We start from the raw sequence: 144,179 nt of genomic DNA on the forward strand, positions 1-144,179 counted from the left end.
TCACCACCAGTGCTGTAAATATTGCCTTGGTGATACAGTGTCTCAGTTTCCTCATCTGGGAAATAAGTAGGTTGCGCGAGATGATGAGAACTCATTTTTCTATCATTTAGAAAGGTTTTTTTTCTTAGAATAGTTTTGTAAAATAAGCTGTGTGTCATTCCCATGTTAGAGATCAGGAGATTGAGACTCAGAAAAGTATGTTAATGGTTAGTGGAAGTAGTAGGGCTCAAACTCAGGTCCCATGTCTTATAACTCCAAATTCATTGCTCTTTACACCACCTCTGAAGTCCAGTCTTGCTTTACAATTCTATCTGGGGTCTAGGCCGAGGTCTATCACAAGTTAGCTATGAGGCCACAGTCTCATCCAAATCCGTGGCCCTTTACATTTATCTCCTTAGAACTTCTGAGGTACCATAAGCCAAAAAACCTAATGCAATCTTAGACTGCATTTAAAAAGGCTTGATTTCCAGAACTAGAGAGGTGTTAGCCTTGTTGTTCAGTGTCCTGGTTAGACTACCCTCTGTTCAGTTCCAGGTGCCTCATTTTCAGGGCATTGATAAGCAAGTGTCTATCTAGGATATTAATCAGGTAGGGGGGATAATCTCAAGATTATTTGAGGATTGACTGAAAGAACTAAGGACGAATAGCCTGAAAAATAAGAGTAATACATGACACAATGATTGTGTGCAAATATTTAAAGAACTGATGCAAAAGAAGAATTAGACTTGGTAGGCAGCTAGATGACAGAGCAGATAGAGTCCTGATACGGAAACAGGAAGACGAGTTCAAATTTAGCCTCAGACACTTATTAGCTGTGTGACCCTGGTGAAATCACTTAACCTCCATCTGCCTCAGTTTCCTCATCTGTAAAATGGAGGTAATAATAACAACACCCACCTCACAGGGTTATTGCAAAGATGAAGTGAGGTAATATTTGTAAAGCAGTTTGTAACTTAAGGTGCTATAGAAATTTAAAATTATGATTTTCATTATGAATTCTGCTTAACCCTTGGGGGCAGAACTGTGAAGAGTGAGTAAAATTATGGAGAATTAGATTTGTTTGATGTTGATAAAAATTTTCTAACATAGAAACAGAACCAAATTCTCTATCCCAAAGTGAAATGGACTTACTTGGGAGGTAGTAGGGTCCCTCTCACTGAGGTTCCTTCTTACCCTAAGATCTGGAGATTATACTTTTAATTTTCTTATACATGACACAGGAAAAGGGAAAAATACCTAGATACCTAGGTAATAATAATGCTATCATTTTGCATATCATCAGAACCAATTTCCTTTCATACACAAACACTGACAGATCATGGAACTATCTACTTCTGAAAATTAAACTAAAAGCTCTCTTTTTAAAATGTTTCATTTTTCTTTTTGGATATATCCTGAGGGTCACCAAGACAAAGGAGAAACAAGTGATGATGAATAAACAATCGCACGATATCATTCGATACAACATGGCCACACATAACAATGAATGTCATCTACTGGAAAGAAAATGAATGTACAAATGAGAAGTTGTCTAAGAATAAAAATGTTCCTGGTGTATGTTTGAGAACGGTTTTGGAGACTTTGGACCTGGATTCCAACAATAGCTCTGCTACTTATTATATGCGTGACCTTGGAAGAAGTCACTTGGGTTTTCCAAGCCTGTTTCCTCATCTGTAAAACAAGAGAGTTGGAACAATTGGCCTCTCAAACCCCTTTCAGCTCTGTACCTATGATCCTATTTATCTTTTAATTTGTTTCCACACACTCCCCTCCCAAAATCCCTTTAGGCTGAATCTCAATATATCTCTATCCACATTTCTGCCAAAATAATCCTTTCCTAGTTTTCATTTCAACTCAGACTTCATGGCCCTACTCTGATATCTTTCTCTGTCTACCTCTGTCTTTCCAACATATGAGAAAAGCAAAATCTGATGACTGGGTGTCTCTTGTGATTTTCAATAGGAAGGTCTCAAATGAGACATCTATGGGGCTCAAATGGTCGGCCTTTTCTAACCAGATGGCATGTAGATAGTGGAGGGGAACAGGATGATCAAGAAGAAAAAGGCTAGATGAGGCACCAGGAGACCTGGGTTTAGCTCACATTTCTGTCTCAAGTTCAGAAAAACTTGATGTGATTTGAGAGACATCTACATAAAAGGTTATCTATTCCTGACCAAAGATATGTCCCCAGATGGCCTACCCTTAATGCTTAGAATTCCCAGGTCTGATGTTTTCTGGGAGAGGTGACAAATTAACTAGCTAAATATTAAAAGGAGTTAGTTTATCTGATTAACCCATTATCATGCAAGGAAAATATCACCTTTGCTTCAGTATTATGGGAAATAATTTCTGGACAGATTAAGTGTTCTGGTCCAGCTCTGCCATCAATTCAGTGAATGAACTTTGGCAAATTATATAACTTCTCTAGGTCTTTTTTTTTTTTTTTTGACTGGTCAGAGAGGCTATATTTTGTCACAGGAACATAAAGGGAAGAAATTGAGTCCTACCTGCCTGAGGGTCCCCCCTCCCCTCTTCCCCCACTGAAGAGGTGATAAAGAGGAGTTCTAGGGAATGAAACAGAACTTCCCCACCCTGACCCAGAGGAGGGGGTGGATCCTCCAAGAATGCCTCCTCCAGTCAGACTTTAGATACAGGGGAACTCCACGCCTCCTCCAAACCTGTTCCACTTAAAAGGGTCAGCCCCAAGAAGTGTGTTCATTCAGAGGTTCCCTACACAACCTAAACTCATTAGAAGCAACATGAAGGGAATGGAGATAACCCTAATTTTGACCTTGCTGGTCCTTAACTTGAGCCCCAGGAGAGGTGAGATGAGTGATCTGGGTAAAGACAGAGAGGTGAGGGAGGACGGTTTGAAAATATGTTGGGAGGGAAACGGTCCTCTTAGAAGTGGGTGGTGGTGATGGGGTTTAGCTTGTCAAATTGTCTTTTAGGTTGTCAAGTTCAAGTATTGTCTGTTAGTCTCTTAGACTGTAGGAAGAGGTCCCTCAGACTGGTGGGGAGGGAGGTTCTCAGCTGTTAAGACTGGAAGGATGCAGCTTCTTGGGTTTAGGGTATCCAGTCCCCCTAAGATCATGTTTCTATTCTTCCTTTACCTCCCTCAGCAGTACCCATAGACCCCAGCATTTCATGCTGTACCCAAGTCTATCAAAGACCATCCCCTGTAAACTCTTTCGGAATGTCATCCGGGTAGAAATACAAGAGGTCAATGGCGACTGTCATATACAGGCTTATGTGTGAGTCCAAGTCAGATCCTGACCCATGATTTTACCTCACTCAGTCCCCTCCTTGTCCTCTCCCAACTAATCCCTTATCCTGTCCCTTCAGGCTGCACCGAAAAAATGGACAACCTGTTTGTGTTCACCGAGAGAACCCTTCTCTAATTCGGTGGTTGTCCTGGAAGCAGAAGAATCCTCCCTAACCCCCAACCCCATTCCCACTCCCATATCCTCCAGTCTCCTGTGAGAACTGAAACATTTCAGTTCAGGTGTTTTTCCTCAAGAACCCAACCCCATCCATTGTCTGACCCTCTGGGGGTGGGATGGGTGAACAGTCATTTCCTTAGAGGTTAAAGCAAATGAACTTAATGCTGAGCTCTGCACAGGAACCAGAAATTCAGCCCTGGGGACCAGACCTGGTGAAAAGCATTCTCCCACGCATTGCCTTCAGGTAATTCTCTTCCCCGAATAAAGATGAGCTGGACAGAAGCCTCTGGTAACTCAAAACATCAGAGACAGAAACTGGGATGAGATGGGGAAAAAGTAGGAAATCACTTTCTCCAGGGGGCGCCAACAGCTTCAGAAGAGTTTATGCCAAGGGTATGACAAAGACCTAATTCCCTTTATTCACATAGATACCTGGCAACAATACCCTATCAATCTCCAAGCTTCCTCTCCCACCAACATCCATTGGTGCCTACATACCAACACAGAGCTAGGAGGCTGACAACCACAGATGTGTTACCCACTTGACTCATACCTGGGTCCTACACATAGACACACACACACATGGATATTTCCCACATGTACATACAAACACACTTCACCTTGCCTTGGGTGTATTTCCATATATGTTCCGTATGGCCCCAGATGTTTGGGAGGGAAATCTGTTCCCCTCACTCAGAGCCAGGGGTGTGGGGTGGGAAAGGAAGGATATTGCATGAGCCCCCGTGACCAAGGAGTTGCTCATCCACCCACTGAATAGCAAATATTAGGGATATTGTAAGTCCTACAAAAAAAATGGACCCTAAACAATAGCCCCTCAAGTCGGTGGAGTTGGAGGGGAGTCAACTGTCCTTCCAGAAACTCTGGCTGCCTTTCCACACTGGTGCTGACTGTAAAGATCCTACCAGGAATGAGATACTCCAAAGTTCACTACAGGATCTGAGCCACTATAAGGAAGCAGAAAAGGGAAATAATTTTCAGGAAGGGTCTCTGAAGGCACCCTTGGCCTATCTTTGGACTCTCTGGCCACATTCCCAGATGTTTCCGAAGAAGATCCAAGCAGGCATGGTCTTCACCTGCACCATAGATGCCAAGAATCCAGGCTTTGGGGCAGCCCCTTTTCTGTTTCCTCTCAGCCTTAGCCAGAGCAGCAGTGCCAGGGCCCCAGCAGCCAGACCCACAAAAGAGAAGACACCCAGAGATGCTACCACAGCCACCTGCTCCAGGGGATCCCTGTGGTCTGGATGGTGGAGGGAGAACCCACATAAGAAGCAGCTTGACCCCACCTCCTCAGCAGGTGGAGGCCCTATTAATGGCTGAGAGTCGGGCTGCAGAGAGGGCCTAGGCAGAATTTGTCTCTCTGCCTTCATCTCAGTCTGTGTCTGCACCTGCGTCTGTGTCTGCATCTCTGTTTCCAAGGGCCTCTCACTAGGTCTGGTGCTTGGGTCCAAGGCAGCCGATGCAGGACTCTGGGTCCCCCAGGCCTCGTCGCTCCAGTCGCTCCAGTCGCTCCAGGTACCAGCATCAAGGAAGTCACGAGCACTAACTCGCACCACATGGGGCAGCCCAGCCACGGCATCAGTGATTACCTCCTCCAGCCCAGCCGGCTCCACCATAGACCAGGTCAGGTGGCGCACAGGACGGTATTGCAGTCGGAACTTGAGCAGAAAGTGGGGTTGGAGGGGCCAGGAGTTTGGATAGGCCCAGCGGACCAGGAGGTGGCGGGGAGCGCCAGGAATTGGTTCCACTTGAAGTCCCTGGGGTGGGTCTGGTCTTAAGATACTCTGCATGCTCACATCCAGTAGACGAGCACTGGCCCCCAAGGGGTTCACCTCAGTCACACTGATCCGATATTGGCTCCAGAACTCTGAGCCATGGACCACACAGCGGGTAGCCCCAGGAAGTTCTGGTAAGCATAACCGGGGATCTGCAGGCAGGGTTGGCCTTCCTCTTTCTGTTCCAAGGATGCTTTTCTTCCCGCTGGGGCTCCAGGAGCAGGAGAAATTCTCATAGTCTGATGCCCGGCAGGAAACCATGGGACGAGATGGGGGGGTAGCCTAGTTGGAGCGTCACAGAGCCTTTGGTCCCCCCATCCTGGGCCTGACAGATGTAAGTGCCCTCGTCTTTGCGATCTGCCTGCTCCAGGACCAATTCCCGTTGTCCCAACCCTAACTCTGACCTCGCTGTCTCCAGGAGTGCGTGGCCATCAGCCCGGTGACAGGAAACCGGTGTCCCGGGAGTCACTGCTGGACACAAGAGTACAATGGTCTCTCCAAGCTGCCTGTACTGGACCCCTGGGGGACCCCAGGCCTCAGGACCAGTGGAAGAAACGGACACTAGGGCTGCAGCCACAATCACCAGGACTCTGCCCAGCACACAGCAACTGCTGCTCATCTTACTCGGGGCGCCGCCAGCCTGCCTGCTCTCTGCCGGCTCCACGGCCTCCGGCCCCCCACCCCCCAGGGCGGAGCGGGGCCGGCTCTCCTCTAGGTCTTCTTTAATCTATGAAATGATATTTTTGGTCATCTCTAAAGTTCCTTCTTATTCTACAGTTTTATGAAAATACATAAGGGAGGGTTTAATTGTAACATGGGGAGATTTGGAGTTCAGATGAGATGACACTGTATATAATGGAGTGTGTGGAGGGGGTTGAGGGGAGGGGTGCACAAAACCCCAAACAACTAGAAACCTAAGGAGGCAGCTAGATGGCTCAGTGGATAGAGTGCTGCCTAGAGTCAAAAACGAACTGAATTCAAATATGGCCTCAGAAGCTTCCTAGCTCTGTGATCCTGGGCAAGTCACTTAACTTCCATTTGCCTTAATCCACTGGCGACACATCAGTGTCGTTGCCAAAAATCCCAATGGACCCTATTAGCATGCTACGTATGGTCCATGGGATCATGAAGGGTCAGATAGAACTGTATGACTGAACAATAATCTAAGGAAAAATAGGTATAAAAAGTGAGGCAGCCTAGAAGGGCACTGAATAACAATAACATTTATATTCTTTTGAAAATTTTCAAATTATTTTAGGTATGTTAGAAAAGAGCTGGTGCAGTACATAGCCTCCAAGTCAGGTTCAAAACCTGACACGTTAGTTTTGTGTTCTAGGCAAGTCACTTAACGTCTTAGAGGCCAGGCAAAACACTAAGATTGTAAATTGAAAAGTAGTTGCTGGTTTGCATTGTAGAAAGTTCCCTCACTGCTACAGGTTCAAATCTCCTTTAAACCTTGGAATGAGCCTGAGATCAGGAGTATAGGTATTATTATCCCTATTTTTGCAGATGAGAAAACTGAAGCTCAGAATGGTTTAAGTAACTTACACAGAATCTTCCTTCCTTCCTTCCTTCCTTCCTTCCTTCCTTCCTTCCTTCCTTCCTTCCTTCCTTCCCTTCCTTCTCTATGCTTTGTCCACATACAGTATCACACCCTAACCTACAGGTGCTCTGCCCTAAGGGAATGTAAATTTTAATCTCTGAAACTTTTTTTTCTTCTTAAAGACTTGCCTTAACCCCAAAACACCCAGGCTCTTATAGATTGGCTAACAATGCGTCTCAGGCCAATCCTTCCTAGGTCATAGTTTGGGCCCAGATTGGCTCAGAAGGAATGTACATAGTTTCTCTTTTAGCCAGAAACCCTGAGGATCTTCCCCTCTGAGACTTTTTTTTTTTTACTAGAAAAATGTATTAAGAAAATAGTTTACTGGCAGCTGGACAGGCTCCTCCTCTCAGAATTTGGTCAAGTTACTGAAAATAAGTGTGTAAGGGGAGGAGGTTAACTGGGTGAAAAAGACATATTAACAAGCCTAATGGAAGTAAAGGGACCAGATCAGGAAACATCCACAATGTTTCTCTCTCCTTCACCAACTACCATCACTTCCCACCTACATCCATATCCTGACTACAGATGCCTCCACTCTCCCAGTAGGGCCACAAGATTAGCAAGGCTGGACCAGGATGATGGCAAAAGCATGACTCTGCTCCTTCTGCCTCTTTACACTTGAAGCAGGCAAAGCTGTACCCTTGGAGTGCTACAGCAATTACTAAAGTGGGCAATGGTGAATGTAGTACAAAGTACTGCATTTGCAGTCAGATAACCTGAGTTCAAATCCCAGCCCCATTAAGTCACAACTTCTTTAGGTCTATTTCCTCATCTATAAAATAAGGGATTAGACTAGACCTCTAAGGTTCTTTTCTAATTTTAATCATATAAATTTATTATCTTTATTTCAATACCACAAATGCTTCATCCCCTTTGGTTCCACCATATTTCTTTTCACAACAGTTGTTCTTAACCTGGGGTTATGAACTTCTAAAAGAGTAAACAGATAATTATTTTAATGATTGATTTCCTTTGTAATTTAAGAACATTATTCTGGGAATAAGTTTGTTTTCCCCAACTGTTCCCAACAGTCCATGACTTAAAGGGTTAAGACCCCTTGTATTACAAAGTCCATGGTGCCTTTGCCCAAGCCAGTGGATCTTGCCTAAAAGCTTATCTTTCAGTTTCTATCCTCTCTTTACCCCAATCCATCCCATTATTTTGAATTAGCTTTCTACGCAGCTGTTTAATTGTGTTGATGGAAGATCTCAAGTATGGTCAAATAAGCCTAGCAATAGTTGGGGACACTTTTTTTCCCTCCCCACTTTAAGGCTAGATTATCTCATGTTGGAAATTTTTTATATATGTGCAAAATAATCATTTAACCTTTTAAAGAAAAGAAATAACATCTATCAAGCCCCATTTAGTGGTATGGAATGATAGTTGTATCCTCGACTGCTAAATCTGTGGGAATTTTTTAATTACCAGAAAAAGTCAATATTTACTCCCTTCAGCACACACCTGTCACATTATTCAGAGGGGCTGGGTTTGAATCTCCTCCAGCTTCTGCCACCTTAGGCAAGTCCTTCAAATTCTCAAGATCACATGTTCTTTATCTGTATAATGAGGAGGTTGGATGATCTCTGAATCCCAATCTTCTTCCCAAGTGACCCAAGTTTTTTTGAAAGAGTCTGAAAATATTTGTCTTCTGAACTTAGCACTTTACCATGACCAGCTCATGCTATACCTGAATGAACTGAGGTTCAAATGGAGGTGCACTCAGTAGGGTTCCCACCGAGGACCAGAGCAGAAGACCTTTTGCATAATTTCTAAAAACATCAGTCAGGGATATTGTCAAAATTCAAATCTCAGCAACATGTTTCACATCCGGACTTTACAAAACCCATAAAGAATGCTTTCTTTGGCCTTTCTGGGGGCCACTTGAAAGTCAGATTCACTCTCCAAAAGCCTGGCTCAAAAACTACGTTTTGCATTTTTTTCTATCCAAGCCTATCAAAATTTTTAGTGTAACTAATGAATAAAAATTCCAGCCAATTTTTTCTTCTTTTGGAAAAAAAAACTACCAGCCTATTTGAAATCATTTGAAGAATTTTAATCTTAACAAATGTTTACAGTTGTCATAAAATCAACATTACCACATATACAAAGGACAAGACATCAGTCCGGCATACAAAAATACCATATATTAAAATAGGGATCAGTGGAAGAAAAAAAACACAGGACTTTCGAAGACACCATCTATGACAGAAAAAGCAAGCAAAGAATGCTTTTAAGACATTCAGATTTATAAACAGCAGCTTCATACCCCCTTTACAAAGTCAATATTTGGCAACATTTGGACAATATTTCTACATGGCCCGGCAGCTCATATATCTTTAGGGCTACTTAGCCCTTTAAAGAAAAGCTTCTAAAATAAATTATCCACATTATTGCAAGTGAAACATGTCACAGACTTGAGTTAACAGCCTCTGAACAATATTAATCTAAGCTTTTTGACTGGAATATTATCAACTGGAGAAAGCTAGAGAAAACTAGGGAATCTACAAATGGAATAATGAGACTTAGGGTGGAAGTTTGTGTGGCCTTGAACTGGAACCAACTTCACACCTGTATATGGCAAATAAACAAAATACATACAAGTAGCAGTGAATACGTGAAACAAGGAGAAAAAGAAGTAGAACCTTCAGAAGTTAAAAAGTAAATGCAAATCCAAATGCAATTATCTCTCAGCTTATATATCCAAAGGAACATGTAATAAGCAGTCCAAAGGATGTTGGGGTTTGTCTGTATTTTTCAGTACAATTTGCCTTGGTCATTTGTCTAAAACTGCCAGGGTATTAGCAACCTAAGGATAGAATATCTCTACAAGAGGGGCTCAAATTGACTCCCTTTCTGATTACTAGAATAACTCAAATTCTCTCAGTCTGACCATAGTTAGCACATTCTGAACATGCTGTTCATTTTCAAGCTACTTAAGATCCTGGTTGAAACAAGAGGGCTGTTGAAAAGAAGCTTGTGTCCTGTCTAGTTCATTACTGGTTTTTCTGTTTTCCACAACTGAGTTTTGCTAGCCATCTTAGAATCTAGCTACAACTTTTGTTTTAGTCATCACTACTAGACTAACTGACTTTCCTTCTCCAAGTGTGTCTTTCCCACACACACTGACATTTGTCAAACTATATCCAAACTATAACCAAAAAATCCCTCAAAGAATATTGAAAGCACAACAGAAGGGTAGTATCACCATGTTAAATCTTGCTAATAATAGCATAGATAGCATCAAACAGATCTCATTGAAGAGGCACCAGCCTTTCTGATCTGCTTTACCTTCCATTCCACTCTTTTCTCCACTGATAGTATCTACTGCTGATACTTATGGATCGTCTGACTGTAAACTTCAAACCAAACCAAACCAAAAAGTGGGAGACCCTTTGAAAACAGCCTAGAATACCACAATAGCCCATATCCCTACACATGAGTAAATCTACTATTTTTTCTATTAGATTTCTAAATAGAATTTCTAATAGATTTCTAAATCTATTTCTAACTTGGATCACTATTTCTGTAGCTTATCATAATGTGTTTCAGGGCAATGACCTATTGGAGAGAGGTTTGGCAAAAGGGGGCCTAAGCTCATAACCTCCTTAAGAATATGAAGAAAAAAATCACTGTAGCAAAACTTGAATATTATGCCTGGTATATATTGCAAAGTGATTGCCCATGAGATATAATAATTAGTACCACTAACAATACTTTTGATTTCAAGAATACAATATTATCCAGAGAGCTCAGGACCCACTTTACCATCATGATGTTTTTTTCATGAAAACACAACACAAAAGGGCAAACCCTGAAATGTTTTATAAAACAGTGGCCTTTATATGGGAGATAAACTTTAAAAGATCAGTCATACTTCAGGAGTTCAAAAGCCATGTGCTCCCATCTTTATTGAAAAGCCCCCAAATTAACAAGCCATTTGGGAGGCAATGGATTAAATCTCAAAAATAGTTATACTCTGCATTGATCGATGGCTGCCGTGCCAAAAACATATACAACATGACCAAAATCTCCACAAACATGTAATAGATGTGTTTTTATTACATACCCAGTCCCTGCAATTGGTGAGTCAATAATGTAGCACATGATAATGGGCTAACAAGTTATCTATACATCCAGATTCATTGAAGTACATACCACATTTTCATCAGAATTTTACACATAATTGGTAGCACATGACTTAAAACTTTTATGTTGATGTAATTTATAGCTTTCACAGTACATGGAACTAAGTATAAACATGTATTCTGATGCTTGGCTATGTCAAAAAAAATCTTTCATTTTCATTAACATACTCCCCCAAAATGTTTTGAGATTTAAAAAAAAAATGTAAGAGCATGACTGTCGATGTATATCCTTAAAAGTACACAACCTCATTACTTCTTAAACTAAATAATAAGCCTCATTTTACTTTTGTCTTTCAAGTGTAAAATTCTGATTAGATTAAGGGCACTGATGAAAAGGGCAACCAGTAGCCACTAACTATTACAAACAGGTAACCCATCATACATTTGCCCACTTTGTTCAAGAATCAAAGATCAACTGGTTTGTTCCATCTATTTATAGTTTGTCCTCCCATTAGAGCTTCTAGAGGATGGGGGCTGTTTTGTTCTTGTGTCTGTATTCTTGGCACTTAACATAGCACCTGGAACACAATAGATGCTTAACAAAAGCTATTTTTGAATTTCATCATTCAAAGCAGTTCAAGCTCCAATCTAGTGAAATTTACTACTGGAAAGAAAGGATTTGGTAAGAAACACAAGGTGGGGTTGGAGGAGGCATGGATAAAGGGAAAGAGAAAGGAGTGGTGACTGCTTAATGAGCAAGTGATAATTAACTCTGTTCTTGTATTGTTGCTAATAAAAGATAAACCAAACAGTAACAAAAAAACAAAACAAATATTTAATGAAAAGGGGGGAGGTGGCCTTTATCTGTTATTCTCAGAAATATATTTCTAAATATCATTGTTCATTAGAAACACCAAGTGTTTGTTCAAATAAATTGTTCAAGTGAAATGACAAATAAATTCTGTCAGTTCCTAACACTAATTAACTATATGACTTTAAAACAAGTGATTTAACTTCTGTAAATTGACTTGGTTGAAGTTGGAGTGGATATTCTTTAAGGTGTTAAAGCTATAAAATACTGAGACTATTATTTATACACACTTTTTATATACCTTTGTGAAGCTAATGCCCCACTTAAATATTAACAAAATCAGCATCTGTTCTGTACAATTCAAAAGGAAACCACGAGAGGAAGTCAATTCCTACTAGAGGACTTAGACAAGTCTTGCCCTTCTCTTCTGAAAAATAAATCACAGGAAAAAAGAAAACTCAGTTCAAAGGGGAAAAAAATCAAATGCTTAGAATTTTTATTCTATTTCAGGTAGTAAAAATATTAAACATTTTTTACATATTGTTACTCTGAAATAGGCTGTGAAGTGGAGTAGGGAAAATACCCTTTAAAGATACATGAGACCTAGAATTATTGCACATGATAGCCTTTCTGGGGAAGGGGTTGGGAGAAGAGGTTGGTCTTCATATAGGGATGAATAAAATGACACATCAATCCTTGTCTTCTGATCTAATTACCATCATCCCTGGACTGTTTGATTTTGTCCTTTGTTACAATTTTTCTATAGTAAAGTTTTGTTGTTTGTAAATCAGATGACCTCCTTAGGTAGAATCTTATGAAAATGAAGTAAAGAATTTATTAGTTAACCAAATGGGAATGTAAAATGGGAATTTACAAATCCTAAGTTCTTTCAGAAAGAAATGAAATAAAAATTTGAATAAAGTCCCCTACTTAGTCCTCTCTTTAAAATGCAAAATAGTATTTCTGTTTCAGTTTGGCATCTGAAAATTTATGTATACATATACACCTACATACAAATATACACAGGCAACCCCAGCACAACCACATCTAGCTGGTAGGTTTAAAAGGATAATCAACACAACTAAAGATCTTTTCTATTAAAACACTGCAGGAAATGTTAACTCTTGAATTCTCATACAGACTAGAGTTAAATGCATCTTATTAGAACATCAAAGCACCTAGAAGTGGGGAGAGGGGAGAAAAGAGAGATGAGCAGGTCATCTCACTCATCCCTTAGACGTGAATCTGGGGGCCACAAAATTCGGAAACTACTTCACATCATATACCATGCACAGCTGGTAAGCCAAAACATTTTAGAGCTATTGCCTGGTAACAATAGATTTAGCAAAGGGAGATACCGCCTATTTGTCTAATAAGTCTTGTTACACTGTGGCTCAAAAATCCCACTTGTGGAGGCGTGTTAGACATTCAAAGCTTGTTTTATCATTTTTTGGATACAAACTAATAACCACAGAGGAGACATCAGTGGACCTTCACCCTTAAATACTTTGATTTAAAGTCCATGGATAGCCCCAAGAGGAAAATAAGTGGGATTTTCAACTACATATTACCCAGTCTTTAACAAGGACAAGGCCTCATAGCTCAGTCTCAAAAGTGCAACTGCTTAAATAATGCCAACATGACTAACCAGCACATGATTACAGCTCCTGCTGTGACCTATGATTTAAATCAACCTCAAGTTTAATTTTGTAGTTTTTCATTTTGTTTATAGAAACCTAAATATCTAGCCATCTGGCATTAGTGTTTTGACACAGAAAACTCTATCATCACAATTCGTGCCTTCTACAATTGGCCATATCTACCATTATTTTAAAAAAAAAATGCTGTGGATTTTTTTCAAAGAAAGTTTTACTCTTGAATTGAGTGTTCTTTTGCTAATACTGTATTCATATCGAGTGAGGTTTACTGATAAAGAACAAACTTCATGCTCTTGATTGTTGAATATTTACAAAAACACCTATAGTCCTTTACCTATCATTTAAATATTATAAAAATGGCTAGTAAGCAATTTTAAAACCTTGCATTTCAGAATCACGACATTCGACAGTTTTCTTTCAGTTCACTCATATATCACCAAATAAACCCTCTTCTGTCTCCCAGAGAGGAATAAGCTAAAAATAAACACATAAATCTACCTAAACCAAACAGAGAACAGCTGGTGAGTAAGTGGATATGCATTACCACTGACATCAAGATGGTACCAACAGAAACCCAGGAAAGCCCACCTATGGAAAAATAGGCAGATGAATATAGAAATAAGCACTGTCTCCTTCTCTTTTGTTGTGCAACGAAAGGAGTGAAAAGGACCAGAGTCAGACCCGAGTTCTCTTTCTGACTCTGTGTGAAATGATTTCACACCTTTCTGGGTCTCAGTTTTCTCAGTTGTAAAATAAGGAGTTGGGAATAAATGATTTCTGTGATCCCTACATTCAATTCTTCTGCATCCATTTAAATTTGTATTTGAAATGAGAAATTGAATTGGTGTGAGGATCTCTGTGTATGTAAATCTTGTCTTTTAGTCAGCTAATATGGGGAGTAGAAAGTGCAGCAGTATTAGATACATCAATGGTAAATATCACAGCATAAGTTAACTCAAATACAGAAGGTTAAAATGAATTTCTGTAGGCCCCTTAGCTTTTTTTTAAACACCTGGCTATTCACAAATGAAAATGAATGATACACAGGTACACTAATAACTTCAGGCAGAATTCACTTAAAAAATTCAACAGTACTAAGAATTTTTTTTAGTCTCAATTTTTCAAAGTTGAATTAAGTAGCAAGACCAATAATCTATCACAGACTGAATTAGTTTCACACTGTTAAGTGCAAAGTCAGAATTAGACTGTTAAGTATAACTTTCTTGAATAATTTTTATTGCTGGGTCTCATACTAAGAAACACAGAACATTCTAGGTTAAAGTATAGGTTAAAGCCTAAAATAACCTACTTCATATAAGGGGAGTACTAGATCATATGTTATACTACAAGGTAGTCCATTTCTACATACTGTACACAAACACATTTAGTCTCCAACATTTACAAAAATATGGCATAGCTTAAAATAAGTGTGTAAAGATCTTTTGAAATGCAACATTTAAAAATGCATTTTCCAATTTGTTTATGCAATAGAAACAAGCAAATGTCTAGGTTAGAAATTTAGGTCAGACATGCATCACAGCATCCTGGTAGAGTATGAGAAATTGACACTAACCCAATAGTATACTGCGTTACATAATATAGGGTAGTATTGAGCTAATATGATACCTAAATTATTAATACCAAATAATTCCCAGATTATTTGTTGCATAATGACCAATGAGTTATACAATATAGCATTTTAACCTAATTTTTGTCTTTCCAAATGAATTTCCTAAATATCTCATGAAAAAGAATTGGACAGATTCAGCAATCCTAAAACTGCATTGTTAAGTAGACATCGATACTAAAATAGTCACACTAATTTCCCCTAATATTATCCTTATTGTGTTATTCCAATGCCTTATATCAGATAAGCTCCACTGCACTGTATATACAGTTTTACTGTGAGGAGAGATAATACCTAAATAACTAAATACAAAAGATAAATTTGTTTCCTAATTTTTCAAACTACATTTCCAAATGTGGTTATTAGGGACCTGCCTGTCAGTTTCTATTTCTCCTCATTTTCCTTAGTTCAATGGAACTTGAAGAGAGAGACTCACAAGTTAAGTCCTATTCACATGTTATTTGATTTACCAAACTCACATAAAATTAGAATTGTCAAGCCCACAGGTTTGTTGGGGGTTTTTTGCTAAGAAAAAAATGGCACTGGACAGAGATCCATCATTAATTATTAGTTCTTCCTTCACAGGACCATGTGAGATGATATACAGTGAATTTTGTCATTTCAAACAGGAATGTATGAAGCTAAAAATTAGCTTACTACTTTTCTCAACATGAAGATGCTTTCCTCCATACTGACACTCCTCTATTTTTTGTACCAACAATTAAAAAAAATATATATGATTCCAAGTGGTTTTGTCGTCTTGTCAACATCATCTTCCAAATGTGTAGATATCCATAAGCCCAGATCTATCATCAACTGAACACACCCATCAGCATTTAATATTCAGAGAAAAAAATGAAAAGATCACTTCCAGTTTTTGCCATATCTCCAACCCCAAACTCAAATACAGGAGAAGAGGATAAAGGTGACATATGGGTACTTCTTCATAGAAAGGATTCTGTTTGCCCACGATGTAACTTCTTGAAAAATTTCCCTCATGTCCATAAAGGTCTAGTATCCCAAATACTTCCTGAAAGGATTTTAAAACCTGAGGTAAATAAAACACACACATATTTACACTTCTGATTCTTGTTTTGCAAAATGGCTTGAGAGGAAAAAAAATATGCAAATTTTCTGCAGCAATAAATCTTTCCTTCCTTGCTATTTGTTTTATTGCTTCTCTGTAGGTTTCTGCACTTTAACAAACATATAACTAACAACAGGTAAAGACAAAAGGATAGTGCATGACAAACACATCACACATGAAACACTCCCCCGCCCCCCCCAAATATTTGCTCTGAAAAACTATAGTCCATTTAACTTATTTTAATTTAGGTGCAATTCCAAAGGTATAAAAATGCCTTATCAACTAAATCAAGACTGAGTTCTTGCTTTAAACAGTTTCCATCTTGTTTAAAAAAAAGGAAACCAGCATTGCATACCTGTTACACTGATTCTCATGTTTAATTCTACTTCTATACATAGCATTTTGATTTTAGTCTACTGCATTTAGAGATCACATCATATATACGTGTACAGTATAACATCTAGGTAGAATATGTTTTAACATGATAAAATCATAAATTACAGTTCATTTAATAAATTATTATGGTGATGCATGCAATCTCCTTCCAAGCTGTGACCATCACTCAGTACAGTTTCCTCTTTATCTTGTTCAGAGGTCCTGCACTCTGCCTTTCGGGTCTATCTTCAGATAATTAAGTGGCTTGCTCAGTGCCCAGTGCCCTGCACCAATTGGTCAGTGTTGTCGTTTACAACTCACTATGATCCCATCACCAATACCTTCTCAACCCCTAAGTTGGCACACATGTGGAATTTCACTCTGTGGCCTTCCTCAGCCACAGGAGATCACAGTGAAGCGCTTAGAAATGCAAGACATGTTGTGGAGAACGATGCCCAGTAGGAAGACTAGGACGCAGGCCACCAAGATCACAGTGCAAACCCCTGACCAGGTGGAACTTTTCACCACGCCCCTCCTGTCTTGCTCCTCCTCCACCACCGCATCTTGGGGAATCCCCCCCTGCAGAGGCTGCTGTTCTGTGGGGATCGTCACCACAGTGACAGATTTTTGCTGGCTGCCTGGCAACAGGCGGCAACCAATGTCTCCCGGCAATAACGCTCGCTCCTTGGAGATGGGTAAGGGTAGCATGTAACACCCATTGCTAGGAAGTTTGATGAAGACAGGAGTGTGCTCTGAAGTGTGAGGGATTGCAATCACTGCCAGCACTTCGGGATCATCAGGTAGTTGGGAGATGGAGAACCCTGGGGGAAGCTTCGTGATACCCCGGCACCAGGGGCATCTCAGGTCCTTCTGGCTTGTCCTCATTTGCTGGAGGCAAACTGAACAGCAGGTATGTTTGCAGTCTAACAACTTGGGCCTCCTTCGGGGACTGTAATAATTGAAACAAATCTGACATTCCAGCAAAGAATCTTGAGAAAGGGTTTCCATCATCACCTCAGGGCAGGGAGGGGCAGGTTCTGGACCTCCGGGTTTAGTCCACAATCTGAAAGCAGGGTGGAGCTCTGCTCAGGATCCGCTCCTTTTCTTGGTATCCTTCCTATGCAGGAAAGTGACCAGGAAGTTCATAGGCATCTAGCACACTTGGTCATGCCTGAAGGAAATACAAAACACAAATAAGTTAATTGAAGAAGTCCACCCTAACTCAGGAAAAGAATGGTGTCTGCACATGTTTATACAGGCCCTATTTCAAACCACCTGACAATTCTTTTTTTTCATCCAGAAATATAAAATGAGAGATTTATAGCAGTCACACACCTCCCTCCACCTTCCACGCTCAGAAAATCACTAGCTGTTTTCAATCTTAACCTTTTTGCCATAAAACCTTCAAAATCGTAAATCTAAATTAAGTCTTGACAAGGAGTAAGGATCCTAAAAGAGTTTCTACCCATAAGACTGTGGACTGCCCAGCATGTATGGAAGGTAATGCTGATGAAAGCTGCATGTATATACCAACCAATCCTATGCTCCAAATACGTTTCCAAGGAAAATGAGATTCTTTTTTTAAAGAAACAAACATTTCAGTCACCTCCCTTAGGTCCCTTAGCTTCCTCAAGGAATGAACTTTTTTTTTTCTTGACATTTCTACATTTTTAGAGGAATGTGAGTTCCCTTTCCTGCTAGGACAAACCCTAGAGACATAAAATAATTGAAAACATTTCCTTAATTCTTTCACTGTGTAAATTCATCTATATTTTTATCTTTTTTGTTTTCCTTGTCTCTCTTGGCTCCAATAACAATAACATTCATTTAGAACTTTGAAGTTTACACAGTATTTTATATACCTCTTATCTGAGCCTCATAACAATTTTGAGGAAGGCAGTATTTGCATTATTATCCCCATTTTACAGGTGAGGAAACTAAAGATGAAAAAAAACCAAAGGTTTGTGCTGCCATATTAAGTGCCTGAGTATGAGATGGTGGATGTGCAAAGACTCCTAAAACCCAATTTTTCTCTGACCTCTGTGACCCTGTCACACCAACACTGCTTTCATCCTCTCCATCAACCAACAAATGTTCACTAAGCACCTATGTGTAAGCTTCTGTGTCAGACACCAGGATTAGAGACAAAACTAAAACAGTTCTAACCTCAGAGAGCTTATGCTCTATCAAAACAACATGTACACACAAATATATATGTGTGTGTGTGTGTGTGTGTGTGTGCCCATATACACACATATATGTAAATGTAAAGAAAATGTGGGGGTGAAGGAAAGGACTACCAATTGGAGTGGGAGAGGTTGTTGCAAAAGATGTGATATTGAACTGAGCTTTGAAGAACTAAGTGGTGAGGGGGAATTGCACTCAGGGATACAATGGGAAATCACTTGTGTAAAGGGCAAGACAGTGGAGACGAAAGGTCAAGAACGAAAAGGAGCAGGCAACATGGTATATAATCCAGCGAGCAAACAATATTTCTTAAGGGCTTATGTGCCAGGACAGTGAAAAGAGTGCTGGCTTTTGAATCAAGAGGATCTGGGGTTCAGATCCTGACTCTGTTGCTTTCTATTCATGTGACCCTGAGAGCGGGTCTCAACCTCCCAGGGTCTCAGTTTCCTCATCTACAGGATAAGGAGGTTAGATTAGACATCTTCTAAGGTTCTCTCCAGCGCTGGATCTCTGACGTGAGTTATGACTGAGTTTGAGTACATGCATGAAGGGGAATAATTAATATATAACATACCTAGAAAGATAGGCTGGGGCCAGATTGCAAAAGACTTAAAATGCCAAATACAGGAAGGAATCTGAATTTGACCTTAAGTCACTGGTTTTTAAAACAATGATTCTGCGAAATGACATGGGCAGGTCTATGCTTTAGGAATAGCACTTTCGCTGCTATATGGAAAATTATTGCAAGAGGAAGAGACTTGAGACAGGGAGGCCAAATAGGGGTTAAAGTTCAAGCAAGAGGTAATGATGACCTCAATTAAATGACTGGCTAGAGAGAAGGGAATGAATGTTTGATATGTTGCAGAGGTAGAGTCAACGGGACTTTGCAACTGACTGAATGTGAAGGGTAAGATATGGTGAGGAACCAATTATAATTCTAAGATTGCAAACCAAGATGATTGGAAGACACTGAGGTAGCAAACTTGAATGACTAGAAGTATAGAGGCACTTCTCACAAAAATAAGGAAAATTAGGAGGAGTGGTAGAGAGGAAGATAATGACATGTGTTGGGCAGTTTGAGATGTCTGTAGGACAGTGTTGGTGATTTTCCCTCATAAATGCCTTTCCTAGATTTTGATCACTTTCAATAACTTTCTAATTTTACACATACAGATAGCATATGTATAGAATATTTCTTATACAAGTAGATTAAAAGTTATTTTTAATAATTATGATTCATGAAGAATCATGATGAAACATGTTATCCATCTCCTGACAGAAATGATTGATCAGCGTGAAGGATTGAGACTTGTTTTGTCTTGATATGGTCAACTCAGAAATGTGTTTTGCTTAACTATACCTGTTTGTGACAGGGGTTTTGTTTTTCTTTCTTTCTCAATGAGGGGAAAAGGTGGGAGGGAGAAAAGGTGAATTTTCATTGATTGAAAAAAAATAATATTTGGTTTTAAAACTTCATAAAAATAATCAAAAGGGATCATCTTCCCCTTCTGTGCCATTTCTCTGCCTGATTCATGTCCTTTCTGAACCAAAGACACACCTAACCAAATACAGTTTTTGACAGTCAAAAACTGGTACAGAGAAAGAAGATATAATTGATCTTAAAATGCTATTTTGCATTATAAGCTTAGGCTATGGTAAGCTCGTCATCCTTGTTCTCCTCTTCCCTAGGTGCAACACAAAAACTTTTGCCAGGTATCATTAACTCGCTGATCTTCATCAACTGTTATAAAAATGAAAACCTGGTTATATGCTCATTAACAAAGTATCCTGCATATCTGACACAATTTCTATTTAAGTGAATCTGATTTTCTGTCTGACATCTATGGTAAAATTAAAGGTGAATTATCTTGAAAAGCACTTTGGCCCAAGGGTATAGTAACAGTTAAAAGGATATTGGACTTGAAGCCTGGGATTTGAATCTAGGATCCAACATTTTTTAGCTATGGTGACTTTCTAAGACTCAGTCTCAGAGGGAGATTCCTCACGTAGGAATACCCTGTATCAATGAAATTGCAGGTACGGTATCTAGCAGGCACTCAAATATTTTCTAAATTGCTGAAGTGATTAGGTGTTCAGTTTATTGAAGGAAGTCTAATTAGGAGCTATCATCATGTCAATATAGTATCTATTGAATTTCATTGACTACAAAAGTACCTTGTCAGGCAACAGTCAAAACACACAAGTCAGTAGGGGAAGATCCAATTAAATGAAACGAAGGGGCAAGATGGCAGTTACATATTTTATGAATTTGAGAAGGACTTTTTTCTTTTTTACTTTATTTCTTCAACTGGCCTGGATACCACATTTTGAAGAAGGATTTAGCATGCAAAGGGAAAGGACCTATATGTAGAAAAAGTATTTATAGTAGCTCTTTTGAGGTCTTTTTCTAGTGACAAAGAACTGGAAACTAAAGGGGGGGACATCAATTGGGGAATGACTAGACAAATTATGGCATATGAATATAATGGAATGCTATTATACCATGAAGCAGCTAGATGGCACAGTGGACAGAGCCCTGGTCCTACAATCACAAAGATCTGAGTTCAAATCCAGCCTTAGACATTAGCCTCTGACACTTACTAGCTGTGTGACACTGGAAAAGTCACTTAACCCTGTTGGCCTCAGTTTCCCCTTTTGTAAAATGAGTTGAAGCAGAAAATGGCAAAACTACTCTAGTATCTTTGCCAAGAAAACCCCAAATGGGATCACAAAGAGTCAGCAATATTTGAGCAGCCTTGGGGTAGCAGCCATCCATAAACGTTCCTTCCACAACTACTATATTTCCACAAAGGAAACTTTACTTACTCCATAACCTCTTTCTGTTGCAAATTTAAAATTTAATTTTAGGGGGCAGAGTAGGAAAAAAACACATATGCTAGCTCCGAACCCACAGCCCATAAAATATCTGTAAAAAAGAACTACAAACAAATTCTAGAGCAGGAGAAGCCACAGAACAGCGGAGCAGATGAGATTTCTGTTCCAGAGAGCCTGAAAACCTCTTGCAAAAGGTCCTTCACGCACCAGACCGGGAGCAGAGCCCAGTCCTCCTTGGCCACACGGCACCGAGGAGCGGATCCAAGCAGGCTTCAGGGACAGAATCTCCAGCAGCCGCGCGGGTCCCTCCACCCACAGATGACAAGGGTCGGTGAGAGGATCTCTTTGGCAGGTCAAGAGGGGAGTGGGGTGACCCCATAACTCAGGCCCCCTCGGGAGGCAGCAGCAGAGGCCTGAGTAGACCGGGGCTTCCCAAGCAGGCAGGAGCTCAGATCCATTGTTGAAGATCTCCACATAAACCCCCTGAGGGAACTGAGCCCGTGGGGAAGCCCTGCCCCAACCTGAGCACCCGAACTTAATCTCACACTGAACAGCAGCCCTGCCCCTGCCCAAAGCCCTGAGGCTGGGAAGCAACATTTGAATCTCAGCCCCTAAGTGCTGGCTGGGCGGATCTGGAGGAATGGTGGGTGTGGAGAGGACGCTCAGAAATCAAGTCACTGGCTGGGAAAATGCCCAGAAAAGGGAAAAAAAAAAAAGACTATAGAAGGTTACTTTCTTGGTGAACAGGTATTTCCTCCCTTCCTTTCTGATGAGGAAGAACAATGCTTACCATCAGGGAAAGACATGGCACTTGAGGCTTCTGTATCTCAGCCCACCCAACGGGCTCAGGCCACGGAAGAGCTCAAAAAGGATTTTGAAAATCAAGTTAGAGAGGTGGAGGAAAAACTGGGAAGAGAAATGAGACAGATGCAAGAAAAGCATGAAAAGCAGGTCCACACCCTGCTAAAGGAGACCCAAAAAAATGCTGAAGAAAATAACACCTTGAAAAATAGGCTAACTCAATTGGCAAAAGAGGTTCAAAAAGCCAATGAGGAGAAGAATGCTTTCAAAAGCAGAATTAGCCAAATGGAAAAGGAGATTCAAAAGCTCACTGAAGAAAATAGTTCTTTCAAAATTAGAATGGAACAGATGGAGGCTAATGACTTTATGAGAAACCAAGAAATCACAAAACAAAACCAAAAGAATGAAAAAATGGAAGATAATGTGAAATATCTCATTGGAAAAAACAACTGACCTGGAAAATAGATCCAGGAGAGACAATTTAAAAATTATGGGACTACCTGAAAGCCATGATCAAAATTCATGAAATTATCAAGGAAAACTGCCCTGAGATTCTAGAACCAGAGGGCAAAATAAGTATTCAAGGAATCCACAGATCACCGCCTGAAAGAGATCCAAAAAGAGAAACTCCTAGGAATATTGTGGCCAAATTCCAGAGTTCCCAGGTCAAGGAGAAAATATTGCAAGCAGCTAGAAAGAAACAATTCAAGTATTGTGGAAATACAATCAGGATAACACAAGATCTAGCAGCTTCTGCATTAAGGGATCGAAGGGAGTGGAATATCATATTCCAGAAGTCAAAGGAACTAGGACTAAAACCAAGAATCACCTACCCAGCAAAACTGAGTATAATACTTCAGGGGAAAAAATGGTCTTTCAATGAAATAGAGGACTTTCAAGCATTCTTGATGAAAAGACCAGAGCTAAAAAGAAAATTTGACTTTCAAACACAAGAATGAAGAGAAGCATGAAAAGATAACAGCAAAGAGAAGTCATAAGGGATTTTACTAAAGATGAACTGTTTACACTCCTACATGGAAAGACAGTATTTGTAACTCTTGAAACTTTTCAGTATCTGGGTAGTGGGTGGGATTACATACACACACAGAGACAGAGAGCACAGAGTGAATAGAATAGGATGGGATCATATCTTAAAAAAATGAAATTAAGGGGTGAGAGAGAAATATGTTGGGAGGAGAAAGGGAGAAATGCAATGGGGCAAATTATCTCTCATAAAAGAGGGAGGTAAAAGACTTTTTAGTGGAGGGAAAAAGAGGGGAGGTGAGAGAAAAACATGAAGTTTACTCTCATCACATTCCACTAAAGGAAGGAATAAAATGCACACTCATTTTGGTATGAAAACCTATCTTACAATACAGGAAAGTGGGGGAGATGGGGATAAGCAGGGTGAGGGGGGATGATAGAAGGGAGGGCAATGGGAGGAGGAAGCAATTTGAAGTCAACACTCTTGGGGAGGGACAGGATCCAAAGAGAGAACAGAAGCAATGGGGGGCAGGATAGGATGAAGGGAAATATAGTTAGTCTTACACAACACGATTACTATGGAAGTCATTTGCAAAACTACACAGATTTGGCCTATATTGAATTGCTTGCCTTCCAAAGGGAAGGGGTGGGGAGGGAGGGAGGAAAAGAAGTTGGAACTCAAAGTTTTAGGAACAACTGTCGAGTACTGTTCTTGCCACTAGGAAACAAGAAATACAGGTAAAGGGGAATAGAAAGTCATTTAGCCCTACAGGACAAAAGAGAAGATGGAGACAAGGGCAGAGAGGGATGATAGAAGAGAGAGCAGATTGGTGATAGGGGCAATTAGAATGCTTGGTGTTTTGGGGTGGGAGGAGGGGACAAAAGGGGAGAAAATTTGGAACCCAAAATTTTGTGAAAATGAATGTTAAAAGTTAAATAAATAAATAAATAAATAAATAAATGAAATTTAATTTAATTTTATTACTTCTACCTCCATCCATTTAGCCTAGTGCTAACATGATGAACAATATCCAATATCCTCTTTCAAGACCAGAGGAAAGTTAGTGTAGCTCATATTTTCAGGGCTTAACCACTTAAAGTATTTTGACAAGCAGTAGCTGTCATTTATAAATCATTTCATTCTATATTAATCCACACTGCACTGCATTCCAGTTTATTTTCTAGGGCATAATTAGTGATGATGATTAGTTAGGTAAAGAGAAAGGAATTTATGAGGCTATAGAGCAAATCTAATGATGAATCATTCTTTCCTCCTTTCATCATAAACTAGAAAGTCCTGAGTGAACTTAGCAGAAAGAAAGGAAAAGCGTCTAAATAAGTTAAAAGACAATCACATATAACTTCAATTGTGGCACAGAAAAGGAAATTTTTGTGAGCTGTGAATTGCTTTAAGAAACTTATTCTGGCTTTGTTTTGCTAATGTGTAAGAGGATATGGCATTCAAATTCTGAATAAATAGGAATGAGTTATTTTTACAGATAGCACTCATTCTCATAGTACTTAATTTCATTCTCAGAACGAGATTTCATGTTTATTACATAAATGTGTGTGTAAATAGGTCCAATTTTATATATCTACATACACATACAAATATATATATGCACATACAGAGAGAGACAGAAAGAATATGACAGAGGTATCACTTTGTAGACCTTTGAATGCTGTATAAATAAATGTTAGCTATCATCTTTATCTAGGAATGTAAATGGAACAGTGGATAGTCTTGGACCTGAAGTTCAGAAAGATTCGAGTACAAATTTGGCCTCAAATACTAACCAGCTGTATAACCTTGGGCAAGTCACTTTAATGCCATCTGCCTCAGTTTCCTCATTTGCAAAATGGTAATCATAACAATATCTACCTCCTATGTTGTAAGGATAAAATGGGGAAACTGTGAGCATAAATATTGCAAAGTATTTTGCAAACCTTAAAGCACGTATAAATTCTAGCTCTTATAATGATTGTCATGATCTATAAAAGCTTGAGACAATATAAAAAACTGGATAATCAGAAGAAATGTATACCTTGATTTTGTGACTGAGATCTTGGGGATTTGGGGGGAAATTTTTTATTCATTTTAAACTTAAATACAAAACAAGAAAAGGAAAAAGAGAACATCTCCATGTACACAGCAGAACATAAGAGAGGATTCAACATACAGCAATATTTCCATTTTAAGAAAAACTATAATAAATATTACATGCTGTTTTCAAAACTATCCAACTTTTCTTCTTTGTGGGTTTTCTTTTGTTCTCTGCTGTGCGTTTTCTACTTTATTTTTTCCCTCCCCCCACCCTAAAGAAGGCTATAATTAAATTCAGATTAGATAGATAGAGATACAGATAGACAGATGTGTGCGTGTATATATACATATATATGCATATATATACACATATATACATATACATAAATACCTACAAATATATATACACATACATTCATATACACATATGTAAGATCATACTATGCATATTTTCATTTGTCATCTCTTTCTCTGGAAGTGGGCAGCATGTTCCTTCATTGGTCCAAGTCTTTCCATGTTTTTCTAAATCAACCAGTTCATCATTTTCTACATCACAGTAATATTCCAACACAATCACATCCTATCTGAGAGATCGTCCGTGAAAGTTTTTCCCCAATTTTTGGCATTTCTTCAATTCTTGGCTACTTTGGTTTTATTTATACAAGAAAATTTTTAATTTAAAATAATCAAAATTATCCCTTTTACATTTCAACAATGCTCTTGCCTTATAATAGGCTTTAAGGTCTGATATTGCTGAATCTCCTTCCTTTACATTTTTTTCCTGTGGTTTCTTTGAAATTCCTGACCTTTTATTCTTCTGAAAGAACTTTATTATTATTTTTTCTAATTCAGTAAGACAAATTTCTAGTAATTTGTTACAGCTTTGTCCTTACCTATCCCTAAACAATAAATACTACTCCAATTATTTAAATCTGACCTTATTTGTATAAAAAGAAGAGCTTGTTTTTTGTAGGTTGAAAAAAAAAGCCAAACAAAAGGACTGTCCACGAATTAAAAAAAAGTTCTGTGGGGTTTCTAGGGAACAAATCAATGTTTTTATTTTATTTTTCCAATGTAGAAAACTTCTTCTGCAAATCTTTATAAATAACATAATTTTAAACTCAGAAAGAAATACTGTATCATGAAACTTGTCAGCGGTGATAGAATAATTATACCCTGCCTTAGGCTTATAATTCACAATAATTTTTGAAGTCGTCTTGAGAACACCTGATGAGAAAGAGATAGAATGAATAATCCCCCAAAATGAGGGAGTTAGCCTAGATGACCACTTATAGCTCTAACTTTTATGATCTTATGATTCCATCTTAGATTCTAAGGCAACCACATATATTCTGATTTACAGTAATGACAATTTTGTTAATAATAATGATTCATCTTGAACCAATTTGTGATTTTATATTGATTACATCTTAATGATCATGAACTATTTTAATTAACACTCTTGTATGATGCCCTTTACTTTAATGGCTGTGTTGATTCTAGCTAATCCTATGTCTAGGGAAAGCCAGGAAACAAACTATGCTATTTCTCTTTATCTCTTGAATTTTTTGATTTATTTTTTTGAACATGGGTCATATTAAAGAATACTATTGAATAAAGTAATTATAATTCTATTCACCTTAGTATTTTAGTAAATAAAAGCTACTTATGTATGTTAGATTTTAGTACATATACTATACCCCAATTAGGAATACCAATTGACATGACCTGACTGGTAACAGATGTCCTAATGGCTCTTCTGTCATCTTGTCCATACAAGTATCTAAGTCTAGGAAAGCTATTTCTAAACTCAGTTTTTTGACAACTGATGTTGACTTATTTTATAGTCCAATGTTATTCTAGATTTATCTCACTGAAAAATAGAGGTTTTCATGACCAATAAAACTAAAATCCCACTGAGAATTCCTCAAGGGTATTTCTTCATAGATCACCAAATGATTTCTGCTCTTTCCTTCCTTAGTAACTGATTGGATGCAGGGTAGCAAAGTGAGGAGTCAAAGATAATTCTGAGGTTGTGAAAATCTCTCCATCTCGCATATCTGTCTCTTGGCAAAGATATACTTCAAGCTCTCATCATCAGTCTTGCTGGGAATGTTGAAATAGCTCAAGTTTGGTCCCTCACTCAAATTTTGTCCCCCTCTCTACTCCATCCTCCACCCAGCTGCCAAACTTGTCTTCTTTCTTTTGGACATGTTTTATTAGATACATAGAGAGATAGAGAGAAACAGACAGAGAGATGGGGAAGGGGAATGGATGGATGAATGGATGGATGGGTGGATGTTTGGTTGTTTCAGTCATGTCCAACTTTTTGTGACCCTATCTGGAGTTTTTTGGCAAAGACAAAGAGTATTTTGCCATTCCCTTCTCCAGTTCATTTTACAGAGGAGGAAACTGAGACAAACAGGGTTAAGTGATGTACCCAGGATAACACAGCTAGTACATGTATAAAGCCATATTTGAACTTAGGTCTTCCTGACTCCAGGTCTCGTACTCTATCCACTACACCACTTATCTGCCCTAGATAGATAGGTGATGTGTGTCTGTATACATATGCAGTACAGTTAGTACATTCATATAATTTACAAACAAGTAAATGCATACATATTAGGGAAATGTCCTCAAAATTTTTTTATTGACAGAGTGTGTGATACAAAAAGCTTGGTAACATGCTAGTTCCCAATACTGTACATTAGCCAAAAAAAAAGACTTGGAGAAACTGGGCTGTCTTCAGGTATTTAAAGGACTGTGACATGGAAGAGGGATGAATCTTGTTCTGATTTGGCCTCAGAGGGCATAACTAGGAGTATAACTAGGTAGAAATAACAAATTTCAGCTTGAAGGAAGGAAGAATTCCCCCAAAAGGGAAATCTTCACAAGTGGAATGAAACCTTAGAGGTTGTATGTTCCCTCTCTTGAAGTAGAAACTGAATGCCTACTTGTTAGGGATGTGGGGGGCATGGGAGAGGCTGGGCAAAGAGTTCCTGGTAGTTATCACTTGTACTCAATGGTTTTTGAGTCTCTTCCCTCAGATTGTATAAATGTGAAATAGTCTGTGAGAGAGCAAAACGGAGCGTGAAACACTGGTGCTACATCAGATATCAGGAAGACAAAGAACTGCAATCCCTTGCCTCGAATGGGGTTACTCTCTGGAGCAGGGATGAAAGGATGCAATACAACACACATGCATGTAAGCACAATACACATTAGGGCAACATGGAAGTAAATGAGGAGATATCTAGACAAAGTCTCTTATGAACATTTGAAGGGAGGAATGCATACCTTCACAGGTAGGTTGAACTGGGGTGGCACTTAAACTAAGTCTTAAAATATAAGGCTTCTAAAACGCAGAACTGAGGAAGGAATACATGTTGAGGAATAGGGAAACTGCAAATTCTTAGAAGCAGACAGCTTGTAGAGCTTAAAAAACAACTAAAGGTCCATTTGGCTAGAACACAGAATTCATGATGGAGAGTAATGTGAAATAAAGCTGGAATGGTAATTTAGAGGCAAGACTCTAGGGGGTCTTAAAGGCCACAAAACAGATGCTGTATTTTAACTTGACAGCAGTGGAGACACACTGAAGATTTTTTGAGCAGCAAAGAGAGAAGGTCTGACTTGTGTCTTTGGGAGGCTCTTGGGGCAAGTATGCAAAGAACAGATCAGAAATCTCACACTGGAATCTGGCAAGCCAGTTAAGAGGTGATGAAGGCCTGAATTAGTGTGGTACCCATATGGACTGGGAAGAAGGACAGATTTCAGAGATATTATAGAGTTAGGATAGGAGATTTGGTAAGTGGAGGTAATTGAGGAAAGGAGCTTTCAACCCTGGGTGATGGAAGAAAGCTAATTTACCCTCAACAAAAATAGAAAAGTTGGGGAAGGGGAAGGTTTTGGGGAAAAGATGAGTCAGTTTCAGACAATGAACCTGAAAGCCAGTGGGCCATTAAGGTAGAAATCTTTATGCATAACTGCTTCTGGTTTAATAAATGTGTCAAGCAAGAATTAAAATAAAAGTTGCTATGACTGAAAGAATATAGAATTTAAGAGTCTAGAGGTTGTGAATTCAAATCCTGGCCTCACAAAATCTCTGAATCTAAAATGCTAAGGGACCTCACAATATCAAACCACTTATCTAACAAGTACTATCCTGGCTTTTGCTTAAAGAACCCCAAGAGAGACAGAACCTAATACTTCCCAAGGCAATTTCTTCCACTTTGAGAATAAGAAGTGTTTTCTTACATAAAGAAATCTTTCTCTTTGGAAATTTCACCCCTTTCCTCTGTGACTTTCAGTAATAATAAATCAATAGGCTTACCTACACTTCCTTTTCCTCATCTATAAAAGGAGATGGTTGGACTAGGAAAGTTCTAAAGCCCCTTAAGGTTTTCATATTGTATTTAAATTCTACTTTAAAAAAAAAGAAGTTGTTTTTGGTATTTTCAGTCAATATCCTTCCTGAATCAATCCCTACTACCAAAATTCAAAGATGGTTATAAGCTGAAAGTATTCCAAATAGTCTTAAAGAATGAAGGTCTATAAGGCTGAAAAAGCTGTCTGTTTCTGACAGGAGGGCAATGTTGACTTTGACATTAATCAGGGACATTGTTTTATTTTTAGGTTGTTCTTATTACTCAGTGATAGTCAAAAAAAAAGTTAGTGACAGTCAGAAAAGCAGGGAGTAGCTAGCTATAAAAGACTGCCAAGGGATTCCTGAGTTTCTCTGGGGAAAGGAGGTAATGAAAGATGCAATCAGGTGTACAGACAAGTGCCACTGGAACACTGATTAATTTCCTAGACTGGTAGAACTTTGAGTAAAGCTAAAAGCACTGAGGAAGCTAAAACTAACACAGGTAAAGCAATAAATTTAAATAAAAAAACCAACTTATCAGACTATGAGTATCTGCCAGGGCAAATTAAAGAACCCCAAAGATTAAATGGGATGTGAAGTGACAAGAGCACAACTCAATGGAAAAGCAACAAAGAAGGAATGCCTTCTTCAACCTGGAATATACACATCATCATGGAATGTCAGAACCTTAGACACTGTGTGATCCAATCAGCTCATTTTTCCATTAGGTCAGGATCAAAAAGGTTAAGTGATCTGTTCAAAGTCACATGACTAGTTAGCAACAAGAGAACCAGAATCCAGATGACTAGATTTCCTTTCCAGTACCCTTTCTACCACACCTCAGTGTCATGGAGAAACCCCCCAAGACTACAGGAAAAGTCTCAATGAGAACAACAGAAAGGCCTATCCAAGTGATGTGTGCATGGTATTCTTCAGACTAGAAAGATATTTCTGAATAGTTTCAGGATAAGTCTTGTAAATCTAATAAAGGGAAAATAAGTATGAGGAGGAAAAAGATGAGAAACTTCCCTTTTCCAGCTCATATGCCACAAGTAGAAAACCTCCCAGTTGGAAATGCTTTCATCAAGACAAAATGACCCTCAAGATGGTGATAAAAGTGTTTATTGTATTTCAAAAACGGAAGTCAAGTAAGCACCATGCTGCTGTCCTTAATCTAAAAGACAGTTTGAAAGTATAACTGAGGGTCCATCTAAGGACATGGCTTCTCTAGTCTGTTCTACTCACCAAAGCTGTCCAGGATCTGCTCCTATATATCAGCTCTCACTGGAGAATGCTATCTAGAGAATGCTTATGCTCATTCATTCATTCTCATTCTCTCTCTCTCTGTCTTTCTCTGTCTATCTCTCTCTCCCTCTGTGATTCTGTTCTATTAACTATGAGCTCCCCTAACATTCCAAGTGTCAGAGACTATGCTAGACTTTGTAGACTTCTGCTTTATAATATGGCCCTGCTAATGAATGACATATTTGTCTTTTGAGAACTGGCCTAGTTACAAGGGACTCATCGTCATAAGACCAGCTACCATGAGATGAATTTCTTCAGCTATAGCAACTCATGAACTATGATTGTGGTCCCCATTGTGGATCACACTGATAAAGTCACAGATCCTTGAATGATGACATTGATTTAATTTAACTGTATTTTTTGAGCATAAAACATACTAGGTCATGCAGAAAAATTTTATAGTTTCTCCTTTATTAAGGAAGATATATTGTATAAACTTCCCAAATATATTAAGCATTCTTTGAAAGCTCAGAAGAAGCAAACGGAATCACTGATGAAGAACCTTGAATTAATTTGAAGTATCCTAAGGCTAGAAAGGAGTTAAGGAGAGGGAAAGACTTTCTTCAATAGGAAACTAATGGCTTTTTTAAAAATGTTAATTTAATTTTCAGGTTCAAATTGTCTCCCTCCAATCTCTACTCTTTGAGAAAGCAGGAAAAACAAAACCCATTACAAGTAAAACAAGAGGAAACAAATATCTTTTGAAATACCTTCAGATTAACTGTAGAAAAATTGCTATTGCTCTCCCTACACACCAGTCACCTTCCTCCTGTGTGGGAAGCCTTCATCCTCACCCTTTTCTAGCACCCCTTTTATGTGTTGTCTTCCTCTATTATTTTTCTATTATATCGCTATTGTCAAGGTTAGGGGCCATCTTGCTTCCCTATCTTTGTATATCTAGTACTGAGCAACAGTGCCTGACACATAGTACGTACTTAACAGTAATAACTGCAACAAATAAAGTATTTGGTAGAGTTTTCTGATATCTTTCAAATTAGTTTATGTAAAGGTCACCTCAATGTCCTGTTTCCTTTGACCATGCTTGACTTAGTCTAACTCTCTTTGGACTCCAGATGAATCATCTCAAAAGCTAGGTTTCATCCTTAACAACATTTCAAAGACATTCCTAAAGGCACTGGCACTAAAAATGACTATCATTTTAGGTCAGCTGTCAATATGGTTATCACTTTACTCTGTTACTTTTTACTTTCTACTGTAGTAATTCAACTGGTCTTGGTTTTTCCATTTGGACCAAGAGAGAAATCCCAAATAACTAGCTATTAAAGAAACAGAAAAAAATCAATCATAATTCATAGACTTTCCTTATCAGGCTGATATTTTGAAATTTTCCCTCTGGAATGAAAGAATGAAAGAAAAGTTACTTTTCCAGATTATTTATTCTATAGAAAACCAAACTTTAATTTAAAAAAAAAAAACTCATGTAGATTTCTGTGATCATAGACTACTAGGAAGTTCTTCCTATCATAACAAAATATCATCGCTCCAAGTACCAAAAACATAAGTTATTACAATGGAATAGAAAGAACAAAAGATTTGAAAGAAAACCCAATTTTATTATATGTCCTTGGGCAAATCATATTACTTCCTGAAGTCTCAGCTTCCATGTCTCCAAAATGAGGACAATCAATTCTCTATCTACTTCAGAGACCTATTTTGAAAATCAAGTGAAATTAAGTATGTGGAAAAGTGTCATAACCATAAGTTATCATAAAAATATAAAATTATTATTATGATTAGCAAAGACCTGATTGACCTTTAAGTTTGATACACTTTCTAAAGTCACACATTACAAATACTATAGTCATTAAAGATACCTTTCCTAGTATTTCCTTTTACTTATATCTCACTGCATAGTTTTCCCATGTCAGGTAGAAAATGTATGAGGAGTGGAGGTAAGAAGTTGTAATAAAATATCAAGAAAAATGTCTGGTTTCTTTTTTACTTTTGGAGATATATGATAGGGAAAGCAATGGTTTGGAGATATATTATAAGAATAACTTTCATATTATATTTTAAGGTTTGAAAAATACTTTACAGATATTATCTCATTTGATCCTCAAAATAACACTGTGAGGTAGGTGCTATTATTATACTCATTTGACTGATACAAAACAGAGGCTAAGAGAAGTCAAATGATTTGCCCAGAATCAGTAGGTAATTAATAAGAATCTGAGTTTCTGGCTGGATTTGAACTCAAGTCCTCTTAACTCCAAGTGCACTATTGGGCAATTATATATTGGGCACTATAGAACGAAATGAAATTTCAGAGTGTATTCACACTCCTGAGTATAGGTATATCATGTTAAAATCATTTGCCCTTCCTCAGTCAGTGCTTTAAGGAAACAACACTCAAGTACCCAATAGTAGTAATAGTTTTTGAAGATGTTTGCTATTTAGATGAAACTAAATAAAAAGTTGATCTTGGAGAACATTCTCTGACTTTCTTAAGTTGTAGGCTATTACTTCAGCTGCAATTTTCATCTTAAATTTAGATAACTGTTAGAACATTCCTTTGTCATTGCTTTATCATTTGATTTATACCGAGGTAGCTTTCAGCAAGGGGATATTAAAGCTCAATGAGACAACAGTTCTTAAGCTTGGGAAGGCCAGATGTTTCCGTTAATAGAGCTTGCAGAAAAAAATATCTCTAGCTAGTCACAAATTTTGAAGGTTATTAAAAAGACACACTATACACACCCTGAACGATGCTCAGTTGCGCAGATAAGGTAAAGAGGTCATTGAAACAAAATGTAAAGGAAAATACTTGTAAGCAGTTCTACCACTATAGTTCTAAGAATGCCACCTAACTTACTGGTGTTCATTAATACAGGAGAGGCAGTATCACCTGCTTCTGTATCCAAATGCTGAAAACCGGCTACAAAATCAAAACAAGGAAATCCTATGTTTTAGTCATCCTTCTCTGTTTATAAACTGTTCTAGTCACTTCCCCTTCCAATCCCATTCCCACAAGCACATCTTCAAACCTTGCCTTATGCTTTATTTTAATAGTTAGGTAATAAAAGGGAAAATTCAGCACATTAAGAAATCTAAAAACTACTGTGTATAAAGCTCTTATTTTTAAATTTTTAGAATGAAATCAATTAGATGGCTTATGTATAAGAAGAAATATGCTAAGGACACATGGTTCCTTCCCCCTTTCATTAACCATATTCACTATTCTACCATCACCAAAAAGGATTATTTTTATTTAAAAAAAAATTACAAATAATTTTAGTACCAAAAACATAGGCAGCTGAGTGGAATCAGGAAGATATGAGTTCAAATGCTGCCTCAGACACTTAATAGGTATGACCTAAGCAAGTCACTTACCTCTATTTGCCTCAGGTTTATCATCTGTATAATGGGGTTAATAAAAGTCTACCTCCCAATACTGTTTTTAGGATAAAATGAGATAATATTTGTAAAGTTTTCTGCAAACCTTAAAGCATCATATAAATACTAGCTGTGATTATTGCATTATACACTCAAAGATGCCATTATATAGGAATTTTAAGTTCTAGCATGGGACCATTCATTTTAAGCTGAAATAGTTATCACTTACATAGCATTTTAAGGTCTACAAAACACTTTACTTATGCCATCTCATTTGATCCTTACAACAACCCTATGAGATAGATGCTCCTGTTATTCCCATTTTATAGATAAGGAAAGTATGTGTTAGAGAGATTTCACAAAGCTAGTATGTGTCAGGTCTTCCTAACTCCAATTACACTGCTCTGCCCACAGTACCATACTGCCTCATGAAAAAGTCACTTCTATTGGAATCCCAGCTTCTCCTCTGAGAACATGAAAGACGTTTCACCCACCTGAGTCTGTTTCCTTATTTATAAAATGTGTGGGTGGCACCTGGTGATTAGACTAAACCAGGGGTTCTTACTTTGGATTAAAAACATCCTGGAGTTATTTCTGGAAATATTCTGGTACCTGTATTTCAATTGGTTTCTTTTGAGATCCTATGAATTTTACTTCAGTTAATGATATTATCCTCAGGAATTAGGCTTCACCAGAATTCCATAAGTTCCTATCCTTTTTTGTGTCATGAACCTGTGGATTAAATGATCTCTATGGTCCACTCCAGTTCAGTACTGTGATTCTGGGAAATGAATTGTAATAGATCATGTCTGATCTCTAGTCAATTTCATTGATAAAAGTTAAAAAAAAAAACTCCTCCATTTCAAGGGTCAATCAACCACAGCTGAGAAATGCTAACTATGCCACTAATCTTACACAATATTCTTCAATAATTCCAACTGTAATATCTATAATAAATTCCAAACACAAGGAAAGTCATTAAAGACATGTCTGCTGATAAGGTTTAAATAAAATTTCACCAATGAATCTTCATCTCCCATCACGTTCTCCTCCTCTGCATTTCTCCATCATGCCTCAGGAATCACTTCATCTGGGAAGATAATTGCAGTCAGGGAACTCACACCTTGGGAGCATCCTTTGCCCTGGGGGCACCTCCCAGAACCTCCATTTTAGGAAGAAGCCCAATCCAGCTAGCTCTTCATTTCCCACCAGCTTCTCTCCTCTGGATTTCTACAATATGCTCCCTTGATCAGGTATCTACTCTCCCGTTTTCTTTTTCAGTTTCCTTTTACAAACCCCTCCTCATGAGAATATAAGTTCTTTGAGGATAAGGAATGCCTTTCTTTTTGCTTGAAGTTGTATTCCCAGGGGTTAGCACAGCACTTGGCAAATGTCTGTGGACTAACTGGAAGGCGTCATTTAAATACCTAAATGCACCAAAAAGTATTAAAATCATAACCCTAACAGTGGTAGCTTATTCTATAGGTGTAGAATTACCTTCTCTCTCGGTGGGAATAAAGAAACCATTTGGGATCTGAATAAATGGGGAAATGTTTCTTCTCCAATTTATGAACAAACAGAAAAAGGTAATAAAAAATCACCACATTTTGTTTCGATAACCCTTCTTAATACAGTATGACCAAAAAATTTCACCCAAATGTCTTTGAATTATCCATTTTTACTTGAAACTGACTTACCTCTCAATGACTTCACACATTTCTGTTTAGTCTTAGAGGTAAAACAAAGCATCATTGTTTTCTGCCTGATCTAAAGAAGTATTAAAAAAAAAAAAAAAGAAATAAACCACTGCTTTAAAAGTAGGTACCTTATATATAAAGGGAATGGAAAGCATATCTTTTAGATGTGAACATCTGTATTGAAGGTTTAAGAATTATCAAATATTTATTAAGAATTTTTGTGTGCAAAATATGTTGCAAGATCTTGAAAGATACACAGTGTTTTGATAAGACATAGCCTCTGGTCTCATGGAGTTTATAGTCTTGTACTAAAGTCATTAAAATGAGAATGTAATGTCCTTTTTTTTTATTGAAAAAATAACTTTGAACCTTCCTATCTTAAATCAAAAGTACCTTAGCTTCATTCCATGTTATAACATACTGCCAGGAAAACAAAACAACAAACTAACTAACCATAACTGTGGTTTCAGTCAGAAAATATTATTTGTGGCATTAAAATGCCAATTTGTGCATGCTAATCTTTGTTTCTAAACACTATTTCTTTTTTTCTTTTTGGGAGTCCCCTCCGCCCTTTATATGCTACCTCTAACAAATCTGTATCTGGTCAGTTCAATTTTTCTCACTATTTAATAATTAGACAAGTGCATAGATGAAGCCCATATATTCCTTCCTGAGTCCTAAAGCAGCATGCCAGTGAAATAATGGACGAATTCTCTCTCCTACCCAAATTCTAGTGCTGCTAACAAAACTCACAAATCTCCCAACAGAGAAAAAAATCAACACCCTGATTTTGACATATTCAGCTATTTTACCTACAAGGGTTAACTAAAGAGTAATAACTGAGAAGTAGCATAACATAATGGAAAATTAGGAGTCATATAGCCCAGGGTTCAGATCCTGTCTTCAAAATTCACTTTTCTGAGCAAATCATTTAATTCTCTGTCTCAAGTTCCTGATCTGTAAAATGGGGATAATAATAATTCCTTACAGAGCTACTGCAGGGATTAAATAAAGTAACACAATGTGCTTTTGTAAACGTTAATGTGCCTTATAAATATGACTTATTAGTAAGCCCCATACTATAAACCTAACTAAAATGAATCCCTGATATAGAGGTCAGTGGCTGATTTCATATCAATTTAAATTTGTTTATTAAGACAGTCTGTTACAGTAAATAATTTACTTACTGTAAATAATATAAAAAATTATAAAAAATAATATTTATTTACAGGTATTTATTACTGTGTTACTGTATTTATTACTGTGTTACTGTATTTATTTACAAGTTATTTAATAACCTCACAAAACAGGCTCAAAACTAATTTGCTTAAAGAGGGGGCAAAGAATAATAATATAACATAAGGCAGCTTCAAATACACACTGATTTTAAGTACATGACCGTTAGAGCAGCAAATGTAATTCCAAACTCACATCAGGAAACAATGCCCTTCCAATGACAACTTTAATTGTGGCAAATGCGCTCTGTTTTCCAGCATCATGAAACCTCAGCACCGAAGACACATACCAAAGCATGATTTAAAACATGATTTCCTGAGGAAATGGCAGTAGAGACAACAGCACTAACCAAACAGTGCTGAACAACTGTCACCTGTTATTCTCATATCTATTTGTTTTTTTCAGTTGATTAGAAAAGAACAAGAATGCGTAGTGACCAAGGAACTATGTGGTTTTTAAAAAATGTCATCTCTCCCAGAAACTGGATTATGATAAGAAGATAAACGGATAGAAATATCATGCCAACTACTGGAAGAGCTTTTCCTTTCTATCTCTCATTCTAGAAGGGAGTGAGGATGAGTTACTCCAATTCACCTCTTTCAGTGATGTTTACTTTCATAACCCATTAGTTCTCACAATCCTGTTGCACAGTATGCCTACTGGCTTTGTTTTCCCCTGGGAAGCAGATAGCATATCACAGGTAGAATTGGGAATGCAAACAAATTAATTGTAATGCTAACATACAGCTGCCATGTGTCAACTGTCCTTAGCTTGTCATCAAGAAAAGGATATGTTCTGTAGCTAAAGTTAGACAATGAGAAACCTTCCTTATGAAGATGGGGGAAAAAAGATGGGTGCATATTTCCCTATTATTATTTTTGTAATCCACAGTAGTCATTTATTTCTTATAACCTCTCTACAGCTGCTCCACAGCAGGGTAGTTGGCCTTTCCTCATTTCCATGACTACAGAGCTACACCTAAATTCAGCCACCTCCTTTGCAAATCCATGATATTTGTTAAAAGGGGGAAGGATCAAGAGAATTTGAATGGATTATCACAAATCTCTTATGGCTATTGGAAAAATAAGAACTTCACAGCATTATTTCCCTGTATGAAAGACAGCGTGCTATTGTGTGTGAGAACCATTAGCGTTCGTCTGGGACAGTACGTATGCCAAAACAAAGAGAGAGGGGCTAGAACAGAGGTGTCAGACTTGCAGCCCACAGGCCTGAGACTGTCTAGAAACATAAGGCCAGAAGGAGATTAAAATATAATTGGGAAATATTTAACAAGATAAATAAAAATACAATAAAATGCAAATAATGTTAATTTGTGGTTTTCTCTCAGTCAATATTCACCCTGCATAGCTGCATTTCTCTTGGAGTCTGATAACACTAAACTTGAAAACCTGTGATTTCAATGATAATAGCACTCCCAGATGGAAAAACTCCCTCTACAAAGCAGATGAGCACCTACACTCTTCTGAGAGTTGCCTAAATCCGTGCTATCAAACTCAAATAGAAACTGTGGGCCACTAAAACATAATAAGAATCCCTCAAGGCTACATATTGACTTAGAAAACCACACATTTATATATTTCTTTTTTATTAATTTCTTTTGTTAAATATTTCCCAGTTGGGTTTTTTGTCTACATTTTCTTTCACAGAATAACTAATATGGAAATATGTTTTGTATGATTGCACATGTATAATCTATATCAAATTGCTTACCTCCTCAATGAGGGGGGAGGGGAGAGAGGGAGAGAATTTGGAACTCAGAATTTTTAAAAAAGAATGTTAAAAATTGTTTTTTACATAAAATTGGGGAGAAAAATAATATTTAAAAAAAGAAAAAATATTTCCCAGTTACATTTTTATTGGGTTTAGACTATACTTGGGAGTGTAATGGGTCTCATGCAGCCCACTGTGTTTGTTATCTCGTACCTAGAGCACTGTGAAACTAAAAAGTGACTTTCCCAAGTGTCCTGTAGCCAGTATATGTTAAAGGCAAAACTTGAACTCAGGTTTTCCTTATTTGAACTGACCTCTCTCTTATTTCTTTTGATTAGCATCTTGGGAAAGCCTCACTCCTCAAGGAGATGCAAATAGATCTTTCTATCTAGCACTTTTAAAACTGCTTTTAAAAAGATACTTGTTGGAAGTCTAGGGCACTGGTAGCAGCATGGAAAATGACCAGGGAGAAGAAGGCAGCTGAACAAGGGTGACAACTGGACAGTTTTCTGCACCTCAGACTCAGAATCTGAAAATCAGAGATACCCAAGATTGCCAGGCTAGCTTTGATCACAGATTTCTTGGTTTTTCTAAGTGAATTACAATTAATAAGGAGCAGAGCTAATAAAGAAAAAAGACTCCACTCCCTCTGCCCATTATTTGACTAGGTATCAAAATGGTAGCAATTACAATTCATTCAACAAGCAGTTATTAATAATAATAAGTAACAAGTAAAATTAAAATAAAAAGTCAAAAATAATAATTTAATATTTTAATTATTAAAAAATAAAAATAAAAAAGCTAAAAAAGTAAAATAACAAGAAGTAAGTAAAATGTGCATGTGGGGATGAAAAGAGATAGGACACAGCCACTGCTATCGAGAAGGGGAGGAAGGGACATGTCACCAAGAAATGTGATATAAGGGAAAATAGTAGAAACACAAAGGAGAGGTCCTGGCAAAGTATAAAGAGGAATGTGCAGTCATCATCACCTAGAGTTCAGGGAGGGGATGGGTTTTGAAGAGGCTTCTTCAATGAAAGGGGAAGACACTGGCAGTCCCATTCTAGGCATGGAGAACATGAGTTTCAGGGAGTAATCCAGCCTGGCTAGAATGTACAATGTACATGATGTGCAGGGGGAAAGCATGAGATAACAAGCATAAACATAAGTTTAAAGTCTGTAAAGCATTTTTAATAAGCATTATCTCATTTGAGTTTTGCAACATCTCAGAGGCAGATACTACAAGTGTTATCATGCCCAATTACTAATCAGCGTACTGAGGTTCAGAGACCGAATGGTGTCCATGAACACAGAGCTAACAAGTCACAGGCAGGATTTGAAAGCAGTTTTTCTAGACTCAACTTCAGCACAAAATGACACATTGACTCAATTCAGGTGAGACTGTATATGGCCTTGAATGCCAGTATTAGGAATATATGTCACTCAGTAAGCAATGGGGAGTTACTGAAGTTTATTTGAGAGACCATTACAAAAAGTGTAATTGAGAAGAAATGAGTGCCTGAACAAGGGTAACCTGTCTGCCTCATTTTCTTCTTATGTAAAGTGGGAATAACAATAGCACCTACCTCCCAGAACTGTTGTCGGGATCAAATGAGAAAATGATTGTAAAATGCTTGGCACAGTGCCTGGCACATGATACGTGCTATATAAATGTTAGCGATTATTATTACTCAGGGTCAGTCTGATTTTTAGAATGGAGAGGGAAGTTAGAATTTATGAGTGAGAAAATGTAAATCTAATTGATAGGTGAAGCCCAGAAAGATGAAGTAATTTGGAGATCAAGCCTTGGTTTTCTGACTCAAATCCATTCCTCTCATTTTTTTTTTTTTTTTTGCCTAAACAACAGGGTGGTGAAAAAGGGATAGATGTTAGAGGTAATGAAAAGGTTTAATTAACAGGACTTGGCAACGTCCTGGATATCTGGGATGAAGGAAATGGAAGAATCAAAGAGAATTCCCAAGAGGAAAAAAGGGGTCAGCACCCAAAGAGGAGAATAATGATGCTCAAAATCTCACTTGCATGTTTCACACCCATCTCTCAATATGACCATATAGATGGTAAGATCCAAAGTATAAAGCATGTTCCATAGGGCCAAAATATTTGAATACTTTCCATAAAAGGAGTCTCCCTCTCTAGGGTAAAAAGCAGTAATCTCATTGTTTTCTTGGCAATTTTACCTTAACCCAAGCAAGCCCAATATTCACCTGTTGTATAAACAGAATTTCTATTTACTGTTAACATTTCTGGCTGGAAGCAAAGGGCAGAATTAGCCCTCAGAAGCAGTACTGGGATACTTCTTAACATAGGAGGCAATGTCGGGAATAAAGTGCCAATACTGGAATACCCAACAAAAGGAAACCTGAGTATGGTTTATTAAGCACATACCTCCCTCACTCCAACTGCTTTCATCTCAAGCCTTCTATCCATCCTGCTCCTATCCCGCTTGCTTCTACCTCCTCTACTTCTTGTCCTTGATACTACTGTATTATCAGCTATAATTTTATTTCTATCATTTCTAGCCATCTCAGACCTTCCCCCCATCTTTACACGAGGAGATTTCACTATACACTTGGATATTCCCTCAAGCATCCTGATTCCTGAATCTCAACTCCAGTGATTTTTTCCTAATTGTCATTATGACCACTAGTCTCTCAGTATTCTCCAAAACCATCACTCCCTGCCCTAACTTCACTTCTCCCTCTTCCCAGTCTTACAATGTCTTCTGGTCTCAAATCCCCTGCTCACTTATCTTATTACCACTCATGCCTTGTCAAAGCCAATCCCTGAATTACTTTCACCATCTGCCTCCTATGTCCATACTGCTCTGCTGCAAGGTATTGGACAAAGACATGAAACATTAGGTCTTCTAATCTTAATCAGGCCTTCAGTGTTTCAAGGCAATCCTTTGCCCCCTCCCTAATTATTCCTCTATCTTACTCCCTAAGCAGATGTTCCAAACTTTCCCTGCTCAAATCCCCTTATACCACCCCGTTTTGTGGAGAATCTCACTTCATATTTTGAGAAAATAAGAGGACATTCACCACAAGCTTCCTTTTCCTCAACCTATACTAATAAAACTCTCCTTTGTCTCCCCTTTTACTCCAGTCTCTAGTGAAGAGTTAGCTCTTCTCACCAAAGCTAACCCTTCCACTTGTACCCGTGATCCTCTCATGCCCCATCTCCTCTAGTAGATTACTCCCCCACCTTTACCTTCTGTTCTCTCCCTTATCTACCAGGGTGTATTTCTTGGTGCCAGATTTTCTCTATCCTTTAAAATAACAACAAAACAAAATGGAAAAAAGCCTGTCAATTCGTGTATCATCCCTTCAGGCTATCATGTTAGATCTTCCTCAATTCTCATAAATACCCAAAGTCCTAGAAAAGCTTCCTATTCTCATTGTCTATTTTCTCATCCTTTCCTATAAACTTTTTGAAATCTGACTTCTACTCATCACTTAAATGAAAATGTTCTCTCCAACGTTACCAATGGTCTTAACTGCCAAATCCCAATGGTCAGTCTTCATCCTTCTTGAGCTCTCTGCAACAACTGTCACTGTGAACCACCTGCATACTCTCTCCTCTCTGGATTTTTGATCCATCTTACCACTCCTTCCCTTTGGTGGTTTTTCATTAATATTGTGACTATAAATGTGGGTGTATTCCAAGGTTCTGTCTTAGGTCCTCTCTCGGAGAACTCTCCATTCTCTCTCTCACTCTCCCTTGGAGAACTCATCTCTCATAGATTTAATTATTATCCTAGGCAGATCACTCCAAGATCTAACTAGCCAGACCCCTATTTCTCTCCTGAGCTCCAAACCACAAATATCAATCATTTGTTGGACATTTCAAACCAGATATCCCTAAGGACTATCAAATCCAGCAAGTTCAATATAAAATTCATTGTGATGCGTATTTTCAACAGTTTGAGGACACAAGATGGCATATTTCTCTAGAAGATCTCCAGAAGACACAAAACTGGAAGCCATAGTTAATATAGTAGACAGAAAGAATCTAAATTTTTTAAAATATCTTTATAATCAGGAATGAGGGGCCAAATAGGATGAATTTAACTGAGAGAAGTGTAAAGACTTGCACTTGGATCAAAATGCCTGGTACCCAAAACCAGAATGAAGGTGATCTAGCTTTATTTTAGTAGATTCCAAACTCAGCATGAGTAAACAATTTAACATGCCTCCTAAGAACCTCCATTTGAGCAAGTACCCATGCCAACCATGCTCACTTTAAACCCAGCTCAGCTCAGGACTCTCCAGACTAATTTACCAACTTAGGTAGGTGCTTCTCTCCCTTTTCAGATTCCTTTTCTCTGTTTTCTTCCCCCATTAGGATGCAAGACAGTCTTTCTTTTTCCTTGTATTTGTATTCCTAGTGCTTAGCATGATGCCTACCACATAGTACTTGCTTACTAGAAGCTTTATCTCTGGGACCATCTGAAAAAGACAATATCATTTTCACCTGTTTTAATGGAAACATAATGCTCTAATAATAGAGGTAATAGTCTCACTACATTCCATACTGACCAGACAAAATCCAGAATACTGTGTTCAGTTCTATGCATCATACTTTAAGAACTGCAGAAGAGGACCAACCAGAATTAAATATAATTCAACAAATATTTATAGGTAGATGAGAGATCTTTGATCAACATTAGCAAATTGCAGAGCATGTATAAAGTGGCATAAAAGATATTAACCAGGATACATGATGTGAGAAGATGGGCTATGCTGATAAGAGGGCCAAGTTGAAGCAGATGTAGTTCAAGTGTGGTATAAATCACCAAGTTAAAAGGCCTAAGGAAAAGCCTCTTAACATATTAGTTGGAATTTCTCTCCCCTAACACCACTCCCCCCACCAAAAGAGATTTATGAGAGGACATGGAAGAGAGTTAACGGATGGTTTGCAGCAGGCCATTGAGTTGTACATAAGGTTTCCTATACATAAGGACACTTGTGGCACAATACTGACTTAGAAAAACATATATTAACAATATCTATGTTCTATTGCTTTTTAAATTTATTTGTTAAATTACAATTACACTTTAATCTGGTTAAGCAGTTTGAGACCTCTGGATTGCAGGTGGTACGAGGACCACTAAAATTTGGAAGTATATGGTATTTAGTGCCACGTCTGAAAAGAACAGTCTGCTAGCTTGTGAGTACAAAATTTAGCTAAGAAACCAGCCTTCATGCTGTTATTTAACTTTTCATGTATTTTAAATTTTCTCTCATATTTTACAAGCTCCTTCAAAGTAATTTTATGCTTGGCACTTTCTATTTATCTCCTTCTCCTTGTTCTTCATTTTCCACCGATATCTTGTTGAGTGCTTAATATTTAATTGGGTTTTAACTCTGGTGTCCCTAAGGAAAAGAAGAGCTTGAAATACCTCAGACTGAGTTTCTCTTTGTCACCCCTTAAAGACTCCAGAAGTTCAATGTACCTAGTTAACACATAAAAACATTCTAGCATTAGAAAAGCTTAGAAACTATTTACTTGTCTTTAAACTGATATTTGGAAGAAAGTCACCTGGAATCAGAATGAACACAAAGACATTTTGTAAACTTGAACCCATTAAATCATTTCCGATATATGCTAGTTAGTGTCTATTCAATTCAAAATAGCAAGGACTTCATAAGTGTATACTAGGTACAATATACTAATAGGTGAGAGGTATACAAAAATGCAACACCAAAAAAGATAGCCTCTGGATTCAAGGATTTTATAATCCTAGGAGAGGGTGAAAGATATACAGATAAATTACTATAATACAGGGTAGAAAATGATTGAGTGAATACAAAAGGTCAAATAGAGCACTGTGGGAGATTCAAAAATAGAGTTACCAATTACTTCTTGCTCGAGGAGATTGAGGGAAGGAATGTTGGAGGAGGTAGCTGAGGTGAAAGAGAGAAGGGCCTTAAGGGAGTCAAGAGATCAAAGGCTAGATTCACACCAGATTCATGAAATGGTTCTTGAGTATGAGATAAACAGCAGATGCAGTTTGACTTTCCTACTGACATTTAGCCAGAATTACTATACAGGTGATGTTTAAACATACATGATAAAGCCAAATAGGTTGAGAAGTTCATTTTAAATGACTGTGTAATAACCACAGAAATAGATACAATATAATTAGAAACACTTATAAATCGCTGTGCACATAGTAGATACTCAGTTAAATACTGACTGACTAAAGGAACACTAATTCTGCTGACATTTTTTTAATTGACACTGGAGTAGCTTTCTTTATAACACTTAGACAAATCATTGGCAATTGTTAAGTGAATTAAAGCCTTTAAATATATACATATATATATATATATATATACACATATATATGCTTAAATATATACACACACACACACACACACACAAACACAGACACACACTGAAATAAAATGTCAAGACAGAAGAAACAGCTATACAAAAGAAAAATCTGCAAGTCATTACTTGTGGGCCAAATACCTGTTCGTAATGAACGACTGATGGCCCCCAGTCAACATCTTTCTATTCTTTATTGTGTCCTCCAACACGTGCAGCCTGTGGGTACCTTAATATGTATTTTTTTAATTGACAGGAAGACTATTTCCAAATCGCTTTAGTATCCCATGCTGAATGCCCTATTCCTGTGTTTATCTTTGTTGAGCTATTTTTCATTGTGTGTGTTTGCATACTGTCACTTGTGCTAAATTGTTTACAAAAGCCACACCCCAACTCACAAATGATTTGGAGCTCCAAAAATTCTTAAAAAAAAAAAGTTGTAGAACTTGGAATCTTTTTTCTCTAGGAAATTATGCTATAAATCATGGTTAGGTACCAAGTTTAACCCACAAAGTCTTCTAAAATCACATTTGTTTGTTTTTTAACTATGCAGGAAAAAGAGGGGTACATGCATGGCTTTTAAAGACTAAGCAATGCTTTGCATTGTGCTTGAGTCATTCTCCTGGGATACCTGATGAGAAGCCCACTTGGGTGGTAGCTCAATTCGCTGGAAATCCTGTGAAAGTACTTAGGGAAGTCAGATAGTGAGAAGTGAGGTGGCCCACTTTGGATGGTACAGGTCTATTGGTGGTAGTGAGGACAAGAGTGAGGATGAATTGGTATGCAGGAAACTAGCTGAATCTAGAAAAAGAAAAAAAAAAGTCCAGTCTCCATATAAAGTTTGATTCCTCGCCTGCCTGTCTTCCCTGTAGTGACTGGGGGGCTTTCATATTGTGTGTTAGTCCTACGGAGTTGTGGCTTATCTTGTTCTGCATCCCACAAACAACATAGATAACATCTAGAGGAGAACATGAAGATGATGAAAGCTGTCTATAAGATCATACCAGCCAAACTCACCCCTAATTCTTCAACTTTAAAGACTGGCCCTCTGATAGGCAACAAACCTTGAGTACAAATTTAGTGTTTTCATTACTGGAAAGAGGAAAACATGTCATGGCAGAAGAAGGTGGAATAAGTTACTTTCCTCCTCTTTTGTTGAATACTTCCAAATAGATGAAATTTTTCTTTGGGATTCTCATACTTCCCTTTATATATGTTTGTCCTGCTTCAAGGTTATCCTCTTACTTGGGACTCCTCCATATCCTCAAGCTGCCCTAGATACCACAATCAAACAGTTCCATGATCCAAAATTAGATACCCACCCTCATATTCCAATCAGAACTCAGAGTCCCTCCATACAGATGATTTTAGCTGAGGATTAAGAGGAAACCCCTTTGATTAGACTAATTTATACTGAGGTTTCAATGAGCGAGCTTAACCCTCCCAGCTGTATTTGCATTTTTGAAAGGAGATTCTTGTTAAGCTAAATAAATCTCTACTTGGAATGTTTGTAAGCAACATAATTATAATACTGATAATAGCCAATATTTAGATAACACCTTTTAAAGGTTATAGTTATAATTATATATAATATATATAGCATATATATTATATAATTATAAAGGTTATAACAAAAATATTATATTATGATATAATACATACATACATGCATATAGAAAATCAAATCTCATTTGGTCTTTCACAACCACTCTTTGAGGTAAGTGCTAGTATTATATAATGTCCAGGCTTTTAAACCATTTTTGTGTCATGAACCCATCTGGCAGTCTGATGAAGCCTAGAGAGGAAGATGGAATAAAATAACTTTCTCCTCAGTTGTTGAATCTCTCAAAATTTGTCTCTGAGACCCTTACACTCCCTGTCTATATGTTTCTCCCTCTTTCCATAATAATGTTCTTTATATACATAAAATACAGGATTACAAAGGAAACATACTGAAACAACAATATTGAAATATAGTTATTAAAATACCTCCCCCCCCACACACACAGGCATTTACTACAAGAACTGTGGCATATAAGATGAATAAAAAGTTTTTAAATAATAATAATAAAAGGATTCATTGAGAGTATGAGTGGGCTAATTTTTTTTTTTTTTAACAATACATTACATTGTGAAGTAATCCAGTCATCTTGCTGGGGTTTAGCACCAAACCACATTACCTGAAATCAGTCCTTAGGAGGCAGCTAGGTAATGCAGCGTGAGGACAACTGAGTTCAATGTGGCCTCAGATACTTACTAGCAGTGACGGGGCAAGTCACTTAACTTCTGTTTGCTCAGTTTCCTCAACTTTTAATTACTTGCCAAGTGCTTAACACAGTACCTGGTCCTACCTTCTTTTCCAGTCCCCCCCCACCTCACATATGAGAACAAGGGATGATATGCCATGGAAAAGATCTTCATTAGAATTAGAAGTGGCAAAGTAGACTGGAACCAGAAATTTTCCTTTAGGAGAAAATGGGAAGCCTTGGCCACAGTAAAAGGTACAGCACAGAGTTATCTGTGAGTCATCTTGATAGGGTTTCTACCACCACCACGATGACATCATAGCCTTAGAATAGAGGACCCATCTAGGATAAAATTTAATGTTTCCTCCCATCCCTGGATGGCAATAAGGTGCCAGGTGTTGGAACAAGCCTTCAGGATCTCCCTCTGTGAAACTGAAGGAAGAATAATTCTCTGTAGTCTAGGCAATCACAGCAGTGGGTGGAGCATTAACTCTACTAGAGTTGGTTGACATTTAGTAACAGCAAAGTACATAGGCTGTAAAAGGGCATGTCAAGAGAAACAGATCAATCCACCCGAAATTGATCTTCCCAACTCAGTATCTGCCTACAAGAGGCAAAGTCCATGAACAAAGATGATAATGAAGTTGAATTTCAAAAAAAAAAAAAAAAATGAAAACCCACTGAAAATCGAAAATTTCTAAAAAATAAAAAAATTGAAATATCAATTGAATAGGGTATTGATTGAACTAGGACCTTTAGGATCAATGTAGACAGTGATGAAGTAAGTACTCTGTTGCTCTTCTTTGAAATGACAGCACAGTTCTGTCTAATAATTGCTCCTTTCCTCATGTAATATAGTCCTTTTCTACAGAGGGCAACTTGAATGAAAAGCACACTGAGGTGAGACTGAGATGTAGAAAGAGGATGAACATGACTTGGTAGAAGATAGCCCCCTGACATCCCTGGATCTATGATAGACTCTTTCTACAGAACCAGGACTATCAAGGTACTACCTGAGGCCTCTAAACACATTTTCTGCCTCTGACATGCACTAGGAAGTCTTTGGTTTCTTCAGCAGATCATTGATCAGACCAGTTAAGAGGGAGAAGAACCTGGAGACCCTGTGAAGCAGAGAAATACGTGCTGATCTTTCAAAGTGGTGAGAGTCCCTCAATGCAACAAAGCTTCTACCGTGTGTGTGTATATCAATTAATCAATCATTTATTAAACACCTACTATGAGGCACTGTGCTAAGCACTAAGAATACAAAAGGAGGTAAAAGACAGTACCTGCCTCACATGCCAGCCTATTTAGGTGTCTTGGGAAATCCATCCTTTTCTCAAAAGAGCACTTCTTCAATTTGGTTATTGTGATATTGATATGGGTTCTCAAAGTCTCAGATTGATTCAGTGTAATGAATGAATAAATGAGAGAAAAACATCTTCTGAAGTATTTATACTATGCCAGGCATTCACTCAAGCTCTGGTAACACACAGAGAAAAAGCTAGCCTATTTCTACCCTGAAAAAATGTATCCCACAAACAAGACACACCATATCCCAGCTGTGGGCAATTTGTCTAGTCATTTTCCATGCCTCACATGTTCTCCATCTCTGTCTTCATCTTCATCTCCAACTGCTGGCTTCCCTGGTTTCTTTTAAATCCCAACTAAAATCCCACCTTTTACAGGAAGTCTTTTCCAATCCCTCTGGATCCTAGTCCCTTCCTTCTCATTTATTTCCTTTTTATCCTGTATATACCTTGTTTGTACATCATTCTTTGCTTATTGTCTTCCCCATTAGATTGTGAACTCCTCAATGGCAGGGAATTTCATTTGCCTCTTTTTGTACCCCTAGCACTTAATAAAGTAAATGTGTTTTGACTGACTGACAGATATAGAGAAATGATGGCCAAGAAAGACTATTACAATCTGGGAATTCACAAAGATGGTGAAGGCCCATTCACCATCATTTACCAATTTTTGTATTACTACAATTATCCTTCTCTTTTCTTCTCTTCAGCTGCTGGGTGAGCTGAACAGTCCACTATAATTTTATGTTATCTAATTTAGGATATTATCTAATCTATGGTTATCTAAAATGGAGGTGGAACAAAAGGGTAGCTAATTGACACACCCTTTCCGGAGGCAATGGTAGTATGATGTGATTACAGTTCTCTGAGGAAGATGTAAAAAGGTGAGAAAGGGCACAAACATGGGGAGACAGAGCACAGGGTAGAAAATAATCAGGTGAAAAAGAGATTGCATGGAAACAGGGAGTGCTAAGAGGGAGAGTTCATTCTTCCCAAGCATGGTCTCTGGAAGTCTACATCAGGGTTAAAAACAGGCAGGTGAAGAGGTACCTACCTTAGCTTCTTCTAGACATCATCATGGAAGTAGATGCAGATACTGAGATAAACCACTACCTTCCATGGTCCAAGTAAGTACCGAAACATTGAATTAAAAATTTCCAAAAAACTTCAGGGCTAGCTCAGAAAGCAAAAAATGACCTTCACAGAGGCCACAATGAGCTTGGAAAGGTCATTTTCTATTAGGACCAGTTTGGTGACTTTTATTGCCCCCTACTAACTAGTCTATTGGGTCAGCCATCAGAGGGGCTTAACCATTCTAGACAGTGAAGAGATTTATGGTTGTGGCAATGTCCCAATTCCCCACTTTTCCTTGTAATTGATACTAATAGAAGCAGAAATGTAGATCCAGATAAATCCCTTCTAAAAGATCTTCTCCAAGGATTCAAATACTAACTTTATCCTAATGAACAGAGATCCCAGCCATTCCAAATTGGGAGTCCTGGAACTAGGTGATCACAAAATTAAACAGCTTACATTTGGGGCAACTTCTCAGTCTCTTCCTTTAGTCCTGGTAGTGAAAAGGTCCATGATTTGGACAGGGGTTATGGGCAGAATGTGGAATGTAACTATTCTAGGCAATGCAGTTAAAAGTATTGGCAGAGGAAGGTGACTTTCCTCAAGTTCTACAGATGGCTGGATTATACAGTGCAAGCCAACAGAACCTCAGTACAACTGAGAAGAAGGTTATATTTAGGCTGAGTACCTGGCAAGGTTTCTTCATTCATTCCACAAGGGCTTAAGTCTCCTAGGTCATTGTTCTCAATGAGTGAACCTGGCTCCTAGGCTCTTTCCATCCCATTTCCTGGCTTTCACACTAGGGAACTTATACATGCATCATGATGTTCCCCCAAATGCCTTAACTCAGTTATTCAATTCCTCAAATCTCCTCCATTCTACTTCTGCTCCACATTGAGATCTTGATCTTGCCATCACCTATCAATATTTCACTTCCATGTTTACAAATGCTAAAATTCCTTTATCTGATCATAATCTTTTATCATTACATATTCTCTATGTCTAATATTATCATTACATATCTCTATGTCTTCAATCATTCCACTCCTCCATTCTTTCCCAAGTCATTATCTTTTCACTCCTCCCTTCAAAATCTTGACCCTTTAATGAACCAGTTCATCCCTATACTATCCTTTATACTCCCTTGTCATATCACCACACACAACTTGCAAAAAGCCAACTTTGGAAAACTGCAATGAGCCTCCCCCTGCCCTTTTCTTCTCTTCAGCTGCTGAATGAGAGAAAAGATACACTACAAATTTATCTAATCTCAACTGTGCCCTCACTGCACCAAAGTAGTCCCTCTACTTCTTTCCCATAGACTTATCATCCCATTCTCCACAGTTGCTCCTCCAAACTTTCTTGTACATCCTCAAGCTTCTCAAAGCACTCTTTCCCCTCTGCTTCTCTGCTGATGACCTCACTGAAAAATATTGAGGTCATTCTCCTAAAACTCTCTCTCCTCCCTCTTATCACATCTCTGACATCTTGCTTCTCCACTCTATTTTTATCTCTTCCTCCACTCATATCCTATGAAGAAGTGGCCCTTCTTATAAAGACCATTCTCTACATGCACCTTATCCCATCCCATCCCATCTTCTTCAACAGACTACCCTATCCATCATCCCCATCTGCTCTAATCATTAAATACCTTTCCTTATCTATTTTATCCTTCTCTGCTGACTAAAAACACACCAATCTTCCCAGGAATTAAAACACCTTCACTTGAATGGACTATCCCCTACCATTCCCCTTCCTGTCCTGTATCTCTCTACTACTTCTCAACCAAACTCTTGGAGAAGGCCACCTAATCAGAGGTGCTTCCACTTCCTCTTCTTTCCCTCCTAAACCCTTAGCAATCTCACTCCTGACCCTATCATTCCACTGAAACTATTCTCTCCAAAGTTACCAATGGTTGGCACTTGAAACTCTTCACAGTCTAGCCTGTTGCAACTTTCCCAATTTTCTCATACTCTACTTCCTCCCATGCATTCCACAATCCATCATACCAGCTTACTGGCTATTCTGCCAGCTCACCAATCCAATTGCCATCATACCTTGAATGTTCTGCCTCTTGGAATCCCTGGCTTTTCCTTCAAGAACTAGTTCAAATGCCAACTTCTGCAGCAGGATTTTTGCATTTCCCCCAGATGCTAGTGCCTTTATCTATCATGTTATCTTCCTTCTATTCCATGCATATCTTGTATGCAGTACTTAGATCTGCTGTCTCCTCCATTAGAATGTAACCTTATTAAGAATAGTCTTCTTTGACCTTTCTTTGTATATCCAGTATTCAGCATGGTGCCTAGCACATAAATACTTAATAACTGCTTCATGATTGATTAATTCTAATAAATTCTTCACGATTAATTCTTAACCAAAGTTGGTATCTATCAACTAGCTCTTGTTAATCACCACCACCACTGTGAATAAGTTACTAGCACACTGACTAAGAGAATACTTGGAAAGGGTCACAATTTTCACCAGACCAAAGATGGAACTTGATAGGCAGCACTGCTACATAAGTTCAAATGAGTCAGTGGCCATATCTACATTGGCTAATTCCTCCCAGACAGCCAAGACCTCACAAAAATGTTCCACCAGGACAAGTGGGGGATTTCATTTCAAAAGCATTGGCATGTTGTAGCATGATCCCTTGCCCCTGAAAAAACTGGTGAATACCAATGGTTAGCCATCTCAGATCTAAAAGATGTCAATAATCTCCTCAAGCTACTAAAGTAATCTTTCTACAAGTAGCAAATACCTATTTTCAGTGAAAGCAATAGGTTACCTGTCCTGCTAGTTGGGGACGCCATGCCTGCTTGGCTTGGCCTGGAAGACACTTTTATAAATGACTGACAGTGGATAAAGAACCCTGAAAAATCCTCTATCTTTCTCAGCAAAGGGTCAGAGACTAGTGAGTGATTCCACTTGCTGACTAAATGAAGTCACTTCTCTTTGACTATTAAATGTGCCTCACAAGGCAGCCAGTGCCTCAGACTGGTCCAGCTCTCATAGTAGTTCCCATGTCTCTAAATGCTTTCTGTTTAGAGAGTTCCACTGTGGCAAACATCTCTGCTCTTCTCTGACTGGTTGTCCATTTACTGAATCAGAAAATATTATTCTATAAAGCCTGAAGCAGGACTGCCTGGGTGTGTACAGAGTAACCCCAACCTTGGAGAAGAGAAGGTAGGGTCTAAGCTGGGAGCTAAAATAAGGAAAAACCAACAGACCTGGACAAATTGGAAGGAAGGAACAGAGAGGAGCAAGAATAGTAGTTACAAGAGTGAGCACTCAGGCTTGGACATCACAATGACATTAAAGGCAAAAGGTGTGGAAGTGGGGGGACGCACACTCCAAGAATCTGTTTGTCTGAATCAACTCATCTCCCTCAAACACTGGTATTTTAGGTATATGTGGCTGATCAGGAAAATGTGAGAGAAAGGTCAGCTGCCTTTCTGAATCCAAGTAGTTGCTCTTAGCACAGAAAAAAAGATTTCTCTAGTCTGCTAGATAATAGAAAGTCCACAGAGTTAGAGTTAAGATTCCTTGATACATACAGTATGGTTTTTCAATCCCTTCTCTATTTTGAGAAAATGGAACCAGAGGAGATTTATGGGAGGGGTTGGAGGGGGAAGGGAGGGGGAGAGAGGGAAGATAAATCCTCAAAAGATTTTCTGACCAAAAGTTAGGTGACTATTGAACTGGATCTGTGAGACAAGTGACTGTGCTAAGAAGAGCTCTAAATCAATATTTATCAAGTACCTATTATGAGCCAGGCTAAAAAGAATAGTAATGAACAAATGCATTTTAAGGAAAGGTCAAAGGGCATACCTGATAACATAGGTTTCTGCAATTACTGACATAGCAAGGCTACAGGACATAAAAGAATTAGCTTGGGCTCACAGTTATATGTGATTTTAGCCAACAAAACTTTAAAGGGTATGTCCTTGGGGCTTAAGCACATACACCACGTAAGTTATGGGAATTCCAAGATCACATTCTCCAGGAAGACTCTGAGCATCCTACTATGGGGTCTCCTCATAAATGAGGTCTTAAGATTCACCTAACATCACACCTCTGCAAGATGGAGTACCGATAGCTGGTTTGGTAACAATGCCTGAAAGTTGTCCAATCGGCACCTCCCTGTAGGCACTTAGGGCCACCTTTGCCAAGGGCCTTATCACCTCTTCCTCATCCAGAGGAAAATCCTATTAAGACTGAAGCAACCTTCAGGGCTATGTACTGGTTGAGAATGCTAAAAGAAGAAAGTTGTAGCCCCTCCTGCAGGGGAAGAGGCTTACTAAAGCTAAGCATCTCTAGCATATTGAGAAAGGACTGAGTTTCAGTTGACTTTGAAGACAACTTTTCTCCTTAGTTGCAATGCTGAAGCAGAAGAGGTGGTGGCTGACAAGAAAGACAAAGAAGTAGACTTTCCTCTGTGGAGAAGAGACTTATTAATCGCAGGATGGCAGAGGTGGCTAAAAGAGCAAGTGAAAGGGATGTTTCATCATCATGATTCCTTCAGAGCTATACTTTTCCCCACTAATTTTGTTTTTATGAAAAAGTGAGTTTTATATGGAAAAATGTCATAATACTGCTTTACTCATACTGTTACATTTTACAAGTATCATGGTATAGTGGAAAGAGCAGCAGATTTGAATTCAGGAATCCAAATTTGAACCCAGCCTCAGATACACACTCTGTGACTCTGGGCAAGTCAGTTAACCTTTCTGTACCTCAGCTCTTCATCTGTAAAACAGGGACAATAATGGGACAAAACATAATATTTTATAAAGTATTTTATAAACCTTTAATATATACATACGTGTAGTATATGACTGTGATAGAATACTATTATGCTATTAGAAATGAAGAGGGTGATGGTTTCAGAAAACCGTACATGAATTGATGCTTAAGAGAAGTAAGAAGAACCAGGAGAACATTCTATGTCGTAACAGCAATATTATAACAAAGATCAACTGTGAAGGACTTGGCTATTCTCAGCAATATCCAAGACATTCTGAAGGACTCATGATAAAAATTACTATCTACCTCCAGAAGGAGGCCTGATGAATTATAAGTTCAGATTGAAGTCTATCTTTTTACTTTATTTTTCTTGCCTTTTTTTATATCCTGGCTAATATGGAAATGTTTTGCATGATCTGAGATCACACTGTTTGCCCCTTCAATGGGTGGGGGAGAAGCTGGGAGAGAATATGGAACTCAAATATTTAAAAAATAAGTATTTTAACAAGACATATCTAGATAGATAGATAGATATAGATATATATATAAACATGTTGGCTATTATCATTATTTAATTGAAATAATACTTTTGTTATGAACTATTTGCTGTTTGGTAAAAAGTAAACTGTCATAACTGAGTCCCATGAACTATGGTTTAGAAAGGATTGTGACAACCTATGAAATACCTAAAACCTAGGTATCAATACCTAAAAGGAAGGGAGGGGCATAATGAGGAGGATCTACACAACTTGGAGGCTATTTCCTGCATTTACCAACTCAATCCAGTGCTGACCTACTAGTGTGATCCCATCAATGTCAGAGTTTAACATGGAATAAAGAAATTTTCATCACCATGTAGACAGATTTTTTTTAAATTTACTACCATATAGGCAATACAATCCCTAACTTAGTCATATGTCACTGTGATTATCAGTGTGAGTACAATCCCTTCACTTCCTTTTATTTCTAAATCTACAGCTTCTTTAAAAAAAAGTTTCAAGTTATTTCACAAGTCTTATCTTCTCCATCTACCCTCCCATCCACATCAGTTCATCTGAGTAGCAGAGATTCTTATTATTCCCAAGGGGAAAGAACTGGCAATTGGGGGAGGGGTTACTCCAATGATAATTCTAGGAAAGAGTTCTCAGGAATGGGTAGGTGGTAAATAACTTCCTTCTATGGGGATTCTTAAGTTGGTGGCTCATAAATTAAGGACTATACACATTTTATCTTCTTCCTGCCCATTAGATTATAATCTTCTTGAGTGTGAAAAGCACTTCTCTTTCCTTTTTGAATCTTAAAGATTTATAGATAGGATAGCTCTTAATGTTATCTAATTAAGGAGCAGTAATTTGGAGGTAGGGGAGAATGATTCTATGACTACATTTTTGCCTCTCATCTCAATTTTTTTTTTCTCAAAGTAGGGGAAGTCAATAACAAATATGACGTTGACTATTTAGTCCCGTTCCTATAGTTGTCAGTAGTTGTTCCAAATGGTCATATTCTATAGGTATATAATAATGAAAGCTTTCTATTCCTGGTCTAAGCAAACATCACTCTGTAAAGAAAATGCATTCAATTTGACTTTGTCTGCCATTAGAAGAGTTAGATCTCAGTCACATCCATTTAAAATACCTAGTCATTTTGAATCCAGGTAGCTGATTAATTCTGTTCTCTGGAATGTTACTGATTTCAAATCACACATGAATGGTAGTATCCATTCTACGTTAAGTCATATAGCCAAATAGCTGTGATTTACTTCACCACAAGTTAATCAAGCTCACACTGGTACTCTGTTTACTCTGTGATTCCTGAGATTACATTAGCCTTACAGATCATTTGCTATGAATGAGCCATTGTTTCATTTTCTTGCCAACACAACGAAAGCCAGAACAATTCCATACTGTAAACATTTCCTGAAAGATACTTTGTTACCTATTTTTCTAACTCATGATATAGTTATATTAACAATCAACCTCACAGCACATGAAGAATAGGGTACATTTCTTGTTTTTGTTTTTGCCAAATGACTACTTTTTTTTCTTTTGGATACAGCTTGTCAACTCTTTGATTCAGCTCTAACAATTCCATGGCTATGCCTTCCTTGAGACTTATTACCATGGAAATTAAAGCAGAACTGATATCCAGCTAATTTTTGTTTAATCAAAACTGAGAGGAGATAAACATTAGAATATTAAGCCTTCTTGTAGATTCTACTAACCTTTAAAGATGAGCAGAAATGGATGCGGTTGAGATGATCCCTACCTCCCCTGCAGCCTGTATTTGAAGTTTAAAATCTGCTCAAATGGCTGGTGTGTCCTGTCCTGTGGTAATTAACTCTATGATTCCAAGCTTTTTTCAATTTTTAACAAATGAATGTCTTATAATACCTGGATAGTAAGAAAGTATATTTTAAAAAAATATAGTGGATACAAATGAAACTTAGCCACCCCTACGACAGCCCAAAATAAAATTCAGTATGTTAACTTCCTTTACAAAATTCAAAACTATAATAAAGTTTATTAGCAATTTCAGTATAAGACACAGAAGCAGGGAACAGATACTGAAAAAAATCATTATTCCCAATGGCAAAATAAACACTTCTTTACATGAATGAGAAGTTTAATATACCACTGGCATTTCTGTGAGAAACATGTTTAATACCACAGGGGACTCAAAGAAGTATTTTTGACAGACAAGGTAAACTTTCTTTCACTAAATCAGAAATATGACTGTGCCAGTAATATTTTTCACTCTAATTTTTAACATGTTATTCTGTTTGCAAAGAATAAAAATAATGAATACTTGTGTACCTATGCATAAAACTTGGTCCAGAGAGTGAATAATAAGATACTTTGTCAATAAATTTAACAGATAATAAGCAGAAAACATTTTAACTCAATTTTAAGGACCAAGGTGAACTTTAGATTTTCACATTGGCCCTACAAAAAGTCACTCACCCACTTGAACAAGGTAGTAAACAATTTATGTTGTGGAAATAAAAGAAGAAATATTTCATTTATCTTTAATCCTTATAATCTTCCAGATAATTAGGTGGGTGAAAAAGGATAGCAGGGTGAAAATGTTGTTTACTTAGGGTCAGGCTTTTATATTTTTATATTTTTTTATATTTTTTTCTGTGTGCATTGGATTCTCTTAAGAAAGGGGCAAATATACTTGGAGGGGAGAAATAACTAAAATGAAGAGAAAAAAAGAGATGAGTGAAATCCTTTGCAAAATCTTGCCAAATAATTAGCAAAGTTCAAGAAGTTAGGAATTCTTTGTGACTCCCTGAACAATACTGTAAAAAAAAAAAAATCATTTTAAAGCCAAACATATCCGCTTTCATAAAAATATTTGTCATCCTAATAATTAGCTGAACCTTGAAATCTAATTCAGAAGATTTTTTTTCTCAGAAGCAGATCATAAAGAATTTTTCCTATTTCCTTTTTTGTCCAATAATAAATGTACTTTTGTTTTCCCTCTTTTTGGTTCAAGATTAATTATAAACAAACATACTTTTTTTTTTTTGGTGCATGGACCCAGAGCCAAGATTTCTCTACCAACACTTCATCAACTTCAGGCTATAGATTACTACCCTCTGCTGCACACATCCTCCCCATTCACCAATGGACATACTTCCCAGTGGCAGATTCAATCAAGCTAGAAATTCTTCCAGTTAAAATCTTGTTCTCAATCACAGTTTCTATATGATAAATCTGACTGCAAATACACTTAGAAAACATTCAGTCACTGAACAGTTTATAATTCTAAACCCAGACACTGCAATATGTTGTGTTGTGTTCTCCATTCCCCTCCCTCTCTCTCTTCCTTCCTCCCTACTGTTCTTCTGTCCATATTTCCTTCCCCATCTCCATCCATTCATCCTTTTATCCTTCCAAGCAAAAAATATCCTTCTGAACTACTCTGGTTATCAAAAATTATAAATTTTATGATGAGGAACAAACCATATTTTAAACAACTTTCAAGACTTAGGATCATAGCAATTGGAGCTTGAAAGAATCTTGCAAAAATCTAGTCTATGCTTCTTTATTTCACACTCACACACAGTGAGTATATACATATATACATATATATATATATACAACACACACAGATATAAAAATTTTTTACCCAATTAGATGTTAAAATAGTTTTAACATTTTTTTTAAGTTCTGAGTTCCAAATTCTATCTATCCCTCCCCCCTCCCCTTTTCTACTCCCTGAAACAGTAAGCAATCAGATATAGGTTATACATGTACAATCATGGAAAACATTTCCATATTACTCATTTTGTATAAGAAGACTCAAAAGAAAAAAAGTGGAAGTGAAAAACAGCATGCTTCAGTCTGTATTCAAACAATATCAGATCTTTCTCTGGAAGAAGATAATATGCTTCATCATTGGTCCTTTGGGACTGAATTGGATCATTGTATTGCATCATCAAACAATATTTCTGTTACTGTGTATAACATTCTTCTGATTTTCTTCACTCATTTTGCATTAGTTCATGCAAGTCTTTCTTTTTTTTTTCTGAAATCATCCTGCTTGTCATTTCTTACAGCACAATAATATTCTATTGCAATTACATACAACAACTCGTGTAGCCATTCCCCAATTGATGTTTTAAGGAAGGTGGAGAGTTACCCGAGGTCAATAGTAAGAGATTCAGGATTCAAACTGACTCAAAATCAGTAATTTCCATTAAAACATGAATTAAGACATTTGCATTATGATCATAGATTTAAAGCTAAAAGAAAACTCACTTCCTACCTCTTCATCTTATAGATCAGAAAACTGAGGCCCACTAGGACATTTAGGGGTAGGGGTTACTGTCCATTTAGGGATGTCTACACTGTGGGTAGTGATTCCTTCCCGCTTAGTTATTCAACATCTTTCTGTACCATGTAACTATTTCTAGAGCATCCTAAGTACAGAAATCCTAGAATACTAGGCTTTAGAGCTAGAAGAGACCTTAGATGTCATCAAGTTCAACTGACAATGAAAGAAGGAAAATGAAGCATTTCTTCCATGTATTTTGGTACTTAATGTTACATTATTTTATGGGAGCTCTAATCTTTTCAGGTGTTTTAAGTCATCCTTCCCAAACATAACTGTAATATACTTGAGGGCAGAAAAGTATAAAACCGATCTCTTTATTTCTTTTGCTATCCTTTAAAACACAGAACACAGGACTAAGAATATGGAAGAGGCTCAAATATTTCAAGATTATGCGAGAAAAAAATGTTATAAATAAAATTATGACGAGCCTTCTTCTTTTGCCTCTCACATTTCTTAGTCTGCCTTGTTTCGTTTGAAGCAAAATCCTCATTTTATGCCTTCCTTTGAAGCTCTGGGGTCAGAGAGAATCCCTCTTGACTCACTACCTCATGCAGTCCTGCTTCCCCAAACAGTGAGAAGACAATGGCACAGATCAAACGTATGAGGTCTGCGAACTGTGGAAGAAGAAAGAGCTTGATTTGTTCTTTGTTGTGCTGTTGGGACAACCTGGGCAGCAAAAGGGTCAAAGAGCTCCCAGCTAAGATGTAAAACTTTTAGAAATAGGTAGTTGACAAATATTTATAGCAGTTCTTTTTGTGGTGGCAAAGAACTGAAATTGAGGGGATGCTCATCAGTTGGGGAATGGCTGAACAAGTTTTGGTATATTACCATGACAGAACATTTTTGTACTATAAGAAATGAGTAGGATGCTGTCAGAAAAACCTGGACTTACATGAACTGATGCAAAGTGAAGTCAGCAGAACCAGGAGAACAGTGTACGCACTGAACAGTACTGAACAGAAATACAGTATGATGATGAACTACGAATGACAGCTATTCTCAGCAATCAAAGATCTAAAACAATTCTGAAGGATTTAATGATGAAAAATGCTATCTACCTCCAGAGAAAGATCTGATAGTCTGAATACAAATCAAAGCATACTATTGTGTGTGTGTGTGTGTGTGTGTGTGTGTGTGTGTGTTTTGGTCTGTGTTTTCTTTTACAACATAACTAATGTGAAACTATCTTTAGCATGGCTGCACATGTATAACCTATATTAAACTGCTTGTGAGAAGAGGGAGAGAATTTGGAACTCAAAATTTTAAAAAATGAATGTGAATAATTATTTTTACATGTAATTTGAAAAAAATTTAAATAATTACTTGAGAGAAAGGGAGGACAGAAAATGAGATATTACCTAGCAACTTTCTAAAAGGGAGGTAAAAATTACAAAACCAATGAACTCCCAGAGCTTTGCTACAGAAAGCAACTGTGGTATAGTGAAAATAGACAAATGAATAGGGAGTTAGGGCACTTAGGATTCTAGCCCAGTCCATGCTTAAACTACTTTTGTAAACTTGGACCAATTGCTTTCCCTCTCAAGGCTTTGATTTTGTTACAGAAAAGTAATGTAATATAGATGTAACAGGTACAAAATGAAGGATTAGAACTTAATAGCATGAAATCTCTAAGGTCACTTTTCCATCCCAACATCCTAAACATGCCATCTCAAATCCATGATCAATTTGCACTGAGACTGGCTTTCTGGAGTGGATTCTGAAATGCTCAATATAGCTTTATGACTGAGAAAAAGTAAATTAATTGTAATTAAACTATAATTAAATTCATGAATGATAAAACATTGAGCATCTGAGCATAGCCAAAATTCCCACAACTGTACTTAATTAAGCATGCCATGAAAGTTTTGAATCTATGGAAGTTCTAGGCATTAAGAATTCTGTATAAAGGCTCACTCTTACATTACTGATTTCAAAAACTTTGCATAAAAAGGCAAACACTAACCCCAAATAATAGTACACTATACAATTCGAAAATTAAAATGTCTGTGCAAATGAAGAAAACAACTTAATTTATTTCAGATAAAGCAACAGAAGCCTGCCTTGGAATTACTCTGATTATTGTTCCTAACATGTCAGCTTAGCTGAAGAAGAAAAAAAACGATAAAGGACTAACATGTACTTTAAAAAGAAAAACTACATCGATATCAAAGTTTACAATCTGTGATGTAATAGAAATGTTATCCATGGAACATCACGAATTGTAATAAGCTGAACTACCTATAAGTAGTTATATAACTAATTAGAAGTAGTTATAAGTAAGGTTAAGTACATAAGTAAAGTCTTATATCAATACCTTGTCCTGTTGTGAAGTTAACCGTGGTACTCTAGCAGAGTAAAACTACAAAAGTGGAGAACAATCTCTGTATAAGACTGAGTGTTGTCTGTCTTCAGAGGACAATCTAGTTAAGTTTGGGTAATAGTATCACAGGACCACAGTTTTAGAATTGGAAAGGCCTTAGAGATCATCCAACCCTAACCCCTTATTTTTCAAATAAGGTAACTAAGGCCCAGATAGGTTAAATAACTACCAAGGTCAGATTTAGAGTCAGAAGGAGCTGCAGACACAGATGGCGTATAGGCCCTCATTTTGCAGATGAGAAAATTAGGCCCATTAAGGTTAACTCACTTGTCCAGGATCATATAACTAATGAATATCTGAGGAAAGATTTGAAACCAGGTCTTTGTGACTCCAAGTCCTGTATGCTACCAACCACACAGAGTAAATAACAGAGAAAAAAATTTCAATCCAGAGTCTCTGTAACTCCAAATCCATAGTTGTCACTTCATTGTTAAATGATTGGTCACAAGGTAATTATTTTTTTTCAAACTCAGTGAAAGTTGAAGACCATCTACTAAGAGGAGTTGTGATTTAAGTCAACAGGCAGAAGGGAGGGAAACCCATCCAACCCATCAAAAAAAACCCATTTTTAGTTCTTGAGGTAATTATTAAGCACAACTTTCTGGACATTATTAACCACTACAGGTTTAAACCATTCCATGTACTATATCAAGTAGAAATGACACATTTTTGTGCATAAATGGTTCAAATAATTTTTAATAGAAAACACTCCCCCCCCCCAAAAAAAAGTTTATGTAACAAGAAAAGTGATGGGGAAATGGGGAAATATTTTCATTATGTTAGATATGAAATAACTTTCAAATTATAAAATACATATCACAGATTTTGACTACCAATTATGTCCATACCATCTCATTGGGACATCAGAATAGTAGTAAAAATAAATAATGCTACCAGAGAGCTGTTGCTGGCTTAACAGAGTAATAATAACATTACTGTGCAGCAACTAGTCTCATTGGGTTTAGTCTCATTTAGTCTCATTGGGTTTCTATGTGTCACTATGGAGATAAAATTAGAACCGTGGTAGAATAAACAAATTATCATTCCCTCACTATGCATTAGGGAATTTAATACTATAAAACTCCTCTACTACACTAAAAATGATCATTTTTCTCATATTTTCTGAAAACGATAATAGGAAAATCACCAGTATGAACATTTCCTGCCGCAACTGTTCCTCTCTTTCCAACCCAAATACTTATAAAAAGAATTATGTCCCACTGGCTTCCATTATAAATTCAAATGTGTTCCTACATGAAAAAGAAAAACAAACCCAGTCTGAATTAAAAGGAGAGGTAAAGCTAAATAGCCAATTCGGACACATGGCTGGAATATACCAGAATTATTTTATAGGCTCTACTGGGACGTATAATTCCATACCAATTTGATTTTCTTTTGCATCATTTTCCTCATTCCAGATGTCACCCTTAACCAGGCATCACAAAAGAAGAGATTTTCTCCCTTCTCTCCCTACTATGTCCAGGGATCTTCACCCATACTCACATGTTCCAGAACTTAGGTGACTGCCTCCTCTTTTTTTATACTTGAAATATCTAATGAAACTGCACTACCACACCACAGTTCATTTCATCAGTAAAAACTGATGTATTCCATATTGAATTTTTTTAATTTACTGATTTTAGGTGGCATAAGACAAATTAAAATTAGTTGCCCACTCTTTCCTTCCTAAAAACTTAAAACCCTATAGCTTGTACAGAATGAAGTCTACATGTAGTAAATTGGAGTTTATAATTTCCTTCTTTCTAAATGGACATATTTTCCACTAAAAATTAATTGTAAGAGAAAATAATAAAAGCTTCAATCAAGTTCCATATGAAATTACCAGTTCCTAGTACAAAACCAGATCCTGAATAGGAATGAAGTGATCAATAAACGACAATCAAAACTGATTTTATCCAGCTCCTTAAAGTTTGCAAAATACTTACATAGTCTCATAACAATGTGAGTTACTAATTATAATTATTATTATCCGCACTTTGCAAATGAGTAAACCAAGGCTTCAAGTGGTTAAGTGAATTGTCTATGGTCACTCAGCCAGTATGTATGAGAGATTAGACTTGAACTCAAGATTCCCTGAATCCAAATAACACCCCCTTATCCTATGTAACTAAAATTGATTATGCCTTCCACCATCTATGACTTGATTTCTCCATCAGCAAAACAGATAACAAAATTAATTATTTTTGAATTTTTTAAAAGCTAGCGAAAAAATGAATGGGAATACTCTAATAAGGATGAAAATGGTTAACTATATAACTCATATGTTTTGCAAATCTATGAAATTTCTCTGGATATATCTCATACAGGATATAAACTGGCTTATAATATACTTTGTATTAGTCATTTCATCCATGCAGTTTTATTTGAGACTAAAGAGGGGAAAACAAAACAAAAAAACCAAATCTCCTTCCTGGACTTTCTCTAAAATAATTTTCTATTCTAAAATGCAATCTAACTCACTTTTTTTAAATGCTGAACAAAGAGTTATAAATTCCAAAATTGGTTAATGATCATCATCTCATTTGATTAATATTTCCTAACACACAGAGAAAACTTGAGTAACTGAGAGACAGATCCTAGATAGCTGATAGCAGCCAAAACATCCTGAGTCTTGGCTGGCTGACAGGAAATTTGTACTGAGGGGATCTTAGAAAAAGTGTACTTCATTTTGATCACTTTCTAGGAAAAGGGCACAAAGCCAAGTCAGTATATATCCTTGTCCCTGATCACCACCCTAAAAATATGTAGGCTAATAGAAATAATCTTCTGGGGCACAAAGAGTTGTTACTTACCTCATCCTAGGGGTTGTGGAAAGATTATTACAAGTTCAGATGTTGTATGAGAATTGTGGGTATCTTATCCAATGCCAAACAGATAATATGAGTCATTTTTACTGAAATTAAATTAATGGTATTTAGCAACAATTTATGACCTTTTTCAACTTGGAAATTTGTTGCTAGTACACCTGTATTTATGAGATGGGGAATGAACATCACCATCCACTATTGGGGGAAGGGAAGGAATGTCCATATTCTCCATATGGATGTTTGCTGGCAAATATCTCAAGACTGAATGGACTTTGTAGACTAAGAAACTTTCAGTCACCTATGGCTGATTGTTTCAAACCAATAGCTTGGGAAACTTTTGTACGTATTACACATGATACAGCAGTGTTTAGGAATAAGGATAGTATTGACAGCTGGGCAATTATTTATATCTGATTTTAATCCTATAAAATGCTAAGAATGAGGGAGGGGGAAGGAAATGGCTTCAACAATAATCACTAAGCATTATATGTATGCTATATGTGCCAGGAACCATGCTAGGCACTTAGGAAGACAACAAAAATTAAAATATTCCCACATCAAAGGTAAAAACACGCAGACATAACTACATACAAACCAAGTTAAGGTAATTTAGGGGCAAGCATGTGGAGGGAATATGGAAAGAATTTTTATAAAAAGTTCTTTTTGAGCTGAGCTTTGAAGAAAACTAGGTTTTGACATGGAAATGACGCTAGTAAGATAAAATTAAATAGGAATAAGTGTAAATCTTGCACTTGGGTACAAAAAGTCAATCAGTACACAGACTTGTTCTGAGAAGGATGTGGGGGTTTTAGCAGCTTGATATGGGAGTCAAAAAAGCTACAGCAATACTGCTGCAATAGGAAAAATATTTCTTCTAGGAACAGGAGAGTGACAATCCCACTACACTCCACCCTGGTCAGATCTCATCTGGAGTATTGTGTTCTGCTCTGGGCACCATAGATAAAGACAATGAGATAAAGAGTGTCCAGAGGACAGCAAGGAGTAGTTTTTTCCCCAACATTTTTATACCTCTTCAGACCTCCAATGGCTTCTTCTCTGACCACTCACTCTGCTTAGAACCTTCCATTACATTTCACTGAAAAAAATGAGGCCATTAAGCTAAGACTTACTTCCTCCCTTTCTCTTCATGTCACATTCCAGTGCCTTCTGCCATTATCTCCTTCTTCACCTGACAGAAGAGGAACACTTCTCTTACTAAGGCAAACCCTTCTACCTGCACAAGTAATCCCATTACTTCCTGTCTTTTCCAGCAGACTGTCTCCTCTATCATCCCTATTCTCACTATTTTCAGCCCCTCCCTTTCTACTAGCTCTTTCCTTCCTGTCAAAAGACATTCCTATGTTCATCATCCTCAAAACACTCTTACTTCATCTATCCATCCTTGATAGTTACTGTACCAAAATCTCCCCTTTTTCATGGCTAAAGTCCTTGAAAAGGCCATGTACAATTAATACCTCCATTTCCTACCCTCTCATTCTTTTAATACTCTGCTTTCTGGCTCCCAATCTTATCATTCAACTAAAACTCCTCTCTACAAAGTTACTGATGATTTCTTAAACCACCCAGGACCCTTTCATGGGCCCTCTTCTCCTTCTGTACTATTTGCAGTTGGTAATCTCATCAGCTCCTATGGATTCAATTATCATCTCCATGCTGACAATTCTCAGATTTTTTTTTGTCTAGCCTTAATCTCTCTCTCAGTCTGTAGACTTCAACTTCTTCAACTTTCTACTGGCCATCTACAGATGACCTATAGATACCTTAAATTCAACAAGTCCAAAACTGAACTCAGTATCTTTTCCCTTGAACTCTGCATCTTAAAAACTCTCACCCTTTCTCAATTTCCATAGTACTGTGAGAGTTACACCATCCTCCCACAATCTAGGTATCATCCTTGACTCCTCACTTTTTCTCACCAGCATTAGCCTCTTATTGCTTATAGTGTTAGCCCCTTAAAGCGTCTTGCTAAGGCCTGTTGATTTTACCTTCATAAAATCTCTTGTATATGCCCCCTTCTTTCCTCTGAAACTGCCACCACTCTGGTCTGGATTTTTATCTCCTCATACCCAGACCACTGCAATGGCCTTCTGGTTAGTCTCCCTCCCCCTCTCTCCCCCACTTCAGTCCATATTCTGCTTAATTAATCTTCCTAAAGCGTAAGTCTGAACATGTCACACACAGCTCCCCACATTCAATAAAATCCAGTGGCTCCCTTTTTATCACTTCCAGGATAAAATATAAAATCATCTGTTTGACATTCAAAGCATTTCATAATCTAAGCTCCTCCTACCTTGACAGTCTTCTTATACTTTACTCCTTCTGGGTACTCTGTAATACAGGGACAATGGTCTCCAGTGACATCAACAGCCCCCTTGCTTTTCCTCCTGTGCATTTTCACTGGTTGTTCCTCATGTCTGGAACTCTCTCCTTTCTCTAAGCTTCTGCAGCGTCCTTCATAATATCTCACCTGCCACAAAAAGTGCTTCCTGATCCTTTTTAATACTAGCATCTTTTCCCTATTAATTATTCCCAAATTATCCTGTATATAGCTTAGCCATAAATAGCTGTTTGCATGCTGTTTCCCCCATTAGAACATGCGTTCCTTGAAAAGAAGTACTATCCTTAGCCTTTCATTGTATCCCAAGTTCCTGGCACATAATGGTCCTTAATAAATGATTACTTGAGTCCCTAATGTATGAGGAATGGCTGAACGAAACTGGCATTTTTAGCCTGGAGAAAAAGAGACTGGAGGGAGGGTGGACATGATAGTTGTGTCCAGGCATTGGAAAGGCTGTCATAGGGAGGAAGGATTAGGCTTGTTTCATTTGACCCCAGCGATCAGAATCAAGAATAATGAATGGAAATCGCAAAAAGGCAAATTTTGGCTTGATGTCAAGAAAAATTTCCTAACAACAAGAGCTGTCCAAAAGTGTCACTGATGTCCCCCAAGAGGTAGAGGTTTCTCCTTCCTTAGAGACCTCTGAGCAAAAGCTACACAATCGCTCATTAGGCATGTTACTGGAGGAATTCCTCTGTGGATGGGTTGGACTAGATGAGGTCGTTTCCAATTGTCAAAATGTTTAATTCTGTGATTCTCCATTCTAAGAGGCAGAAGTGAGAAGGGAATATATCTCAGGCATGAAAGACAACAGGTGCAAAGGCTTCAAAAGGAGAGATGGAGGTCTTTTTTTCAGGCGTAGCAAGATGATCAGTTTGGATCAATTACAAAATATATAACAAGGAGTGATACACGATAAACCTCAATAGGTACATTCAAATGAATAGGGAGTCACTGGCTTTTACTGAGCCTGAGATTGACGTAGTCAGGCATATGCTTTAGGAAGATCACTATGGCAGCTTCCCTAAAATAGGGAAGAGATTTCTACAGTGAAGCTCAGAAGAAGCTATAATAAAACGTAGGCCAGAACTGAGAGCCTCATTTATGGTGGTGGATATGTAAGCAAAGTAGACACTTAAGTAGAGAGAGGGAAGATACAAGACGTATTGTGGAGAAAGATGCAATAAGACTTGGCAGTCTCCTCACTGGCTCTTCTGAAAATGGCAATAAAACTATTCCTGTTCCAAGATTTCATTGCCTCTTAAAGATATACTTATAGGATCTATAGTGGGAGAGATTATTAAAGTTAGCGTTACACACACGTATGTTTGTAAGTCATTGGTGTAGAGATGATGATTAAAGTCACAGGCACCCAAAGAGGACAGAAAGAATAAGGAGGAGGGCCCAAAAACAGAGACTTAGGGTACAACCACAGACATGAATGATATAAGAAAGTTAACTGGGAAGAAAAACAGTTAGACTGGTAAGAAAACCAACAGAGTAAACAATAAGTGAGTGAGAGAGAGAGTGAGAGAGAAAGAGAAAGAGAGAGAGAGAGAATTGTCAAATGTGGGGAGGTCAAGAAAGATAGGAATGAAAAAAAGAGATTGAATTTGGTCATTAGGATTTAGAAGAGAGTGAGCAGATAGGAAGTAGGTAGCTTTTCTATAAGTTTTTTGTTTTGTTTTTTAAGGAGGCTTAAGGATAGTAGAGATGTGGGTGTGTTTACAGGCAGCAGGGAATTAGCCAATAGACAGAAGAAAATTAGAGAGAAAGGGAATGATTATGGGAGTAATCTGCTGGAACAGATAGGAGGGAATAAGATCAAGGAATCAAATGGAAAGGATGGCCTTGGTTAAGAGATAGGGCACCTCGCCACCTCTTCATCAGATACTAAAGGAAGAAAAAAGAGTGGAGGGTTAGGGAGTGACATCAAGGCATTCTGAAGTGGAGGATATAGGAGAAAAGGGAGCCTGGAGCAAATGGCTGCCATTTTCTCAATAAAGAGGCAAGATCTTTCTCTGAGGATGAGGGAAGGTAGTTTGTGAGGTTCAAGGAGAAAAGGGAGAGAATGGAATAGGTGCTAGGGGCAGTAAGGTGAAGAAGCAATTAAAGAAGAGTGAGGAGCAAAGGCAATATGTAGCAGTGAGGGCCCATTTCAAATATGTTAAAAAAAAAAAAAAATTTTGTAGTGCACTGAGTCAGCAAGATTGTGTATGTCCAATAACACATGAATAGGAGAAGAGGAAAATGGTAAAAGAAAGGTTGGAGTTTGGCTAAATATCTTCCAAAACCAAAAAGAAAAAGAAGGGAGGGTGAAAAGGTTAAAGGCAGCTATCAGTGTAACGATGGGGTTAGTTCCCTACAGGGTCAAGATTGGAAATGGATGTAAGTGAAGTTGGAACAAGGAAGACAACCAGGGAGAACCAAGGAGTAGAGGCACTGAAGGTCATGGTTTAAAAGGAATGAAGCATTGGGAGAGATGGAAGGAAAGGGTAAAGGAATTTCAGTGTTCTTGCTCATGATGGTAGTAGACCATCTCTACACATTGCTGAGGAGGAGTGAAGGAATAAGTCATGGCAGTTGAAGAGATGGTGAAAGTGGGACATCAGGGTGTTTTGAGGGAATACCAATGTATATGTTGAAATCTACCATTTGGGCAGAGAAAGAAAATAGCCATTCATAAAGTTTGTACCATGGTGTTGGGGATAAATATAACAGCAGCTCACATTTATATAACACCTCAAAGTTTACAAGTACAAAGTAGTTTTCCCATAACTGCTCTCTGAGGCAGGCTGTGCAAGACATTGTTATTCCTATTTTATCAATATGGAAAGTAAGCTTCAGAAGTTAAATTGCCCTTGATCTTATAAGAATCAGAGACAGGACCTGAACTCAGATCTCCTAACTCCTGTTCCAATGACCCTCCAAATACATTTTAAAAAAAGCTCCCCTTTTTGGAGCTTACAAGACAAACATTATTCAGATAAAATGTGATAGGGCAATGACAAGATCTAGGCAAAATGCTTCAGGAAGATTATGAGCATGAATCCTGTACTAGTTTCCCACAAAACATAAAATGACCAGAGGATAAATTCTCCCAGGTTTTGTAGATCTTATACAAAAGATGATAACATGAACAAAAATTACACAGTATGAGGAGCGATATGAGTTGCAATGTGCACTAGTGAAAGAGTATCCACTTCAATGAGATTGCAAATACTTTGAAATGAGGAAATAAACTGCTATAAATTGTTAATTACTGATTGAAGTATAACCCTTACACTATGCTCCCTGAACCTACAGAGATGATCCTGTGTCCTTTTTACAACCCTGGGTTGGCAAGTATTATTATTCCCATTTTAAGGAAAAGGAAGCTAAAAATCCCAAGGTCACATAGTAGTATTGGAGCCACTACCAAAAACAAACTGAAGCAGCCTTGATAAAGGAAAAGAGTATGGCTTCTAGCCAGGAAGTTCTTTTTGTCCTATGAGACCAGCACAGAGGAGTCCCAGGACCAAAATCTATGAAACCCCAACTCTACTGCAATGTATTCTGTGAAAGGCAGCTTGAAACAGTTGGGGGATGGAGGATGGGGTTCCCACTAAAGAAGGTAATGATGAATGACAGTTTTCCAGAGGCTGCTTAAGGTTACTGGCAGTAGTTGTTTTCAAAGGAGGAATTCAAAACTTTCATTTTGTTCTCCAAAGTGGAGGGTGGAAGAAAAATTACTGTACGTGAGTACATACAGTATTTATGAATTCTCAAAGAGCTATACTCCATAAAGTAAAGCTCTGTATTTAAGTATTTATTCCATTCTATTTTTGCTTATGTATCACTTTTAATAATCCTTTGTAAAATGAAAAGTTAAATTTGCTTCTTGAAAATGTTTTAATGCCACCATCACATATCATTTTATTAGCTAGTAGTACCCAAGAGCGCTAGTTAACCAAAATTCATTTTTTATTAAGAATATATTATAACTCATCCTCCAACTAAATAATTACATGTACAAGTGTCTGAAGATATGAGAAAGTTAAAGACCCAATTTCCAGATAACTCTTTTAAGGAAAACATGGCTCTTAAAATTCCTCAGAAAGAACTGATTTATAATCTCATCTTGCAGATGCTTAAATACCTTTGAGATTACCAGCATGTTAGGGCACATTTTCCAAATTAATAACCTGAGTGTTCACCAGGAAGCCAAATTACAGGTGCTGATAACCAGGAAAAGCTTCTCAGCTAACTAAATATTATTCAATTAAAATGACTCTGATTTTTCAGACACAATCTATTGTTCTCATAATTGAGAAAATCTTGTTTATCATTTTACTGAGTTTCCTAAGCCAATACATCATAACTAAGCAACCCATTTGAAAAAGAAAATCTATTGTAAATGAACTTGTAAGATAGAGAAAGGTGCCATAGCTTGGAATACTATGACAATTCAATTCAACCCCTATCTGCATTTCTTTAACCTGACCCAAAACCAATAATAAACTCCCAGCTCTAATAACTGAAAATCATAAATCTAGTTCAAATCAGGCAGCATACTGTGGCATCCAATTGTTACACAGTCTATGAAATCACAAGCGACAGATTAGTAACATGTGCAAAAAGAGGATACACAGCAAAATAAAGCAAGCTCAAATTTAAAGCATAGAACAATTCATACCTGTCAAGAGATTCACAAACACCAATATATTCTCAAAGAAAAACTCAGTAAGTGATGTTCATAGTCTGTCTAGAGTAGTATATTCTCAATTTCATTTGTGTCATTTTTGCTTGCCCATATTGTTCACATGGTTAAAAGAGTATATGTGGTGATAGCTAAGGATCCTGATGACTTTGTTCAGTCTTGTAGCATAGCTAGTTAAAACTGCCTGAAGGTCATAAAGGGTGATATGGCCAAATTAGGAGAGCATGGAATAATTTACCTGTCAGATTTATTTATGATCAAATGAGATAGAGAGCATTGTAAGATGTAAAATGGATAATTTTAATTATATTAAATTTAAAAGGGTCTGCATAAACAAAACCAATATAACCAAGGTTAGAAGGAAAGCAGAAAGTTAGAAAATAAAATTTACAGCAAAAATCTCTGATAAAGGCCTCTTCTCAAATATATAGAGAACAGAGTCAAATTTATAAGAATACAAGTCATGCCCCAACTGATAAATGTCAAAGCATATGAACAGCCAGTTTTCAGATGAAGAAATCAAAGCTATTGATAGTCATGTGAAAAAATTCTCTAAATCACTACTAATTAGAGAAATGAAATGTTAAAAAAACTTTGAGGTACCACCTCTCATACCTATCAGATTGACTAACTAATGTGACAGAAAAAGAAAATGATAAATGCTGGAGGGGATGTAGGAAAATTGGAACATTAATGACTGTTGGTGGAGTTGTGAACCTATCCAACCATTTTGGAGAGCAACTTGGAACTATGCCTCAAAGGCTATAAAACTGCATACTCTTTGATCTAGCAATACCACACTACTTGGTCTGTATCACAAAGAGATGAAAAAAAGAGAAAAGGATCTACATGTACAAAAACATTTATAGTAGATCTTATGGTGTCAAAGAATTGGACATTGAGGAGGTATCCATCAATTAGGGAATGACTGAACAAGCTGCTGTATATGACTACAATGGAATATTATGGTGCTATAAGAAATGACAAGCAGGACGCTTTCAGAAAAACCTGGAAAGATTTGCATGAACTGATACAAAATGAAATGAGCAGACCCAGGAGAATAATGTACATGGTAATAGCAATATTGTTACGATGATCAGCTGTGAATGACTTAGCTATTATCAGCAATACAGTGATCCAAGACAATTCTAAAGGATTCATGATGAAAAATGCTACCCACCTCCAGAGAAAGAATTAATGGAGTCTGAATGCAGATTGAAGCAAAGTATTTTGTACTTTATTCTTTTTCATGGTTTGTTTTTTCATCTGTGTTTTTTTTCACAACATGACTACTATGGAAATATGTTTTGCATGATTACACATATAACCTATATCAAATCACATATCACGTCAGGGATGGGGGCAGGAAGGAAGGGAGGGAGAGAATTTGGAACTCCACATCTTTGGTCACTGCAAGTACAAGTTTAGGATGAAAAAGAAAAAAGAAATAAACCCATGCTTATTCCATTTCTCAGGCCAACAACAAACCAAACCATAACTAATTTAATTTAAATTTAATTACCTTAACTGCCTGTATGCCTGTTCAATCTATATTAAAGAGATGTGTGTGCATGCATTACTGTTTCCAAATGATGAAAGAACATAGGAAATAAAGAAACTTTATACAAAAAGTATAATCTCAGTTTATCAAAAACAACAAACTTTAAAGTGAAACTCTATGATTCACTATGAAACAGGAGGCAAATGACAGAGAAATAAGAAAATATTCTAAGCAACACATGGTGACACTGAAGGGTTCTGAGACACAGATCCTCTACCACTGAAGAAGGCTATATTCATGAAGGCAGAGCACTGTAGTGATGCTTTTTATAAAGGCAGTCACATTAAAGATTAAGATACAAAGGTTTTCTGGTTACTCATCAATTAAAAAAAAATTCAATTAATCAGAACACTTAATTCCTTAGGCATCCTAGTTAATCAAAGTTTCACTGCATTTAAATTGTATCACTTTCTTACTAATAAACTGCCTAATTGAAAAAGAAAGTACTCCTGACCAAGAAATCATCGTTTACATCTTAATATAACCCGAAGGCTTCTCACTAAATCTATGTATTTATAAAACTCAGATATGACTATAACCAAGAAGACTATAGAGAGTGGTAGGGCAGAAAGAATACAAGCCTACAAATTAGAAAATTTGGTTTCTATTCCTAGTTCACCACAGATTAAAACTCTGAGACATTAAGCAAGTTTTAACCTTCCTGAATTCCAGTATTCCTACCTATAAAATGAAGGGATTGGACTCAGGGGATCTCCTATGCATATTTTATGCATTTTGTAGTTATTTTCAACAGAATTCTCTTTTGTAATTACTTCCTCCTGGTTTTGTTATTGTTATACAGAAATGGCAATTATTCTGCTGGATTTATTTTGTATCATACTATTTTACTAGAGGTACTGGTCTCAATTATTTTCTATGCTGATTCTGTAGGATTTTCAAAGTAAAATCATGTCACCTGAAAATAAGATAATTGTTTTCTCTTTGCCAATGCTAATGTCTTTTAATATCTTTCTCTTTTCTTATTCCTATGGAAGGTAAAATAATAGTGAAAAGTGGGATATTTTTATTTTACCCCTGTACTTATTTGGAAACCTTTTGGTATGGCTCCATTGCAAATAATGCTAGCTTTTTTAAGATGATACTTTTTATCATATTAAAAAACTGTCCCTTAATATCCAAGTTTTTTTAGTATTTATAAATGGATTTATATTTTGTCAAAGATTATTTTCTCCATCGGTTGACATCATCATAAGGTTTTGATTGTTTTCTTTTTTACATAATCATACTTTTCCTATTGTGGAACAATCCTTGCCTCTATAGTATAAATCTAACTACCACAGTGAACATATATACATAGGGAACACACATACATATATGTTGCATACACATATACACATCTGTTGCCATAGTTTTATTGTTAATATTTCACTTACAAGTCTTGCATCAATATCTAGTAATGACATTTGTTTATAGATCTGGGTGATAAAATATGAGCCTCCATGACCCTACAAGAGTACCATTCATCTCCATGTTAATTAAAAACCTCTTACTGTCCAAACCAATTACTATGACTTTTCTCTGGGGATCTTTTTAAAAATATGAATATATTGTAGGAAAGAGAATTCTTATTTGAGATCTACAAATATTGTTATTATATAAAATAGAAAGGAGGGGTTTACTCAAGCAGTTTAATTCTCTCTGATTTACATTTCTTCTCCACCACTTGATTGCTTGGGCCAATGAAACTAAGTTCAGAGACATTCAGCCCAATCGTAGTTAGTTTTAAAACTGCCCACTGGACAAAAACCCAGATCACTCAGCTCTCAGTGTCAGGAGGCCTTCTGCTTTAATACCTTTTCATTACAATTTAAAATTCAAAGAGAATATAAAAATGATTTTTACATTGTAAAATTCTAATGATTCTTTTGGGGCTTATTTTCGAGACTTGTAGTCTCAGAATATTCTGCTTTCTATGATGGCAAAATGAAAATATGTTCTTAAAAACAGCTACCAAACAAATGAACCCAAAACTGGTACTTAAAGACCCTATTTTGATTTTCCATAATGGAAGCAACAGGTGGAAACTTTCTTCAAAACATGCTGCAATTAGATATTTTCCCTGTAACCTACAGTTACAATTTTATTTCACAAAACAAATACATACTTAATACAAGAGAACATAATATCAGCAAATAATTCTTGAACGTCAGACTATATTTTCCACAAGTTTTGCTGACAACAAAGAATATCAATGTTTTTCCACTGTCTGATGACATCCCTTCTTGAAGCTCACCCTGTATTCCGAACAGTATGAGTCATTTAAGTGACTAAGATAGGTGAAGGAAGTATATAAATATTTGTGCTTAGCTGTTCTGCCCCAAATCACACATAGATCCATGGAAGAAATGGTCCTAACAGAATTAGAAAACACCAAATTCTTGGAAATGTTACTATTACAAGGCTTTAAAAATAACAGGAGTGAAAGAAATACAATAGTTGCTAACTTTTATAAAGCATTGTAAGGTTTGCAAAGCACTTTACAAATATTATCTCATTTTATCCTCACAACCACCTTGGGATATAGGTACTATTATTTCTATTTCCATTTTACAGATGAGAAAACTGAGGGTCACAGAGATTAAAAGACTTGTGTTGTATCACACAGCTAGTAAGAGTTCTTCAGGCATGACTTGAATTCAGGTCTTTCTCACTCCACTTCTAGCACTCTACTGTGCCTAATTTAGATACACAAATGTTTGTTGAATTAAGTTAGTCCAAAGATAGCTACAATAATAGTAATAATTAAAATCCTCCTTGCTGAGGTCCCACTATGAGTTTTTGTTGATCTTCAGAATCAATCTACTTGCAGTAAGATGGTACAGACCTACTCTTATCAATGTGGAACAATGAAGAGAACACTGGCTTTAAAGACACAAGACCTTAGTATGATTCTCAGCTCTGCCTCTTATTAGATGTGTGACCTTAGAAAAGTCACCTAATTTATCTGGGCCTCAGTTTCCTTACCTGTAAAGTGACAGAGCTGGGCTAGATGACCTCTGGAGTCCCTCTGAGTTCTAAACCCATAGATTCTAAGATCTATAATCCCTCCAGCTGTACTTAAATTCATTTTCTTTTTTTCTATTCTTAGGAGGAATGAAATCTATAGGTAGCCCTCCTCATAATTTGTCTTTCACTTAACTTGAAAACTGTCAGAGGTATCCATGAATAAGCATTTAAGCCACTTTGCAGGAATGATGAAAGGACAAATTTTATTATTCTGTCTTTAAAAGATGGACCAACTGAGATAAAAAAGGTACTAAGAAATTTTTAAAGTCCACACAGTAAGACTGGAAATAAATCCACATTTCCTAAATCCCAGTCTGGTATGACTGCTATACAGAACATATTGGTCTAGTATGCTGACCCTTGTGGACTGTACTACTTCGTAATGATTTCAGCCAATTGTAGAACTTACATTAACTTATTTAAATAATAGTTAATCCTGCACAAGGCTTTCTTCCAGCTGTGTTTCTCTCCTGTGTGACAAAGGAGAGACACTGTTGGATTATCCTATGGTGCTGGTCACCCATGTTGTAAATTACCATTAAGCCAATATGAACTCACCCAACCTTTTGGAGTGTGTCAGAGTATATAGTTCCTCAAATTCCCCTCTCAGTACTTTTAATAAAATCAAATGTTTCAAATAAAGCTGCAACTGCTTTTGGAGTTTCCCACTGGTACCATCTAGGAGTCTTGGTTTCAGGCTTAGCTGATACCACTGAAACAGGCAGCAGACCATGAAAGAACTGTTTTGGTTAAAATTCAAACTATAAATTACTTCAGAGGTACTGCAGAATTCTATGAACACAATATATCTGAGAACTGTATGGGATATGAATTTGAGATATTTCCACAGAATGGAGAAAGGACTGAAGAAGGAAACAGAAGGTGAATATTCCTTATTTTACTCTAGAGACTTTTCATTCCAACCCCAAGGCAGAATGAATTAGATATATAAGTAGGTAGAGAGACAGAAATATAGTGATAGATGAGAGACAGAGACAGAGAGAGAGGGAAAGAGAGAGGGAGGGAAGAAGGGAGAGAAAGATTCCTTTCAATCCCTCTAAAAATAGATTAAAGGCTGAATTTTAGCTTTTTCTCAAATTATTTGTCATTATGGAAGAAATCTGGCCACAGAGAACTATGAGAAACAAATGGGGAGAAGACACAACATTTGGCAGGCGTCACAATTACACCTAAGTCATATACCTTTTGGATTTGTCTTACCTGTTCCTCTCTGAATACCACTAAGTAAAAATCCCACCCACTATAACATGTAATTCCTACAATTAATCTCTCATTATCCCAACACTTATAGCACAGATGGCAACAGGCACTTTCTCAAAATAAAAGTACCTTATCTAAACCACATCTAATTATACACATGTATGTATGTAATATATATGTAGCAGTAGCTATTTTTATACAGCAATAATTAAAGATGACACTCATTTTAGCTGTTTGATAATATTAAATTAAAATTTTCCCCCTCAGATTTGAAAATCTAGATTTTTTCAAAATGAATTGACCACTACTCAGTTTAGTGTTTTTAATTATTAACTAGAATTATTTCTTTTTTAAATTAAAAGAAAACTGCTCATAGGACAAAAGTAAATATTGGACTCTAAATAGTGACATAGCAATTGCTAGCTATATTATTTATCTATGACATAATATACTTAACACAAAAAGCAATACTATTTTTCTCTGAGGCCATGTGCTTCTCAGAATTCTTTTGTGAACTCCCTAAATTAAAATCCTGAATAATCTCTCCCCGCTCCAACTCACTCTATTCCATTGCTGATATTAATGCACTAAATCGCCATTACTACAAGAGGGACATAATGGACTGATATTTTGGAACTCAGAAAAACTACTTTCTCAACAAGAGAATTTAGACATATAACTCTTAATACTTGTTTCTATTTCAAGTAAACAAGGTCACTTTAAAAACTGATGAGAAATATCCCCATCACTCAAACAATGCTCATACTTAAAACATTGATCATTTTCTTTTATTTATCCAGAACTTGTGGCTATTTGATATTGCCAATGATTTGACAACTGATTATCTCCTCTCTACCCACAGATAGAATGAACTATCTACAGTGTCTAAAAGGCAAAAACTGAAGAAGGCAGAACAAAAATTGTTCAAAAAAAAAATAACAAACTGAGAAGAAAGCAGACTAAGCACATAGCAGCTGATGGGAAAGTCATTTTAGGATTGAAAAAGGCTATGGGCAATCCACAAAGCAAATAATGAAAAACTGAAAGTAAATACAAAAAAAATGACACAGGAAAAGTTTATTGAATTGGATAAGTTGGATTTCAACATGAAAAATTTGAATCTGCAAAGAGTTCACAGTAAATATGGCCTTATTACTTTTAAGTACAGTTAATTCCTACAAGTCACCACACTGTATTCCTGGATACCATGTCAAAGGGAACCACCATAATGTGGACTGTATTTCCCTAGTGTAACAATGCCATAACTGGGGTATGTTCCTGAGAAAAGATATTTCCTCAGTTACAAAAAAGGACAGCTCTAACTACCCAATATCACACCATATAAAGTCAACCAAAAATACCAATAATGATATTATTATAATTCATATTCATATTTTGTGCTATCAGGTTTATAAAACAATTTCTTTTGGAAGTGAATGCCACTTTGCGTCTAGACACTGCTCTTATAATTGATAGTTGGAACCTGAGTACATTAAATGCTTTTTTATTTGGATTCAAAATTAGTTTCACTCCTTCAAGTTTCTTCACCCCAATCCGTCTTTCCACACAGCCCCCAAAATGACTTTCCTTAAGCATAGAGTTGACCATGTCATTACTCTACTCAGCCAACTCCAATGAGTTTACATTTGCAGATGAATAAACCTAGGTTCCAGATGCAAATAACTTGATTATAAATATATTGCTAAGTAAGAGTCAGAGGGATATGAAGCTAGTTTTTCTGCTTTGAAATCCAGCATTCTCTCTACTATACTACGTTTGTATAACTGAATTGTCCAGATATAGAGGTGGATGCTTTGTTAACAATATCAAGACACTTCATACTTAAAACACGTAATAGATGAGAATTCACTTGAATTATAATATTCAGTCATGTTAAAAACTGGTATAAACAATTTCTAAATACTTCTAATGAGCTGAAAACATAACACCACCCTTTTACACTATTAATACACCTAACATAACCTCTCATGTAATTTATATTCACTAAGACTTAGCCAACTCAAAGTGAGTTCTCTTAGTTACCATCTTCCAACTCTCACAAGTCCTCAGCATCATCACTCATTTGTTTCTCCTTCCCTCATAACACAAATATTTATCACAACCCTCTTCTACCCACACTCCATCTCTCAGTTCCAGGCATTTTCTCTGGTTGTCCCCCATGCCTGAAACACCCTCCTCCCTCTGCTCTGACCACTAACCTCCTTGGATTCCTTTAAGTTTCCACTAAAATCCCACTTCTACAGGAAGCAGTCCTTAATCCCTCTTAATTCCAGTGCTTGCCATCTTTTGATTATTTCCTATTTATTCTGTATATAGCTTGCTTTTTATATATTTGTTCGCATGTTATCTCCCCCATTAGACAGTACTCTTTGAGGGCATCAGGGATTGACTTTTGCCTCTTTTTGCATCCTTAGCACTTAGCAAAGTATCTGGCACATGTTAGGCACTTAAAAAGTATTTAATGAATTTAATTGAATTGAATAAAAGAAGATTATCCCTAACACCTCAAAACATCTAACTTCTCTAATTGTGCTTTTGATTCATTTTCCTCTTGACTCTAGGATTGCAATCTAGCAACAACCCTGCTTCTCTCCTGACTCTTCACCCTCTTTACTGGCTCCTTATTATCTGCCTATGTACATGCTCAGGGTTCCTTCCAAATACACTCCAAGCTCTCCTACCTCCATGCCCTAGGGCACAATGTTTTCTTATGCTAGGAATTTCCATAGCTCCCCTCTTCACCTACATGTCCCTAAAAGCCCAATTCAAAAACCTATCTCCTCCAGGAAACCTTCCCTGATTCTCCATTAGTAATGACTTGTTCCCCCTTGGATCTCACATTGCATTTCATTTTGTATCTAATATACTTTATCATACAATATTTTGTATTTTAGTTATCTATGCATGTTTGCCATCTTTCATTAGGTGATAAGCTTCAAAAAAGCAGGCACTATGCCCCTAAACTTTATATGTATTGCCTTATTCCAGTACCTGACTGTCTTCTACATACAGTAAGGGTTTGATATATATTGGCTGAATTTAACTGAATACAGTAATGAGATAAATTCCACGTTAGTTTCTCTTTGAATTATCACAAATACCACTCATTAGAGTCGGCCAATAATCATTTGTTTGGCACTGAACTAGGTTCTAAGGATATAAAACAAAAGTAAAATAGTCTCTTTTCTCATAAAGCTTACATGCTTCAGGGGAATACAGAATTGATATATGTAGGTGTATATAAAGGATAAGCACAATTCATCCTTGGGTGAACTAGAAAGGAGGGCACTAACAGTTGGGGGGAGTTCAATAATCATGTAGAACTTGATCTGTGACTTGAGGGAAATGAGGAATTCTCTGATGCTGGGAGGGAAGGGTGTGAAAAAGGAGTGCATTCCAGAAATGGCCAATGGCCAATGGCCAATGCAAATGCCTGGAGATGGGAGGTGAAGATGGAATTCCATGCATGAGGAACAGAGAGAAGGCCAACTGGGTGGAGCACAGACTATGGAAAAAAGAAGTAATGTCCCAAAAGGCAAGATAAGGCCAGGTTGGAAAGAGCTTTAAAAGCCAACCAGAAGAGTATATTTTATCCTAGAGAAAAGAGAGACATTGGAGTTTATTGAGTAGGGAAACAATATGGTAAAATCCTCACTTAAGGAAAGTTACTTTGGCACCTATATGGAAGGTGAATTGTAGTGGAAAAGAGTCTTGAAGTAGGGAAAGCAATTCAGAGTCCAAATAAATAAATGTTTAATGTACTCAAATTTTAACTCTCAATTATAAGAACAGTTATCTAAATTCAAACAAGAGGTATTATTTTCCTTCTTCTAAAAAAATCTCTGAACATCCATAAGTGAGAAAAAAAGATTCTAACAAACATGGCACCTTGTGCTACTGAATGAAAGCCAGCTCCTAAGTACTCAACCAAACAAGTGCCACTAGAACCTGTTACTCTAATATAAGAAAAGTCTAAATCTTACCCTGGTTTTGTGTAGAGTAGTACTAGGAGCTTCTTTAAATATACACACACACATATACATGCATACATATATATAGGTATGTATGTACATACGTATGTATATATATGTATACACACACATATACATATGCACATCTTTGACCCTACTTTAGATAATAAATTAGAATGGGGCACTTCAGGGTCATTCAAAACACCTGCTTAGCCCCACACTCCCCATGTTTACTTTACCTTAAATTGAAGGAAGACACAGCAAAACCTGGTTTAAATAACATTAGATTAGGAGTCATGAACTTTGCCTGGAATCTGGATTCAGGGCCAAGTCATTAAATGTTTTTCTGACTCCACTTTGCCATCTGTAAAGGAAGAATAATAGTATGTTGTAAGGAGGAGATAAGAGATAAAAGTAAAAGGGAAACTGGGGCCCCTTACATCTGAAGATTTTGAATGTGTTAAGGCTTTTCATCTTGAGTGTGAATCTTCACAGCACACACACACACTTGACTACTTGACTATGTGATGCTGGACTTTGCCTCAGTTTCCTCAATTGTAAAATGGGAATGATAATATAATACCTCCCCGGGCTGTTGTGAGGATCAAAGATGATCATTTTTGTAAAGTGCTTAGCCTAGGGTCTGGAGCATAATCAGCACTTAATAAATGGCTATTTCCTTCCTTATCACAAAATAAACACCCACAGACCATTATGATCTGGACTCCTGCATCCTTGGGCAGATGCCTGTTTTGGTACCACTGCAGTTTGTTCTGTGGGTATGAGCAGTTGACATTCAATAACTCCTCTTCTCCCCCCATTTTTATTTGTATTGTAACATACCTTCTCTTATAGTGCACGAAAGTGAAGCAAAGAGCTTTAACGGTTAAGACTTATTTCTGTTACCAGCTACTTCCAATAAACATTAATACAGTATTTGAAAAGACTGAACTAAGATATTCCAATTTACATTGTTACTAGTATTATAATGCCTTTCAAAAGCAAAACCACCTGCTGAGTTACAAAATTGGGAAATGAAGTATTTATAAAATTTAATATAAAGACCTTTCCAAAAAAAAAAAAAAACCCTTTTATATTCTACCTCAACAAAGAAGTCTTTGGAAGGACTTAAGCTTAAAGCACAGAAAAAAAAAATAGAACAGGTGCAACAATCCAAATATCATTTAATGTCTGCTAGTAAAAGTTTGCCAACCCATAAAATCTAGTAAAATGGAACCTTTTAGTACATTGTGCCTTTTAACACTTAAGAAGATAGGCTATGGGTAATGTGGGGGAAAGTGTGTTGGATATGTAGTCCTATCTCTTACTTATAGCTAACTATATGATTGAGTCACTAAATCTGTTTCAGCTTCTGCTTCCTCCTCTGCAAAATGGGCATAACAGAAATATCTATCTCATAGGATTGTGAGGATCAAAGGAGAGAGCTTAAAAAGGCATCATGTAAATATCAGTGATTTCCACTTCTTTCTGTATCAGCAATGTGAAACCCTAGTTATGCAAAAGTAAATTCAGTAAAGTCAGTCACCTAATAGGTTCATTGGGTAAGTAAAAACAATTTCTTCTTAACTAGAATAATGACAATTTGTTTTGAAAGAAAAAACTGAATCAATTGGGAGACTAGTCTAGCTGTTCCTAACTAATTCATACTAATTACTAGGAGCTTTGCAGCTGATGGAACTGTGATTTAGCAAGTAAACAAACCTTAGCAAAAGAAAATTAAAGCTCTTGCTTTCCCAAATGTATTTCCCTCATTTATCTTAATAAGTGTTATTTAATTTTGTTTATTGGTGATCATTCTTCATGTTATATTAAGTTTATTTTGTATAACTAATTAATTATTAGTAATAGGAAAACTAACTGCAGACATCAACTCTTTTTTTAACCTCTTCTGGATCTGAACTGACCCTAATGGCTATAAATCCAAGAATAAGTTCCTAGCCAAGATCTTAAATACAGACAGGGACTAATCTAATTTGCAATTTGCCCCAAAGCCAACTCTGTTGGTAATGGTACTAAGAACAATCAAATCAAGAAAGTCCAGATGTCATAGGTCCTAGAACCTCAGCACTTAAAGAAATGGTCCATCTGATTATAGAAGGATAATATCAAAACCACTGAACACTTTTTCTCTCCAAAAAAGAGTCTTTAGAAATAAACTTATCAAAAAATAAAGCATCTGAGCTAATCCCCATGCAATCCCCAACTATTAGATCTAGAAGGAATCTTGGGTCACTTATTGAAACTCCCTCATTTTACCAATCAGGAAAATGAGACTCCAATGAGTTGAAATCACTTTCCCCAGATCACAGGAGAGAAGGAAAGAACTGATATTTGACTACAAGGTTTCCAACTTAAAGCCTAACACTCTTTGGACCATGGAATACTTCTTCACTTTGCAGATAAGAAAACTGAAGCTGAGAGAGTTTTAATTAAATTATTTAATGGCACATAATCAGCTAGGAGCAGAACAAGGACTAGAACCTAGGACTCCTGACTCCCAAGCTGGTGCTCTTTCCACTATACCACACTGTCCTTCAAGTAGCAGACACATCCAGCTCAAAGCAATGACTGCCATCTCTATTTCTGACACTGATGCTGCTTCCAAATTCTTTTCCAGACTCATCAGAGTCAGCTCTGAGACAACATTTACATAAAAAAGAAAAGACACTCTAACAACACATTTCTCAATCATCCTACCTATTCCTACTGAGCTCCTACCTTGTGATTCTATATAAAAGTCAGAGGGGGGGTACACTATAATGAAAAGTTAAGTTATTTTGAAAAAAGGAACTGAATCAATTAGGAGACTAGTATAACTGTTCCTAACTAATTCATACTAATTACTAAAAAGTTAAGATAATGCTAGAAAAAATAAGAGTAACACTTATGGAGTTTTCAAGATGCTACACAAATGTTCTTCACTTGATCCTCACAACAATTCTAGGAGGCAGCGCTATTATTACCTCCATTTTACAAAAGAGGAAACTGAGGCAAGCAGTGGTTAAGTAACCAGCACAGGATCATACAGCCAGTAACTGTCTGAGATCATATTCGTATTCAGATATTCCTGACTCCAGTCTAGCTTTTAATCTGCCATATGTTACCTAATTGCCTCTCCATCTATGTCTTATAAAACCTGTGGTGGAGCATTCCGAGCTCGTATTGGTCTGATCAGCCACAGTCAGACACACTGAAATTTTACTTTATCATGGTGATATCATTTTGGTCCTCTTCGAAAATGAAGGACAACAACCATAAAACATATATATGCATATATGATATCTCTGTTGCAGAAAATATATTTATATCTCTATAATTTATAAAAGATAACACAATACAACAGACATCACAAGGGTATTTAATTCATCACCAAAAGCATGATACATATAGAAGAAAGGAATTTAGATTTAGAAGTAGATGAAACCTGGGTTCAACTCCTCCTTCTGCAAATAAATTAATGTAAATAAATTATACTTATTACTTGTTTGACCATAAGAAAGTCACAATCTTTCTGACCCTTAGTTTCTTCAACAATGAAATGGGGGTAACTACAGCTGCAGGAGTTCACAAGGCTATTATGAGGAACAAACAAGATAAGGTAGAGCTCTTGCAAATCTTAAAGCATTCTGCAACTTACGAGTTTGGGAAAGAGGGAGACCACCAAGCTAGAGTGGGCCTAGAAAGTTTCATAGACATTTTCTGTACTTACATAAAAAGCAAACAAAAAAATGCAATAAAACCATGAAGAAATGTGTAGTAAAGGAGATGTACTTAGACATCAGAGTTCATATTTTGTTTGACCAAAACTACCATTTAAATCAGTAATATGAGCTGGCAGTCAAAAGAGTTAATGGGATCTGAGATGGTATTAATAGAAATCTAGTGTACTGAACAAGGGAGGCAATGATCCCACCATATCCCAGGCTAGACTTAGAACCTCTCAAGAAACAGTGTAACTTTTCAAGACATTCAGGGTGGAAAGACTGGTAAAAACTTCATCATCCAAAGTACAGCTGATTCAATCAATCAATAACCATGTATTAAGTATCATCTGTGTGCCAAGCACTGTGGTAAGCACTAAGGATACAAATAAAAGCGGGGGCAAAAGACAGTCTCTGCACTCAAGGAGTTTACAATTTAATGAAGGAGACAACATGAAAACAAATATATGGAAATAATTTATTCAGGATAAGTAGGGAATAATTAACCGAAGAAAGGCACCATAATTAAGCAGTGTTGGGGAAGACTTCCAGTAAAAGATGGAATTTTATTTTGAGACTTAAAGGAAGCCAGGGAGATCAGAAGTTGGTGGAGGGAGAGCAAGCACTGCAGGCATTGGAGGCAGCCAGAGAAAATGCCTGGATCTAAGAGATGGAATATGTATTATTTGTGGAACAACCAAGAGGCCAGTGTTAATGCACTGAAGAGTACACACTGGAGAGAAAGGTGTAAGATTGGAAAGGTATGAGGGAATAGATTATCAAGGACTTTAAATGGCAAGCAGAACATTTTGTACTTGATCCTGGAGGCAAAAGGAAGTCACTGGAGTTTACTGGGAGGAAGGGGACAGGATGAAGTCTGTGGTTCAGGCAAATCGCTTTAGTGGTTGAATGGAGGATGGATTGGAGCGTGTGGACACCCATCAGCAGGCTTCTGCAATAATCTAGGCATGAGGTGATGAAAGCCTGCACTAGAGTGGTGGCAGTGTCAGAGGAAAGAAGAGGCTATATACAAGAGACATTGCAAAGGTATAATTGACAAGTCTTGGCAATAGCTTGGATAATGGGGAGGTGAAAAGTCATGAAGAGTCCAAGATGACACCTGTATTGTAAGCCTGAAGAACTGGGAGATTGGTGTTGTCTTCTGGGTAATAGGGAAGGTTGCGTGATGGGGATTAGGGGAATGAGGTTTAGGAGGAAAGATAATGAGGTCAATTTTGGACATATTGAGTTTAAACTGTCTGCTGTACATCCAGTTCAAGATGTCTGAAAGGCAACTGGAGATGTCAATAAAGGAACTGGATTGACCTAGACCCAAGTATGAAAAACCTGGGACTATGTCTCCTATGTGTAAGGGATTGATCAAGGCTGGAGAAACAATGGCAAAAATGACAATAAAACAGAAGATAATTTTGAGAGGCAAAGGGAACTAACAACTAGGGAAATGAGGACACATTTCTTGCACTATGCAGGATTTTAAAACTGGGAAGAAAGATTAGTATTATTATTAGTTTTAAACCAATACTTCACATGTGATCTAGATATAAAAGGTCACATCCATCATAGACAATTTAGAGAAACAAGAAAAAATTATCTATAGATCTATGAACAGGAAGAAAGTTCATGACCAAACATTGAATAAAGAGGATCACAGATGACAAAATGGATCATTTTGATTACATACAATAAAAATTTTTATACAAATAAATCTAATAAAGCTATAATTAAAAGGGAAAAGAGAACAAAATTTTTGCCACAAGTTTCTCTGATAAAGGTCTCTTATCAAAAACATTGATTCAAACTCATAAGAGATATTCCTCAATTGATAAATGATCTAAGGACAAGAATGGACAATTTCTCAAGGGAAGAAACTCAAGCCATCTACAGACACATGAAAAAATGCTTCAAATCACGAATTAGGGAAATGCAAATTAAAGAAGTTCTTAGATTGTACCTCACATCCATCAGAGTGGAAAGAGAAAGAAAGAAAGAGAGAGAAATAAAGAAACAAAAAGGAAACAATGAAAGAAAAACATAGGAAGGAAGACAGAAAGAGATAAAGAAAGGGAGAGAGAGGAAGAAAGGATGGAAGGAATGTAAGAGAAAGAAAGGAAATAATAGATTTAGAGGGTCTATCTTATTAAAAAGGCACAGTGATGCACTTTGTGGTGGACCTGAGAATGGGTATCACCATTCTTAGAAAGCAATTGGGAATTACACATGAAAAGTTACTAAGTCTGTGCTTTTTGATCTAGCAATACCACTGTTAGGCTTAAACCCAAAAGAAATTTTTGAAAAGGAGGAAAAAGTCTTTTGCCTGTAATAACGTTTATCACTGCTTCTTTTGTGGTGGTAAAAAGCTGGAAACTAAGAGGATGTGGCTGTCCATCAACTGAAAAATGGCTAAGTTGTAGTACGTGAATGTGGAGTACAAACATGCCACAGAAAATAAGGAAACTGATTATATCAAAACAATATAGAAAGACTTCTGTGAATTGATGAAAAGTGAAATAAGCAGAAACAAGAGAATAATTTGTACAGTAACAATGATGTAAAAACAAATAACTTTGAAAGCTGTAAGAACTATAACTGACACAATGACCATTCATGGTGCTAGAAGACTGATGTGAGATCCATAGAAGAGAATGGAACGGAATGAGAGTAGAACAGAGTGTTAAGCACATGGCTCACAACACTTCTGACCAAACCAGAATAAAATGTAATTGGGAAATACTTAACAAAATAAATAAAAATGTAATTTAAAAAGATAATATTACATTTTAAAACTAACTCAACATGTGACTCCCAGGGATCCTTATGTATGGATTAGTGGCCCCTATTTCTGTTTAAGTTTGATACCACTGGTGTAGAATGGGAAATTTGTTTTTGTATACATCCACTGAAGGAAGAGATTTTGCTTGATTAATCATATTTTTACAAGAATTTTTTCTTCCAATTCAGTGGGTGATGGGAGGAAAATAAAGTCAATTTCTGTTCATTTTTAAAATGGAGGTAGGGGTATTACAGATACAATATATTGCATGTACTTTCAGTTGAAGTCATGGCATAATTCTTTTTACTCAACTGTTTTATTCTGTAAAAAGGAGACTCTCACAAAGTGAGAATAACTGTAATATAAAAATAAAAACACATCAATAAAACTTTAAAAGTTAATTAATGCAAGGTATACAGAAACAGTTTTATTGTAATTTAAGAACAATTAAAGCTATTTTAACAGAACTGTCATCCTTATGAAATAAGGCCATTTGTACATAGATTATGTTGCTTCCATTCAACCTTTTCTCCTCAAACCCTGATGCTCCCCCAAGGAGAATCACGCTGACCTTGTTACTGGGTCCCTGGGAAAGGGACCAGGAAAGATATGGTTTGGCCTTTTCTTGCCAGGAACCAGGTGGACAAGTCACTTCCTGGCCATTTCCATGTACTGTCCTCTCTCTTAGCCCCCCTCCCCATCTAGCTTCCTTTTGAATGCCATCTTTCTCAATCAGAATATAAGTTTCTTGAAGGCAGGGACTTGCCTGCTTGTTTGCATTAGTATTCCTATCACTTAGCAGTGTCTGGCACAACCATATTATTTTGTCAGTCAAAGTGTTTGAACAATTGCTGGCTTTTCATCTGTCAGGAACGTCATAGATGGTGCTCACAGATGAGTTAGGAGTTTGGACTATATGTTATGTCTCTTCTAACTTAAAAGAGTTTCTCCTAAAAAGTAAACACTGAAAGATAAAGAAGGGACTTGGATAGGCTGAGACTGCACAAAGCCATTCTAACACAGTAGAACAGGAATCTCCAACAGGTTGATCTTGATCTATTAAATAAATCTTATCTCTTCTCCTTCACCAAATCCTTGTTGATCATGAGGATACCCAGTGGGGAACACAGTATAACCAGTAGCTGTACCTGGCCAACCCTTAAAATACAAATACCCTTCCACTTTGAAGTCTTACCACAAGATCCTTGTGGCTATAGCAACTTGTAAAGTTAATCAATCAACAAGCATTTATTAGTACCAACCATATGCTAAACTTTGTGCTGTAAGTAGAAATCAATCAATCCCTACTAAGAAGGAACTTAAATCCCAATGGGGAAGAGACAGAAACATATATAAGTATGTAAAAATAATTATAAAGGGAATAATAATACAAATAAACACAGTAAATATAATGTAGCGTGAGAAGGAAAACATTAGCAGTTGGGGATGAAAGAGAATTGGGAAAGGTTTTGTGTAAAAAGTGGTGCTGAAGCTGAATTTGAAAAAACGGGGATTCTACGAGCAAGAGGTGAAGAGGTGAGTGCATTCTAGGCATTTGCCAGGGCAAAGGCAGAAAGATAGAAGATGGAGTAGCATGTGTGAGGAAGAGAAGACATTACACAGAAGCTGGGGGTGAGGCTGGAGAGAGATTGTGGCCAGGTGCTAAAGAGGGCTTTAAAAGTTAAACAAAAACCACCAAAACTGATTAAGTAGGAAAATGGCACAACCAGATAAGCCCTGAGGGAAAATCACTTGGATAGTAGTGTGGACGATGAAGAGGCTTGAGGGTGGCTGACCAATTAGAAAGCTGTTACAATAAAGGCCTGAGCTACAGTGATATCTATGTGAGTCAAGAGGAAGGGGTGTTAAGATAATGCGAGAGATGATAGAAAAGGTAAGATCTGGCAACTGAATGAATATGTGGGATGAGTGGCAGAAGTCAAAGAAAATGACTAGCTTAAACACAGGAGATTGGAAGGATGACAGTGCCTTGAAAATAAACTGGGAAATTTGGAAGAGAGGAATGTTTTGGGGGGAAATAATATACTCAGTTTGGGGCATACTGAGTTTGTGATGACTTTAGAACATCTAGTTTCAGGTGGCCAATAGGTAACTGATATGGGACTGATTCTCAGGGAAGAGGGAGACTAGAGAATCTGATTTAGAGATGTTAATTAAGTCTATGGGAACTAGAGAGTGTGAGGAGGAGTGGGAGGGGAGAGAGGGAGGGTGGGAGACAGAGAATGACTGAATAGTAAAAGAGGGGAAAAGAGAAGGTGGAGGACAGAACCTAGAGAAACAGCTACATTTGATAAGAATGATAAGCCAGCCAAGCATATGAAGGAACACTAAGCTAGGAAGTGTACCAGGAGAGAGTGTTATGAAAATCCAGACAGGAAAGAGTATCCGGAAGGAGAGAGTGGTCACACAGTGTCAAATGCAGCAGATCTAACAATTAAGAGAGTCCACTGGTAACTTTGGAGAGAACCAGCTTCATTCAGTGATAAGAATGGAAGGCAGATGGCAAAGGACTGAGATATGAAAGAGAGAATGGGAATTGATAGTGAAAGTTGCTTTGTTCTTGTTTTTTAAAGTAGAGGGGAGATTTGGGCATGTTTGAAAGCAATAGGGAATGAACCAGTAAGTGAGACAGAGGAGAGATAGTGTTTGCAATCTACTAATGGAGGAATGGGGTGGGAGGAAGGGGGGGGGGGCATGGAGAAGGGGGACTGGAGGTGGGAGATTTGTTAGCCAGAGTGGTAAATGAATAACAAAATTCAGTCTCCCAGGAACGTGACAGAGTGCTACACTGGATCTGGGTTTAGGTGGCCCCCACGCTGGGGTTACAATAGTTACTTCTCCTCCTCCTTTACAGATGGGGGAGGGGGAGGTCCTCTGACTCTTCTCATTTGGCCATACTGCCAAAAGATGAAGTATTTATGTATGGAAGCAAAAGAAATAAGGCCAAACAGGTGGATTCCTTATTGTGGAAGGTCTTAAGGCTACAGAAATTTTAGCATCTGAGGTAGGCAACTGAAAGCTATTGAAAGTTTCTGAGCAGGAGAATGGCATTTTAAGAAGAAAAATACACAAGTGTGGGATTGGATGGGGAAAAATAAATGGATATAAAATCACGTAGGATACAATTTTTAGTAGTAGTCCAGGAGTAAAGTAGCAAAATCTTATACTAGGATAGTGATAGTGGGGATAGAAAGGATGAGTCAGGTTTTGAAAATTTTCTTCAAGAGATATTATAAAGAAAAAGATCTAGATAACAATTACTGGGGATAAGAGGTGTTAATAATGACTCAGGTAGACAGCATGGTACTTCATTCACATAATCAATACACAAAGCATAAAATAAAAGATTACTCAATAAAACCGACCAAAAATGGAATCAGAGTTAATGGTAATGAGAATACTCAAAATATCCAAAAGCGTAGTACTCATTCATTGAAATGATGCCACTCCAACCATGACTGCTACTTGATGGACTGCTGACTTGAAATGTTTCACAGATATGACAAACTTACTGGGGGCAGCTCTTTTTAGCAGAAACTGATGCTAAAGTAAACAAATGAAGCACAAATTAAGCTAGTCTCTGAAAAGTCATAACTTACTCAGAACCCAAAAAAGCTAAGGATCAAATGCTTTCAGTTTCAGAAGAATTCAGCAACCATTTTTTTTAAATCATTTTATCCTGAAATCAACTATGTTGCTGCCATCTGGATAAATTTTTCCCAATGTATTTTGTCAGTGGCTCCGTGTAGATACAGCCATGAGTACAATTAACTACTACAAAGAAATCCAGAATCAGGTATGAAATTTAGACTTCTATCCCCACCAAAAAAAAATCCCTTTTAGATTTTAAAAAGCTTTTAGGGGTTCAACATTTTAAAAGATACTTTAATCCATAGTACTCAACTTGACTAGGCACAAAAAAGTTTGTTTCAAACATAGTCATATGATATAGTGATTTAATAATGGTATGGTGAACAGCTGTGACTGCACTACATCAACATCTGTCCTCTTTTCTAAACAAATTATGATGCATTTAGCATAAATTACCACAAGTACTTTTAAAATCCAGATCATAAATGACTCACCTCACATTATGTTCTGCTGTTATATAATATCCTTCACCAAAGTCCTTTGCCTTCTCATGGCATAGAGGTGACCCTGGATTCTCCAAGGTGATGCTAGCCAAGTGAGTACAAGCTCCAGGCAGGTCCTACCAAGCTGGAAAAGCTTTGAGAATTGGGACTAGTGACAGATTGCATGGCTATCACTCAAGGACCAGGCTCAACAGTTTCCCAGAAAACAGGTCACGAATTTATTTTTTTGAATTTTGACTATGACAACTAATTAAAGTGAGTACTAAAGAATGAAGTGATTGAGACCACACGAAATATTAAAATATTATATACAAAGAAATAATTACCAATCCATTTGGCATTTTAATATTTTCCAAATTATTAACCAAAATTGCTTGCTTGCTACGTTACCTTTACTGTCAAAAGTTGGAAAAAGAGAGGAAAATGTTAAATGTACCGTTAATTATGCCTCTTTTATTTGTTTGTTTATTTGTTATTTTATGGTTCTGATTTGTGATTTCAGCATAGGGAACACCCCTTATATCTGCTCCAATAATTCAGGTCTGAAACTCCTCTGTAGCTTACATGTCTTCAAGTATCCTTGGGGCACTGAATGATTAAGTAACTTACCCTTGGCCACACAATTTACTTTACAAGGTGTCGAAGGCAGGACCTGAACCCAGATTTTTCCAAACCCTAAGCAAGGCTGGATCTTTATCAACTGAGTCATACTGCTTCTCATTATCCACTTATAACATGTAGTATGTAACTAGAACTACAGACATAAGCTTGATGGTACAGGGAGAAAAAAACCACTAGACTTATCCTTTAAGATTAGTGCCCCACAACCCTCCACCTGAGGATCATAGCTTCAGAGATTGGGAGAAACCTCAGAGAGGTCATCTAGTCTAAAATGCCCATTTGATTGATGAGTAAACTGACGCTCATTAGGAAGAAATGACTTTCCTTGGGTGACGAGGACAGGAAACAGAGAAGCTGTAAGTTAAACTCAGATCCTGACTCCAAATTTAGAGACCTTTCCACTATTCTATGCCATCTATCTTGGCTGACAAACTAGAATATTAATGTCACCTGTCAAAGATGCCACCAAACTTTCTGTTTTCATTTTCTCTAACACTTGGATCCCCTGTCTACAATTCTCTTTTTCATATTTAATGTGAAAGGTACCATTATCCAGCATTGTTATTTTCTCCCATGGACTGAATGGAAAGAAAGCTTTACAGTAAGTAAAGGACTAAGTAAAGTTAAGGACTTCATAAGTCAAGCTCAAACGCCTCCTTAATTGATTACAATCTTCTAATAGTCTTTTTTATGAAAATTATAAACACAAAGGCTTCCGCTAATGATCTAATCCTTCAGGTCAGAAGTTACCTTTTAGGAAGCAATTACTACTAGTATATTACAGAAATATGCATTAGCAAGTGGCAAAGTTCCCATTTCTGACTCAAGTAACTTTACTGTAATCACATTTATGTCCTACAAATAAGATCACACATACCTATCTTAAAGTCAACATCAAAACTAGTCAGGTAAATATAGCTAGCAGAATTATCCACCTTGAGATAACAAAAAAGAACCTTTACAGATAAAACACCTTTTACTAAGTTGTACTTCAGTAAATTTGCTCTTTGCTTCCACTCAGAGGAAGTTGTGAAGCTTGGGGTTGTTTTCACGTTTTTCAAGTAAAAATTTCCCAAGAAAATCTTCACTGCAAAGGGGGAAAAAACTTCTAGATATAAGACAATATTTGGAGAACAAAGTTATATGGCCAATTTTTATAAATTATTTCATGCATTAACATTATTAACAGAAAATATGATTTATTTGAAACTTCTAAATCTCTATGTCAACTATTACTCATGGTTTAAATTAGGTAACTGGATAGGACATTGCCTGCCATAGAATGTGTATCTTTCTCTTCGTTATCATTCACTCCTACTGCCCCTCCTTAAAAAAGTCTATTTTTTGCTTTCCTGTTGTTTTAATTTTTACTATGGTCAGTTTTGGAAAACATAATGCATTGAGTCTTTATATACTGCTCAAAGAAAAATATATTTCTTAAGACTTTGAAGTCCAGATCCAAGTATTCAAAGCCTGCCATCACCTGTTCCAACCCACATTTCAAAACTTAACCTTTACATTTTCCTTTCATTTGTCCCACTTCCAGATGTATTGAGCAATTCCATCCATGTCTGCACCATGCCTTCTCCTATCTCTGTGCCTTTGATCACACACTCTTTGTACCCCTAACCTACCAAAAAAAAAGGAACTGGAATGCTTCTCTTATACTCTATCTACCTCCTTTTGAAAACCTTTCTTTTCCTTCAAGGCCCAACTTAAATATCACTCCCTTCCCTAAAGTCTTCTCTGATCCTCTAACACAGAGAAAAGCTGATACTTCCTTTATATTTATACTGCTTTCCCTTATATCAGTCATCTGTGCATATCTTTCTCTTACACACTTCATCCTTCATTCGAGTTTAAGCTTCTTGATGACAGAATCTGTGTTCTCTGTATCTCCAGCACTCAGACAGTAGTTCGAAAATAATATTTATAATTGAATTGATTTAAGAGACAAAAATCATATGGGGAAAAGATCTAGGATAAGGGGTAGGAAAGCTGCAGCCTTGAGGTCACATGTGGCACTCCAGGTCATCAAATATGGCCCTTTGGATTCAGATCCAAACTTCATAGAACAAATACTCTTCCATCCCTTTGGGAGGACCTAACTTCTAGGTCCTCCCAAACGGCAGGCAAAATAGTATTGAAGGTAACCTCTCATATTTCTTCTTTCTGAAGCTTTAAACGAACCATGTATTGCAAAGAAATAATCAATGTCCACCAATGCCAATGATTTTGTTTTAGGTAAAACTATTCCCACTTTTAAAAAGAGAAAGGAAAGAAAGAAGGGGAAAAAAGGAAGGAAGAAAGGAAAAAGAAAAAGAAAATCTGAAGAATTGCAAGGATAACGTGCCATTTTGTTCTGCAGTTTTGGTGGGCAGCATAAGCATCTACTAGTGGCCTACAAAGTCACGTAATCGATTGTTCAAAAGAAGGATTCATCATTGGGACGCCATTTTTCTACTCATTCATTCTGAGAATCCTGTTATGCTTTTAGCCCCTTTTCTAAACCGAGAAGCTGAGGTGAGGAAAAGGAAGGCAAAATTGGAGCTGAGGCAGGCACATGAAGAATACTGTTCTCCAGAGTAGTTAAGTAGATAATGGAATTTAAAGGTTATGCTGAATCTAGTTTAGGCAATATGGAGTAAACTTTACACTGAGTCTTTATTTTACATAAATTTTCTTAAGACTCTCCTTTTTTCCTCCTCCATTTCAGACTGGACAATTCACTATACACTAGACAACTATTATTTTGGGGATATATCCTATTTATATGGTACTTTACAATATCCAAAGTACTCTCCTCACAAGAACCTTGAGAGACATGGGGCATGAGTGTCACTATCCTCAGTTTTAGTAAAATAGACACTAGAATTTAAAAGTTATGATGAATCTGGTTTAGATAACATAGAGTAAACTATACATTGACTATCATACATAAATTTTCTTAAATTTCCTCTTTCCTTTTCCATTTTAGACTGGACAACTCAACATACTTTTAGGGGATATATTCTATTTATATAGTGCAAAGAACTGTCCTACCAACAACCCTGAGAGATATGTGGCATGACTATCGCTACCCTCAGTTTACACGTAACAATATTGTCCGCTGGGGAAGGAAGGGCAAAGGGTCCAGTTTTACGAGCTTTAAGAATCCCTTTTCAGTCTTACCTACACACACACACACACACACACACACACACACACATATATTAGATTATAAATTCCTTGAGGGCAGGGGAACAGCACCCAGTAAGAGTTTAATAAAAGGCTTGTTGGCTTGTCTTCCTGTGGAGCTAATGGAAACCAAGGGCATTAGAGGAGTTATGAAGAAATCCTTACCCCAGTTCCTTTGCCATTTTGCTAATAGTAGTCCACAGATAATGAGATTTTTATTTATTTATTTTTAATGTTCTACAATCACTACCATAAAACTTAGATTTTTTTTCCCCTCTATCTATCCCCCACCACTCTCCAAGATGGCATACAATTCTGTATAGTATCTACACATACTTTCCTATTGAACATGTTTTCACTATAGTCATGCTATGTAGACAAACTAAAATAAATGGAAGAAATCATATAACAAATCAAAACATGATACACACATACACACACACACACACAAATGATCTGCTACATTCTGCAAATGAATTCCATAGTTCTTTCTCTGAGTGTAGAAGGCATTTTGCCTTAGAAGACCATTGGGAAATTTTTTTTTTTTAAGGTCTTGCATTGTTACGAAGTTCCAAGTCTACCAGAAAAAACTCTCGCACATTTTGGTCCTTGCTGTGCACAAAGTTCTCCTGGTTCTGCTCCTTTCACTCAGTATCAGATCATTTAAGTCCTTCCAGGCCTCGATGATGAGATTTTAAATAAAATTTAGACCTAAATTCTGATCAGATTCCAATAAGATTCCAAGATCCAGAAGAAGAAAGGGAGCTCAAAGCAATGACTTCAAAATCCTCAAAGGTTTCTCTTGCTTATGGCTGACTTGTGGTTTAAACCACAATACAAATGGAGCTTTTAAGAGGCAAGTACTCCGCTGACCATCTCAGGGAGGGGGAGCGTGAGGGAGGGAAAGAGAAAATTTTGAACTCAAAAGATTTTTTAAGATGAATGTTAAAAATTGTCCTTACATGTAATTAGGGGAAAATTTCATACACCCATACACATACACATACATACACACATACACACACACACACACACACACACATATTTTTTTAAAGAGGTAGTAATAGGCTTTTCTCTCTAAAGACTAAGTAGCATATGCAGAGAAGAAGCTACATCACCCTGTCCCTGCAGAGGGCGGGAGTGAGAAGCGAAGTGGAGACCGGCAGAAGGAACATCAAAGAACCTACAATTTAGGTCTAGTTCACTTCTCTATTTTACTAAGAAGGAAACTGAGATGCAGATAGGTTAAGTAATCTTCCAAAGGCAGGCAGGAAAGCAATAAGCAGTTATTTAGGACTCAGTATGTTCCAGGCACTCACTGCAAATAATGCATGTGTAAGGTAAGAGTTGCTCACTAGTCACATGTGTTTGCTGCCTACCTGTGTTCCACACCATGCGTGTTCTCCGGTCACCATGTTCCCTGCAGGTATTCCTTTCCCCTTCCACAACCCCCTCCATACTGTGGTACATGTAAGGGAGTGTATCTCTGTGTAAGAAATCTCAGTCACCTATTTTCCTATGAATGATCATCCATTAGTGTCTTCTGGTTGGCCTAGTAAAATTAAAGACTTAAGGGAAGGCTTGTGATAGACCTGTGATTTTCAGCAAATGCTGACAAGGTGCCTTTAACCTTAGGCAGCTTTTCTGGAGGAACATGCCCACTTGTGGAAATGAGCCTGGAGTACTACCTCCAGGTAAAGAAATGGAGGATTTAGAGAAGTGACTTACCCAAGGTCACCTAGCTAAAGTACAAACCCAGGAAACTTCAGGTAACCTGCTGGCAAATTCAGGCTCTCCAGGATAGATTTTATGATCCCTACGTAAAACCAGAAGGGTATATATGAGGTTCCACGCTGAGGAGAAATGCTACATGTATTAGTTATCTTTTCTTCTGGATGCAGTAAAATCCCTAGTAACAAGGTTATAGAGTTGCTATCTGTTTTATTTCCAAAGTTACTATTTCAGTCTCTCTTACTACAGATTTGTAAAACAACAGTAAACCTATTTCCTCTGCAAACCAACTATGTTAAGATAAAAATCTTCCCATTAGAGATACATTATTTCATCAAGGAAACAAATTTTGCACAATCTTTTTTTTTCTTTACCATTCTGTTAAAATGTATGAACTTTTCTCTTGAGCTCCGATAGTACTGATGAGAAAAGAAGAAATTACTTCAATTGGGTAATCAAATATCACAGGCCTGCTATGTAAAGGCACTAGTCTGGATAATGCAGATACAAAGACAAAAGGAAAAGCAGCACTCTGCCTGGTTGAGATATGCTGATTCTATGAGAGCCTTCTGGGTGATGAAAAAAGGCACTCAATTAAGTGGCTCCTACTGGCCTCCAAGCTTACAAGAAAGTAAGTCATTGACCTTTTTTTCTTGAGGGAACTATTAAACACACAAAACAGCTGGTCTGATCAGGAACACTAAGAAAACACAAGTATGAGATATTAGCATATCTGGTGAATGATAACTGTTTTAAAAGTAAACTCTCCTTCCATTAGGGATTATAACAGATAAAACCCTGGCATGTAGAGATATCGCATATGGGGACACTCCTCCCTGCCTGCTGCCTCCCTGCAACCCCCCTCACTCCCACACACCCTTTGCATGGCATTTACAGAACTGATACAATTAGGAATATAAATACGGCACTGGGTGATTAGCTATACACACTGCAAGAACCAACTTAACATCACTAGATTGTAAACAGTAGCATTCCAGGGGGAGAGAAGGAGAATACTTTGAAAAGAACAGAAAGCTTTCTCATTCATGGTACTTTACAAAGACAGTAAGGAGTTTCCATTTATCTGTGGCTCTCCATTGCTCCCATCAACCTGACAGCTTCAAAATTTGGATTCAAAAGGGCAGAGACAATTAGAACTCAGGACTGGGAATTTCCTTCCATCCATCCCTCCAGTTCCCTGAGACTGAAGTGTCTGTATATCTGTGTCTCCCCCCCAATACTTTATACATGTGTGTATATATGTGTATATATGCATATGTGTATGTACATATGTGTGTATATATAGATATAGACATATTCCCTATGTTCCCCTCCCTTCCCCAGCTCCAGTTTATATAATACACTATCCCATAAATCCTTCTGGTGTCCTTCAGTGCAGGATTACGTGCAGCAGGTACACAAACCTCACCACAATACATATATTACAGTCATGTTTCAAACCCCCCCCACCCCCTTTTCAATAGGGACATTTTCCAGGGGCCTTACAGCTGCAAACAAAGAGAAGGTGATTTTCAAAAGGCAAGGACAAGCATTCTGTAAACATCACATGCTTCTCCACCCAAAACTAAAGAACCAGTGAAGGTCACAGGCCTGTAAGTCTGCACAGATGTCTCTTGAGAAAGAAATGATGAAACCATCACAGCAACATATGTCTCAATTGTGATAGTTCTTTAATGAAAAATAGTACATACTGGAACTCAGCTCCATCATAAAGGTAAATGATTGGCTGCATTTTCTTCAGGATCATCGAGCTTACTCCCATCAACGACTGATATCATGGCATCTCTAGCCACATAAAATGCCAAAAGCTCTCCTTCAGAAGGCCCAGAAGAGATCAGTGTATTCCAGGCTTCCACAATATAACAGATCCCTTCTGAAATCAAGTCCAATTTAAGCGTACCTTGTGGATTCCTTTTTGCTCCAAGACAAGCATGAGGAGAGGCAAGGAGATCAAAAATTGCAGATCCTTAGAGCTCGAAGAGATCTCTAACATCATCTAATCCAAACCTTTCTTTTTATAGATAAAAGGACTTGAGGCCAAGAAAGGTTATTGCCCAAAAGTCCTAGAAATAACAGGTGTGTGCTCCTCCACCACACCAAGGGGACCTAGTATGAGGGGGCTAATTTCATTTGGGCAAAGTTGAAACTCTGGTTCTAGTCAGAAGCCCCTGGACTAAAAAGATTACCCTGTCCCAACCTTGGCCCCATGCCACTGTGCCAAACCTACACCCACAACCTTTAAGCACTGAGGTCAGTCTAAGTTTGAGGACACTTTACAGTCACAAAGTTACCTTTCATGAACACTGGAGAGCCTCCCTCTTTTGATTCAATCAACTGCAGGGGCTGCAATCCTTCCATAACCATCAAGAACTTTATTCTGACGTAGGCTTTATGATCCTTCTTTGGTCATGTGCCTTAGAAGCAGCACTTGGAATGGAAAGAACATTGGATTGAGAGTCGTCAGCCCTGGGTTCAAAGCCCAGCGCTTCCATTTACTCTTCTGCGGGATGTTGAACAAAGTGGCTAACCCTCTCTGGGCCTCAGTGTCCTTGTATGTAAAATGAGATTTAACTAGGTGACCTAAGGAAGGTCCCTTCTAACTCAAAATCTATGGAATTTGTTGGGGAACTATAACTGGTTTATAAAATGATTTCATTATAATATCAACTTTTGTATTAGCGTAGTTATAAAGACATCTTTCCCTATATGATAGCTTTAAAAGTTATTTAATATTTTAAAAGAACACATGACATGGGCAGCAACATCTTATTAATGTGGGTTCTACCATTTCAGAATTTTTACTTATTTTAAGGGAAATAAGGTAAAGTTTACCTTTGTCCAATCCATGAAGAAACTGGTTCCTAACTAAATTATCAATGTAAACAAGATCACAGGAAAAAATATTTAAACTAGTTAAGAGAACAAACTTAAAATACTTCAGGCAACACAGACATACCCATTTATACCTGATTTATGTTATTTATAAACATTTCTGATTTATTCATGAATATAAGCCAGTTGAGTTTTGTATGACACAATACTTTGTTAGTTCAAAAATTCTATAATTCCAATTTTTTCCTAATTGAAACTGGCTTTCCCAACACTATGCCAGTTTAAACTATAGAACTTTAATGTAACTAGGGGTAAAGGGAAATTTTCCTGGAATGACAGGATAAAAGAGGAGAAAATTTTGTTTTACGTGAATCATCTTCTAAAAGTCCTTTATGTCAACAAAGACATAAGATTTTCTCTACTGTCAGTAGCACTGAATGAGATAACACATGAAAAGTGCAAATGACAGGTAACACTGGCTATTATTTTGTCCCAGTAAGTTGTTGTTTTTCTTCTGAAGTCATTGCACTTGCTAAAGTACTCGTTAAGGTGTGATGGATGGGAAGAGAAAAGAGACCACATATGGCTACCACTACTGGTCACATCCCTTTCCCCACTGGGAATTTCCACAAGCAACAGCAATCGTTGGGTTTCCTACAATATGTAAAGACCAAACTAAGGACTACCTCTCACCCCTACCCCTTCTTATCTTCTCCTTCTCCCCCACCTCAACCAGTAATGTGAGTAGTTAGGCTTTCTTGCTTTCCTATGGACTACTTTTGTGAGACGTTTGGGGAAGTTACTTCATTTCTTTATTAAAGTTAAGGAGAGAGTCTGGATTAGATAATTCTTGAAGGGTTCTTTCAGCTCTAAATTCTGTGACTCTATTGTCCTCTCTGCAGCCTTGACGCTTAGTGGGCTTCCTCCTGGCATCTGCCACAAACTCTAATAGTCTTCTTCTTACAATTTTAGCCCGTAGTTATGTGCTATATTGCATTGTTCAGACTTTTGATAGTTATGTCTCCCTAACTAGATGACAATTCAGGCTGGCAATGAATCAGTCCAATCCACCTATCCCTACCACACTCTACAGATAGTTCACATTAAAGAGCTTTTGCCTCACAGAAAAGGAGACAAATTAAATATGCAGTTACCCAGACCTTACTACCACTAAGCTAGGTATTTGGAATAGAAAGATTAACTAGACAAATAAAAAAGTCAAGCCTTAAAAGAACCTATGTATTCCTTCCACTAGGGGACACAACAGGTAAATACAATAACTTGAAGAGGAAGAGAAAGCTTTGTCCTGGGTGGTATTAGGTACTTAATTAAACCTCTTAATAGTCTGTTTCCTTAATGCAAAACAAAGGAGTTCTACTAGATGGCATTCTAATGTCTTCCAGGTCTCAATCTATGTTCCTACACTAATGACTGGGGTGACAACGGATGGTATCTCTCCTTCCCCTTTGAAAATGATTAATTGAGTATGCCTTCATTAATACTTGCTCATTAGTTAGGACCAAATGAGATAGGTACATGGGACACCATGAACTCAGAGATGAGTGTCAATCAAATATACTTTTTCCCTTCCTTCCCACATTAAAGAACAAGATACCAGAATGCAAAGCCCATAGATGAGCCCAGTACCCCAAAGATTGCTTAAATCAGTGATGAGGAATCTGAAAATGATCCCTTTAATAACATAGCTAGATAGGAATTCAGCAGGCGAAAACAATGCCACATTGTGATCCAGCACGAACCCCCGTATATAGTTCTCAAGTGTCAATGAAATGGGGCAGGAGCACCTATAGGGGCACTACCTGAATGGCTGATTTGGTTATTTGTCACATAAAATTATGAGGGGAGCTCCTAAGTTACACGCAACAAAGGATAAAATTCTTGAAACAGAGAGACTTACCTATGTGCTTCCCAATCACATTTAATGTAATATTAACCTTCAAAGTAGCAATTTTCAAACCTACCCCAAAGCCCGCAACTGCAAAAGAATATCACACCAAATATGTCATTGTTTTAGAAACTATTATCTCAGCTTCATTCACTATCAGTCAAAATGAGAATGTTATTTTCATGTTAATGTATTCCTGGCCATTTTCTCCCAGCAGCTGAGCACATTTCGCTCTTTCATATAACAGTATCCATAATGATCAGGAGTTCTGAGAGTCACAAAGAGGGTTGTTATAACGTGAATGAGGATACTCAAATCAAGGGAGGTAAGGTAAAGCAGATGTCTGCCGCAAAGAGGGTTTCGGCAGCAGGGCTAATTGCAGAGGGAGTATATTGGCCAATTACAGACTGTAGTCACAAAGTCCTGACATACACAAATGAAAATCAGCATTCCCCAATAGAGACTGTGACCAGCCTGGTGGGGTGTAAGGTTATAGCATCTTTTTTTCAATGGGTGTCACAGAGAGCAGGTGTTCCTTTTTGAAGTGGCAGTCAAATAGAATTAAAAATCAGAGAGTGAAAGGTGTTAACACAGAAAATTTCAGTACAGGCAGCACCCCCACATACTCTCATCCCAACACCAAAAGCATCAAAAATACCTTATATCTAGGGCTTTTCCCCCTGCTAGTGAACAGCATTGGTATGCATCCTAGCAAAGGACTGCTTTAACTAACACACACACACACACACACACACACACACACACACACACACACACACACACGAGAAATCTTTCATCTGCAATTTACCTGGCTCCAAAACAGATGTGAGCAAGGCAGAGCAGTAGGCAAGTACCAAGAGGTGTAAGACATGAGAATGAAAAGGAGAAAAGAAGATTAGGGAAAACCAGATCACCATCTCTGCCTGGGGCCAAGGGTGGGAGTGTTAAACAGCAAGTTCCTTGGGAAGAAGGGAGCACTAGAAAACAAATGTTTTTAAGAATGAAATTCCCACTATACCTAAACTCTATAATATCACAAAATCCAAATATAATTTGACTAGGTCAATCACTAGCAAATCAACTAATTAATCAGAGGCAATGCAAGCGAGCAAAAGACATTATTAACTCCAAAGTATCAGTCTGCCGACTATCTCATTTGTAAGATGGTTACTATCTATTTTTTTGTCTAATGTCTTGTTTTCATAAAACCAATCAATGACAACTGGGAAATATGCTTAAAAGAGCCAATTCTATAAAAATTATGTTCTCTTGCAAGAAATACTAATTTCTCTCCCTGTGCCCCCAGGCAAAAATATCACAACCCTTGCATTTGAGTCTTATAGAATGTTTTATTGTTTATAAAATGTTTATTAAAATGTTAGATGCATCAATCCAAATATCCAACTATAATTTTCATTAGTATTTGTACTTAACATCATTTTTAATCAGGACACAAGTCAAAAAAGTCTTTGTACTCCTTTTTTTTTTATCACTAGTTGAGTGGAAAGCCATTCCTCCTTTGTTCAATTTTAATCAATGAAATCCAACAAGCACTGGTGGGACCTACTACGTACCAGATCCTGTACTGAGGCAGAAATGAAAAAAATAGTCCCTGCCCTCAAAGAGTTTAGAAAGTGACAAGGCTGGCAAAAAGTTAGGTATCCAGAGATTTAACTTGCTTACCATGTGTGCCAGGCAATGTGCTAGGTGTTATGAGGAATACAAATAAACATGAAAGGGAGTCTGGTTCCTGTCCTCAAGGAGCTTATATTCTACTAGAAAATTGTAAGTCCACATATGTTTGAGAATAAAAGGTGTGTTCTTCACAGAAGCAAAAGTATTAACAAAAATAAGTATCTAATGAATGGTACAGATGAATGTCACAGGATTTTGGAAGCAAGATATTGATACTGGCTGGTATGATGTAGAAAGGCTTCCAAGAGAAGATGGTATGTGAGCTGAGCTTTGGAGGATGGAATAGGGTTCCAACAAGTGAGAATACAGAGAAGGGCATTCCAGATTGAAAAAAAAAAAAAAAGGATGTGCAAAGTTTGGAGAAAGAATGCACAAAATAGCCTGGGGGAGAATTGGAATGAGTTAGAACACTGGCTGAAATGAAGAGTTTAACTGGAGAGCAGCAAGACACAAGGTGGGCAAGAAAGGTGGAAGCCTCACTGTGGATTGTCGAATGCCAAGCTAATTGAATTCAGATTTTTAACCTTTAAGTGACACACAACTACCAATCATTTTTAAGCTAGAAAGTATTGTTTTCCAAAGACAATCTGGCAGTGCTTAACAGAATAGATCAAGCAAGGAAGCCAAATAGTCCAGGTGCAAAGTGATAAGGTCTTGACCCAGGATGATGGCAATGGGAAGGGAAATGATAGGACAGATGTGAGAGCTGTCAAAGGATTCAAAGCATTAATAATACAACGTGCTTCCATAGAACTTTTCATCAACTCTCCTACTAATTCTCACAGCACCCCTGTGAGGTATGCAGCAAATACTGTTATACAGATTTATAGATAGAAACTGCGCCAAAGACATTGTTACTTCAGTAGGTAAGAATAAAGGAGAAAAAGCAGAAGAGAAAACTTGGAGAAGCCAGGGAGGAAGGATGAAGCCTTTAATGATGTCAGGTGCCACTAGGCTGGGCCATCACTAGCAAGTCTCCTTCAACTGGACATCTGGAGCACACGTGAAATGAGGTCCACCCTAATCTCAATGTAAATGTCTTAACATGTCCAGAAACCTTTGTGTACCTATCTTTTGAAAGATATATAATATTTTTATATAACAATATATTTCATATAATGATATATTAAATAAGTTTATGGCTAATGTATTGTATATATGTTATCCAAAAATATAATTACATATTTATATAATGTAGATGTGTACAGTAAATAGATTATATAATGAGTTATATATTTATATAACAATAATTAAAATAACAACAGTAATAACAGCGGTAAACATTTATATAGCACTTCCAGGTTTGCAAAACACTTTACAAATATTTCATTTTATCTGTACACAGAAGAAGGAGAGAGAAAAGGTAATGAGGGGTTGGGAGAGAGGCAGAGAAAAAAGGAGGAGTAGAAAGATAGGAAGAGAGGGAGAGGGAAGAGGGTAGGAAGAGGGAGAGGGAGGGAGGGAGGGAGGGAGGGAGAGAGAGAGAGAGAGAGAGAATGATAATCTATTTTACAGATGAGGGGGACAAAAGTTAAGTGACTGAAGTCACATTTGAACTCACATCTTCCTGACTCTAATGGTCAGGTCCAGTGCTCTGTGCCACCTAAAAACTAAATAGAACAAACAAAAAGGACACAAGTGCAGCAAAGAGGTGCAGCAAATAGAACCTCGGCCCTAGAATCACAAAGACCTGAATTCAAACCTAGCCTCAGAGACTTACATGTTGTGTGACCCTGGGCAAGTCATTTAACCCTGTTTGCTTCACTTTTCTCATCTGTAAAATGAACTGGAGAAAGAAATGGCAAATCACTCCAGTATCTTTGTCAAGAAAACCTCAAATGGGGGTCGCAAAGTCAGACACAACTGAAATGACTGAACAACAACCTAAGGTACAGAACTTTATTTGCATCTCTCCAACACAATACCAAGAGCTATTATAACTGTATCATATCATCTTCCTAAATGTAAACTCCATGAGGAAAGGGACCTGTGTCATCCTACACTTTGCATTTCCCCCAGGACCTAGCAAAATATTTCAGTACTCTCTATATTCACAGGAGGTCTTCAATAAATGTTTATATCAAATTGATTCGAACAGGTTTTTAACTCCCATAAGAGAAAGGAGAGACACGTTCTATTTCCATTTTATATATATATATATATATATATATATATATATATATATATATATATATATATATATATATATATATATATGTACACATGCCCTAAATAAGTGCTTACTGAACTGAATCCCTTGGGGAATGAAAGTGAAGAGGAAGGAAAAGACAAAAGCAGAAAACTCTCCATATTAAAAGTTCCCCAAACCCCAGTTCTGGAATAATTACCTAATGTGGCTTCTCTGGTGCACAAGAGCCAAAGAAAGCCTGAAACAAGAGACCCCAGAAGGGTCACCCACCACCTCAAGAGTGTGGCTCTAGGAACAGGCCTCCTCTACTTGTTTTAATTGACTTCTATTCCCTACAAAATTTCAGATCCATTCTTGAGAGGGATCATATACCAAAGTTTGTTTCCTTTTTCATCTGTCCCATTCATTACTCTTTCAGATGCTCTATTATGGCTTGAAATATTTCTTGATGAGGATCCTTAGTACTAGAGGATGAGAAATCCCTCTCCTGACTTGTCTTCAATTAAGCAACTTATTTACAAGGTGACAAAACAAGGTGCCACATCCTTGCTCCTTCACTGTAAGATCTTCAGGTAATTCTCCACTACTACCACCACACTAAAGGATGAAATAGAAAGAGTTATTTCCAGAAAAGACAATGAAGCTCCCTCTCCTTCAGAACCCTGTGACAGTTTTCACTGGCTCCATCTTCTCACCTCCACCTTAGAAAACCCTGGATTTCTTCAAAGTTCAATTTAAGTGATACCTCCCAAAGAAAGTCTATCTTGGTCTCCTCAGTAACTAATGCCCTCACCACAGAAATTACTTTGTTTATTTTTTCTATGTATTTTTCCTTTGTCTGTGTTGTTCTGTGGGTAGGGGCTTTTCAATTTTTGCCTTTAAATACTCAGTGCCTGCAGCACAGAAGGTTCTTAATAACTGTTTGTTGAATGCATGAAGGAATCTTAAAGAAAAGAGTCCATCCCACTCCCTTCATTTTATGGATGAGGAAACTGACCCCAGAATGGAAATGAGCCTTCACACACAAAAATTAATCAACCAAACAGCATTTTTATTAGATGCCTACTAAGTGCCAAGCATTGTGCTAATAACCGGATTGTTCTAGGATACAAGGACAAAAACAAGTCAGCATCCTTGAGGAGCTTACTTCTATTGGGGGAGACTTGTAGGAAACACAGGTAGTAAGTAAAATACAAAGAAATTAAACCCAGGTTACTCCTCATCCAGCATCCTTTCTATTGGACCACACTTGGGTTGAAATTATTATCCCTGCAAATTATTATCCCTGTCTCTCAGTTTAGCAGGAATCCTCCTGGAACTGACCTTAAAAATCTTCCTTTCCTTTTCTCATTGTATTCTTAGACCTTGGTTCTAAAGTTGTTGCCTTGTTCCATGCACTTGGGATTAAAGCATGGAGTAAAAGTCCTCATCTAGATTTCTCTTCCCATTTTTTAACTTGGTTTCCTCTTCCAACTGATAGTCACTTTTTGGTAAATGTTACTACTTATGTTAAATCAGGATGAAAACAGACTAACAGAATTCTAAGTTTGATCCTACATTTGTTTTGTATATGAAACCATGAAAATTCCAACTTATGCAATCAACACATCTCTCCCACAATGAACAAATACATTTTGGCATGGAGGGGGGCAATAAACATTTACATAGCACCTACTATGTACCAGGAACTATGCTAAATATTTTTGAAAAATTATCTTATCTGATCCTTGCAACAACCATGTGAGGTAGGTGCTACTATTTATCCCCATTTTATAGTTGAAAAAACTCAGGGAAATAGAGATTAAGTGACTTGCCCAAGTTTACACAGCCAGTAAATGTCTGAGACTGAATCCGAACTCAGGTCTTCTTTCCTTTAGGGCCAGAGTTCTCTTCACTGTGACACCTAGCTGTATTAGTTTTGATTGCATCAACTAAGACATCAAAGGTTAAAAGTTTAGGAGTAAAGGTTAAGGTTTAGAGTAACCTTAAGTTACTCTAAATGCTTACCGTGAAGCCTCAGATATTATCCAGAAGATTTCTCTAAGATGATTTAATGCCCCATAAGGAGCATAATTACACTGACTCTAAGGACTGAGGAGAACACCTATGAAATGCTTCTCTCGTGGACTCATACCTGTTGCAAATTATCTCTAATCTGTTTGAAATATCCTTGGAAATAGACACTGGCCCTCCTACCCAGGATAAATATAATTCCCTTCACTTTACTACCAATATACTATCATGGGAAACATCCTAGTGAAAAGTTATTCAGTTCATAATAAAAATATTCTAGAGTCACAGAATCTCAGAAATGGAAGGGAACACCTATTTCATATTGGTCAACTCTTCCAAAAAACCTGAATTCCCTCTCTGGTATTCCCAAAACAAGATGGCTCTGGGGAAGAAAGTAAGGTTGGTGACTTGGCATGGCCCTCCCTCACTTAAATCCAATTCATTTACATGTCATGGCATCCTCTCCCTGATGTCATGGTCCTCTTTGAGAATGAAGAATAAGCAATAATACCCTCTTCAACACACGCACACGCACACACAACAATTCCACTAATTAAATACTAGACTACTAAATTTTCTGACAGTTTTAAATGTTAGGAAGTTTTTCCCTAAACCCAGCCAAAATCTTCATCCCTGTCATTTCTATCCATCAGCCCTGGATTTGCCATTTTGTGTAGATTAAGTTTAATCCCTTTTCCACAAGGGCAGCCCTTCAGATATTTGGAGATAATGATCAAATCTGCCAGCCCACAAGGTTTCTCTTCTCCTAAAACAGGCTAAACATCCACAGATCCCTCAACTACTCTTCATATGACAGTTTCTGTTCCTCCCCTTCCCTCAATCATGATTGACCTTCCTCCACTGAACTGAAGGATGTCCATTTACCTCTTAAAATATGATACCCAGAACTTAAAAGAATACTCTACTAGGCAAAGCAGAATAGGACTATCGTCTGTCCTATTCTGTAAACTTGTTGTGGTTTAATCATTCAGTTGTGTCCAACTTTCATGACCCCATGGACCATACTGCGCATGGGATTTTCTTGGCAAAGATATTGGAGTGATTTCTCATTTCTTTCTCCAGCTCATTTTACAGAGAAGGAAACTGGGACAGTGTTAAGTGACTTGCCCATGGTCACACAGCTAGCAAATGTCTGAGGGTCAGATATGAATTCCAGTCTTCCTTACTCCAGGCCCAACACTCTATCCACTGAGTCATCTAGATGCCTATTCTGTCAACACAATGTAAGAACAACATGACACACAGTAAGAGCTTGTGCTGGAGACAGGGCTGATATGGGTTTAGGTCTTACCTCTGATATATACCGCCTATATGATTTTCAGCAAGCCATTTAACCTCTCAATGTCTCAGGCAACTCTGGAGAAGAATACGGACCAATGTGCACCGACAGAAGGAATTCCCTCAATGGGGAGTTCCCTCCAATGAAAACACAGGTCTGGATAAGAAAATGGCATTTTTGACAGTTGTCACAACATTGGCTCATATAGTGCTTACATTCCACAAAAACCCAAGTCTTTTTCACATGGACCTAAATGTGAAATCCATTATTTTTCTATTAATAACAACTGGGTCAGGGTTTATAATGGCATTTCCTTCTTCACCCAGCTGTATCTTTTTTTTTTTCCAAAATAATGTGAACTAATAGTGTACATGATTTTGTATACTTAGAACAAACACGCTTCTGGAACTTTCAAGCATTTCATTCCTTCATCATGTATTAAGCATCTAGTATGCCAAGAAATGTGCTAGACACTAGGAATATTCAGACAAAATAAGACAACCCCTGAGCTACAGGGGTTTACACCCTACTGAGAAATACAAGATATCCATAGACAAGTAGATGGAAGATGAATAAATAAATAAGAAGTAATTTCTGGGTTAGATAAAAAGCCACTAACAAAGGGGAGTGGAGAAGACCTTACCCTCTAAGGGAGCTAGATCAAAGAGGGTGTTGCAAGTAGCTGAAGAAACTGCACAGAGGATAAATACAAGAGATGGTATGTTGGCCGTGAGGATGAGCAAACAGGCCAGCATGGCTGGAACATGGGAGAGAGAGTAATGAGTAATCAAACTGGAAAGATAAGCACTAGCCAGACTGTGAAAGACTAAGTGCCAAACAGAGGAATATTGATTTGCGTGTAATGAACTGATCTATTCATTATCAATCATTCTTCTCGGTGCATTAAAGCAGGTTCTTTATAAGAATATATGTATCACTTTAATATAACAGTTTAACTTAGGGCATATACTTGAAAATGATGAAACTCATTTCTCTACGAATATTTTCTAATTCAGATTTATTACTACTTCAGACTAACCTTGTCTCCATTTAGTCCAAATTAAGGAGGTTTTATTGTATATTATTAAAAAGTGAATAGACTGAATGTCCAGAAAGGAAATGAGACCACAACAAGCCATCCTGGCTTCATCAAAAACAGGTCACATCAGAGTGGCCTTATTTCCCTTTTTGTCTGGGTTATTACACTGGTAGAGGAAGAGGTGTGTTGACATAATTCACATCTGTATTTTAGCAAACATTTGAAACTAGCTAATGCTATCCTTGTGGAAAAAATAGTGAGAGGGGGGCAAGACAAGTGGGCCAAGTATAATTAGATGGATTTAGAACTGAATAAATGACTGGAACCCAAAGACTTTGGAAGCAAAATCATTAATGGCTCAACTTTGAGTGGAATTCCTCAGGACCTAGGTTCTGTTGCACTTTCAGGCACAGATGAGAGTAGTACCTACTATGTAGCAGTCACTATGATAAGATCTTTTTATAAATATTATCTCATTATCACCATAACCCTTTGAGGTAGGTGCTATTATTATCCCCATTTTACAGCTGAAGAAACAGGAAGAGAGGTTAAATACTTATAGCAAGTAAGTGTCTAAGACCAAATTTGAACTCAGGTTCTCCTGATTTCAGGCCCAGCCGTCTAGCTGCCTCAGCATAGATGACCAACATGTTTATCAAGTCTACAGATAATAGAAAGCTGGGAGAAATGAATAAAATACTGGGTAATAGTCTCAGGATGCAAAAAAACAATGGTGACAGACTATAGTAGCACTGGACTAAATCTAGTAAGATTAAAATTTAAGAAGGATAAATGTCAACCTTTATATTGGCTTAAAAGATAGCAACTGCACAAGTACAAGTTGGAGAGGTTAAATGTAGTTTGTCTAAAAAGGATCTGGGGATCTTAGTGGACCATAAGATCAACATGAATCAACCGTGCAACATGATAGCCAAGAAATTTACAATACTCTTAGGCTACCTTAGAGGGTTAGTTTTAAGGAAGAGAGAAGTCGATGACCCCACTCTCCTCTGCCCTGCCTGGATCAGACTACCTCTAGAGTACTGCTTTCAGTTCCTCACATCACATTTGAAGGAGGAAATTAATTTATCATAATTATAAATCATACAAATATTTTATAATTTTATATAATTGTAAAATATAATAATCATATTATGCAAATTAACATAATTATAATTAATAAGAGACAAGCAAGTAAAATGACTGAAAGGCTTCAAATTCGTGCTACATTATGATTAGATGAAAAAACTAAGGATGTTGATCCAGAAAAAGATAAAGGACATGGGATGGGAAGTTGGGATATCATAATTTTTTTTCAAGTATTCAACTGGCTCATCATACTTGGAAACCAGGTATCCATTCCACATCCATCTTCACCCCATGGCCTACGAGAAAGTCATCTCCCCCATCTCTTTCCAGCTCCACATTCTATACATCTTTCTCCATTAGAACATAAGCCTTTGGAAGGAAGGGACTGTCATATGTGTGCTTAAATTCCCAGGCTTTTTCTCTCTCTATGCAGAAATGGGATTAGATTAGGTCTGCAGAATTAGGAACAATGGATAGAAATTGTAAAAAGGTAAATTTAAGTTTCAGGTAATAAAGAACTTTATAAAAATTAGAGCTATCAAAAAGGTTATAAGTTTTGGAAAATAATAACACTTCTGCTCACTTACAGATGTGGTCTTTAAGTAAACTCTTGATGGCTATTTCTTTCTAACCTAGAAGAGGGAATTCTCATTCAAATATGAGTTTGGCTAGGTGATATCTAAGGTCTCTTACCACTCTGAAATGGGAAGGAGATTTAGTCCTATACTTACAAAGAAATGGTCCATGTTCCAAAGTTAGCTCACAAGATATTTAGAATATGGAAACCTTTTTCCCCCCAGTAGAAGCAATTTAGCATAAGCTAGTCCAAAAGAGTTTTAACCAATTATAATCAGTGATGCTGAGTCCTTTCAGTTGTGTTCAACTCTCTGTGACCCCACTTGAGGTTTTTGTGGCAAAAATAGTGGAATGGTTTCCCATTTCCTTCTCCAGCTCATTTTATAGATGAAGAATTGAGGCAAACAGGGTTAAGTGACTTGCCCAAGGTCACACAACTGGTAAGTGTCTGAGACTAGATTTGAACTCAGGTCCTCCAAACACCAGGGCTCTATCCACTTGACCACCTAGCTGTCCCAAAATCAATGCTGGGGACATGCAAACCCTAAAAAAATGTAAACCTACAAAATCTAAAAATGTAAGCATAGTGCATCTTGTACAAAACAGAGAATAAATTGAACAAGGCAAAAAAAAAGTGTATTGCTGAGAAAACCAAGGTGCTTCTCAAATTTCATACAGAAAAAGGTTACTAAGACCAATTAAGCATGATCTAATTCATTTTAACTAGTCCTGGATAACAGAATGGTGTTCCATCTATTTAGACCACTATCAAAAAGAGACTTAAAGAAGGATAATTTGTTATAGACTCTCTAACAGTTAAGATTAAGAACACCCAGATCTGATGCTATACATATTCCAAACCTGTTTGGTAGGTCTAAATAATAATGATGATAGCTAGTATTTATATAATACCTATTAATGTGCCAGGCACTATGCTAAGCACTCAACAATTATTATCTAATTTGATCTTCACAACAACCCTGGGAGGTAGGTACTCTTTATTATCCCCATTTTACAGATGAAGAAGCTGAGGCAAACAGAGGTTAAGTGATTTGCCCAGGGTTATTACTGTTATTAAGTGTCTGAGGTCATATTTGATTCCAGGCCCAACTCTAACCACTGCACCAGCTAGCTGTCTGGTCTAACATTGGAGATGCCATTGTGTCAAGGGAAAAAAAGAACTTTGTACTTCTGAGGTGCTACCTTTGACTGTGGAGTTTATGAATTGTCTTTACTCTACATCTTCTCTTACCCTTGGTCGGAAGATGATAGTCTTAGTCCATGGTGTCAAATACAGAATAAAAAAGGTTCTCTGTTGGCCTTAGAAAACCACAAATTCACATTATCTATATCATACTGTATTTTAATTTATTTTGTTAAACATTTCCCAATTACATTTTAATGTGGTTACAGAGCATTAAGGAGTTTTACCTGCAACTCACAGGCCTTGACTTTGGCACCTCTGAATCAGTGGATTGTTAAGAACCTAATTTAAAAGATGTATTCATTATGATATGGCTAGAGAAAGAATACTAAATTATTCACAGTATTGGCTATTTGGAAATAAGAAGCAAATCTAAGAATATCCTTTGAAGTAAAGACTAGAAAAGTTCATATCAGTGACAGAGGTAGGTAGAAATGGGCCTGAGCAGTCATCTTTCAGGTTGGAGACAAAGGGGGAGCTGGAGTTCATATATTGCTACAGGATTCCTACAGACCAAAATGTTGAAAGTCATTTGACCTAGACAAAATTGAACTTGAAGGTGCATTACTTTAATGTAGATTTAAGTCTTTTCTAATTATTTTTAACCTCATAGGTTATTTCTAAGATTATGCAGATTATGCTTTTCCCCCTTGCAAATCACAAAATTACAAAACTGGAACATGAGGAAACAGCAAGGGATCTTAAGAGATCATTTCATCCAAAAATCCCATTTTACAGAAAAGGCAACTGAGGGCCTGAGAGGTAAAGGGATTTACCCAAAGTTATAAAATTTGAAGTTGCAGAGCTAAAACTGGAGCCCAGGTGTTCTGGATAATTTGGTCCAAAAGCAAAGAGTGTTCTCTTTATCCACTCTCACATAAAAACACAAGCAGTCTCAGACATGATAGTGCAAACTGAAAAGCTGGAAACACTTGACATCTCATGGTGGTACCAGCAGAGATGATATACCCAGATCTCTAGAGAGTGGGTTTTGTGACTTCTAAGCCACAAAGATCTCTAAGGAAAAAAAGACAAGTCTTACCATGCACTAAGCACCGTGCTAAGAAACTTAGCAGAAAATACTAACAGCATAAAATACTAGTGTGTGTTTGGAATCAGATTTTAAGTTCTGCTAGACTCCCCATTACTTTAAACTGCAAATGAGAGCTGCAAGTGTTCCTACCTATCCCCACTCTGTTTACTTTGTCAGATTATACAACAGTGCCTTTAGTTTCAAAGGTTTCCACTCCTTTAATCAAATTCAATGCTAACAGGAACAGGACAATACGATGGAGAGAAAATGGCACCAACAGGATAGACTGGTTCCAACAGCCCTGTAAAATGGCAGGGAATAATGTATAATGGAAGAAGCAAACCCTTGGCTTGGAACAACATGAGGAACTCATGTAAACACTGATGGAGTAATTTCTTATAGTACTTTGTATTCACTCTTTACACTCCTCTGGAGAATGTCAGGGTTGATAGCAGATAATCCTTAAATTTCCTTCCAGCTTTCAATTACATGACCCAACTCTAATCTGTACCATCATTATTTGTATATGTCTTAGTCTTCCAATTAAACTGTAAGCCCCCAAGCAAAGATTCCATAGAGTCATCTCTATAGTCACCACAGCAGCATCCTTGCACATGGTAGGCACTTCATAAATTGTTTGTTGACTTGAACCTAATACATCCCAAGGTTCCAATGAATAATTCAAGGACAAGGAAAAGGAACATTTTCTAACTACTGTTTTCCAACAGTGTAACAGTTACTTCTAAAAAAGAGTAAATTCCCTGTTAAAGGACATGTATTCAAGTAAAGTCTGAATAATCACCTGTCAGTGTGTGATGTTACGGACAGGGGTGGATATTGGGACTAGATGCCCTCTGAGATCCCTTCCAACATTAAGTGTCTGGGAACCTATACTGAACCATACAGTCAGCTACACAAAGAAAATAAAATGACAAATATTATTTAATTTTTAAAAAATCTCAATCAGTCATGAATATAACTGCAACCTATCATTCTACTTTATTATTGCACAAAATTTAAAACCTCACATTACCCTTATTCATATCTACGTACCTAGACATGAACTTACACGTGTAGACAGCCTTTTCCCCATGTGAATTTTTGTTTGTGCTGAATTTTTTTAAATTTTTTTTAAAACCACATCCTGTGCTTCTATTACATTATGACCCTCCCCATTATTCTTTTCATTTCTTTTTTTTTTTTTGAGACAGGACACACCCTGCAAGATAGCTGACACTGACAATACTGGTCAAAAAGATTTCTGTCCTAGAATTCTTTTTACCAGTCACATAATTTCAAAACCTTGGCCTTTGTTTCAGGAGTGGCTAGATAACGGGTTTTTTTCCCATATTAATTTTAAACACCTTGAACCAGAGACTAACAACAGTAGGAGAGATTTCCTTAACAAAACAAATCAAACAAATACACCACAGGTGAGTGGCATAAGCTTTTATATGTGACTTAAACTTCATTCGGCAAAGATTCAAAGAAAATTAGCAACAGATATGTGCTCTGATCATAGTGTAGTATCACAGATAACTTGACTGGAGAATGCTTTTCACTCATAACAGAAAAAATAAATAAATATAATTAAAACATCAGAAGTAACCATTCAACTTCCAGTCTCCTTGTCTCCACAGAGAACCAAGATCTCAGAAAAAAACAGTGGACAGAGTCCTAAGAAGGAAGGTTACATTTTTTTCCCCTTTGAATAACCCACAAATTTATTCAAATTGCAAGCAAATCACAATTATCCTTGGAAAGAGACGGGACTGAAGAGAAGAAATTGTGTCAAATTTCTGAAGAAACAGTGACCTACAGAAAAAATGTAGAATCAAAGAGTACACTGGTTCACAGCTGTACAAGTGGAAACTTTATTAAAGCTTGGTTTCTTTGTTCTACTAATACAGCTATCTCACAAACTCAGCAACTTATTACATACAGTATCTATGACATTGTGAGCAGTCACAATAAGGTAGGAGGAGGGGAGAATTATTTCAGTAGAGAGTCCTACAGCTAAAGGGAGGAGAGGATAATTTCTAAATAGATTCTTGGAATGACACTTTTTCAAATGTCAGCTCCAGAAGACAAAGTCAAAATTTATTATTACAGATAACTAAGCATGTTGAAATTTCTATCTTCTGATAAACTCTCTATGGATAGGTTATGTTAAAATTACAAAGGAGGCTAGCAGAAAATCATGCAACCCAAAAGTCATGGAGCCTGGAATTAACATTTCAAAAAAGATGTATAAAGTCACTAGCATTTCCCTACTAGGAGGACTGTTATCTCCCCACCCTCCAATACCCAAACCCTCCCTTCACATAGGCAGAAATTATTTGATGCACTTAGAAATACAATCCTGACCTATCTGTGTAATCGCTGTGCCCCACAAAGATCCAGAGATATTCATGTGGCTACTAAGAGTCTTTGGGGTTACCTGAATCTGTCATTTCGTCCCTTCTACATTTGGTATTTTGCTGGGAAGAGGCTGACAAGCAGGGAGCACAATTGTGACAGAGCTTTGTTCTGCCTGCAGTGAATTACATGCAGTAAGGGTTAGAGACACTGGCAGCAGACAGAAAAAGAAATCAAAGAAAACATCCTTTCAAGCCAGTCTGTCATGTTTGGTTCTGAGTGGATACATTGGAGAGTGGATGGGGTTTGTGGTGGGGAGGGTACAGAGATTTTACATTTTCTAGCTGTCTCCGTTAAAAAAAAAAAAAACTCACCACCTCCTATCACCTCTGCAGCTTCCCTGGCCCCTAAAATATCGCTTTGGTGGTACGGACGCTTCTAAACAAGTATGGTACCCTACACAATAAAAGGGGGGGAGCAAGGGTAGAGTAAGAGTAGTACTACCCTGAGATTAATAGATACTGAAGACCCAGACCCAGCTAATCCGTTCACATGTGAATAAACTAAAATCCATGCCACCCACATAGACGCACACAAACTAGCGCTGCATTCCCAGCCACCGTTTTCTGTCTTCTTAGCCCCTAAGATGGTCCTCCCCACCTCCCCATTCCCATCCCTTCCAGCCACCTCTTCTTCATTTGGTTTTTGGTTTTAATTTCCCCAGCTACCAGGTCTTTGGAAACACTGTACCAATGCCCCCAGGCAGGAAACAGGCAAAGCCTCCTTGGCGAACTGCAATGTTTTCCACAAGCCCTCGCATGTTCTTTGTCCTGCTACTTGCCCTTTCGGGGAAAAAAAAACCCACCTCACCCTAGTCAAGCGGGATTGGCCACACGAAAGCCCTCAAAACATCTGTCCCTTCTGCCCCTGATCTGGAGAAAGGAGATAAGGAGTGAGCTAGACCTAGGTACACATCTGGCTAACTTCTTTTTTCATTTTTTTTTTTTTTGGTTGTTTTTGTTTGCCCTAGGGGAGAGGGGAAAAGAATTGAGGGATTGGTCAGGAGGGGGCGTCGCCTATCTCTCAGCCCACCAGCAGGAGCTGCACTCTCCTCTCAAAACCGCCCCCCGCCCCCCCCAAACGCACACTCAGATCCTCAGTTTGACCAGAGCTCCAGGGGGCATCCGAGGACTCCAGGAACAGACACAGACATCGACGCTCGGCGATTCCCCCCTCCCCCAGACACCTCAGTCATCATGCTAAAATTCAATCCAGCCAATATTTATTAAAAACCTCAACTCCCAGCAGACCATCCTATCCGTGCCCCTCCGCCGCCAATGCTTCCCACCGCTGGAGAGTGTCTATAATTCAGCACCTTGCCCCCAAGTCCTCTACCAATGGGCCAGGCAGCGGGGTACCCAGCACCCGCAATTCCAATAAACTCCCTCTCTGTCTGAGTCTGTGAGTGTGTGTGTCTGTCTCTCTTGCCAAATAAAGCACATCTGCAGCAGCCAGTGAGAGCAATGCCAGCTTTTTGGACTTCTCCGGTTTGGGAAAAATCAGACACCACCCTACCTCTCCACCCACCAAGCCACCCACCCTCTACGAGTCCTGGGGGCCTGCGAAGACAGAGGTGGAGGGAAGCGGGAAGACAAAACGAAACTCACTGACCTTTTCTGAGCCTTCTTGGGGTCTGCCCTAAACAAGCGGCGGCAGCAGCAGCAGCAGCGGCGGCGGCGGCAGCAGCATCCCTAGGTCGTGCCAGTTCGTCCCGTGCCCGCCGCTCGCTCACTGGTCTCCCTCTCCCTCGCTCCCTAACACGCACACAAGGGCGCGCGCGCACACACACACACACACACACACACACACACACACACACACACACACACACACACACACACACACACGAACACAAACGCGCGAGCGCGCCAGGAAAACGCTGGGACTCCCCACGAACTGGCTCCCGCCTCTGGGCAGAGGAACCGGCCGGGCAGCCCCGGCGGGCAGGCTGCAGGAGCTGCGGGCTCAGTCCGAGCCGCTCGCCCGGCTGCCCCGCACAGGTCCGCTCCCGCAGCCCTGCGCCTACTGGTCCTCCCGACAGTGTCCCTCGACCCCCGCTGCCTGCCTGGCCCCTAACAACGCCGCCGCTTTTTCTGTTCCTGTCTGCACAAATTGGGGCTGGATCTTTTTGTGGCACACCAGAGCGCGCACATACACACACTCACACTCACACCCGGAGACACACACCAAGAGCAGACGCGCTCGCAGCAGCTCTCCTCCTCCCGGGGCACCGCCCCCCACCCTGGACTCCGCCTCCTCCCCACTTCTTCCCCCCCCAATGTCCGTGGGTCAGTCTGACTGTCCGGCAGTGCAGGAAGCAGAACGCTCCAGGCAGGGGAGAGATCAGCCCGCGGTTCATGCCCCCCTTCCACCTCTCTCGTCCCTTTCCCCCCAGTGGCCCAACCTCATCCAGCGCGGGGAGTTTTCCCTCCACCGCCGTCGAACAGGGTCCCCAGCTGGAGCCGGACAGAAGGGAGTCAGGTGTGAAGAGCAGAGAGCCGGAGCAGCTCCGCGGAGGGGAGGGCGGAGCCCAGGGATTTGAAGTGGAGGAGGCGGAGCCGTGGAAGAGGCCAGAGACTGGGGGCTGGGGGGGAGGGAGAGGAGGAGGAGGAGCTTGGCTTATCACGTTCCCAGAAACTGGCCTGGAGCCACTCCAGGTCGGCTCCGTTTTGGCCGCCCGCAAAATTTCTCACAGTAGGATTAGGACAGGGGCCCTTTGTGGAGCGACAAATACAACGGAGAGATCCTCAAAGAAAGAGGATCCTTCGGTCCAAGTGAGGTACTCAGGACCCCCAGTGTGCCATGTCAAGAGGTACATGAACATTTCATTTCAGGGGATGGCCAAAGTGTACGGAGAAGTCCTCTCCAGGACTTCCCTCCCATCCCATTCCCAAGTTTGTAAATCTAGCTTACGACAAACAAATTCTACCCAATACAAAGATCATATAGCCAGAGATTTTTATCTCCCAAGGAAAACTTAAGAAACACCACCCTCCCACCCTTGGTTACCTGTAAAATAAACAGATCTCTCCCTTGTCAGTGGAGAAGCTATTTAGATGGTCTGGCTAAAGAAAGAAAAAGGAAGAAACTAGGCAGATGCTGTTTCTCTTGCTTTAGCAAAATTCCTTTGCCATCACACAGATCACATCAGTAACTAACCCTTCCCAACCTGTCTATTCTGGGTGCCTTTCAGACACCTAAGTCTTAAGCCTTCCGTAGGCTTCTGGGGTTTGAACTGAAGAATCATTTGCTGTTGTCTTAGACTAGAAAATTAGAAAACAGAAGCCTTCCATGGTCTCTCAGGAGAATATCAGCCAGGGTGCAGAGAAAAGGAAAAATAAAACAGGCAGCGACCAAGCTGAGTAATTATAAAAGTCTTACTAATAGTTACATCCAAAGGCCTTGGTTCCCTCTTCTTGTCCTGACTGGCAAATATGGTTGATTTTGTTTCAGAAATTATATACTAACTTCAAAATGGAAATCTGTATTCATGAGATACAGATAAAATCTGACCCTCATTAATCATACTTTCCCTGTGCCTATGTATCCCTTGAAACCTTGTTGCCTCTTCTGTTAATTGCACCCATGCTATTCAAGTACACTTGTTCTTTTACTTAATCCTTTGTATCCTTACAAGAAGGGAAATCTAAGCCTTGGATCCCTAACAATAACAGGTCCAACACTGTTTAGCAGCACTATTCCAAGAATCTGTTTTCAACTTTCAGCAAGAAACCAGTTTCTGTAAGGAAGAAAGGTTTTTCCATGAGAAAATTGGAGACTGTGTTAGGTTCAGAAGCTTAGAATAGGGTAAGTTGGTTGTTAGTTTCAGGACACATGTCCAGGAGCTACTCTAACAGCTATGAAAAATATAAATTTTCAAAAATTTTGTTGGAAACTGATTTTTATTATTGTAAATCAAATAATTATAAGTAATTACCACTTATTACTATATTCCTACATAATCTAACATATTTAACCATTCATTCTAACATCAAATAGGTTTTTTGATGCTGAATGCTTAGTTAAATTCTAATGCTCTTCTAACTTACACACCATTACATAAATTTAATAGATTTTTGTCAATTGAAAATTTTCTTTCCATGAACTTCAACAAGTTAGAGATAAGTCTCTGAAACAGAAACATTTTCCACTTCTAAATCAAATCATATCACTTGCTTCATATGGAGAACACATGTCTAGAAGAGCAGTCATATTGAACTAAGAACTAATTTGGAAACGGCAGTTGACTGATTTTGCAGTGTTGTTACAGATGCCTAAAAATATTGTAGCACCAACAAAGTTATCATGTTGTTTGATGAACAATTGTGTAAATCTGCTTTAAAAAAAAAAAACTTTGTACACCTAATTAGAATTTATGGAATTTTTACTACAGAATTATCAAATATTTAAAAGTCTACCTCCTAAGACACACACAGAAAAACTTTATGAAAACTACATGAATACAACTACAAAACACTCTGCAGAAATAAATTTGCACCTAAATAACTGGAAAATGTTCATTGCTCACAGTTGTGATTTACCAATATAATAAAAATTACAATACTACCTAAATTAATTTATACAATAGTCAAACTATTTTACCTTCAGTTCAGTCATGTCCAACTCTTGGTGACCCCATTTGGGGTTCTCTTGGCAGAGATACTGGAGTGGTTTGCCATTACCTTCTCCAGCTCATTTTACAGATGAGGAAACTGAGGCAAACAGGGTTAAGTGACTTGCCCAGGGTCACAGAACCGGTAAGTGTCTGAGGCCACTTGAATTTAGGAAAATGAATCTTCCTGATTCCAAGCCTCATGCTCCATCCATTGGGTCACCTACTTGCCCTTTTACTTTAGAGAATAAAAACAATAATAAAATGCATCAGGAGGAAGAAACGAAAGGTCAGGTTCTCAAGAAAAATAATAGAAAAAAAGGAGGAAGAGAGCCTAGCAATACCAGATCTTCAACTATACCTGTTCTCCAAAGCAGCTGAATCATCAAAACGATCTGATGCTTGATTTATAAAAAAAATGTACTCTGCCAGGTATACATCATACAGAAGGACATGAATGTAATAGCAGAGTATTTGATTAACCCAAAGACCCCCATCTACTGGGATAAGGACTTATTATCTGACAAAAAAAGTGAGAAACTACAAAATAGTCTGATAGAAATTTCGTTTAGACCAAGATTTCACACCATATACCGCAATAAGCTCTAAATTGATACATGATCATGAACAAATTAGAGACTTAAAGAAGAAAATATCTTTTATAACTATGAATAGAAGAAGAGTCAATAATCAGACAAAGGATAGAAAGAGACAATAGAAGACAATAGCCATAGAAGAGGCAATGGACAATTTTGCTTAGATAAATTGAAATGGTGTGTAGAAACAGAATCAATATACTTAAAATCAAAGGGAAACATTTCATTGTGCAGGAAATATCTATACCAAATTTCTCTAATAAAAGTCTGATAGTCAAGATATATAAGGGACTGATTCAAAAGTATAAAAACGACAGCCATTCTCCCAATACATAAATGCTTACAGGTTATAAATACATAATTTGTAAAGGAAAAAAATACAAGCTTTCAGCATCCATGAAAAAATTACTATTAATTAGAAAAATGTATATTAAAACAACTTTGAATTTCAACCTCACATCTATCAGGTTGGCCAAACCAAAGGAAGGAAGGAAAGAAGAATGAGAGGGAGGGAGGGAGGGAGGGAGGAAGGAAGGAAAGGAGGAAGCAAGGAAGGAAGGAAGGAGATAAAAAAAGGAGAAGAAAGAAATGAAATGAAGCAAAAAGAAAAGAAAATTATAACTGTGAGAAAGGTTCCAGGAAGGATAGTACATTGGTCTGAATTGGCTCTATGTTTCTGGAAAGCAAATAGGAGTTATGCTTAAAAAGTCACTAAACTGGGTATACCCTTTGACCTTGAAATACCATTACTAAGCTAATACTACTACTATGCTAAGTCTAGAGATCAAAGAAAAAGAAAAACACGACCGTATGCAGTCATCTGTTTATTTTGTAAATATTTACATTTATAAATTTATTTCATATATTTATGTAACTATAAATATAATTATAAATAATAAAAATATTTATAGCAACCCTTTTTGCTGTAGCAAAGAATTGGAAACAGGAGATGTTCATCAGTTGAGGAGTGTCTGAACAAATTATTGTATCTGAATGTCATGGAATGTTATTGCATCATATGACAGGACAGTTTCAGAGAAACCTGGAAGCTTGTACAAACTGATGTAGAGTAAAGTGATCAAAGCCAAGAAAGCAATTTATAAAGTAACGATTGTATTTGGTATCTACAAAATCAAAATTTGTAATTTACATATAATCCTTGCCCCCACCCCCACCCCCTTCTCCTTTGTGTTTGGAAATGTTCTCCTTTTTGGTGGTCCTTACATTTCAAATTTTAAAAAAATATTGAATTATAGAATTTTTGTAAATTTGGACTGAATCTTATTATCTAGCCCAATCCCTGCCCCCTTTATTTACAGATAAGAGAAAAGAGGGAAGTTACATCAACAAGCCTTTATTAAGTAATTTATTAGATATGTAATATGTGCGAGATTCCGTGCTCTAAGTGCTAGAGATATAAAGAAAGGCCAAAAAAAGTATCTTTTCTCAAGGATTTTATAGTCTAATGGGGGGAAAAACATGAAAACAACTGTATACAAGTAGATGTGTAGGATAAATTGGAGATAATCTCAGAAGAATGGTACTAAGATTAAGAAGGACTTAGAAAGACTAAGGATTTTAGCTGAGCCTTGAAGGAAGCCAAGAAGAAACAAAGAGAGTTAGAGTTCTAGAAATGGAGACTAGCCAGTGAACATGCCCAGAGTGGAGAGATGGTGTGTCATGTGCAAGGAATACCAAGCAAGTCTACTGGATTAAGCAATTTTCCCCAAATCCCACAATTTGTATTCATTATACACTAGTCATACAAACTATATAATTCATGTCACCTGACTGCAAGTACAATACTCTTTTTCTCTATACTATTGTTTAATGTCAAAAACACTTCTCTAAACCATTCTAAAATAGGACTCATTCTCTTTCCTCAAAAACCTTCTCTTTTCCAAGCTTCCCTGTGAGGTAATGAACATCACTCCCAGCACAAAGTTTCAAAATCTCAACATCATCTTCTACTCATTTATCTCACTTTAACCCTCCATATCCAATCAGTTGTCAAATCTTGTAATTTTTCCCTGTACAGAATCTCTTGCATCATGCCCTGTTCTCCATTCAGCCACTCTCCTAGTTGAGAGTTGCTCTCAACTGGACTATTGCAATAACCTTCTAACTGGTCTCTGTCCTTAATGTCTCTTTTCACTCCCATCCATCCTTGACTCAGCTGTCAAAGTGATTTTCTGCAAGGATAGGTCTGACCTTGTCATCTCCCACTCAATAAACTCATTGACTCCTCATTACCTCTATGATCAAAGATAAAGTCCTCTATTTGACATTTAGACCCCTTCTCAAACTAGCCCCTTGCTACCTTTCTAAGTTTTCCTCTCCATGAACCTTATGATTCAGCTACACTGACCTTGTTTGTTCAGCAAAAACATCCTCTCCCACTTCTATGCCTTTGTATTGACTGTCCCCTGTGTCTTTTTTTTCTCTCCCTCTTCACTTTTTTCTTTTATTTTCCCTGACTAAAGATCAGCTAGGATCTCACTTTGCTCTGGAGTCCTTTTCCAGTCCTCTCAATAGGCAGTGCCTTACCTTCTGAAATTACTTCCCATTTACTTTCTTTGTATCTTGTATGCACACAATTACTCATGTGTTATTTTCCCCATTAGCATGTGAGCTCCATAAGGACAGGGGCCATTTTTTTGGCCTTTCTTTGTATCCCCTTTCTAACTCAGCACAATGCCTGACACAGATTAAGCCTTAATAAATGCTTGTTGATTGGCTAATGAGGATCCCATTTATATTTGTTCATTGTATTCATTTGATTTTTTAAACTAACATCTGATTCCATGAAGTGACTGGTATCTGCTGCTGAATGACAAAGTGTTTAAATTTAATAAATGTGTTTGGTTTTCGTAGTCTGATATTTTGAAGTAGGCACCAATTTCGTAAACATTTTCATGTATTGGTCATTGTAACTGTATGTCAATTGAGACCAGATTTATGAAAATCCATCAAATTTATAAGAACCTAGGAAAACGACAGGACCTTCCTGCATGATTCTTGGCAATACAGACATCTGGTAAAGATTGGCTTTTAGAGGACCTTAATCTCAGCTCCCCATTTGGGGGTTATTCATTCCTATTGGGAGGTAGAAGCATCCAGTGATGCTTTATAATGTTAATTAGAGAGTTAAAGATCTTCCCCACCCATTGATGGGCCTGCCCATGGAGGGAAGCTTGATTAGGGGAGGCCCACACCTTTAGTTAATGAGGCACCAGTTCTCCAGGGTTGTGATGTCCTCTGGCTCTGAAATGTATATAAATACTCTGAGGTGAGCTTTACTTGGAGGCTTACTCTTTGGAAGTGTTTGTTTGGCCACAGGAGACTCTGGGCAGCTGCTAAGGAGCCCCCCAGTTTTGAAAACCCAGATGCTGATCCTTCTTTCTCTGGTAACTATGTATGTACTGATTATGATCAGACAGTTGGAAGCCCCGTCGGTTGATCTTTATTTTTCTATTTGCATTTTCTCTGAAGTTCAGGATGCTGATTTTTTCCCCTGAACTAAGTGAATGAGATATGTGCTTGATTCGGGTACATTGTTCAGTTGCTTTCAGTCGCTTTCCTTGTAGTGATAATGTTTAATATAAAATTTTGGAATAATCTCTTTGTTCTCTCTGAAGTAAACTCAGAGAGTGCCTCTTCCTATGTCAGCAAAAGCCAGCCAAGGCCGACTCTACATTCCTTAAGGAGACCTTTAACCTAAGACACTATATCTTGAATAATGGGAATTTTCCTTTGTATCTTATTATCTATAGACACATACTATGTTATGGCATATCTTGAATAATGGGACTTTCCTTTGTATCTTATTATCTATAGACATATACTATGTTATGGCATATTAATGGTAAAGAAAAAATAGGCATCCTGGGTTTCTATTGAACATTGTTTGCCCTTTCCTGTGTCAGTTATCTGTTTGGGGCAGGAAGCCTGCCACTTACTAGTGGTGGGATTTCCTTACCACCTGAGACATATGTTTACCCAGCTTGGAATCTCAAGATTTGACTGACATTGCTTTGTTAATTGTCCTGTCTTACTGAATTTATGACTTGCTTAATTAGGAGAGTTTCTTTCTCATGGCAAAATGTACTTAAGACAGATGATTTCTGTACTAAGTAGTCCGAGTCACCTCTGACTCCATAGCGCTATGTAACTGTTTTCTTTATGGGGAATCGATCAATTAATTAAATCATAAAATGTATGCATTTAGCCTGTTGCCTTTTCTTTAACAAAGTTTTCAGGTCAACAGTAGAAAAGTAGATCTAAGAACCTGTACAGCAGGCCCTCCTGTGTATGTAGGGGTCCTTGCTGTTACATGCCTTCAAGTGGATGTTCATGATATTCTCATCACTATCTTTTTAAAGGAGCAATTTTCAGATTTCATAGCAATAGAAACCTTAGTATAACTAAAAAAAATTTTTTAAGTATTTGAAAGTGATTACTTAGCCCACCAAATAATGCTAACACTACTTTCTTGAATTCATTGAACAAATATGTGGTGAGCATCTATTGTGTGCAGTGCACAGCTAGATGGCACAGTGGATAGAGTGCTGGGCCTGAAGCTAGGGAGATCCATCTTCCTGAGTTGAAATCTGGCCTCAGGCACTTACCTGGACAAGTCACTTAACCCTGTTTGACTCAGAAAATGGCCAATAGGAAAGTATATGTAGAATCTATACAGAATTGTATGCAGTCGTGGGGAGGGAGGGAGGTAGTGGGGGGTGGGTGGGGAGGGATAAAATCGCAATTGTATGGCAGTGATTGTTAAACATTAAAAAAATTAAAAAATTAAAAAAAAAAAAAAAAGAAAATGGCAAACCACTTCAGTATCTTTGCCAGGAAAACCCCAAATGGGGTGACAAAGAGTCAGACAGGACTAAAACAGCTGAACAACAACAAAATTGTGTGCGAGGCACAGTTATAGTCTCCAAGGGAGATAAAGATGAATAAGTCTTAGAAGTTTAAAATACCTACAAAACACTCTCATAGGAAGGAGAACATACACTTTAAGCACACTAAGGGAAGTACTTTCCTATTTCCAAAATACAACAGGGTGATATGGAGAAACAATAGGCACCTTAAGAGATGAGCAAACAGGGATATGTTATGGTCCCTCGGGTCTGACTGGTTACACACAGAGAATCTATAAAGCTGCTTCTCAACTAACAGACTTGACAGCTGCAATAGGTTCAGGATCCAGGGAACAGTAAGGACCCCCAAAGAAAACTAACCCCCAAGCTAGAGGAGTTGACAACATCTCTCATTTTTGCATAGAGCACAGAGGTTGTTTTAAACAATAGACAAACTGGGAATGGAGGTAGGCAAAAAGACAGTCTCAATCTCTACCTCCACCTCCTAGTCTCAGAGAGTCATCTGAGAAAATACAGCTGGATCCAGAAACACTAATAAGTATCCCTCTTAACCAAATCGTGTTGCCCAAAGAGGCCCACTGTGTTTGCTCCTACACTCCACAGTCTAGTAATGCATTATTAGCACCTGTTCAGCTAAGAGAAAGCAGTCAAAGAGAATATATTAAAGATTATCTTGCTCCAGGCACTGGACTAAGTGATAGGGATACAAAGAAAGGAAAAAACAGCTCCTGCCTTCAAGGAGCTAACATTCCAATGGGAGAGAACATGTAAATTTAGGTATGTACAAGATGTACATTTTTCCAGTCCTCATGATCACTCAAATTTTTCCAAAATAGGAATTCCACATAAGGGATCAAACAATTTCAGTTGATTCTACAGTCCAGTATATCAAGAACCCTAATAAGCTAATAATTCAGTAAACTAATAGCAGAGACAGTTAATCCCTAACCAATAACTGCTCACCTAGCATCCTGTCCCTATCATACTTGGGTGGGGCTACAAAAGTTTATACTCTGGATTGCAGTAAAACTCAACTCTATCTCTTCCCCTTCTTCTAGTGCTACAGAAAACCAAAGGTTAGAAGCTTTCTCTGGTTGAGACAGCAGCAGTGACTGTGCAGTGACAGAGTTCAACTAGCAAACTAAGGAATAATAGAGAATTAGGGCAGGACATGTGTGTGCAGCATTTAACTAAGGAAGAGAAAAAACAGCCCAGCATCAATCTGAAGCCAGCACCGTTTGACCAGAAGTCATTTGAGATAGAGACTCAGAATGGTGAAACATGCTTTACTCAGCATGAGACTAAGTCCAGCCTCCCTCAACCCCCACCTCATCTCTAAAACTGTTATCATAAGGGAAGGAGTCAAGAAGTGAATAATATGAAAATATAAAGGAAAAAAAGATTGACATTACCAAAGATTTTAGGAGAAATAAAACTTAGTTAAAGACCTTCAGTATAAGCAGATATTAATAATATAAAGGAATATAACCTCTAAATCAACTAAAAGTTCAGACAACTTTGAATAAACACTTTAAGACAAAGAAAATGACTCAGTGCTTGATAAGACAGAGGACCATGTAAATTCCACAAAAAAGCATGGAACCAAGGCAAGATCCTCCTGAATGATTTAAAAAAGAAATAAGAACTGTAAAAGCAGAATTTATAGTCTGCACAATAGAAATAACCAGCAGATTAGAAAAAACTTAAATCCACAATGGAAGTCTCATCAAAGGGAAAATGAGAGAATAACTTATTAGGAATGCAAATGCACAGAAATGAAACAAAAAAGCAATGACATTAAAAGAAAACATGATTTCCATATGAGTAGAATATATTACTCTTGAAGACAAGATACATAGAGACAATTTAAGGACTAGAGGTCTCTTAGAACAACATGGCAAGTTGAAAAATATGAATACTATAATGCAAGAAATAATACAAGAAAACTACCCAGAACTTCTGAACACAAAAAGCAAAGTGCTGATCGGAAGGATCCACAGATTACCTTCAGGGGGATAAAAAATCTAGTCTACAAAATCCAAGACAAATAGTGCTTAAATGTAAAAATTTCAGTGAAAAACTTTTGCAAGAAACAAGGAAAAAGACCTTCAAATATAAAAGAAAGGAAACTCAAACATCATAAGACTTATGCACCCACCATAAACCACAGGAGGGAATCAAATAATGTGCTCTGAAAAGCTTCCCTGGTTCCTTCAAATTTCATATAAAATTCAGACTTCCTCAAGAAGCCTTTCCCAATCCCTTTTAATATCAATGCCTTCCCTCTGAGATTATCTCCAATTTAGTCTAAATATATCTTGTTTGAATATACTTGTTTGCATGTGGTCTTTCTCATTAATTTGTAAGGTCCCTGAAGACCTTTCCTTTCATTCTTAGCACTTAACACAGCACTTGGGATATTTTAAAAGCTTAATACATGATGGTTGTTTCCTTTATGTTCCATTATTCAAGTGTTTTTCTCAAAAATAGATACTCAACCAGACAGGACAGGAGTAATTGCCTTTGATTTGTCACCAATTTAAATAGAATCTGGTTACTTTTCCAACATGGGAAGAGTATTCAAATGTATTTTCTTAGATACATATTTGAGACAGTCACAAGATTCTGCAAGAATGACTAGGAGTCAGAGGACCTAGGTCCAAATTCTGACTCTTCCATTTATTACTTGTGTGACTGTATAAATCACTTAGCCTTCTTAAGACTTAAGACTTAAGACTTCCTTCTAGATTTCCTTAACTATAAAATGATGGTTTTGTATTACATTACCTCTAAAATCCATACTCCCTCTCTGTCTATGGTTCAAAGTCTGGGCTTAATGCAAAAATGAGAAGTCTTGAGGAATCTTCCAGTTGATTGGTTGTTTCTTTTATGGATGGAAGGGTTCCAAGGTAGGAATCCTACCTGAGGTTGTTTTGCCTTGATGAAACTTTCTGTGCATTGGAACACAGCAAAGTATTTCACTTCTCACAAAACCTTTTTTGGTTCATCTACAAACCCCTGGTACATAATAGAGGTTTACTATATCCTTGCTGATTAATTAGACAAGCATTTAAGTGATTGCTATATCCAGAGCACTCAGAAATAAAAAGTTTAGATAAAGCATGGATTCTAACTTCATAGAGCTTCTAATCACAGCATATGATACAATTATTCATAACTATACTACTCAATGGATAAGTGCATTAGGGAAGTAAAAAAAAATGTTACATGAATCCCTAGGGGATAGTCATGACTACAGAGGGGAGAATTAGAGAGAAAGGAGAAGGTTTGGGGGAAGAAATGGCAGATTTATTGGGCTTTGAAAGACAGATGGGGATGGGGATGGTAAAAAGGATAGAGAAAAATCAAAAAGGCAAAGAAGGGATAGGGCAAAAGAAGCAGGATTTTAGCAAAGACAGGAAGAAAGAAAAGGATAGGGCATATTTAGAGCACAGGCAGTAAACCAGTTTGGATGAAGAGTCTTAGAATGCGTAGAAAGTAATAACATGAGATAAAGTTGGAAAGTTTTGATGGCACCAGGTTTTGCAAGGCCTTGAGTCCTAAATAAGGGAGCTTAAACTTTAGGCAATAGCAAGGCATTAAAAATATTTGAACTGAGTAATGATATGACTTTTTAGCTATAAAATAATTTTTTAATTTAATATTTTATTTTTCCCCAATTATATAAAAAAAAATTTTTTTAACATTCATTTTAAAAAATTGAGTTCCAAATTCTCTTCCTCCCTCCCTCACTGAGAAGGTGAGCAATTTGATGTAGGTCATACATGTGCAGTCATGCCAAACATATTTCCTTGTTAGTTATATTCTGAAATAAAACAGACAAAAAAACAAGAAAAAGGAAGAAAGTAAAGTTATGCTTTGATCTGTATTCAGACTCCATCAGTTCTTTCTCTGGAGGTGGATAGCATTTTTTTATCATAAATCCTTCAGAATTGTCTTAAATTATTGTATTGCTGAAAATAGCTAAGTCATTTACAGTGGATCATCATGCAATATTGTTAGTACTGTATACAATGTTCTCTTGGTTCTGCTTATTTCACTTTGCATCATCTCATGTAAGTATTTCCAGGATTTTCTGAGAGCATCTTGCTTGTCATTTCTTATATCACAATAGGATTCCATCATAATCATATACAATAATTCCTTCAGCCATTCCCCAGTTGATGGGCATCCCCTCAATGTCCAATTCTTTGCCACCACTAAAAGAGCTGCTATAAATATCTTTGTACATATAGGTCATTTTCCTTTTTGTTTTTTTATCTCTTTGGAATATAAACCTGGTAGTGGTATTTCTTAGTCAAAGGTTTTGCATGGTTTTGTAGACTTTGGGGAATAGTTCCAAACTGCTCTACAAAATGGTTGAATCAGTGTACCACTTCACCAGTAATACATTAGTTTCTCAATTTTCCCACATTCCCTCCAACATTTATTATTTTCCTTTTCTGTCATATTAGCCAATCTGATAAGTGTGGGGTGGCAGCTCAGAGTTGTTTTAATTGACATTTGTCTAATTAATAGTGATTTAGAGCATTTTTTCATATGATTATAGATAATTTTGATTGCTTCATTGGAAAACTGCTTCTTCATTTTCTTTAGTCATTTATCAATTGTGGAATAGTTCTTATTTTTACAAATTTGACTCAGTTCTCTACATATTTCAGAAATGAGGTCTTTATCAGAGAAACTTGCTGTAAATTTTTTTTTTCACAGTTATGACTACTGTGCATTTCCTTCCATCCTCTTCCCCTCCTGTTTATCCTACTCTCTCCTCTTTCACCCTGACCATTCTCAAAAGTGTTTTGCTTCTGGCTTTTACAAAGCCCAATCTGAACCTCCCTTCTATCAGCATCCCCCTTCTTTTATCCCCTTCCCCTCAAATTTTCCTGTAGGATAAGATAGATTTCTATGTCCAATTGAGTGTGTATGTTATTCTCTTTTTGATGTAATTCTAATGAAAATTTCACACACTTTGCCTCTCCACTTCACCATCTTCCCCTCTACTGTAAAAGCTTTTTGTGCCACCCCATTCTACCTCTCCTTTCCTCTTCAATGAGTGTATTCCTCTTTCTCAGCCTTTAATTCTACTTTTGAAGATGATTATCCCATCAAATTGAACTCACACTTGTGTTTTCCTTCCAGCTGCCCTAATAAAGAAGATTCAAGAAGATTTTAGAAGATTCAAGTACCATTGTCTCATGTAGGAAAACAAACAATTTAATCTTATTTAATCACTCATTATTTCTTTTTTCTGTTTACCTTTTTATGCTTCTCTTGAGTCTTGAATTTGAAAGTCAAATTTTCTATTCAGCTCTGCTTTTTTTCCCTCAGGAATACTTGAAAGTCCTCTATTTCATTGAATATTCATTTTTTTCCCTGAAGGATTATATTCAGTTTGGGTAGGTGGGTGATTCTTTGTTGTAATCCTAGCATTTTCTTCCTCTGGAATATCGTATTCCAAGCCCTCTGGTCCTTCAATGTAGAAACTGCTAGATCTTATGTTATCCTGACTATGGGTCCACAACATGTGAATTGTTTCTTTTTGACTGTTCACATATTTTCTCTTGGATCTGGGAGCTCTGGAACTTGGCTATAATATTCTCTACAATTTTCATTTTTTATCTCTTTCAGGAAGTGATTGGTAGGTTCTTTCAATTACAGGGTAATTTTCCTTGATAATTTCTTGAAAGATTATGTCTAGGTCTTTTTTAAATAATATCTTTCAGGTAAACTAATAATTCTTAAGCTATCTCTCCTGGATTTATTTTCCAGGTCAGTTGTTTTTCCAATGAGATATTTCACATTTTCTTCTATTTCTTCATTCTTTTGCTTTTGTTTTATTATTTCTTAATATCTCATAAAATCATTAGCTTCTGCTGGCCTAATTCTAATTTTTAAGTAATTACTTTCTTCAGTTAGCTTTTGTACCTCATTTTTCATTTGTCCAATGCTACCTTTTAAGGAGTTCTTTTCTTTCAGTAAATTTTTGTACCTCTTTTCCCATTTGACCAATTCAGTTTTTCAAGAAATTCTTCTCTTCATTGGATTTTTGTGCCTTTTTTACGATTTGACCTATTCTGTTCTTTAGGATGTTATTTTCTTCAGTATTTTTTTTGTGCTTCCTTTACCAAACTATTGGCTCTTTTTCATGATTTTCTTGCATCACTCTTATTTCTCTTCCCAATTTTCCCTCTGCCTCTCTTGATTTTTAAAATCTTTTTTGAATTCTTCTTGTCCTGGGACTTAGACCTAGGACTGTGACCCAAATATGGAAAATGCAATACAGTCCTTCCACCAGAGTCAGAAAAGGATACCTACTTCTGACCAGTTGTCTGATCGCCTTACTATCTGTGGGTTGAGTTGTCTGCCATCACTGATTGAGTTGCCCCCAAGGCATACTGCTGGTTTGCTGTTGGTGGGGAGGGGCCTGTGCTGGACTGCACTTCACTCTCACCTCTTCTAAGTTGTCTTGAGCTGGAAAATTGTTTCATCCCATTCTTTTGTGGATTCTTCCACTTCAGAATTTGTTTTGAGACATTATTTAAAGTTGTTTGGAGAGGTTTGGGGGAGAGCTCAGGTGAGTCCCTGCTTTTTTTCCTCTGTTTTGGCTCTGCCCCTCCTATAAGAGTATTTTAGTAGGACGATGACACACGAATTGATGGTAAGCCTGTTAAGATGCAATTAGGATACTCCAGAGACCTGGAGATAATAATACAGTGGGAATAGAGAAGAAGAGTCAAATGGGAGAGATTGACCATCAATAAACCTGTACTGAATGCTTGTGCCTACACACTAGGGATAGAAAGACAAAAATGAAATAAACCATTCCATCAACCAGCTTACATTAATATATGAATATATAGAAGTATGTACAAGACAAAACAATAGAAGGTAAGGTGGGAGAGGAATTCAATTCTGGGTAGATAAGGAAAAGATTTATGTAGGAAACCACCTTGGACTGAGCTTTAAAGAAATTTAGAGATTCTAAGAGGCTGAGATGACAAGGGAGTCCAGATATTGCTGAGGCTGAATCCGCAGTTCTTAGTAGCTGAGTGAGCATGAGAAGTAAGGGAAAGGCTAGGGTCAAAGATTACATAGGCTCTACAAATGAGACAGAAACAGTGACATCAGAAGGAGGAGAGGACTTGGAAAGAGGGCAACGAGGAAGCCATTGAAGATGTTTGATCTAAGCCTAAGAAAAATTATTTTGGAACTGATAGAAAGGATGGGATTGGAAAGGGGAAAGAGTGGAAGAGAGGAAGTTCTACAAAAATATTGTATTGTCATATTGTCTTTTCTTACTAGTTTATACTCATTTCTACCTTCCAATCTAAGACTCAAGCTACTTCTTTCACCTGGTCATTTACCCCACCCTCAGCACACAAATGCACACATCACACATACCCTTTTCTTTTTGGTCATCAAAGATGTGTATATGGGGAAAGCTTTTCAGTCTTTCAGAATATTTCCCTTTGGTCCTCCCTAAGTTTCATGTTAAAACTTCTGTCCTCTCAATGACCTTGACCCCATTCAGTGGAATTTCCATTTTCTACCCCAATGATTTCCCTGAACTAACCATTCTTTTTCTGGACAAACCACATTCTGCTTACATCTTCTGAGATGTCCCTGTTCTCAGCACAGTGCCTGGCACATAATAAGTTCTTAATAAATACTTGTAAACTGATTGAATTATTTACCGGATGCCACTCTATCAACTACAGTAATGCTCCTCCCTCTCTACTACAGATCTTCCCAAATTCTCAAGCACTTGTAAAGCCCAATTATCCTATGTCACCATTGCTTTCCCCACCAGGGGAATGTTCTCCACTGTCTCCCCATCTTCAGGTCAGAGCCTCTTAGGATAAGAGGATCAGAGATTTAGAGCTGAAAGAGATATTAGAGATCACCCAATGCTCATTTTATAGAAGAAGATACAGAAGAAGGCCTAGAGAAATGAAATGACTTGCTCAGAGTCACTCAGGTAGTAAGAGGCAGAGATATGATTTGAATCAAGCTCCTCCAATCATAAATTCAGCTGTTCTTTCCACTAGTGAACATTAGCATCTTGAATACTTACTCACAGTCTAATAAATACAGACCCAGAGAGAGTGGGATTTGGGATGACTCCCAGATCCACATATGATTTTAAAGGAGTTGTATTTTCACTTTGTTTTGTTTTTCTAATCACATTGACATGTGAATTCATCCTCTGCCTAGAGGTCTAGACAGTTCCCAGTTTGGATTCCCTACAAATACCCAGAGCAGATTCCAAGAGATGAGGGACAAGTAAGCAACAAAGGAATGTGCAGGTCCCTTATATATTAGCTGACACTTACGTGAAGAAGTTCATGACTTTGCCTGCTCATTCAACCTAAAGAAAATAATGGAATTTTTTTTAAATGGGAATGATGAAAGGAGAAATGTGCCCTTGTGCTTTCCAATTTTTATCCTAAATGAGCAGCTTTCAGATTCCATATGAGTAGCAACTTTTCTATTACTTTACAAAACACAATAATTTGAAATAGGTCACTTATCCCACTATGAGGTATTCAGAGAGAACTAGTACTTCTGGTGTGAGGGCTTGCTGAGCCTTTTGCGGGGCTCTCATCCACCTTTACTATCCACCTGATTCACCCAGCTCTCACCAGTGGCTCCAAGAAGCTGTAGCATGCACAGCATTCATACCCAGGTAAACTGTCTGGGTCAACAGGCTAAACTGGGATGAGGGTAACCAACAGGTCTCAAACCTGTTGGGTAGTTAGGGGGATGTCTACCCCAAGCATATGAAGACTTTCACCAGACCCGTTCCAATGGCCATGAAGGCAGCTAAAGCAGGTAATGTTAGAACATTGAGAGCTTAGTCAGACATTGAAGATGCCAATCCTTTGGATTCCATGCTATCTCCCTTAGTCTTGACTTTTATCTTGCCACTGAATTTTGAAGACTCTGAAAGAGAGAGTGCATGACTAGTGACTTTGTGCAATCTTGCCCCATTTAAATCCAATTCCCAGATGAGTCAAGACATCAGCCAGTGATGTCCCTGGTCCTCTTCAAAAATGAAAGATGAACAACAGCAGCAATCTAAGGATGACACTAGTTTCATGAATTCGTTTAGCAAATATTTACTGAATGCCAATTGAGCACAAGGCATAATCCTTATTGCTAAGGAAGATGAGGATCAATCAATTACCATTTATGAAACGCCTACTAAGTGCCAGGGACTAAGGAGACATACACAAAGAATGAAATAATCCCTACTCCCAATGAGTTTGTGTTCTAATGAGGGAACAAAAAGTGCGTATAAATATACGTGTATAGATGTTTGCACACATATAGATGACATAAATATAAAGTTAATAAACACACACATATATACACAAAGTAGTCCAATACAAAGTTGTTTGAGAGGCAGGGCACTAGCAGTTGGTGTGGGTGCAGGAGCAATCAGGAAAGCTTTCATGTGGAAGATGGTGCTTGGACTGCACCTTAAAGAAAGAGAGGGACACTCTGAGATGGAGGGGAGGAGAGGATGCATTCCAGACGTGGGGTATAACCAGAAGACAGGCACAGAAAAATGAGAGGGAATATTGTGCGTGAGGAAAAGGAAGGTCAGTTTGACTGCATTATAGCATGTGGGAGGGAATAGTTAGGGGTAGGTTGTATATAACTTTGAAAGTTAAATATGGATTCATTTTTTATTCTAGAGGCAATAAATAGGAAGGCACTAGAATTGGTTGAATGGGGAAGTCCCATGGTCAAATCTACACTTAAGAAAAATTACTTTGGCAGCAATGTATAGAATGGGCTGGAGTGGTGAATGGAATGGAGTATTAGGAGATTATAGCAATATCTAAAGTGAGAAGTGCTGAAAACCCAAGCTAAGATGGCAGCTTTGTAGGTGGAAAGAAGAGATCAGATGCAAATGATGTTGTGAAGATACAAATGTCAAGATTTTAAAAATGAGCACATGTGTGGGGTAAAGATGAATGAGACTTAAATGCTTACAAAGTCTATAAAACACTTGGTTAGGAGGCAGATCAAACATAGTAAAAGGCCTAAGGGAGATACAAAATAATAGTTACTAAGCCTTTTAAAAATGTCATTGGATACTTTTTTCCTTCAACCTGATTTCCCCATATATCCTTTCCCTCTCTCCACCTAGAATAAAAAAAAAAAAAAAAGGCAAGAGAAGAAAAAAATTCAGCAAAATTAATCCAAACACAAAACCCGAAGTCCAATAATATATGCAGTGATCCAAATTCTTAGTCCCCTACCTCTGTAAAGGAGGAAGAGAGGGACATTTCAACCTCATTTTGTCATGGCCAACCTTGGTAATTACATTTATGCAGCATTCAGTTTTGGTTTTGGGTGGGGGAGGGTAGGGAGAAGGTGGTCTTTATTGTGCTTTCCATTTAAATAGTTGTAGTCATTTTATCTATTATTTTCATGGTTCTTTTTGCTTCAATTTGCATCAGTTCACAGAAACTCTTCATATTTGTAAAGGACATTAAAGTTGAAAAAATATTTTCCTAACAATAGCCCTATGAGGTAGGTAGTATAGATTTTATTATCTTCATTTTGCTGATAAGGAAATTGAAACTCAGAGATATTGAATGATTTGCCTAAGATTTTACACACATTTTAAGAAATATCAGAAGAAAGCCTTCACCAAGCGTTGAATGAGCACTGGACCCTCAGGTTTTGAAATCGCTGCTTTTCCATTATTCATCCCTGCCTCTGTGGGGATTGGGGAGGTTAGGTCAAGGAGAGGGGAATAAAATGAAGATTCAAAAGACTTAGAGATTATATATCCTCTAGTCTAGGAGGAAATGGGGAGATGTGAAGGAGGTATCTTTTTAAGACCTTGATCTGGGTTTTAAAAGATAGGTACTAGAAAGGGATGTGGGATGTTAGGATAATAGTGGAATTCAGGCAGAGATTGCTTGATGTGAGCATGGCAAGGGTCATATCCCAAGGCTAACTAATTGGAAACAAAGTAATTGTGCCAATAATCTCTGTTTTTCATTTATTAATGAGGTTAAGGATTAGATTCCTGTGTTTAATAAGTGGTTAGTTCCATACTGTGTACGTAGAATGTCTTACTTCCTTCAAAATACATGTAGTGATAATATAATAATGGCTAATATTTACATAGCGCTTACTATGTGCTAAGTCCTTTTATAATTATTATTTCAATCCTCACAACAATCGTGAGAAGTGGGGGCTATTATTATCCCGCATTTTACAGATGAGGATACTGAAGTAAGCAGGGATTAAGTGACTTGTTCAGGGTCACATAACTAGTGTCTAAGGCTGGATTTGAACTCAGATCTTCCCGATTCCAGGCCCAGCAATGATCCAATCATCCCTTGCAGGTTGGGTTCCCAGATCAAATTGTCTACATCCGTCTCAGTGTTCCAGGTGTATTTCTGAGGGGTCAGAGTAATTCTCTAAAGCTATTACATAGAGTGGTTTCTCCTCAATATTAGCTGACAGTTTTTCAGCCTCATTTTGCTAATTAATAGTAGTTAGTTTCTACAAAGAGCTATTTACTGGGAATATATAAAATTACAAAGTATTTTCCCCAGTATGGTACACTGTACCATAAACTACTTTGGTCCCTAAGGAGAGGAGACTCAAACATGAAGTGGCTTCTACATGGAATTCACCCAACTAAGAATACTTCTGGCTTCTTGCAAATCCTGCCATGGACTACAGTTCCCGGATTCTGGTGACTTCTTCTCCTGACCTTTTGCAGCTCACCAGATGGTAGCCATCTCTAATACTCCTTCACCAAAAAGCAAGAAAGAATGGACACCATAGAGACAAAAGCAATATACAATCACAGACCACAAGGAGTCAGCTTCAGTGAGGAAGCTCTTTCCTTACCTCTTTCCTTACCTCTTTCCTTACCTCTTTCCTTACCTTTTCCTCTTTCCTTACCTAAAAACATACAGTAATCTTGCCACTTTACTTGAATACAGGCAGGCAAGAAGAGGAGGCTCACTTTGGCCAATTAGCTTTAGTTCAGCCCTCAATCGAGAGACCCTCTCTTCGTTGGTTAGCACACTGAAGCCAGTTTTATGCAAAACCTATGCATGCACCAAATCAGGGATCAGGGCCCTTCCATTACAAGTCATTCTACCATTCTAGAAGCTGGCTCCCCATTTTTTTTCTAACTTTCCTGGGTGCAGGTAGATAATGCTACATATCTCTGAGGATGAAGTTTTACTAGACAGGTTCCTATACTACACAGTTCATAGATCACCTTCTACAAAAAGTTTTTTTGATCTTCTCTAACTTATTTTTAACTACCTCAGCTTTAAAAATAATTATTCTTCTTGTTTATTCTACATATACTACTATATTGTGCATATCGTCTCCCTTGAGAGAAGTTCCATGAGTTGTGTCTGTTCAGTTGTGTTCAGCTTTTCATGACCCCATATTTTCTTGACAAAGATACTGAAGGGATTTGCCATTTCCTTCTCCAGCTCATTTTATAGAGGAGGAAACTGAGGCAAACAGGGTTAAATGACTTGTGTAGGGTCATACAGCTTGTAAATATCTGTGACCAGGTATGAACTAAGGGAAATGAATCTTCCTGACTCCAGGCTCAGAGCTCTATCCACTGTGCCACCCAGTTGCCATAAGTTCCAGGAGAGCAGGAATTATTTCTTTTTTTGTTTGTTTTTGTATTCACAATTCCTAGCACAATGCCAGGAACATACAGTAGGATTAACTTAATAAATGTTTGTTGATTTATTGGATTCATATTTTACCTTATTTCTTATGTGCTAGTGAAATCCAACACCTGTTTTAGGAAATACACTATGGGGATTTTTATCTTAAGCATACCGTATTGTGATTCAGTGGAAAGGACAGGATGTGGTATATGAATGTAATGGAATACTATTAGAATAGTAATACTAAGAAACGATGAGCAGTCAGATTTCTGAAAAATCTGAAAAGATTTACACGAACTGATGCTGAGTGAAGTAAGCAGAATCAGGAGAACATTGTGACAGTAACAGCAACATTGTGCAACCATCAACTTTGATAGACTTGGCTCTTCTCAGCAATATAATGATCCAAGATAATTCCAAAAGACTCATGATAGAAAATACTATCCACACAGAGAAAGAACTATGGAGTCTGAATGCAGATTGAAACACACCATTTTCACCATTTTTTGTTTTGTTTTTCTTTCTCTTGGTTTTTCCCTTTTGTTATGAGTCTTCTTTCACAACATGACTAATGTGGAAATATGTTTAATATGACTGTACATATATAACCTATATCAGATTGCTTGCTATCTTGGAGAGTGGGGGAAAGAGAGGAAAGGAGAAAAAAGTTTGGAACTCAAAATTTTTAAAAGTGAGTGTTGCACCATCTTGAGGAAGAGGGACAGTATGGGAGGGGGAGAAAATTTAAAACTCAAAAGCTTATGGAAGTGAATGTTGAAAAGTAAAATTAATTGATTTTTAAAAGTAAGGATTGAAAACTTTCTTTACATATAACTGGAAAAAAATAAAATACTATTAAAATTTTAAAAGAAAGAAGACAGGAAAGAATCAGATGGTTCTTGGGTTTGAATCTTGCTTTTATCATTCACTAACTATGGGAACCAGGCAGTCAGTCAATAAGCATTTATTAAGCGCCTACTATGTATCCAGCATTATGCTAGGGGACAAGGAGACAAATATATGTGTAAAGACAGTCTTTACCCTCAAGAAGCTTACAATCTAATGAGGGAAAACAACATATGAAAGGCAGCTGAAAAGGTATGTGGGGTGCAGATGAAGGTACCTGGTGTCTAGAGAGGAATGAGAGAAATCTGCCCTGGGTGCCCCCCTTAAATGAAGGTTCTGGGAAAAACAGTGCAATCAGAGGGAAAGGCCTCTGGGCAAAGGGTACTTCCATTGTGTGAATTCCAGGGATGAAATGAAATTCAAGATGAAGAGTGGGGAATGGTAGAGGAAGTTCAGAATACAGCCCAGAGAGGAATAAGGAGAGTCATGAAGGTAATTTCAATTATCTCCAAGTCTCAGAGCTTTTACCTATGAAATGGAAATTAAAATATTGGTATTACCAACCTCACACAATTTTTGTGGAGAAAGTATTTGGTAAACCAGAAAGAATTACATTAACATGAGCTATCAACAATATTTTTAAGGGTGGAGGGGGAAGTGGAAATTTCATTCAAGATGTCTATGACTTGATAAGTCTTTCACAACCTAAAATAAAGGAATGATAGAATCCTGGCCAGAAATGGAATATGCCTTGACTAGAGTTGATAATAAGAAATTAAAGTCTTCCAAATATGATTAGACATGATTTTGAACTGCAATTAAAGGGCGAAGGAGGAAACCACCTACATACACCTACTGAACAAAATTAACATGGAGAGTGACACGTGAACAATAGTCATGAAAATGCCTGGAAATTCATAGAAGACAAAATCTAAGATTTCAGATTTGGGGATAAGCAATAAAAATGTTTTGAGTAAGCAATAAAATCTATGCCTCAAATGTCTACACACAATTGTGAAAATGTAGATTAAGAGGCATGAACTACAGATCCTAATGCAAAGAGGCCAATATAATTTCACACCTATCACTGTATTATTACCTAAATCTCAAGTGAGGACTTGTTATTCCTCCACTCAGTAAACTTCAGTGGCTCCCTGTCACCTGCAGAGTCAAATACGAAATGCTCTATTTGGCATGTAAATTTGGCCTTTCATAACCTAGCCTCCTCCAGCTTTCTCATTCTTCTTACACCTTACTTCCCACCACAGACAAATAACTAGTCAATTGAGTGATCCTTGTCTACTGGCTGTCCCAGGAAGAAGACACTCTATTTCTCTTTGGGCTTCTTTTCCGGCTGTCCCCCATGTCTAGAATATTCTTTCTTCTCAACTCATAAAAACTAAATCTGATGGTCTTTCCACAGTCTTTATCTTTCTTGTATTAACTTTTATTTTATCTTTGTCTCTAGTTCAACTAATCTCTACTGGTTCTCTTTTCCTTATCTTAAAGAAGATCCTAGGAATAGCTATCTAAGCCAGGCTTGGTGGCATGGGTCTATCATCCTTGCTTCTGGAATAGTCTGAGACTGGTGGATCATTTCAATCCAGGAGTTCTGAAGTACAGTAGAGCTAAACTCATCAAGTACCCACACTAATACTGGTATCAATATGGGGAGCCCCACCCCAAAATGGAGAATCACCAAGCTCTCTCAGGAATGCTGAACCAGCTCAGAGCAGAAAAACAGAACAAGTTAAATCTTCCATGTTGATCAATATTGGGATCAGGGTCATGGGTAGATGTATCTCCAGCCCAAGTGAGATAGGGAAATCCAATTTTAAAAAAAGTAAATATAAAAAAAAAGAAAAGTCTATCAATATTCATTGCTTCTACTTCCTCTTCTCTTACTTACTTCTCAGCCCTTTGTAATCTGATTTCCAAATATCCCAATCAACTGAAACTCTCCAAAGTTACCTGTGATCTTCCAACTGCCAAATCAGATGACATTTTCTAAATTCATCATTCTTGATCTCTCTGCAGTATTTGACACTGTTGATCAACCTTTTCTTCCTGAATTTTTGTGACAATACTGGGCTGGTTCTCTCCTCTTATCTGTCTGACCACTCCTTTTTTTTTTAGTCTCCTTTAATAGACTATTATACCTATCAAGTCCCCCAACTGTAGGTGCCCCCAAAGCTCTTTTTTCTCTACACTCTACTCTTTTACTTGATAACTTGATCAGCTCTTGTAAATTTCATGATTACCTCTACACAAATGACTCAAATCTATATGTCTAACCTGTTGAAGGAATGAACAGCTGTTCTGCATCATCATTTCCTATTAGATATTTTGAATTGTGTATCCTATAGACTTCTCAAACTCAACATGCCCAAAACAGAACTCATTATCTTTCCCCCAAACCCACCTTTCTTCCAAATTTCCCTAGATCTGTCAAAGGTACAACCATCCTTCCAGTCCCCTAAGTAAACAAATTTCAATTTATCCTGAATTTCTCACTCTCCCTTAACCCATATATACAATCAATTGCCAAATCCTATTCTATCTCCAAAATATTTCCTCCATATGACCCCATTTCTCTGCTCACAAGGCCATCACCCTTATTCAGACCCTCTCACCTCTTCCTTGAACCATTTCAATATCCTCCTAATTACTCTGCCTGCTTCAAGTCACTCCCCTCTCCAATCCATCTTCCAAATGCCTTTCAAAGTGATCTTCCTAAAGCCCAGGTCTAACCTTATCACTAGTCTACTCAATAATTTCCAGTGGCTTCCCATTGCCTCTAGGATCAAATATAAACTCCTCCATTGGATGTTTAAAGTCCTTCACAACATGACTCCAGCCTACCTTTCAAGTCCTATTACATGTTACCTCTTCTCCCTTCCTCATTTCACATCACTAATATTCCTTCTGTTACTATCTTCTCTTTCACTCCTATCTCAGATGAAGAGGGGACCTTTTACTTGCAAAGACAAGTCCCTCTATATGCACAAGTGATTCTATTTTATCTCATCTTCTTCAGCAGATTGTGTTCTCTATCATCCATACTCACTAATCATTAATTTTGCATTATCTCCTGACTGCTTTCCTACCGCACAAACATAACCATGTCTCCTCCATCCTCAAAATAAAACCTCACCTGATCTGTCTGTCCCTCTTATCATCCCATATCTCTTCTCTCTTTTATGGCTAAACTTGAGAAGGCCATCATAATGAATGCCTTCACTTTCCCTCTTTCTACTCTCTTTAATTCTCTTTAGTCTGGCTTCTGACCTCTTGAGGGTTAGAAATTTCTCTTTCCAAAGTTACTAATGACCTCTTAATTGCCCAATCTAATGGTCCTTTCTCAGTTCCTGTCCTTCTTGTACTCTCTGCAACCATTTGACACTATTGATCACTCTCTTTTTCTTAATATTTC

At 37.6% G+C, this 144,179-nt stretch overlaps 1 protein-coding gene and 1 pseudogene across 6 annotated transcripts; both read right to left on the bottom strand.

Moving 5' to 3' along the window:
* Positions 1-3,450: 3,450 nt before the first annotated feature.
* Positions 3,451-6,751, bottom strand: LOC140501669 (interleukin-11 receptor subunit alpha pseudogene; annotated as a pseudogene).
* A 2,122-nt stretch (positions 6,752-8,873) lies between these two features.
* Positions 8,874-119,681, bottom strand: RNF152 (ring finger protein 152). 6 transcript variants are annotated; one of them, XM_072605502.1, is made up of 3 exons: positions 119,507-119,681; positions 81,910-82,034; positions 8,874-17,656 (listed from the first exon to the last, which is right to left on the bottom strand). In XM_072605502.1, exon 3 carries the CDS (start codon positions 17,494-17,496, stop codon positions 16,879-16,881), a length of 618 nt encoding a protein of 205 aa, XP_072461603.1. In that variant the 5' UTR covers positions 17,497-17,656; positions 81,910-82,034; positions 119,507-119,681; the 3' UTR covers positions 8,874-16,878. The 6 variants fall into 6 exon arrangements, with proteins under 6 accessions (XP_072461603.1, XP_072461605.1, XP_072461602.1 ...); XM_072605504.1 differs by having other exon boundaries at positions 52,070-82,034; positions 119,507-119,634; XM_072605501.1 differs by lacking the exon at positions 119,507-119,681 and adding an exon at positions 118,714-119,337.
* Positions 119,682-144,179: the final 24,498 nt, after the last annotated feature.

This window comes from Notamacropus eugenii, chromosome 4 (genome assembly GCF_028372415.1).
Source record: "Notamacropus eugenii isolate mMacEug1 chromosome 4, mMacEug1.pri_v2, whole genome shotgun sequence".
Taxonomy (NCBI): Eukaryota; Metazoa; Chordata; class Mammalia; order Diprotodontia; family Macropodidae; genus Notamacropus; species Notamacropus eugenii.

What these genes read in the sequence shown, in the direction of transcription:
- RNF152 (XM_072605502.1), bottom strand. Translation starts at nt 17,496, where the DNA reads ATGATGGAAACCCTTTCTCAAGATTCTTTGCTGGAATGTCAGATTTGT.